The 124,661-nt window shown below is 39.7% G+C and overlaps 3 protein-coding genes and 2 long non-coding RNA genes across 5 annotated transcripts; 3 read left to right on the top strand and 2 right to left on the bottom strand.

Moving 5' to 3' along the window:
- The first annotated feature begins 14,645 nt into the window (after positions 1-14,645).
- On the top strand, positions 14,646-53,836 carry chst15b (carbohydrate (N-acetylgalactosamine 4-sulfate 6-O) sulfotransferase 15b). The gene is made up of 8 exons (XM_026178456.2): positions 14,646-14,916; positions 40,135-40,740; positions 42,106-42,445; positions 46,179-46,319; positions 49,686-49,842; positions 51,081-51,237; positions 52,635-52,782; positions 53,316-53,836. Exons 2-8 carry the CDS (start codon positions 40,300-40,302, stop codon positions 53,513-53,515), a joined length of 1,584 nt encoding a protein of 527 aa, XP_026034241.2. The 5' UTR covers positions 14,646-14,916; positions 40,135-40,299; the 3' UTR covers positions 53,516-53,836.
- A 4,984-nt stretch (positions 53,837-58,820) lies between these two features.
- On the top strand, positions 58,821-62,128 carry LOC145430385 (uncharacterized). The gene is made up of 2 exons (XR_013910950.1): positions 58,821-58,960; positions 59,807-62,128. It is a non-coding gene; the product is annotated as an uncharacterized LOC145430385 (long non-coding RNA).
- Positions 62,129-67,706: 5,578 nt separating this feature from the next.
- cpxm2 (carboxypeptidase X (M14 family), member 2) lies at positions 67,707-96,790 on the top strand. Its single transcript, XM_026178458.2, has 14 exons — positions 67,707-68,178; positions 70,741-70,842; positions 75,186-75,295; positions 77,782-77,921; positions 82,746-82,830; positions 84,362-84,512; positions 84,805-84,893; positions 87,899-88,022; positions 88,197-88,393; positions 90,065-90,244; positions 90,958-91,255; positions 91,515-91,654; positions 91,982-92,081; positions 95,939-96,790. The coding sequence occupies exons 1-14, from the start codon at positions 67,896-67,898 to the stop codon at positions 96,193-96,195; spliced, it is 2,256 nt and encodes a 751-aa protein (XP_026034243.1). The 5' UTR covers positions 67,707-67,895; the 3' UTR covers positions 96,196-96,790.
- Positions 94,378-95,551, bottom strand: LOC145430386 (uncharacterized). Its single transcript, XR_013910951.1, has 2 exons — positions 94,661-95,551; positions 94,378-94,579 (listed from the first exon to the last, which is right to left on the bottom strand). It is a non-coding gene; the product is annotated as an uncharacterized LOC145430386 (long non-coding RNA).
- A 9,801-nt stretch (positions 96,791-106,591) lies between the features above and the next one.
- On the bottom strand, positions 106,592-114,135 carry LOC113028338 (G-protein coupled receptor 26-like). The gene is made up of 3 exons (XM_026178535.2): positions 112,463-114,135; positions 111,718-111,831; positions 106,592-109,668 (listed from the first exon to the last, which is right to left on the bottom strand). The coding sequence occupies exons 1-3, from the start codon at positions 113,128-113,130 to the stop codon at positions 109,440-109,442; spliced, it is 1,011 nt and encodes a 336-aa protein (XP_026034320.1). The 5' UTR covers positions 113,131-114,135; the 3' UTR covers positions 106,592-109,439.
- Positions 114,136-124,661: the final 10,526 nt, after the last annotated feature.

Genomic DNA, 124,661 nt, shown 5'->3' on the forward strand with positions numbered 1-124,661 from the left:
AAAAGAAAACGCTGGGAGCCGCAAATACTTTTTGACATCTAAAATGAAGATAACATTGTATATATTGTTTTTTACCTTTATGCTTTGTGTGAACAACTAAGGTGTGTTGCTTATGAAATCCATAACGTGCTACAGAGAAAATTACATTTTATTTATGTAATTAACACATTTTGAACTCTTAAAGAAATATAACAAAAGGAAAGACACCCAGCTGCACTAAAATGATCCATGTAGCAAACAAAACTGTTATATTGCCTTTGGGCTTTTGGAGCCTTGACCTGACTTTTAAAAAATAACTGGAAAAAAAGCACTATGCTGCTACAAAATGAAAAATAGATATTTGCAAAATTCTGCCTAAATATGTATTTTACCTGGTTAATGTGTGTGGCGGGGCGTGGTCTGCAGCACCGCTGCAGGGGAGGCGGACGCACCTGAGCGGCACCCGCAATCATGCCTCACCGCCTTAACGTCTGTGCTATCTATGCTGTTGTGTTGGTGTGTGTCAGGCTGTGAGCTGAAAAGCTACAGCCGGCTGTATGCGTCAGCAACCGTGTGTGAAAAGTGGTCCATAAAGAGATGCTGAAAAGCGTGTTCATGGAAACATCGTCGGGTCTGCCGTGATATGTTTACAATGGGACTACTGGTCCTGAACCTCTGCGCACAGCGTCTGCAAATCGGGGCTTTCATCTTTACGCAGGACTGTAAGCTGTCATCTGTGAGGCGTGAGCGGTGTTTGTTTTCAACAGAGTTCAAGGTGAAGAATAGCTGCTGACATAATGTGGATCCGAAGAGCCAAAATTGGCCTACCTGGGGTTGAAAGTCTCGATAAATGCACGCCGTTTAGGCAGGTACACCGGCTTCTGCGAGTGTGACGCTTATTTTGAGCGATGAAAAAATAATAGAATATAATTTTATTTTTATATTTCAATATCACAATAACCTTCCAATTTAGAACTACAAGTTAAAAAAGAACTAACATAAATAAAATACACTTCAGCTAAATACTTCTAATTTATTTTCCCAAACCACGCGGAGCCGCACTATAAGGACTAAAGAGCCACATGCGGCTCCGGAGCCGCAGGTTGCCGACCCCTGTGCTAAGGAATGAACAGAGAGTACTGAGAAAGTTGAAGGAGTACTTTAAGGAGTTCATGAATGAGGAAAATAAGAGAAAAGACTATGGACTATGAGTCTGGAATAAATACAGATTAATTTCATTGGCTGATTAAAAGGAATGCAGATGGAGAACAGTTAGTGAATCAGGAAGTGTAGCGTATTTGCAAGGCAGAAGTGAGGCAGCTATGACAATGATTAGAAGTGGAAATGCAGTGGATTCAGATGACATACCAGTAGAGATATGGAGATGTCTGAGAGAGTGGGCAGTCGATTTTTTAACCAGACTGTTTAACACAATCTTGGAGAGTGAAAGTATGGAATGGGGGAATGGAGAAGTGTACTAGTACCAATTTTTAAGTCTTTTTTTCCTTCCTTTTTTGGGGATAGGTACCAAAAGTACTTGGTGAGATTTAAGAAGTGATCGTGGTTTGGGTAAGAATATAATTAATTGTGGTCTTGTTTTCTTCTAGCAATAAGGGATTAGCTATAAAGGAAATCTTGTGTTTATACCCGAAACAGCAGCAGTTTTAACTACTAAATTTGATGCCCTAGATATTAGAATGGGCTCACTTGTCAATTGTCAATACAAAAAAAAAGTAAAATTAAATACAACAAAAGCAATGCACTTGCCTGACTGTTGCAAAAACATTTAAATTGTTCCCATTTTTTCAGTTGAATGTACAAAAATGTCAAAGATAGCACAGTTTTACAGGTATGAAGTGGTATTTATGCACCAAAAAGGTGATTCCTAAAGATTAATCAACCAAAACTAGGCATACTTGGTCACGGTGTGAGTAAAACTAACAAATGGAGGAGGAAACAAAAAGCTATCTGGAGCTGGTGAACAGAATCCAAAAGCCACATCCAATCCAGCAAAGATCTGACACAGCACCTTAGAGAGGCAGCTGGACTTTCAGTTGATTTATCTATGAAGCCTCATCAGAAATGGTCTCACTGGAAGGGTGACTGTCAAGAAACCATTATTAAGAAAGTTACACAGGACAAAAGGTTGAGAAATGCCAAATTAAAAAGAGCCTGGAAATCAGTGGCAACAGGTCTTATAGAGTGAGGAATGCAAATTTGACATTTTTGGTTGAAGTCATCAATATGTACAGAGGAGATATGAGAGGTAAAACTGTGAGTCATCTGTAAAACCCTGTGGTGGATCTGCCCTGGTTTAGGTCTACATTTTAGTCAGTAGTGTAAGAATCTTTCAAAATTGATGGAATGATGAACAGAGCAAAGTACTATCAGATTTTTATCCACTATGCCATGTGGAAATCATCTGATTGCAAAGGCTTCGTTTTTCAGCGTGACAGTGATCCATAAACACTGGCAAAGCAGGAAAAGCATAGCTGGATAGAAATAAACATAAAGGAACACTATCCATTCAATAACACTATTATTAAAGCAACATGGGATCATTTTGTCAGAGAAAGGAATAACAGGCAGCCAGCATTCATAGAAAAGCTTTGAATATCTTTCAGGAAGCCTCGAGAACTATTCCTCAAGACTAGTTAAAGAAATGACAAAAAGGCTTAGCCAAGAGAATTCGCCCTGTGTTGAAGAATAAAGGTTGCCATACCAAACATTCACTTTCAAGCTGTAGACAATTATACTGGCTCTTGTATCAGAAGTTCAATTGTTTAAAAAAAAAAGATCATCAGTGAATAAACAATCTTCTTATTGGCTGTTTTGTTTCCCTGAGGTTGTCCAGTTTTATTCATGGCTGTGCTTCCTAACCATACAAAATCCTCCTTAATGGAAGTTGTCTTCCTGCTCAATCTGTGCATTACATTTTCCTTGACAAACTTACAGGCTTTATGACCTTGTGCTCTTTGAAAAGTTCTGATGATTACAGAGCTGCGGAATCCAATTTAGCTTCCACGAGCAGCCGTTGATATATGAAATAGCTGCCTTTGGCCACGGCTCGAGCATCTCTGTGTGCTCTCTGCTTTGTTAACCCACCAAAACCCCCGTGTTGTCATATGCGAAGACAAATGTGATCACACTGTTGTAATATGTTACATTCATCCTATCCTGTAATGCAGAGTTCAAATCTTTTGGGTTAAAGTAATTATTTGTGTTTGGTCTATAACCAGAACATCAGTAAAGCCTTGTGCTTGTCTAATCAGCTCTAATCACACTTATTTGGATGAAAATTGATATTGATTGGCAGAAACAGCCGCACAGCTGCAGTGCCACTGACAACAATGACAAGACAAAAATGTGGTTTTGAGACTGCAGGTCCTCAGCATGAATTCCTACATAAGGACAAAAGTATGCAAAGGTGAAGACACGCAACCAAACTGCTTCATATGAAAAAGAACACACACACGCGCACACCCCTCATTGTGCATCTGAAACACTGAGGAAAAGAGTTGAAGTGAGCGGAATGAAAAATAACATGTGCATCCATGCTCTGGCACATCGCGATGCAGTGCAGAATTCATAATACTTCAAAAGAGCTCTGTGGTCCCACTCATTTCAGACATAAACACTACAGAAGTATGCTGCTCAAGCCGTGTCTTTGGTTACCGAACCGGCAACAATGGGGTTGCCATTGACTGTCAGACAAGTGAAGAAAGATGCTTAGCCAGTGCCTGAAAATAATGCGGATCTGATTGACGTGTTTCCATTACTTTGTAATAATTACTTCATCATTGCCGTCTTAGTGTCTACAGTTTATTTACATGATGGTGCCTTTCTAAACCTCATTAAATCCCCAGAAGATGCAAATGAGGAAAAAAACTTATATGTACCTCATTGTCCTCCAGCCATTTTCCAGTTCATGTTTTTGTCTGAGTTGCTATTTGAATTCCTTTGTTGGCTCATTAAAATCTTCAGTGCCAAACCAGTGATGTTTGTTTCACATCACCTGGCATGTTTAAATTTTGGAAGACACAAGGGTGATAGTGAAAGAATTTCCTGCCCACAAAAATAGAGTGGAAAAATGTGGAAATGCAGAGTCCCAGCAATAACCTGAACAACTGATACCGCCAATAACATTGACATTTTATTAAAAGGTTCCTGTTCACAGTTATTATGAAAAATGATGTTTTATAAACTGATTTCCAACTTTATTAGACACGCTTGTTCAGCTGCTCAAAAAGACCTGCTGAAGTTCAAACTGATCATCAGAGAGGAGGACAAAAGTGAATAGGGTGACTTTGAACGTGGCCGGGTTGGTACCAGATGGGCTAGTCTGAGTATTTCAGAAACTGCAGTTCTGTTGGGATTTCTAGGGATTATAGAGAAGGATCCAAAAGAAAAAATATCCAGCGAGCGGAAGTTTTCTGAGCAAAAAATAGTTTGTTGATGCCAGAGGTCAGAGGAGAATAGCCAGAATGCTTCTGGAAGGCAACAGTAACTCAACTAACCACTTGTCTTTTGTACAGTCATGGGTTTAGAACCAAGTTATGCAGGAGACCACACTGGCTTCCACTCCTAAGAACAGGAAGCTGGAGCTATGGCTTGCAGGCTCAACAGAATCGAACAACAGAAGACTGCAAAAACATTGCCTGGTCTGATGAGTCCAGATCATTCAGATGGCAGGATCAGAATTTATTATAAACAACATGAAATATGGTAATTCTTATATAGCGCTTTTCTACTCTCCCGGAGTACTCAAAGCGCTGTATACAACATGCCTCATTCACCCATTCACTTCTAAACACAAGTGCAAACTAAAGTACATTCACACACATTCACACTCCGATGAATGCATCGGAGGGCAACTTGGGGTAAGTATCTTGCCCAAGGATATTTGGCATGCAGACTGGGGAAGCCAAGGATTGAATCACCAACCTTCCGATCAGCAGCTGATCTGCTCTACCACCTGAGCCACAGCCACCCCACCTGAGCCCACTGCACTAAAACTGCCTCCACGGTCACCTTATGTCAATCCAACAAGCCACCTTAGGGATGTGGTGGGATAGGGAGAGTTTTCGAAGGGGTTGAATACGGTACTAATTAAATATAGCTAATAAAGCGGTCATTGAGTGTACATGCATGCAAATACATCTCATGATGTATGAATGATAAATGGAAGAGAAAAGGGACGTTATATTTCCTTCTACAGACTTTCAGACTGAGTGCTATCTGTCTGCACTGTTTGTACGTTCCAACCTCGGGTGTATTATTTCAGTGTTTTCAGCAAACATACAGTCAGTCTTGAAAGAGAATGGGCTCAAGGTTAAGATGGAGACAATCAGACCGTTTCTATTCACCTTGCTGAAACCTTTTAAATGAATCAGTGTGTCTTTGTGATATGTGACTACCACGGTTTTTGTGCTATCACTTTATTTTGAAGCAAAACACTTTTAAAGTGAGGTGCAGTGGTTCTTTTTTAAAGCTTCTTTTGATTGATTGATTGATTGATTGTAAAGTTTTACACTTTTTCTTCATATGTTGTCTTAATTTTCCTTATTTTGTCCGGTTAAATGCTCAAGACTCCATAACATTAAAAACAACATTAAAAATGAGTCAACTCAACAACTCACAGCACTGCAGTGCAGAATCTGAACAAGGACCTCGTCCCCTCTTCCTAAAGGTGAAAGCAGAGGCATAAAAAATAATAAGCATTAATTAATTAAACAAATGCCATTTAATTATCTTTTCCAAGTGATAACTGCAGTCATAATGTCAAAAAAAAAAAACCTCTTCAGCCTGCATGAGGTTATTCTGGCACACGTGGAATTCATTTCTGTTTATGTATTTCTGGGAAGTGTGTTGTGTTGTTATAAAAAAACAATGGGTGATGAACCTGCCTGCTAAACTGATGTATGGGATCCTGTTCAGCACTGCAGGAGTTTCTCTATTGGCCCTCTCCAGAGATATGTCCTCCTCTCGAAAAAATGGTCTTTCTACTAGACAAACAAACAGGCGCTCATAAATCAAACATGTATTTTAAGAAAATCTGTCTGTTTTCCCTGCAGTGACTCTTTTTGCTCAGCTCAGTTAACACATGATGCAATTTATTGAGTACTGCAACAGAAATATTACATTTTTCCATTCATTTGATGAGTCAAAAGGAGCAGCCTCCTAATGCACAGAGACGTATGACGAAGACAATGCACTGTGGCAGCTTTGGCCCAAAGTCCTGGTTTAGTGAAGTGCTGAGGCAGCAACGTTCACTGTGGTGTCAGATACAGATGTCTCCCTGCGAATGCTGAATCAAATGATTTAGCAAGCATAAAGCAGATTAAAACATGCTGTAATATTTGTTCTTTTGATCTGGGCTATGGGTCCACATCAGCTTTGGTCATCTGACCACAGAAAAAACCCTGCTTCCTGAGAAAATCATCAACTGTTCCCCCATTCTGTGCAAAGCCATTAGGGGATTTTCTGTGATTTATTCACATGGTCTTGATCCAAAGCACTTTCCAGTATACATCACTGAAAAGGTCGTTTAAAAGTCTACAAGAAAAACCCAAACATGAAAACCCACACTTAAAAAAATAAGTTATTAAATTCTCTTTTATCTTTAACATGTCTGAGAAAAGTGATTACTTGCAGACTGTGACTTTGATAACTTGCCGTAAGACGTGAAAAACATCAGAAAAATCCTACGGTTATATTCCTCTCTGCCATAGACCATAATTATTGTTCAAAAACTGCTAAAACACATCAGTAAACCAACTTGACACAAACATCATCTTCTGGAAAGCCTTATAAGAGTGTACAACACTGCCTTCCACCAAATCAAATCAAGTCGTGTTTTTTTTAACCAAACAGAGTTAGAGGGCAATGTAATCTCAGCTGTTGGACTGTGTTCAGGAAAGCAGGAACATTTTCTAAATTAAGAATATGCTCAATTTTGTGCCACATGCAAGTTTTAGGGAGATTGCCAGGGTGTATGGTGGAGATAAAGAGATACTGAGGCCCACTGTGAGGTTAAGATTAGGAAAAGATTTCTTTAAAAAATGGAAACTATATATTTCTGACCTATTTTTAAAGATTGGCAATGTTTGGGGAATCTTTTGAACAGTAAGGGATAGAGCTGTGGCCACAGGAAAGGTAGGGAAGGCAGAAGGTATTGAGAAAAGATTAAAAATTGATTTTATTAATTTTATTTACATTACATCAAAAATATTTTGAAAAGATGTAAGTGGTTGAATAGTTAGGGGTGTTACATGCTTAGAACGGAAAATTACAATAAATTCAAAGAAGATAGGTGCCATCTAATTTACTTAGGCTACTGTTGCTCATCATCTGTCTTATTGTTAACAAATAATTATAAAAAAACATATTCTGGGGTAATACTTTATATATATATTGGACTTTGGACATACTAGTCTAAAGTCCAATACTGATTAACCCTAATGACTGTGGGTTTTCAGCAAAATGACAAATTTTTAAAGCTGTCAGCATTAATCTTGTTAAAATGACGTTAACGCCATAACTGCATTAACGCGGCAAATCTCCGTTAGCGAGTTAGCGTGGATCGGCCCGTGAGTTGGGTTGCATGGCGTCAACGCGTTAGCACGGTTAGCTTGTTAACACGTTAGCGCCGTGCGGGGCACGGGGTGATCTGCGCTAACTCGCTAACGGAGATTTGCCATGTTAATGCGGTTATGGCGTTAACGTCATTTTAATGAGATTAACGGTGACAGCACTACAAATTTTATTGCAGTGTACGACATATAATTCACTTTAGTAGCTACACTTTGCTAGTAGCCAAATTGAACATCGTTCTGCCTTCAGAACTGCCCTCATTCTTGGTAACATAGATTCAACATTGTGCTTAAAACATACAAATTGCCTGTTCCACATCCAAAAGGTGCTTGGATAGAGGTTTGGTGACTGTGGAGGCATATTAAATACAGTGTACTCATTTTAATGTTCAAGGAACTGTTTGAGATGACTTGCGCTTTGTGACATGGTGCGTTATTGTGCTGGAAGCAGCCAGCAGAAGATGATTCCACTGTGCTCATAAAGGGATGGACATGGACAGCAACAATACTCAGCTAGGTCGTGGTGTGTAAAATATCAACCATTCTATTACACCACCAGCAGCAGCCTGATCCATTAATATAAGGCGGGATGGATCCATGCCTTTGTGTTGTTTACACCAAGTTTTGGCCCTACCAATTGAATGTTGCCACAGAAATGGAGACAGCTAATGTTTTTCCAGTCTTCTCCTGCCCAGTTTTGGTGAGCCTAATCAAACTGTAGGTCCAGCTTCTTGTTCTCAGCTTACATCTGATGTGGTCTTCTGCTGCTGTAGCACATCTACTTCAAGGTTTGACGTGTTGTGCATTCAGAGATGCTCTGCTGCATAACTTGGCCACATTCTTCCAATCTTCTACTGTCCATTTTTGCTGAAATAATGTAAATTGTCGCTTCAGTTCAGCGTTCAGAGATGCTCTTCTGCTTCCAATCAGCTTGAAGCAGTCTGGCCTTTCCCCCCTGACATCTAGCATCAACACAACATTTTCACCCAGGAAGCTGCTGCTCACTGAATATTTTCTCTTTTTTCTTTTTCAAGTTGGTTGTGTGGGAAAATCCCAGTACAGTAGATCAACAGTTTTTGAAATACTCAGACCACCCTATCTTGCACTTAAATCATATTTCTTCTCCATTCTGATACTTGTTTGAACTTCAGCACATCATCTTGACCATGCAAGTTGCTGCCATGTGATCGACTGATTAGATGCCTGTGTAGTAACTGAACAGGTGTACCTAACAAAGTGGCTTGTAAAGCTTTTAATAGGGAGGACCTTAATAGGTGGCCACCAAAGATTAGGGTAATGAGAAATTTGCTGAAGATTCAGTGTGTGTCAGTGTGAGGTTGAGGTTTGACCTTTTATCATTCTAGCTATGAGGCATTTGTATGAAACATTTTTAAAACGAATTCCTGAGTTAAACCTTTTACCAAATCAAACTCTAATCAGTTCATCCTTGAGTCCAAATGAATGTTTGTGTTGAATAAAGAAATACTGCCTTTTTGTGAATGGGACTACCAACTCAAAAACATAATGCCTGAGGGCACGACTGTCACCGAGAAATAATAAAATCATTATTCAATCTTTGAAATTGCATCCCAGGGTCTTTGTTTAGTCCTCATATTAGTGCTGAACAGCGCACACATATTGCCAGGGTCAGGCTGTAATCACTGCTCAGCCTTCACTCACACAACGTGAAATGAAAGAGATGAGTAATGCGCAGGCTGGAAAGAACGGCATGGCAGAAGTTGCCTGACCCCATTGGAGTTTAAACCAGACTTAGCAACAAACACATCTTCACAGAGCACGAAATAAACACAGTTTACCCCCCCTTTCATGACCAATACTGGAAACAGACTGTATTCAATGGAAACCCAATCATTTATGCATGAGCTCAGCATTTATCCTTCAATTATCATGACTCATGATTTTATCAGACATCATTTCCACCCCCTCTCACCAACAGGCTTGCGCAAAAGCCTCTGCTTCAAATCTCATCTGACTGTCCTGCTGAGTTCTTTGCAACAAATTAAACCCTTCCTATTATGCAGAATACAAAAGAGACCATGTTAAGATTTGGTAGTGCTGCGGGTCATAGAATGACTCAATGGTAGATATTTAACAGACAAACCGTGAAGCGTCTCGCTCAGTTCAGAGACTCTTTGTAGAGTTTAGTTAAATTGGGATAGAAGAAATGTTCTCATCTCAATCAAAGTGTGACAGCTACTGAACTACTGCACACCTGAAGCAGAAAGTGCAACAAAGTTATATTTGACTAAACTGCAAAAAAGAAGCTTTTCAATTTGATCTACCTTGGCTCCAATTTTGAAAATATATGAAGAGAACTTGAATTCATGGAATATTTTGTAGTCCTTTGATCAAATTTGAAGGTTTAAAGATGCTGCTTTCCACTGCCCCACTGTTGATTGAATATTGCAGTGACATGTTAATGCTTATAAAGGAGCTAGTCATTTCTAGCAACGCTGCCAAAAATTAGAACTTTGATCTTTGGCAAGCCATATTTTAAAAAAGCAATCCTAGGATGTGTGTGATGAAATAATAAATCGAATACCACTGACAAACTGAATTACATCAGGTTGTGGTACGAACACCTTGCCATTCAGTACTTGAACTAGCTCAAAGAAAAAGCTGCTTGCGAATGAACGCACATATTTTGCCCTGTCCTCAGAGTTACATGTGACCTAACACACAAAATAAACTTGGAAATGCAATTTTCTAAAACGCAAAAAACCCCAAAAATCAACAACACAGGAAGATAAAACAAACAAAAACGAGCTGGGGTTTTTTTTTTGCATCTGTTTCCTTTTTTCTCTGATTTCCACCAGGCATAAACAAAGTGGAGGCAGTTTCTGATAGGCAGGGTGGCTCATATGATCTGGGTGACTTTCTGAAGAAAAAAAAACAGGCCTACCACCTTCCTCATAATCATCGTCATCATGTTGTTGGTCTCAGTAGTGGATTACATTAATATTATCCATGAGTGAAATGCAGCCAGCAGTCAGGAAAAATTCATATTGCGAGAAGATGAAATTCTTGAAAATCTATAACACCTATTGGGTATCTTGTCTATTAGCAGTAATGGACGTTGGAAGCTTATGAAACCAGCATGTGGAAGACAGCGTCTGAAGGCTTAATGGTATCCAGTGCAATGATTGCGATGATGATGTGATTGCTGACTCAGTGACAGCAGTTACAGAATTACGGCAGCATCAGTGAAACACGATATGAGACAACACATTTTCCAGCTGAGAGCTCTCTTAACTGGACCCCCACCACCACCACCACCACCCAGCTGCTTGCAGATAGAAGTGTGTCCATGTGCTGTACGGTCACCACAGTCAAGCTATTACCCGTTTAGCTTTGAATCCTTCAGATGTGTCACGATGAATCATCTCCCACATCTCTGGCTGAGATTGCATCTCCCTGTTGGTCTTCATCATATAAGAATGCACGCTTGTTCTTGAAACACCAAGATTAAAAATAACTAAATAAATAAGCCCAAGAACATGAATGTGTCACTTGTGGTCTTTGTGTCTTTTTTTTTTTTTTTTTAAGTAAGTGTATTATGCTATATTCATTTTTCTTTGGGGCAAACAGAATACTGTTGTAGTTTTTAATCTTTTGGCATTTGTTGACTATGTAAACACATTTACCGGGATAAATAGTTATTTTACGTTTTATAGTGTTTATTCTAGCCAATAATTAGGATGGACAAACTTTAAACTACAGCTGTCAATAGCATAACCTTGACCTAGGGGCAGTCATGGCTCATGCAATCGATTATCTAACAATCGGAAGGTGGATGGGTTGATCCCGACCTCCTCCAGTCCTCGGGCACGATACTAAACCCTGAGTTGTCCCTGATGCATTTGTTATCATGTTAGTTAGCATCATGTCAGATAAATGAATGAGTGTGGTTGGATGAATGAAAGATGCTATATAAGTACCAGACAATTTACCTCCCATCTGACTCCAATAACTGCTTTGAGGTGGTTTATATTGCAAGGTAGAAAAAACCCTACATAATTCAAAAGAACCATCCACAATCACATGATCCCCTATAAGCAAACACTTGGCAACAGTGGGAAGGAAAAACTCTCTTTTAATAGGCAGAACCAGGCTCGGGGAGGGGCGGCCATCTGTTGTGACGGTTTGGGGGATGAAGGGAAAGAGAAGAGAGCAGAGAGAAACAGGACAAAAGGGAAACTGTAGGACAGAGTTTGCTTTATTTAATCATTAGAAATAATTAGTGGTGTATAAACAGACAGAGTTTGAAAACAGATAAATGAAGGAGAAACGCTCAGTGCATCATGGAAAGCTTAGCTAGTTAAATTAGCTGGATGAGCAGCCTAGTACGATCAGACTATTTTTACAGTATTATCACTTCATAAACAGTGAGCGTGGTCTTAGGGCACGAATGGTGTTGGCTGTTTCTAGTGAAGAAGGCAATTTCAGATTCTGGGTTATTTCCCAAGGGTCACCACAGATTGATCCACCTGTCACATATTTTACACTGGATGCTTGTGTCTCCTCCCAGAATCAAACCAGGGATTTAGGTCTAAAAGGGAAATGTGCTAACTACTACTAGAACCACTCTTGCCATTTCTAGAGTAAGCCATTTAATTATTTTTCTTTTTATTCTCGTTCCCATCCCAAAACAGTCAAATGTCACATGTCTGAACGATTTCAGACCTGTGGCACTCACCCCCATTCCCGCCAAATGCCTGGAGAGACTGGTCATTAAACACATCAGAGCTGCTTTTCCACCATCCCTGGACTCGCACCAGTTTGCATACAGGGAGAACCGGTCAACCGAGGATGCGATCGCCACATTGCTGCACACATTACTGAAGCACTTGGAACACAGGAACACCTATGCACGGCTCCTCTTTGTAGACTACAGCTCGGCTTTTAATACCATCCGGCCATACAAACTCCGTCCCAAACTCCACCAACTGGGACTTAACTCCTCTCTGTGCAACTGGATTGTGGACTTCCTCACTAACCGTAGACAGAGTGTCAGAGTGGGTAAGAACACCTCTTCCACCCTTGTGGTCAACACCGGTGCCCCTCAGGGGTGTGTTCTGAGCCCTCTGCTATACACTCTCTTCACCCATGACTGTATTTCCTCCTGCGCGTCCAATCTCATTGTTAAGTTTGCAGATGACACTACAGTGCTCGGACTTATATCCAACAATGGTGAGACAAACTATAGGACAGAGGTGCAACAACTAGAGTCATGGTGCCACGACAATAACTTGGTCTTAAACACCAAAAAGACCAAGGAGATCATTGTAGATTTCCGGAAGAGGGGTCATAACAACCATCTGCCTCTCTTCATTGGCAGTGAGGCGGTGGAGAGGGTGAGCAGTTTTAAATTCTTGGGGGTAACTGTGACCGAGGACCTGTCCTGGGGCAACCATATCACCTCAGTTGTACGGAAGGCCCAACAGCGCCTCTACTACCTGAGGAGACTGCGGAGCGCACACATTCCCAGATCTCTGATGTTGAACTTCTACAACTGTGCCATCAGCAGCGTTCTGACGTATGGATTTCTAGTGTGGTTCCCCAGCTGCACCAAGGCCGATCAGCAAGCACTCCAGCGGGTGGTGAAAGAAGCTGGCAGAATTATTGGAACAAGTCTGCCAGAGATCAGTAATATCTTCCCCACTCGCTGTCTGAGGAGGGTGCACAGTATCCTGCGGGACCAACATCACCCTGCGCGCCACCTTTTCCATCTGCTGCCCTCAGGGAGAAGGTACAGGTCTATACAGGCCAGAACATCCAGACTGGCCAACAGCCTGTATCCACAGGCTGTGAGGCTCCTGAACTCTCTGCCCCCCTCTCACGGACAATAACCATATCCAACTTCTTAATAGCAATGAACTGGTCTGCATTGGTGCATCATATCTTTATTCTCTTCCCCCTCCTGCCCCCCCTCTTTCTTAAATAGATAACTATCATATCTGATATCATATCTCACAGTACAATAATATTGAATGGGTTGCATTGTTGTATTTTGTCATGTTTCTCAGGTCTTTGTCTGAATTTCTACGAACATTATTGCTAAGGATTGTCTTATTGCATTGGAGTCACACTGGGTTAAATATGTACACTTGGGTTTTAAGGGGTATTTATTATTTTCTTCTTTTTTTTGGGTTGTATGGAAGCCCCAAACGCAATTTCATTGTTCTTGACAATGACAATAAATAAATAAATAAATAAAATAAAATAAATATATTTTATTTATACATATTTATATATTTCAGTTGGATTAAAAAACACTGATTATTTTTTGAAATTCATAGTAATCTAAACATGCTTACACTTGCTGATGTAAATCACTCATAATGAACCTAGTTAGAGAACCCGCCTTGGGGAAGAAGCACTTGAATAGGATAACTTTGTCTAGCATCGCATCGTTTCCTTTGTTTACTTTGATGTCTGACATTTGTTAACTTAGTTCGTTGGATTTAGGACACGAGCAGCAGAGCTGAAAAGCTACTATTTATGTCAATACTTTATAACCAGTCTGCATGGTGTAGGGCATTGTTTTGGAAATAAACATGTCCTCTCCAGTCTAGAAGGTCATTTCAGATGCGCTCTTATTTCCCAAGTGTCACCACAGCAAATGCATCACGGATTTTTGGCATGTAAAGACAAAGAAGATCCCGGCAGAACCACCTCTGCCATTTCTAGAGTTAAGTTATTTAAATAATTGTGTTTTAATTCTTCTTTAAATCGTCTTTTATGTTATTATTTGTACATTTCATGTTACATTGAAAATTATAGTAGGTAACTTTGGAAATCTAAACAGTTTCTATTTCAAATTTATTTTGTTGGTGTCAGCTTATTTATAACACAATAGTGATGACTCTTTGCAGGGTCATTGCTCCCTTTCTGTGAATTTTTGCTTAAGGTCCCAGACTCCACAGTTAGAACTGATTTCTACATTTCTTCTTAGGAAACCCGCGTGTCATCCGTTTGACCTCTCACCCAAGCATCACACAACACCAGAGAGAGACTGAGGGAGAGAGAGACTGAGGGAGAGAGAGAGAGAGAGAGAGAGACTGACTCCCACTGTTCGCGTTGGGAGCCTGAGCGAGAGGCAGAAGCGAAAGAAAGACTGTCACACAGCCTGGCTCGCATGCTTTAACTTGTTCTCATGTAACCGCCCGTGAAGGAAAGACGCAGAAGAAGAAAACAGAACAATTGCATGGATTTACAAATGCCTTTAAATCTCGTGACCACTGACCAGGGAATATGAGCCGGCTATGAGAAGTTGTTTGATCCGACCGGACGTGCGAGCGCTGCCGGCACAAATAAACTCATGGTAGGTTTTATTTCACACAGCAGCCTGCTGTATTTTCACGGCTGTTTAACCTTTTTAACATCAGTTTTCTGCTGTGAAACCTGTTGTCTGCGCCAGTTCAAAATAGTTTATGCACTCGCTTCTCTGGCTGTGTGTCTGAAGGGAGCGGGTGCAGAAATGGAAAAGTTTATGGCTGATTTGACTGTGCGCGCACAGTGTATAGCTACGGAGACATCATAAGTATAACGGACTCCTTTCAGCGCAGAGGCGCCCGCTCTCCCTAAAGGGAATGAATAGGTCACTATGTATTCTAATCAAACCCAAGATTTGACTCATTTTAAAGCGGCGGAGAGAGCCGCCGCTCCTGAGAGTTACCGAAAAGAGCGCCAATCGTGGGCGAACATCGTGGAGATCATTCGCAAAACTATCGAGGAAATCTTATTCGAGTCGCAATCAGTGAAGCGGTCGCTTTTATTCCAAAGTAACCACAGCGAGGTCTTTGGTTACATTTCCTGCGAGAAAATGTGGCTTCCATTCATGAGATGCAGGATTTTCAACCGTGAGAGACCAAACAAAAGGTTTCCTGCTGACCAATGAGAGCAGGGGAAGCCTCTGGAGGGACGGAGCGGTCCTCTCTTTGTCCAACAACACCAGACCGACCACTGATGCCTGCCGCGAAGCCAGCCTGACCGGGGGGTGTTTGGGAGTGAGACGGCATCTTTTTGCGATTGCGCGTAAAGGCGCACCTCACAGTCAAGCAGGATCTGAAAACACCTGCACATTTATCTTTAACTGCCTGAAAGAATTTGCAGGAGGTAGACATTTAAATTAGAATATGCTGGTGCTTTATGGAGTCATGTGATGTGCTTGGTTAGTGGCTGACACATGCCCCTCGGTGTGAATCACCTCACTTTAACCTCCTTCCCCCTTAACTTTCGGCTTGGTTAAGTTAATGTGCACAGTAGCTACTACAAGGGATTTTAATTACTGTAATTGAGCTTTTAATTGAGCACAGGTAGCAAAGTGGCTGCAGTGGTCTCAAACGCTGAGAGAACTTAATCGGCGAAAGAGAACTTAAGTAGCAGGACAATGCAGAGGTGATGGGAAATCTGTCAAGAGCACTAGTGCTGGCTGGAGCAGTTCATTGATTAGATGAATGCCAGGGAATTAATGAAGTGTTTAAAGAGCTGAGACATTTATCAAGCAGAAATGCTACGCATCCTATAGCGACCATCAACTTAAATGATTTGTGTCACCATACATCTCATATTTGTGGGATTTAAGGGCAGTTAACTGTGCAAGCAATGTGAAGACGTCATCTTTTTTTTAATTACATATCATGAACTACTAAGCACTCATTCAAAAAATAAATTAAAGAACAACCCGTGATGAAATTAATAATTGCTATCATCCATAAAGAACACTTATTTTTAAAGCTTATATATCATGTCATGTTGTTTACATTGGCGCGGCAGGATATATACAGTGTGTGTGTGTGTGTGTGTCTGTGACAGGATGTGTAGCTGTTTGTAAGTTGACACAGTCTATGTGGGAAGGCGAGTCGTAGGCGTAAGTGTGGTGGGGATTCTCTTTCTCACTGCAGTATATTATTATACAGTGAGTGGGATGGATGATTAAAATGATTTAAATGCCTCGACTGAGGGTAGCGTGCGTGGCCTCTAGCAGCCTCACTGTTTTTGTTCAAGCTCTTTTTTAAAGATTTCTACCCACAACAGATTTCTGGAGTGACTGAAGCACTTTGATGAATTACTCTGGCCAGCCCAAGTTGATCTATCATATCAAACTTCTGACTGGTGTAGCGTCAACGTCTCTCTTCATACTGGGCTGATGAGGCATTCATTTCGCATCTTGAAGAAGCAGAGCTATGAATGAATAATATTTCTGTCAAGTATGAGGAGAAAGATTTTTTTCAATGAGGCTTTGATTACGTGTAAATGTGAGCACAGCGGGATTAACAGCTTCAAACACTGGTTTTTCTCCGGTCCTGAAGATGATCACGCTTCTTTCACAGAAAGGATAAGATCAGTTTTGATGTGAAACATCACGTCGGCAGAAAAATGCATATAAATATGACGTGGCGATCATCTTATTGCTAAGCAGATCACAGTCTGTATGTAAAAGATTCCTCGGTTTCTGAAAAACGATGGGGAATGCATGAGCAGATCAGCAGAAGCCAAGAAGAGAGAACTTTAAGAGAAAATAACCCTACTTCTCTCCCGATGTATGACCTCAGTATACTTTTCTTTTGTATACATTTCTTTATTTTTGGCCTTATTTACAAGTTTCAAGCCATATTTATTGCCAACACGTTCTCACTCCCTAAGGGTTATTGCAGCACTATAATTATTTTCCAAGAAAAGGTTTAAATTGACGTAAAACACATGATAAGCAGAAAATGACTATGACAAGTTGTTACCCAATAAATGACTGACAAGTGACTCCTCGTAATGGGTAAAGATTCACTTCCACTTCCCGCCCATGACATCTGAGCAAGGAGTGGAAGCGATGTCAATGGCCAAAATGCAGAACTTATGATAAAAAAAAAACTTGCGGCTTAAAATTTGTCATCTCCAAACCGTTACGTGTCTATATCTCATTTACAAAATCGATGGCTCAGACTTGATGTAAATGATTTTTCTGCTGGTTATGAAGTGGAAGCTGCTTGTCCTGAACTTTGCAGCTCTCTTTTTTAGACCTATCTTTGTTCATTGCAGTGGTGAGTTGTGCGTTTTCCTTTGTTTTTCAACCCACCGTTTAGTCCATGAATAATTGCCTGGCTCCAAGTGCCTCTACTTTCACCAAGAATCTTTCAAAAGGGCCCGAGTTCATTTAAGTTGATATGAGATTTGTATAGATCACAGGAATGTAAATAACAAGCTAAAGCTGTTTAAGCAGGGTTTGTTTTTCCTAATGCATTTTCTTATGTATTCAAAATCAAGCATTCTGTTGAGCAAATGACAAAGGCTAACTTTAAGTATATTTCCAAGGATGTAGTTTTATAAACTACACCCAAGCTATAGGCTGTTATATATTGTGAGTTTGATAAAGAAGAAATGCTAACCTATCTTTGTTGGAATTTTCTCAGGAGAAGGGGATGCAATAGACACAGCAGATGCATTCTATAGGAATTCAATTTAAGTGACCTTTACCATTACAATTACCATAGAGAATTTAAAAGAAAATATGCAAAGGGCTGTGGTCTTTTCAGAGTCATGGATTTAAAGTCATTAGACACTGACAGTGATGAAACGTATCCCAATGTTTGGACGAAGGATGAATTACACACCGGATTAGTGCAAGTGCACAAGATGAACCCAAGTGTTTTGTGCAGTGAGGCAGCTTTTATTAGCAGAGAGAAGTGAAGACTTTCATGTGAATCGTGCCATTGTGCATTTAGTGTCACATGCATTTGCCACGTCGGTGCGTTTGTTTATTCATGCAGTTTTAATTTAGGTGTAGTTTTCACCGGGTAATCCAGCCCATAAATCTTGAAACGTTTTCATATTCTGCTGGTGGTGTCATAATTTATCAAAATGAACTAGAAAGCGGAAGTATTAATGAACACTGGTGCATGGTCTGTCTTCCTGCCAGCTTCCTTTTGCCCCACATTTCTTTGTTTTCAGTGAGAACTCGTTTGGGACATTTTGCACCAGATGGGGCAACAGTGTGTCCCAGAGCAGCTCTGTTTCATCCCAAAAGCCTCTGATCAGACCCTGTGGCATTTTTTCCCTGGTGGTCAAGGGAAGCCAACTACCCCCCCTTCTGTTCAGATTTTAGTAGTTATTTAAAGAAAAAAACAATCTGTCCAACAGTTTCAGTAATTCTTCTCCCCTCCTGTTATCTTTCTCACTCATCACTGAGGACTCGTCTGTAAAATGCACTGAAGCACTGTACTTCTCAATGCTGGAGAGATTGTGGCTGTTTACAGCTTGTGCAGGCTTGTTTGTGTTCTCAGTCTGTTATGCTGGGCCCTGAACATTTGATCTAGCTTTAAATGATAAGGAAGCATGGACAGTATCATTGTACATCAGGCAAGTAAAACAGGGTTTGTAAGCAAAGGTGCCCTGATTGCACTGGGAAAGAGAGCACACTGCATGTCGGTAAACGTCAGCATCGGGTATGTTGCATACTCTCTGCACATCCTGTATCTGCATGTTTTGTGTAAAATGCAATCGTGTGGTTTAGGGTTACTGTCTCACTTGGCTTCCTCAAAATTGTACCTCACACCACACCACAGATCAGTGCTTTTGATATTGAACACAGCTTTCTTTTTCTCAGTGACTCATGCATTCCAGCCCTGCTCTGATAACTGGCACCCATTTTGTTCTCTTACATGGCCTTTTTCCATCCTGTAGCACAACTGTGTTTCACAAGTGAAGCATCTGACCTGTGTCTTGTTTCTTTGAAATAAAAATTCAACCACTGCTGCAGGATGCTTTATATCAAGTTTTCACTGGTGCACCGATCATTAGACATATCGAAATATGAAAAAAAAATCTGTCAAGTTTTCACCTTCCTTTCAGGCTTTTTACGAAACCTTTGTTTTCTTCAGCACTGGCTGCATGTTGCATGCTGTAGATTCAGTATGTAATCAACCCTCAGCAATACAAACCCCTCCCACTCCCACAACATGACGTCTTTTCAGTTAAGCTGTGTCCTCAGGGTCTATGAGTCTGCTCTGAGGATTAGAGAGAAACTTACATTTTTGAAAATGTCCATATTTAGTATTCACCTCTTGCTTAAATAGTTTCAGTTCTGCTTTTTCAATTTTAGATATCTGTGTCATTTTTCCTATTAGAGATTTTCAGTGTCATTGGAGCCCCGTTGTGCTACTGTTGACGCATACTGACACATCCATGTTTTCCTTTAAAAGGTTGCTGTGAAGGCATTATTAGAAATGCAGCGTTGTACAGATTCTGTACTGTTTGGTCAGTTACGGAGTTTTGCGTGGGAGAATCGTATGAAAAGAAGCAGCCATAGCGAGATGAAAAGGTCGGCACGTGTCTTGGTCCTTGCTGTTGTTTTCCACTGTCACACCACAACACATCAAGGTGAAAAGTTGCACAGAGCCAGGGCGACTCAGTTGCTCTCAGTCGCTCATGGCATAGTTTGGTGTGACTAAACCCACCACAGTGGAAAAACCCTATAATACCTGTCTTCCTGCAATGTGCATTCATAAACTGTGCCCACGGCCGCAGAGCAGTTTTGTTTTGAAAACTAATCTTTGTGGGTTAGACACCCACTTGGCTAAGAGATTTCTGGTCAGTGTTGAAACTAGAGATGGCACAATACCACTTTTTCATGTCCGATACCGATATCATAAATTTGGATATCTGCCGATACCGAAATGAATCCGATATAGTGTGTTTTTTAATCAATAAAACAGTTTTTTTAATATCTTGCTCCTTTTTGTATAAGTTCATACTCAAGTTTAAAAAAAACACTAAAGCTATTCTGTTATACCTGTATGCAAAAAATACACTGCACCCAAAATATTTCATAGTTCAGCAATACTGATCAATCTAATAAACTTAAACCTACTCCATTCTCCCTATTCTGGTATTTTAAAGAGTAAGCAACCTAACTAATAGGGCTCTAAAACTCCCAGCAAAAAAAAAGAAAAAAAGGGAACACCCCACCCTCCACCTCATGATGCTTAATTGACGTAATCAACTTTAATTTGATGCAGTGTGAAAGAAAATGCACAGAAATAAATTATTTTTCAAGAATAATTAAATAGAATCAACATCTTTCTTCAACAGAATTGCAGACTGCACAGATCGTACCTTCCCAAAGAAAAAGTACTATAGCTTACTAGGGTATATTAGACTTAATAGTTACTATATACAGTAATGGACTTCTATACATTTTACATCAGATTAAAACTTTGGGTGTAAGATTTGGATAATTATTTATTAAAAGCTCGACATTTTAAATGAGAATAAGAAAGAAAAGTATGTCTTTGTGCCCCCTTTTCCCTGTTCATGCCCTATCGGCCCCCCTGGCTAAACTTTGCTAGAACCGCCCCTGCACAGTTACCAGCCGTCAGCTACGTAGAAAAGGATCCTGGTGTAGAAAGTAAATAAATTCTAACAGCTTATCAAGCTTAAACGTGCTGCTGTTGTTCAGCCGCTGCTTTCCTCTTTCTGGTGCGCAGTGGGCGATAGACAAGCAAGAGAGACGGACTCTTGACAGAAAAGCCAATCAGCTGATCATTGATCAGTTTCATGATTGAAGTAGCAGCAGGAGAGGGAGGGGGAGAGAATGAGAGGCAGTCGCTCCATATATCAGTTGTAAAGCTTACGGGAATGCTTTACAAACATTAAGAGATGAACTTACACACTTGCTTTACTTCTCTCTGGGATAACTTCCTCGGAGATGAAATGCCAGATTGGTAGCAAGGCTACAAATACACACAGCCACTCTATCACATGACGCGTTCTGTGAGGTGCTTTTTTTGATATTTAATGGATCGGATTACATTTTTTATTTCTCTCCGATATCCGTAATTTACATCAGTATCGGACCAATACCGATACATAATATCGGATCGGTCCATCTCTAGTTGAAACCCTCAAAATCTGTAAAGTGTTTACCCTCCCTATATGTCAACAGAATATTGTCAACAAAACAAAAAACGTCCACCTTGTTTTTATTTTCTGTATTCAAAGATTTTCTCTAATTTAAAACTGAATATTTTTTTGTGTTTTCAATGTTTGAGCAAAACAAGTAATTTGAAGACTTTATTTATTTGCCAGAGGTTTATTATTCAACTAATTCTATGTCCTGTGAAGACTGCACATCTTGCAGACTTTAGTGGAAACATACATGTATCTCATTAGTATGCAAAAGAGCTCTTTGCGTCACCGTAAACAAACCGGCTGTCAGAAGCTGTGTTGTTCTCTATGTCTATTTAAAAGTCTTAGGCCATTCAAGCAGTCTATCAAAAGAGATGTCAGCTCTTAAATATGTCGTCTTCAGCTTCTCGCCTGTCACAGGAAATCCTTTGTTGCCTTTGTAAATTTTCATAAACAGACTGGTGTTTTTGTAAGCTTGCGTCTAAGTGACAGCGGGCTTCGGTGTATGACTGAATGATCTGTACTAGAAACAGTATCCGGCTGCATTCTGGCTGTGTTTTAGTGTGGGAGTTGGACTTTGAAACTAACGGTGCATGCAGGGTGCCCGGTGATAGATGGATCCTCCAATGAAGTCATGTTATGTATTCCTGATGAGACTAGTGAATCAGAGGAGAGGATTTATGTGGCGGTGGAGGAGCAACCACTCCAGAAGATGTTGTCTGTGTGAAGTGGTGGACTGAGGCTGTTTGTCATTGTGCTGAGCATCCAGTGATTAAGCTACCATGCTGACAGACATTCATCTGCTTTATCAAGTGAATGACTTGCATGCAAAATTCATTTGGCTCCAGTAAACAATGGGAAGTTTAATGGCAAGTCACATGCTTCATCTTCTTTTTGGTGTAATCCCATAAGTCACAAAGGTTTGCTAGTCAAACAGTGGTTTGTCTCTGGTTCCTTGCAAATTTAAAGCAATGAATAAAAAAAATTATAAGCTACTACATGTACTGCTAAGTGGGAAAAATTAAAGGTAAGGAAAAAAAAATCACATGAAAAACAACCTGTTTTCAAGCAGCATGCGAGTTTTAATGTGCAGAAATGACTGTTGTGAGAAACAATTTCAAATTTCTTCAATAACGCAACAAACCTTGTGCTACTGAGACATCTCACTGGGACTTTGAGGTGCTGAGTAAGTCTGGCAACTCACGGTTGCGTGACACTGCCAAGCTGGGGGTCATTGCTTGTATTAATGATGCATGGGGAGCTGAACTGGCTTTTATTTCCCACACCATCTGTATCCAGTTGTGCCATGTAGATGGATTTTGGCGAGCTGAACAACCCCCCTTAGCAGCCAGTGGTATGATTTATGGGACTGTGGCACAAAGGGATAATGTGTGCAGAGAAAACTATTTGCAATTATGCAAATATCCACATTCACGATATACATCTTATTTATTTAATGCAAGGTTTAATATTGTGTTTTCCACTAAATATTCAAAAAGAAGTTCAGTGATTTCAACTGTTTTTGTTTAGTAAAAGCAGAGACATTTATATCTCTCAGGAGAACATAAAAACTGAAAAGGGTTGGAAAAGGAAGAAAATGTAATTTAGATAATTGAGAAATAATTGAACAACATAGGTTTGTGAAACCACTAGGTCTAGATGTGTAGTATGATATTAAAATAAGTAGTGATAAAGAATCTTAGTAAAGCAGAGAGAAAAAATGGCTGATATCAAGAAATCCTACCAGTGGCTGGGCAAAGCAGGATTGAAGCACAAGAATCATGTGTATATGAAATATTTTAAACTATTTATATTCACAATATTATTGGATGACCACCTTTATTCCTAAAAGCAACTCTTTTTGGCAAGTTTTCTTTCAACAGTCTTCAGGAAGCTCTCAGGAAGATCATGAAGCCTGGTTCTCCGGGCTTCATGATCAATCATTTCTGCTGAGGCTTTAGCCAAAAGTAAAGTGGATCAGCTGAAAGGTGAGATTTATCTCTCAGATACTGTGTCTGATCTTTTTCCTATTTCTTAAGGACATGACGTATACGTTCATCTGCTGTAAAAAGAATAGTTTTTGTAATTTTTTTGTTCTCCACTTGGCAAATTTACAAATTTTCTTAAGGATTGGCTGCACACCAAAGATAATTCACGATTTCCTGTAATAGCTGTTTGGAATCATCTTCCTTTTTTCAAAAATACAATTTGAGGCCTGTCAAACTGTTATCTTCAACATTTGTCATTCTATTATTTAGTGCTGAAAAACTTGTCTAGTGTGACCTTTCATTTTGTGACAAGCAATCCAAACATTTCATGAAAAAATTAGGAACTACTGTGAAACCTACTACTTCTCATCAATTATTCATTTTTTCATATTTGTGAAATTTTTCATGTTTGTGAAATATTTAATTAATATAAATTTAAAGAACAGACAAATATATACCACAATTTCTATTAAGACTAATGTGACTTAACATATTAGATCATATCTTACTTTCTTAACTATTCAGTACGCAATTACTTGAGTTTGGATGAGTCCAGCATACCATCACACTATCTCTCTATCTCTATTTATAGATATATCTATATATCTATAAATAGATAGATGTGTGTGTGTGTGTGTGTATGTTCCCATGGAATTTCTTGGGGTTGCAGGGCAGTAGAAAGACAGAATTAGTGGTTCTCTGTGTGTGACTCCAGTATCTTTCTCTAATGGGCCTCAGCACAGACCTGTGGGCACCTCAACAAAATAGAGCACCACAGATAGATGTGTTGATTTCCCAATTACCCCTGGCTACTCTTTTTTTGATGAGCAACTGGGAAACCTTTCAGTGTCCCAGTCATTTCTCACCTGTGAGATGGGATTTTTTAAAATAACCGCACTATGCTGAAAGCTTTTGCTTTTGGTTGTGTGTTACTCTGTGTTACTTGCAATGTACCTTAACGCAAGGTTAAAGGTGCAATTAGAAGTACCAATAGCAACAGCTCGGGGGCTTATTTAACCCAAAGAAGAGGATGCATCTTAGCATGCACATGCAACTTGGCAGCACGTCTGGTTTAGCTGAAAGGCCAACACCGAGTTCCGTTTACCAGACAGGTCCCAAATGTTTAGCTAAAGTGTCAGACGTACCTGTAAGGCTGTTTACTTTTTTGTGAATTTTTGGCAGTGAGGACACAGATGTGGCTTGGGTCACAAGGGATTTGTACAAATGTTATTTCCATCGCTTTAGCTATCATTTCGTGGGATTATCCCTGCCAAGTTAATTTGGAGCTGGAGTTTTATATCTGTGCCGGCAGCTGCTGCCAATATGAACCTTTGGTGTAGCAGAGAAATTGTTACACTTTGCAAGACGGATGTGCTGTTGTAGTTAGAGCATCCCTCAGCCTGCTGCAATTCATCAGGATATGGCCAAGCAGGTAGAATTGTGTATATATAATCTACTTCTAGGAGGAACAGGACAGATGTATTACCGTGATTTACCTGACACTCAAATTACAGTGTAAGTAATCCTTCTGCTAGAGGTGAAACATAGTGACAGCCTTATAAATTAAAATATACCATGGAATTAATCCTAGCTATTAAAAAGGAGACCTCTTAATGCTCACCTTTAATTTGGAAAATTAACCTGCCTGGCTGTCTGTTAAGCCTGTCCAAGCCTTCGTTACTGTTGAGTCATTTGTATAATGTAGCAGGGACAAAAAAATAAAGCACAGCACCTTATAAGCTGAAAACCTACAGGCCAATTTATTATTATAGATCCGGTGGGATGCCCTTGAGTAGCCTTCTTAAAACTGTTTACATCAGACCTGCTCCCTAGTGAGGGAGCCAACTGACTTAGTAATAGCTTACATTTTGTTAATTCACACGTTTTCTTGGCAGTCATAGGCTAAGACTCAAACCATGCTCATAGCTGGCAAGACAAGCTCTGACTGCTAACTAGGTGTGAAACACTATTGCATAGGCTTACCATATATGTCTACTAGAGATTCTGCTCAGAAATCAATGAATTACAGATAAAACAGGAAGCTGCTCTAAACACGTCATGGCCTTTGGTGCTTCTCCTCATAATAAGATAGTAGCAGATGAAAACTTGTCTGACTCCAGTTTACTAAGTGGAGATGGCGCCTTGCTGGGTATCAAGAGCGTCCAAGTTGTATTTGCAGAGAGAGGCTGCATTTCTCTGATTATGTCAAGTTGCTTCTGGAATCCTCAAAACAGCAGGATTTTATTTTATTTCCTCCAGCTTTAGTCAGAGTCTCACAAGTAAACAAGTTTATTTGCAGGAGACTGGAGTGGAGTGGAGAATGAGCTCAGCTGGATGTAAAATTTCTATTAAGACTAATTTAATTTAACATATCAGTTTCAGTTTTATTTAGATTATATCTTAATTTCTTAACTATTCAGTACGTAGTTACTTGAGTTTGAATGAGTTCAGCATATCATCACTATACTTATATATATCCTTTAGGCAAATACAAGTTTTCTTTTATTCAGCAGTTACAAATTAAGACAAATACCATCATACATATTACAAAAGAATCATCAAACATTACATTAGAATTAAGATAATTGAATTGAACCGGGAGCTGCAATTTTAAACAAAAAATAAGTTAACAGTTTGTACAGCATGTTTGATAGTTTTAATTTCATCATGTGCTCAAATACATTAACAAAAACAATTAGATAAACTCATAAATCTGTTAACTGCCGAAACATTTTTTTCTGATCACCAAATAAGTATTTTCTTATCAAAGGATCTGCAAAAAAGGGCTGATTCAATGAATAGGAACGGTAAGAATACTTAATTCATAGGTATATTTTTTTCTTCCCTGGGAGTTGCTTTTAGTACATAATGCTAGAAATGGTGGGTAATTTCCAAATGTCACTGAATATCTTGTTCAGCAAAGCAGCTCAGGTAATAGTGATAGCAATGAAGAGTTAAATGTTTTCACTTAAGGTGGTAAGATGGAAAATTATGTCCCTGAAAGCTGAATAAGCAATGACTTTATAATTTTTCATTCTCAAAATACACAGTGTATATAAAATAACTCTGTATATACTGTATCTGTTTATGTCAGTTGATATATTGATTGATAGTCCAGTCTCAGATGTGCATGGTGAGATGAAAACACATTGATTCACTCTAAGGAGTCTGGGCAAGGCTGCACTCATATGCTTAAAAGCTTAGGTTAAGCAGATACAATATTTATGCTATGTAAAACTGATGCAAATATATAACAATGCATTTATATATAATAAAGAATATTTCAGGTATATTTCCCATTCATGTGGCAGTCATGCAAACCTCTTTGCTTAATCGAGCTGGGGAAAAAGGGGAACTCATTGAACTCATGCTGTTATTTAATCTTTTGCTAGTTAAATATATTTATATTGGGGTGGCTGTGGCTCAGGAGGTTCAGCACAGCAGGTCATCTATTAATGGTTTGACCTCGGCATGTCAAGTATCCTTGACCAAGATACTGAATGCCAAGTTGCTCCCAATGCTTTCATCAGAGTGTTAGGAAACATTTTCTGATCCTTAAACTTGGGTTACCATAAATATTTGTATTGGTTTCCATGTCATTGTAGTGATGATCCAAGCACCAAAAGGCCACTTGACTCAATTTGAAGTAATTTCCAAGCTGCTGTGGTGAAATAAACTAACGTCCACCATGGCCAATACCTTTAACACTTTATCATCTAATTCTTAAAAAACAAACAAACAAAAAAACAGACAAATCTGAGAGAATGACTGAAAGCCAAATTCACAGTGCAAAAACAGATAAAAACACGACACTACCATCAGAACCAAAAACCACACGGTTGAAAGATCTGTGTGGCTTCCTCCTGGCTCTAATTCTCTCCACCTGTGCTCTCAATGCGTTTCCTACATAGGGCAATGTAAAACCCATTCCCCGTGGTGCTCAAGTGACACTACTGCATAAACAAACAACAAAATACACTTTGAATGAGATCGAATCTAATTTAGATAATTATCTGTCCAACACTTTATTTGTTTCAGCTCCAGTCAAAGACTACAATAGTTTGGAATTGCTTTCTAAAAACATTCAATGCTCATGCCTTGTTTTGGGGAAGAAAACATGATGAAAATTTTCGCATAGGTCCTTTAATTTCTCAACCTGGACTCTCACCAAATTCCACTGAGTGTAAACCAAACCTTAAATATATTTATGCATGCACAGCTGCTCCATAAAATCGTATTTTAGTAGTGGTTCACCCTTTTGAAGTGTAGCGTGATTCCAAAGTATAAAATAGCATTTACAGATGTGTTTGTTAAGAGGGTCACTGGGCAAGACACTGAGCATGGAAAAATACAACTGCAGTATTGTTTTACATCTAAATTTAGTCTTGACAGTCTTAACCACAGCATATGTTTTCTTTTTTAATACAAGTGTTATTGACTGAATATAGTTTCCCCTGAATTTTTCTGCGAGCCTGTAGGGATCAAAATCTTTTATGCCGCTCTGTGGGTTGAGAGGCATTCCACTGGAAATGGTAAACATTCCCATTGGATTAATTACCAACTCCTTTTCCTCTGTTCTGTCTGTTTCTTGTCAGAATGGAGGTTAACAGTGGAATGAACTTTGGTCCACATGTAGAGAGTTTGCCTGTCAGGTCTCATAAAGCGCGAGGAGGCGAGTAGGACCAGGTGTTGGTGGATTGTTGAACAAATGAAAAGTTGGATGTCTGAAAGAAGAGGTCAGATTAGGTAAAAGGGACAAGTTCTAGCATCTTGTAGTTGTTTGTAGTTTTATCTCTTGTACAGATCTTTGAAGTTTTTACAAAAGTGTTATTGCAAGTTTGAAACTTTCTATGTCTATCTTGCATTGTTTGTGAGTAGTCTTTTTTTAAACCTAACTTATAAGAAAACAGGTGCGTTGTTGGGATTCTGATGTTGTCCGATATGTTATAGAGGTTTGTGGCTTGAATTTTCAACTTGCATTATTGCTATTTTAATCATCTACACCTTACCAGACAGTATAATACACATAAAAATTGACAATAATATCAGCACAAAAACTTTACTTTAAAATTGCAATGGCAATGTGCTGTTGTGTCACCAAAGACGGTGGGATTCACTCACTGGGGACAATGACTTTGATATTGGGATCAAATAACAGATAGGTACATTTACAGCTGCTACAATGGCTGAAAATTATAAATAACCGAAACTAGCTAATTTCGACAATTATCTGTTTATGTTTAAACTCTACCTTCCAAGAAAACAGGTGATTTTGATGGTGCACAATATCCTATACATGTTAATGGCTTGCATATTCAACATGCATTGCTAGCAATTATAAATTCCAGACATAAGCCTCCACTAACAGCTACTCTCATTACACTCAGTGTTATTCAAACAGGCACACAGAGTTCACTTGAGCAGTCCACCCAGGTGTAACATCCACCATATAATCTAAAAACAACACTGCACATTCCTTTTGCCTTCATTTTAAACAACGTGAGACGAAGGGATGTCACGATACCCAACTTGACACCCAGTTTGATAGCAAAAGAAAATGATTATCCTGCCTACTTAAATGTGCACTGCATAGCATTAACCACTGCAAACATTTAAGCCTATGGAACGTGGGGGATTTTGTAACAGCAATGTCAGCTGTCTCAAAAGATAACACATTCAGACTAATATTGGATGAAGTTGTTGAATTGAAGCACATTCACCTTTTTAATTATTTGTTTTTACCATTTAAATCCAAACAGATTTGGATGCTGGACTTTCTGGTGCTTTCCTAAATTGGAAGTATTTCCTCCCCTGATCTGAAAAGCATGATAGCATTGTTTGCATACTGCCTTTAGGAAATAAGTTATCCCCCTGCACCTTAATGCCTTGGTTATCTATGCATCGGAGTTCAGGTTCAAGTTACTGTATTTGTACTGGCAGACAGCTTTAGCCTCTCAAGACCTCGAAATGAGACTTTGGAAACCAGTGGCTGACGTCACAGTAGCTATGTCCATCTTTTATACTATGAACTTTCCCTGTGCCTGTGGTCATCCATCAGCATGTAAAGATACAACAGACTACTTGTAGCCATATACTACCCCATTCTGCTTACAGTACCTATGATAGACAGAAAATATTTTGTGGTCAGAATTACGGTACTTTAAGGTATCACAAATATGGGTTCTGACAGCATCTCTGTTGAGATCTACCTCATTAATTGTTGCTATGCTGAGATCACCAAGGCTACAGAGCAGAAGGATAATTATCAGGTAAATTTGGTGTCCATCTGCAAAATGAGTGACTCACAGGTGATTCAAATGTGCTATTTGTCCCCAAATTCTTTGCTATTAAAAGATACAGAAGAGCACCTCATGTGGTATAAAATGGTCTTCTGTACTTTAGAAGTCATGGCAGATGGCTGCCCCTCCCTGAGCATGTTTTTGATGGAGTTTTCTTCTAGTTAAAAGGGAGTTTTTACTTCCCACTGTCACCAAGTGCTTGTTCAAGGGGGGTAATTCGATTATTGCAGGGTCTTTACCTTACAATATAAAGCAGATTTGGTGCTATATAATTAAAATCGAGTTAAATTGAATTGGATAAGTAATATAGTTTATGTGGGTTTGTACTCTTTTGAACTCATCTCTACCACCACAAACAGAAAAACCAGTCACTGTGAATTAAACTAGTATTTCATGACATCTTCTTCCCCATTCCATGCAACTTACTGACAAGTTAGTGCTGTATTCAAGATCTCTGGATCTCTTTTATCACAAAATCTGTCAGCAAGACGGATTAATATTTCACAAAAATAAGAAGAATAATCAACATAAAGGAACATAGACAGACATAAAACACTTGATAAAAGAGAACAGAGAAACTGAATTTAATTGACTGGAAGATTAGTATTAGAAAGCTTAAAACAAAGGGGAAAAAGAACAGTAGCAGGGAAAATGCTGAAATGCACACAAGGATCTCTTCAGAATTATTTTTACTCACATGGGTATAAATTTTCTAAAGTTAGATAATAAGTTACAGACACATCACATCGAAGTTCATCCTGATAAATTATTCATTTGAAACTGCTGTGCTAACGCTGCACTGTTTTGCATATGCCCCTCAAGTTTGAAACACCATTTTATCCACACACATACACCTTAATTGTTTATTGTGTTAAAGACAGAGCTCTTCAAATAAAACCATCATCCCTTGTTCAGGGTTTGATGTAAAGTATACTCCCATCATAAGACACATGACCTGTCACTTTCCCTGTTATCATTTTCAGGCCTAGTTTATCCTCATCATTTGTGTTCTGTTTGGAGCCCAGAACAGCTCTTCACAGCATATCCATTACCACAATCAATAATTTAAATAGGAGCCATTGTTTTTCTCTGCTTTTTAATGACGCCATCATAAGCACTTATTCACCTCAGAAGGTGCTGCCACTGAAATTAAAATAATGAATAAAAGATAAGATAGTGGAAAGTGCTGAACTGGGATTCCAGCTGTCTGAGATCCCAGTTGAGAAGCAGTTATGAATGCAGGGCAGAGGCCACGTTTCTCACCACCCTCCTCGGGGGTGAGAGCGGCTGATGGTTGTGTTTGTTAATTTGACCCTGTGTGCTCATTGGTCAGGCTGAGGTCAGATTGACTTCCTGGGGATTAGATTCTGATCTTTTGGGCCACAGAGTGTGTGTGATCCGGATGAATGTGATGGATGACTTCTCCTTGGGTAATATGACAAATGAATCCACTCTAAGCCACAGTGAATACAGATCTTCTCCTTGTTTTTCTTATGTGTGCTTGTAATTTACATGATTGAACTGGGCCACAGACCTTTGGGGGTGCTGGAGAAGGAGTGACATATCTGACAGGTCAGGGTGCTCCTGCTCACTCTATTATCAGACATCTTTGTGGCACACTGTAGACATGCAATATAATACAATCCCCTTTTCCAAGTGTTGTCTTGTAATCCCAAACTATACTAAGGAGTAATTTCATGGTTCAGTAGATAGCTTTGGTTCTCACTTTATTTGCACTAACCAGCCTTTTTCAGTTGCTTTCAAATAAACACATCAAAGTTAAAGCTAATAATTCTCTTTTTGCCACGTTATGAGCATTTATTACATTTAAATTGTTGTTTTTAGAAAAATATATTAATATGGGTAAAAAGGTTCACCGTCTGTTTTTACAGATTCTAACACTCAACAGCATATTAGCTCTACTGTTGTTTACTCAGATTGCATAGAAAATATGTGGACATAGCCATGGTGAGGTCAAATCCAAAAGCTATAGGGCGCAAAACTGTTAAGCTAAGTGGGTTAAAAATGTCTCTAGTGCCATTATCAGTCAAATTACTAAATGGTAATAGGTGCAATTGTGGGGTACCTTATATGAGTTGCTTCCCTCAGTTGTCCAAAGTAAATTTCTCCCAAGAGAACTCTGAGTATAGTCGCTGCTCCTCCACATTGAAAGGAGACAGCTAAGGGCGACACATGTTAACCCTCTCAGGCTCAAATTAAGTTTTTGTTGCTAATGCACAAAAGAATACCTGCAGTGGTACTTCTGAGTAAAAGAAAACTCATAAAATATGTATGTGGGGTAATCAGGTTGTTAGCTTCTAACTGTTGCAAATCTGCAACGCCTGCCTTGAGAGGGTTAAGGAGCTGAAACTCCTAAACCCTTTATCCAATTTGAATGTTGATACCCTCAAATGAAAGCTGAAAGGCTACATATTATGCCCATGTCCATTATCTAATTATAATTGGAATATGTTTTAGTAAACAGGTAACAAAACAAAACTTGTGTCAGTGTCTAAATATGTATGAACCTAACTGCATCGGCTGGCCTGGGAACCCCTAGACTTTTCCCTGGATAAGCTTATCCATTGATAATGTCCCAGATAATGTTTATCTGATTTTTACTGCAATGCAAACATCTTAAAGTACATTTAAAAAATAACAAAGAAATCAAAATGTTTGCATACAAAATATAATACTATTCCCTTGACCATAAATACTATCCAGAGAGTGAGCCGCCTTGGGGGACGTTTGAGCTTTCCGAGTGCTTCTTGTTGATTTCTGTTTTTGGACTTCACTGATCAAGCCCTCCTTGTCCATGGGGCTGCACACCCACGTATCTTCAATAATGAGTAATTACATCTGATAAGGAGTTTAATACATAATAACATCAAGCGAGTAAATTTTTCACGTGTTGGAGCTTGGCGTTCCTTTCATCTAATGCCATAGGGATACTCAACAAACCAGAAAGTAATGTCATTTATTTTTCCTTCTCATCTTTATCATGTGTTTGTGCATACAGATGTCTGATAAGTATTAGTAAGTTAATGGCCTCAGGTTAGTAACTGCAAGTAAAAAAAATTGGAAGGGTGAACTAAACAGAAAAAAGAATTATTTGTGTTAATTTTATGTATACTATTATAAATCCAATTTTTAATATACATAAATGTGCATATTAGGTAGTTCCATAGTGTAGTGGTTTACAAATTTTCCTAACAAGTAAAAGATCCCAAGAAGTGGCACAAATCCCTGGAGTGTTGTATCCGGAACGGGATCTGGTGTTAAAAACATGTGACACCTCTTGAATAAAGGAGCAATTAAATGAAATCAGTTTGGCTTTAAAGCCAAAGTTGTCTGAGGAAAGAATTCATCAATATTCATGTGTTTCATCAATGCCTCCAAAGGTTTTGATCATGTAAATCAATAGAAAATTGTTAAAATCGAGTCAAAGAGGGATATGTCTGTACATACATACAAGAAACATCAGATAATATACACCAAATACATATACTGTATTACTCCTAACATACATTAGCATACATCACGTTACAATAACAGAAATCACTAAAAATATTCCAACGTTACCCTAAGGATGCTTAGTGATAAATATCACTAAGTAGTGTAAGTTACTAAGTAAGTAAGTCACGAAGTAAGTCACGCAGTAAGTAAGTACTAGATTATACATTTCCCAGGCATTATAAAAAATACCTATGTAAACAACTCTATATACAACTTATATGTTTGGATGAATTATAGGAAAGCAAAGTTTATGGAAACCTAATATAACTTAAAGATGTTGTTATAAGAGATAGTTATTGCAAGAGAAATGTTTGTAGCTGCTCGAGTCAGTACATTTTGTGTAATACCGTATTAAGAAAAATTAGTAAGAAACATCATGTCACTGCTTCTGAGAATGAGATCAGTGGTTTAATGGATATTAGTATAGTTTGAAAAAACCCACACTGTCCTACTTCCAGTAACCCACAGTCTCACACAATTTAGCAGAAGCAGGTTGTTAAACAAGGAAAACAAAATGTTACACAACATTTTCAGGTTTGAAGCCTTGCTATTTTTTTAAACACTCATCTGTAGATTTATAGACAACATGTTAATGGAAAATTAATATTTAAATATGAGACACATGCATAATTTATTATAAGAGAGCTTCTGTCCCTTTATATCACCCTGGCAGAATAAAAAAGCCCCAGCACAGAAGGAGGCAGTGTCATTGTCACCAGCAGCTATTTATCACAATTCCAATATGACCAATCAAGCATTTGCCGCAGTGTCACATGTCAGAGAGCATTTAATGGCTGTACCACCCTGGCAGTGGCCTCATGCTGAACTTTAATTATTGTGAGTGGCCTGGTTGAAAAACGTTTTTTTTTTTTCAGCTGACACAGCAACTACAATTCCTTTCTTCTTCCATCTTACTACTTCTATCACATTCTTCCCCTGCCAGTACTTCCTGTGTTTTTGGTGGACTTCAACCAAATTCAACTTCCTGTCTCTTGGAAATGTTAAGAGAGGTGAGGCAGTAAGAAGGACCAGATGGTTTCACAGATGTGAACGTACAGTAAATTCACGTTTTCAGCTTCTATTGGCTTTTATAGTCAACTTATCAGCTGTTTTTGTACAAAACACCACAACAGGAAGTTGCCTGGAGTCTGCAGGCAAGTAGGCTCATTAGCTGTCTCCTCTGTTCTTCTGTTTTTTTGCTTATTTTGTAAGTGGTCCTAAAAGGGAAATGACTTTATAATGGTGTGTGGACAGGATCGTCCCTGAATGATAAACCGTTTCTTCACTATAACAATGGATAGTTGGAATCAGCCTGTCGAGAGCACTTCTGGGTAGCTGCCCAGAAGGACTCTCTGGACAGAATGTGCTGTTCTGTTCTCAAGGTCTCTCAAGTGACTCCACTGCAGGGTTTGCAGTCCACTCTGTCATACTGTTTTCATGTTTTATTTTTCTCTGCACCTTGAGCAATGCAATGGTATTGAGCTCTCTGGCTCTGTTGCTGCAGAGGAAAGCTGGCAGTAGATTTCATTTTTATGGTATTGTCATATTCCACTTATGTTCATCTATTTTTATACCTCCATGCTGTCGATGGCCATGGCTAGAGGCATTATGTCTTTGGGATTGTTTCGGGACTGTACATTACTCTGCCATCCATTCATTAGTCCATCCATTCTAATAAATTTGAGATATTGTTGATAGCTTCTAAATGTTCTTTACATCTGCAACAACCCTTCACTTGGACTGAACTGATTAGATTTTGGTGCACATAGTAACCCAAAAAAAGCCTCATAAAATACACACATGTTACACTTGGTGTGATTGTGTTCAATTTAGTTTTTGTTTATAAAGCACCGAATCACAACAAGTCACCTGAAGGCACTTTATATGATAAAGTAAAGACCCTAGAATAATATAGAACAAACCCCAACAGTCAAATGAGCCTCTATGAGGAAGTATTTGGTGACAGTGGGAAGGAAAAACTCCCTTTTAACAGGAAGAAGACAGGACAAAAGACAACTCATTTATGCCATATTCACTGGAAAATCTATGTGATTCAATGATGATTGATAATACTTTATAAGCCACAGATTCAAAGGTGAACATTACTTCCTCCTCTTTATTTTGGCTGCTCTGTTTAGAGGTCGCCACAGGAGATGACCTGCCTGACACTAGGCTCCCAACGTATCCAGACTTGGGACCGGCAGTAGGAGTACAGTGGCTTGTGTCCCACAACCGAGCCCTGGAGCTATATTCAAAGGTCAACTTTAGTGCATCATCATACTGTTGGCCATTATTCACCATAGCCTCAGAACAGAAGTGGAAGAAATGTCCAGATTTTTCATCATTTTGAATTTGTGAAACTAATATTCGGTGCCCACGTATTACATGTCTTTGAAGGCATCTTTACATGTATGTTTGGATTTACATGGCTGTAAAGTGCAACTTGACTTGTTGGCAGAGGCGGTACTATATAGGGAGATTATATAAGGACCAACACTACAAGAGAATATAAATGTTTGCTTTCTTCCTTCTATCTTGATTTATTCCTTCATCACCCACATTTCTGATTGAACACTTGATTATGGATTGGGTTTCCGGTGACTAATAAATGCTTGAGGATTCAACCATTTTTCATTGAGTCTTTCTGGTGATATGAATCGGGCTCGCCTGAGCTTATCAACTGACCCTGTGCAAAACCTCATATAGCATTTCGCTTCACTGCATCCCAGCCACGAGTGCAACTTCTAATCTGCCTGTTGCTTCTCCAGATAAGTGAAGTTTTAGCTATCGTGCAGTGTAAACAGCACTGAATATTAAAAGATAGTCTGACATTTTAAGAACGCCCGGAGACACAAGAGGACACAAACATATACTCGGCCAACTTATCTTGCGGAACATCTTCAAGAGTTTCTTGCACAATGTTTCAAAGAGAAAGCATTTCCTCTGAAAATGGGTTAGTGCTAAACCCAGTAGAAACAAGGCCTTTTAATCTTCTCCATGAGTCAAAAATGAAGACAGCGATGGTATTTTAAACGTTTCCTGTGAGTTCTCCGTAGCCTGAGAAAGCACTACTGGTTTGCTTTGAATCAAAACAAAGACGGCCCATCAGCAGGCCAGCAATTAATTTCCACCATTTGAAATATCAGAGAGCTGAGGAAGTAGGACAGTGCACTCTCTGCTACACAGACTGTTTCTCCAGCCAGGTATAACAATAATTCCTTGCTGTGGTTTGAGCAATGAATGGTTAAAGGGCTGTTGAGTGTTTTTGTCATTCGCTTTCTCTAAGAATGAGACCAAAACGCATGGACATGTTGCTTTTGTGTCACCACTTTTCCATTTTTTGTGTGTGTGCAAAATCAATACTAAAGAAAGCAAATTTTCATCTTCAGAACATTAGAAAAGCTGTAGCATAGCCTGTTTAAATTTGATTTGCTACAGCCAATAGCGTGATAGTGATCGCCAACAATAGATTCAGATTGGCCAAAAAATGAGTTACACACAGCAACTTTTCACACAAAGAAACATTTTTGTATTGACAGAAATAAACACAAAGAAAATAATTGTTTGTGAAAGAAGGGAAAGTACAAAAGAGAATAGCAATTAACTGCTGGTGTGAGGAGGGCTGTTTTTTTCCAGAGCCGGGATGGGAAGCTTGGAGGAAAGCAGACAGCAGACTTTAAACAAATCAGCCTGATTGGCTGTGCTGATATGTCCCTAAATGACAGGGTAGATAGTATGGAGAGGCCTCGCTTTCATGAGTTATTAAGACTGTGGCCAATTCCATTTGTACCACACAGGGAAGGAGCCGTCAGCGCAGCACGTACACCACTACTACTGAGGCTTATGTATTCAAAGTTAATTACAGTTATTATGAATTTGAGTTATCTGTGTGGTTATGTGTTTGATCTTTCCAGCCAAACCAGTTTCCTGACCTGCGGTCTCCCTACATGAGTGATATTTCATTTCTCAGTGCCAATTTCAAATAAAATCTGAAACTACTGGTGATATTGATTGTGCGATAATAATTTATTAAATATTTAGTGATCATTATTAATTTTACAAAGCACGAAATCGTATTATCAAATTTATCCTGTCTTATTATTCTGTGGTTTGAAAAAGACCTGAAAATGAAGTACTGATGCACGCACAAAAAGCTTTTCAACAGGTTTTATACTAGAACACGCACACAAATGGTTTTATACTATATTGCACTCAAATCTGTTCTATTCAGATAGATAGATAGATGCACACAATTTTTTTTATTCATAGCTAAAACATCTCAGCCTAGTCTGATATCAAGTTTTATCTTTAAAAAACACACACACAGTCATTTGCATTACATTTGAGTAAAGACATATTTGCAGATGAGATTTCTTTCTTCAAAAGAGGTTTAGTCTCACTACTCACAAGCTGCAGGGCATTGGAGCCCGATCAATAGGACTCTTAGGACAGATACCAATATTTGTCAATTAAAAAAAAAAAAAATCCAATATTTCTTATGCCATTTTTCTTCTTCTTTTAAAGACATGAAACATAAACAGATTTCCATAATATTTATTTGTATTTTTTTTTATTTATTTATGCTTCACGCGATTCTGCTCAGCTGGTTGTTGTGTCTGTGGCGTTTCAAACATGTGTGCTGCCAAGGGAAGCTGGTGAACAAACTATGCAAAGTCAACACCCATAATAATATTGATGATTGAAGGGTGTTTCTCTTATTTATAGATGTCAGTACAGATAGATATCAGCAGTAAAACTATACCTAGATTTTTGTGTTTCCTCTTTAAATTTGTTTGGTTGACTTTTGTTGTTGGTGCAACACAGTATCAGTACACTGAATTTAATAGGAAGAATTGAACTGAATAGCTAGTGGCCAGATAATAGTTTAAGATTTTTTAATGCTTAATATAGATTAATTACACATTATTGAAAGAATTATTACTAATGCTTTAAAACTTAGTTGCAAAAAAACTTTTCAGCTACTTTCTTACAGGCAGTGTTCAGAGGCATTAAGGATGCTAAAGGTGGAAAAATGAATGTGACGGGTGGCCTTCAGTGCAGATAGTCTTCAAATCCATGCTTTAATTATTACAGATTTAAAGGTTTATCAGCTGAAAAAGGTAGATGATGCAACTTTGTGTTCTCTTTGTCCACTGCCCTCTACACATATTTCAGTTCCAGTTAAGCTATTTCATCATACTTGATGGACAGGAGCAACATATTTGCTTTATGAGTATAGCAGATTTGTCAAGCTGCCAGTCACCCACTGCTACAGCTAGCTGACTGATTGATTTAGATGCAACTTCCCTTGAGAGTGACATTGTTGTGTCAATGACACCGTCCCTTATTTGCTTTTGCATTTTCCATCCATCTGTTTTACCTGTCTCGATCTCTCTTCATATGTAACCCTCATGCACCATTTTTCTTTGCCTTCATCCTTGTAGTCTTTGCCATGACCCCCAATTGACTGATAAAGGAACAGAACAGAGTGATACAGAAGAGTGATATGCTCATCAACAGTAATCAGCGGGCTTGTTAGGTCTAATTCTGTAAATGTCATCCTAACTTTAGTGCTGTGATTATAGTGTACAATCCTTTAACTGAAGAATCTATCGATTAAGATCCATTATTTTGCTGGCGTAAAGCAAAAACATATTTTACATCTGCGTCTTTCTTTTCCAAACTGAAGGTACTGTCAGGTGAACTTCTTGTAGGTTGGAGAGGAACCTTTTCAGAGCAGAGCTTGTTATTTCGACACCTGTTTCCTAGAAAGACTGTTGCTGTGGGGTGAACCTGATGGCCCAGCGGGGGGTAAATGACATTGCTTGAGCAGGGAGGCAGTCACTCCGTCTTCTTATCAGCTCTGCCTGCAAGCTGCTGGAATACAGAGCTGCAATGGGTAGCTGGGGGTAGACAATATCAGCAGCTGTGAGGACGAGCAATGACTCACTTCCACGGTGCCCTTATCTTATGATGTATGCGAGCAAGAGCAGGAATGGCATACATCAGCTTCAACTGCATGGGTATAATATATATATATATATGCAGCTCCAAGTGTGAAGATGGGAAACATTTCCAAAGCCTTCAGCTATAAAATCATTCTGCTCACCCTTTTAAAAAGTATCCTTTTTGTCATCCTGCTGTATTTTGTTCAGAGCAAATCATTATGGCTTACCTTTAGACACAAAGAAAACCTCAAGGATAAAACCAGAAGGTAGTACTGCGAGAGCATTATCTTTAAAGATCAACATTTCTTTCACCCTTTAGACATTGGCGTTCTTTTTTATCTGCAGGTGAGTGTTGATCCAAGTGACTTCACAGTGAGGAATACTATTTTCTGATAATATAATCCCTCCTGTGGTCCAGGCCCGGCTGCGTATCTCTTATATCTATGTCCCTCCCCGTGAGAGCCTCATAGTTTCTGGGCTGAATGTCTCTCTCATCCTTATCGTTTCTTCCATATTGTGATTCCAATGCACAGGAAGGATGGGAGGATGGACAATGAGTAGAGCGCTGCTGTAATGTCTGATTGAAACAGGAAGTTTAAGAAGTCATTCCAATTAGTTACATTTTTCTCATGATTATACCGCTTTGTTGAGGTAGAAATGTTGACATTTTGTGAGCTGCTGCAATTTTATATTTTTCTTCGTATTCACAGCAGGTAATTACAATATAGCAACGTCACAATTTCACACAATCAGAGAGGTTTAAATGAGTTTTTTTATAATAATTCTGCTCTTTTACAATATTTCAGCCAGATAATGAAAACAGTGAGATAATGTTGACACCTAGTCATCGCACTTAGTTTTCTTTCTTTCTCTGTCTCTCTCCATTTAGTTAGCAGAAGTCAGTGGATGAGGTGGGCTGTTCTCCATAACCCATTATGGATATCAACTACTGGCTATTTACCCATCTCAAAACATCCTGTCTGAAAGGCTCCTGCTCCATAACACCTCCCTGTGTTTGAGCTGGGACGCCCGGGACTCACAGGCTGTGGACATCATGACACAGATGGACTACAAGTACAGCCTGCTGGGCTCCACGGTGGAGGACTACCGCAAGAGACCGCTACTCCTACAGGTGGATGAAACACCTATGAACCTGTTTGCAGTTCTGGAGGTAAAACGGGATCTACCAAGACGATGGAGCAACCTGGGGTGGTTCCGAAAGATCCGTGTCTACAGCTTCCTGTTTGGCCTGGCTGTCATGTTCCTCATCACGGCTTCATACATTCTGACTGGGGACAAAAAGGGCCTTCTCCTCACCCCTTCTCCCTATCACTTCAGCAGCCTGGTCAGCCCAGGACCTTTAACCTTTAATCTCTCCTCGGTCAAGGATTACATACATATTAAAATGGTGGTCAAATCCATTGCATCTAAGGTGGAGTTTCAGAGCAGTAGACAGCTTCCGGAGCTTAAAGCACTGGTTAAGAGTGAGCCACATGTGAGTATCCAAATTATTCTATATATTCTTTTTCCAATTTAACGCATGGACTTTGGCTTTGGATATCAAATGCTATCACAAAATTGATTTATTTAAAACTGATTAAATTCATACTTCAGTACTATATAACTATTTATATTACTCCTTTAATCAGCCCGAAGAGCCTTGTGCTATAATTAAATGTGTTGAAAAGGTGATTGAAATCAGCATTCCTGCCTACATGCTGTCTACCCAGGGCTGAATACGGCTACTCTGGTGTAATTCCCCATTGGCTACAGTGTCTAATTTAATTCATAAAGAGATAAACCTGCACTGAAATCCTTCTATAACTCTTTATGCCAAACCAGATAATTACATAGGTCCCCTTAAGCTCAAAGCCATCTCGAGGTCCTTCAGCATGTTGGCCTTGAGGCTTTCTTACTGTTCGTCTCACCTCAAAGCTTAGTTCAATTAATTGCTAATCGTAATGATAATGGCTTGTGCTTGGGCTATTTGCAATATAACTAATTTCTTATTGAACAACCTAATGAATTGGAGAGAGTGGCTGCAGGACAATCAATACTGCATCTGTGGATGGATCCGGCATTAATTGTCCTTAAAGTAGCCACGTCTTACAAAGTGCAAGCAAGTCATAGTGACGTGATTATTTGCTGCCTTTCATCAACAAAAAGAAAAAAATAACATCTTAACAATGTGAATGAATGCATGCATGCTCATGTGTAGTGCTACCAGAAAGTGTGAGATGAGATTAGAGGTTAATCTGGTTACAAAATTACCAGAATGAAAGTTAACATTTTGTGAGTTTGCACCTCCACACTTACTCAACAATGAATTTGAAGCTCTTTTTGTGAGTGTGAGGGTGGATAATGGATCTGAGTTAGATTGTTTTTATGGCCACAAATTGCAATGTTCCCTTCTGGCCAAATCAGTCCCTCAAACACAATTCAGCTAATGTTCGTTTTAACTATTCAAGACCAGACTGAATGCAAAAAAGCCTCCAGAACAAGGAAAAAGGTATGAATGGCTGGACTATGTGGCTGAGCATCAGCAGTACAGATATGATAGAGTGTGCTGGTGTTTATTGGAACATTGCTCAACAAATTTAGCATGAAGCCACTTGCTTGTGTTTCTAATTTATTATAAGTCTGATTTGCCAGAGACCACATTCTAGCTGCACAAACTTGTCATGAACGCACACAGTGCTTGCCTAGTCCTACCAAAATAATGGTCTGTAGGCTATACAAAAAACCCCAAACATATTCATCTTCTACCGTGCGATGATAATTGAGAGTTTACAAAAAGTTTTGCGTGAAATGTCTAAATGGCCTAACAGACTGATGCAACCTGCTTTCTCTGCATTTACAGATGTTTTCTGTTATCCCTCGCAAATTTCTGCCTGGTGTCAAGAACCCCTGCTGGTATGAGGAATACACTGGGAATATCACTTCCGACCCATACAGGACAAACTTATATGGACGCTATTCGCGGCGCTTCAGAACAGTTTTCCAGCACTTGAGGAACACTTTCCACGAACATTTGCTTCATCACAACAGGAAACTCTACCGCATGCGGTGCCTTCCTTATTTCTATATCATTGGTCAGCCAAAGTGCGGCACAACAGACCTGTATGATAGACTAAAGCTGCACCCGGACGTGAAGTTCACAACTTTCAAAGAGCCACACTGGTGGACCCGCAAACGTTTTGGTGAGTAAGGAACACGTAAATTTGAGCGGTAAGGGAGCCTGGGACCATGACATATGCTAAGCTCAAGTCACTGTCATTATTTTGGCAGTAAAATAGCCTCAGTGGACCCCACAAAACCACTAAGTGACATAATATTGAAATTGTCTATGCTATAACTATCATCATATTGTTTTATGCGTGAATTGCACAGTTTCTGCATATTTTAGTAGGTAATTTGAGTTCTTTGGGTATTGACTGACAATAATGTTAGAGTAAGACTTTTCTGAAACAAATACACATTTATGTATTTGTTTTTACATTTAGTTCCATATAGTTCAGTTTCCAGCTGTCTCAGGCTTTCTACCAATTTCTACCCCGGCTGTCCAGCGTATTATGTATCTATATTAATATATTTTATATTCCCAAGTAACCTTGGGCAAGATACTGAACCCTGATGCCCCTGATGTTTGTGTGAATGTTAGATAAAAGTGCTTAGGGATAGATAAAAGCACTGTATGAATGTGTGTGTCACTGGGTGAATGAGACTTATAGTAGAAAGTGCTTTCAGTGCTCAAAATTAAGAAGAAAGGTGCTATATAAGCTTTTCCCAGTGCAATTACAGTATAATTACAGGGAAATTAATACTCAAAACAAAAGCACTACAATTAACAGAAACTGCAAATTTTCTGCCTGAGAGTTGACCCAGATCAACATCCCTAATTGTATATTTACAATCTTTATGCAGCAATTTGAATTATAACCATTCCCTGTTCCCCTCCTGCGTACTTCTACACCTTCATTAGACTCTTACCAGTGCAACTTTCTCATCTTGGTATGTGTGGTTAAGCTTATGTGCTAACAAAGCTCATTAACAGCTCGACTAGAACTATACGCAGAAGGATCTAGATTAACTGTGCTTTATTGTCATCTGTGACATAGACTTATCTCTGTGGTAGAAAGCACTTGAAAGGAACATAAAAACAACCGAAGCTTCTTCAGGCACACTGAACCCACGCATGCTGTTTTTTTGCACTTGTTTAGCACGTTAATGTTGCAGTCGCTCCTTGCGACACATCTCTCTACCGTGAAATTTGCTTCCCTCAGCTTCTAGGTGCATCATTTGGGCTGTTCCCACTGTGCATAAATTTGAATTTTACACTCTCCTTGAAAAGAGTAACAGAGCAATTATAGGTTTATTTAATTACACAACAAATCTTTCCATTTTATGATAGAGCTGTTGCATAAAGGCAATTAAAGTTGTTACTTCTTATTGGATAGAATATTGAATAAATAATGGATAAATAGTGAAAATACTGGCCAATTTCATGGAGAGTTTAACACTATCTGTTAATATATTGGCTTGTTTGTTTAGACGCACACAAATTACTGCCAAAATTCCGGCTTATAATTTTGGCACTCAAGGCGTTTGAACAGGTGGTAACTCGAACAAGTCATTTGCACAAACAAAGAGAAAACCCTGTGCGTCAAGAAGTAAGAGCCGCCTCGCAGCAGACATCTGGGTCGTATGGCAGTTCTAACAGTGTGCCTGACATTGTGGTGTTCTTCCTCCACGAGCATCTGTGATGTAAAAAGAACCACCACACCATCACAGATGGGATTAAAAGATACGCAAGACCCGGGAGTGAGACTGAATGCACCTCATGTGAGAAGAAAACCCTCTGGACACCCTTAAGTTGAATGTTAAATCGCTTGTTTGGTTTGATTTAGTGATTTTAGACACCACGAAGGCTTTACTCGATTTCCTCTTACATCTGAAATATTTTTAATTACAAATTTAGCTGATAATAAGGCTTGTAGTAAAAATCTTAAGTAGGCCAAGATTTCTTTTTCTCTCTTGCATTGTTGTCTCTAAACAAGCAGATCATCATACCTATGAGGTTTTTTTTGTTTCTCTTTGATACTGAAAGAGTCATTAAGACTCATGAATAATGGGAATCCTTCATCAGCCCAGGATGCGGACATCAGCGAGTGAGTCAGCGCGTGCGTCTCACTAATGTGTGCCTGAAATAAAGAAATACAAAGCCCAGCAGTTAAACTTTAGGGGAGCGATCTGCCTTTTGACCGATGGCTCTGTTTTCAGTTCTGATTTCAAAATCAGAAGTCAATAACACAACAGCTTTATACTGAATTTTGTATATGCAGTGCTCAGATTATTTTATAATTATCTTTTAGTAAATGAAGCTACGCTATAACACGAGTGCAATACGAGCGCTCGATTTTCACCGTGATTTCTGGGGATGGGGGCTATTCTTCTACTCAACAATGACTAATTTGACATTTTATTTTTCCAGCAGCTGTCTGTCTAAAGGTTACTTAATGATTTGAATAAATTCACTCATGGCTTTGGTGTACTCCTTGTTAAGGGCACTACATACAGTATTGGCCACAATCTTTGGAAAAAAAATCATCCAAATTCTCACCACAAATATCAAAAGAGGCTTAAGTGTCACAGCCAAATCTATCCCTTTGAAGTTTATCCAGTTGCTGACTATGCCCCTAATCCTTTCGAGACTCACAAAACCTAATTGGTGGATTGATCAGTCTGCATGCAATACTTATTTTAATGTGTTGGGTTTAATCTGAGTTGATAATTATTTGAAGCTCGTAAAGCTGTGGGTTGTGGATGAGTTGTTTGCCTTAATTTGTCTGCCTCATGCTCCGTGTTTTCTGCTGCTTGTGATGTTGCATAGCAGCAAATGCAGTTATATCCCAAGGACACAGGTCCCCCTCAGTTACTGTTCCCCCTCGTTGGGTGCGCTTTCATCTTTGCTGTCACTTTCTTTCTCTCTATTCCTTCTAGTCATGAACTTCGGGCTGCTAATCAGCACTTTTCTCTTAAGACAGAATTCAAATGGTCTTGTTTTGTATTTATTTATTTCGATCCCCCTCGAGGCGCTGCTCGGTCGATGCAGTAAAAAGGTGATTTGATGCGATCCGTGCTACATAACTTTCTTGGAGGAGCATTTTGAATCTTAAGCAGATGTGTCTGTTGTGTACAGTTCCCATCAAGAAACACAGCCTATTTGAAAACTGCTCTATGCCTAATTCATATGAAAAAGCACAGGGACGGGGGAAAAAAAAGAAAAGCACTGAAGCAAGACTCGCCAGAGCCATCACACCTCATACAAGTGTGACCGTTCTGGATGAGTAATGATGCAGACTGGGTGTTTGGAGAGTTTACTTGAGTTTTCTAATCATGTTTTTCCTCCTAAGAAAAGGTGGTTTAATAGGACACCATCAAAGCATCGCTGAAAGTAACAGCCGCCTGAGTTACCTCATTATCCTTATGCTGCATGGATGCTCCCAAGTCCTAAACCATATCTCCACGATAGCCTACTAAATTATAATTATAATGTACACCACAGCAGCTAAGATGGAAAACACATTTGCTAGTCCTGCATTTTAAGGATTAACTTGACATTGGCCTTTAATTGGAAAGACGAGAAAGTGAGCAGAGACAGTACTCCCTGCTGAATTTGGATTGGATCTTTACTTGGATTTTATTAGGTCATCCTGCAGTCAGGACAACAACAAAACCCTAATGACCCCCTTTAGTGTGAGCACAGAAACACATGTAGAGAAACAAGAAGGCGGGACTGAAAACACACCCACTTTTGCTTCTAGAATCCCATTTAAAGCCAACGTATCCACTCCAACAGCTTTTTAAGTGTAATAACTTAGCAAAAAATTCTAAAATATACCTGCCTAAAGTCAACATCTTTTTCTCTGTCAGGTATCATTCGTCTCAGTGAGGGCTTCCATGATCGATACCCAGTGGAAGACTACTTGGACTTGTTCGATCAGGCTGCTTACCAAATCCAGGGCAACCTCACAGCAAATACCAGCAGATCCAGCCAACCTGATATGATCATAGGTAAGTGAGATGACAGCCAGCTCCCATTTGTAGAAATGAAACTATTATAACATATATTATTGCAACACTTCGAATTAAAATTTATTGAAGCATTTTCCAACTGGGCTCTGCACCACTAGTTGTTAGCCAGTGTGGATAACATGGATAATTATCGTCTTAGTAGCATATTGGGACCGAGATTTATAAAATAGACTTAAAATATTTTTGGGCAGCATGGTGGTCTTTACAGTAAGAAGGTCCTTGGTTCAAATCCACCATCTGGCCCAAATCTAGTTTAATTTCCGGGTGGTTGAAAATTCACTCTGTGTCGTTTCTACTTGGTGCTACTGTAACTTGCTAACAAAGGCTTTAAAAGTTATACAATGGAAGATTATAATCTTTAGAATTAAACAGTCAGCACAACTGAATACCTACATATACTGTAGTTGCCCTATGCCTACTGCACAGCAGCCTCCAGTGGATGTGAGCAACATTACCTTCCTGGTTTATGTCCCATTGCAGTAATTTAATGGATCTAACAAGGACTGCCAAAGAGCAGGGAAAGGTCATAAAACCTGGTACCCATTGCTCAGATGATTAGCAGCCATGTGATATAAGTACTAACCACTTGGCAATTGGTTTGTCACTCATTATGCAAAATGCTGGGAGCAGGAGCAGAGATTTAGAAGTGGAAGTTTTGCAAGCAAACAGAAATGACTTGAGTGCAACGATATAGAGGTTCAGTTAGAGGACAAGATGTCTGTGCGGGCAGCAGTCCGTCTCAGGGCAGACATACAATTTTGCGCAGTAGACGAACAAATCTATGTGGTTTATTTGAGTCCAAAGGCAAAGTTTTGAAGCGGACTGTTGCAATATTTGAACAAGAAAACAAGAACTGATGCTCTTAAATGAAATGTCTCTTGAATAAATACACTGTGAGTAATATGAGGTGACAGGAGCAGGTATAATTCAAACAAATCATTCCTTGATCCAGTTCAAATCTAACTGTCATCAAAACCTTCATATTCCAAAGTGACCCAGCTACATTTTGCATTTAATATGAACTAAGATTGCGCAGAATGCAAACACTGAATATCATATTGCACTTTTTGTGCTATGCAAGCACAGTAAATCAAACTTTGAGTTGCACATTATGACAGGAAACTGCATATCAGCATTTCCCCACACAAAAAAATACCCAACTATTACAGACTGATTATCATCAGAATAACATGTTTTTGGGTAGCTAAGCCAACAAGATACAGGCGATAGTGTGTAAAACATTGCCTGACTTCTTGCTAATCGCATCTCTTGGTAGTTTTCTAAGCGGAAACATTTCCTGTTGAGTGTAACCTCTGTCTTCCTGTTTTCTTTCACTGCTTCAGGGAACAGCTATTGTTCCCCACTCTCTACTGAGAATCTTATTAATTACTCGGGTCATGTATCTGTTGTGATCCATCTATAGAACGTGGTCCTGCAGCATTCTGTGCCCTCGTCGGGCTGCAGCCAATAGCATTGGGCCTGGGGTGACCTGACACTCACTTTAAACTTCGCCTGTAATCTTGTGTCCAATATTACAAAACTACTATTAAAGCAGCAGGTAGTGAGGATGAAGCATGGGGCCGCTCTGTAGCAGCCACTTTCACTTCAGTGAGGGAAGGTATTTCTAAACGAGCTAGTGACTAAGCCTTAAAGAGAGGCTCTAACAGCTTAATAATACTGGACTTCCGTCTGCCTCACTTAGCCACTTCACTGAAGTGCTGTATAAGGGAATCATTGTTTTGTGTGCATGCGTGTGTGAATGTGTGTGTGTGTGTGTGTCAGGACAGCAATAATACCCGCAGTGGGGTGGTGAAGTCTTACAAACCTCCTTCCTCTATCTGCATATCATGTCTCCAGCCCCTCTGCAACTATCTGTTTCTGTCTTTTTTCCCCCTCCATCGCTTAAACACTGTGTCAAAGAAATTGCTCGGTCACAAAGAAAAACTGATTTCAATTTTCAACAACAGGCTTTTCACACTTGGCTCGCTGCATTGGGTGCAGCTTAGCATGTTGCACTGTTTTGTTTGCGATTTCAAATAAATAATCCTAGTTAGAGGGGTGTGGGGGAGCAAAACCCCACTCAGTATTCACACGATGCCCTGGGAGAGCCCAGCACGGCGCAGGCCTATGGCCAGGATCTTGGGCTTCTGATTCTTTTCAACCCCCGGCCAAGACCCAGCCACTATGAAACACCAGAGAGACCAGTCTGGCTCCTGCATTTGTTTGTCCTGTACAGCCCTCCTTCTGGACCAAAATAAGCCCTTTTAATGGATACAGAGACCTTTAAATAGACTTGATCACAGTGTGTATCATTTTATGTGTTAACAGCATTAACAGTGATCCTGTTTCGCTCTCACCGTTTTCATCGCAAAAAAATAGGCCCTGGCTATCGTCCCTTTTTTTCTGAGGAAGGGAGGCAGATAAGGCTCCTGTTGTGTTCCTTCCAAATACAGCTTTGCTTCACAGATAAGAGGATAATGAAGGCGCAGACAGTCTAATGAATCCAGGATATCATTTCTCAGCTTGGCTTGATAAAGTTTATGGTCCTAAATTGTTTGAGAAACAATGTCCTCTGACTTGGTATGAGCACCAGTCTGGACAAGGATTTGAAGACTGCAGTCATTGTACTATTTAGCTGCCCTTGCTGTTTGTCTTTTTTCTTTCTTTTTTCTCCCATTGAGCACTTGCTTTAGAACATCTCATTTTATTGACCTTTGCTTTCATGTTTTACTTCAAGCTTTAATTTAGAGGCTGTATGTTTCAAGTTTCATAACAACGTGCGATTTAAATCTCAGACAATCATTTGCAGGTAATGACAAACTAAAACGGAAATGAAAAATGAAAATAGGCTTAAAAATTAGTTGCAAAAACAACAACAACAATGGTTTTCCCAATACATGCCCATTATTTCTTAATAACCAAACTGTTTATTTTGTATTGTCCACCATCTAAAACCCAACTTTCAGTGATTAATAACATTTGGCCAGTTTACATTTAAGCCAAACGAGATACCAAATTCTGTTTGTTTTTTTAAATATCAATCAACATCACATTTTACAATAAAATACGTTTATGGTGATAAGAATAGTAACGCTAAAATAACAATACAAAAGTGTATTAGTATGATGTTTTTATGTTGTTTTAGATTATTAGGTGTAAGATAACACATATAACAGTAATTTGATGTAATTTAACAGGGATCCTGTACTGTGTATATTTGGTAAAAATACACAAAAAACACAAATAATGAGCCTTACACTAAAAACTAAAAGTGTCTGTGACTGCACAATATTTTTGTGTATGTGTGCATGTTTTTACTTGAAGCACTGTGGCTGTATTTTCCAGGAGAAGCCAGCGCATCCACCATGTGGGATAACAACGCTTGGGTATATTTCTATGACAACACAACAAAGGGAGAGCCTCCCTTCCTTATCCAGGACTTCATCCATGCCCTGCATCCTGATGCCCGCTTCATTGTCATGCTCAGGGATCCAGTGGAAAGGTGGGAGAAATCTGCTTTGCTAGCGATGATGCAGATCTAGTTCTGATGTGCATGTCTTTGCACCCCTATCATAAGTGTTTACACTGCTGACACAGACAGACATTTTCCAGGTTCATAAGAAACAAAAGACCTGTTGTCACAAGAGATGTGTTGACTTTTACTCAGACAGGCTGCTACAAAAGTATCATTATGATGCCTTTATCAGACATGTGGAGACCTTACAGCTGAATGCCTGTGTGATAATGTGTTTAGACGGGGGTGGGGAGGGTTCTTAACGCTGTTAATGTTGATTTTTACTTCTGAGAATGTCTAAGCATGCTCTGTAATTGCTTCTGTCTGTCAAATCGTGGCCCGTGGAACCTCTCCCCCGAAACAATTCTAGGAAAAAATGAGTTGCATGCTCAATTAGATTAGCTGTGTCATTTTTATTAGGTGAGATCAGTTTACACCCTGTACCGCATTTCCTCTATACGATCTTACATTTCAAACTAAATTGCAACTTAGAGTTTATATGGATCAGTGTCGCCACAATTCCCTTTCATTCTCATTTGACATATGGGCAGAAACATGTTTCAGTCATAGAGTCAACCATTAAGAACTGAGTTGAGTTCACTATGAATACTTTTGGTTGACTTAGAAAAAAAGCCTAAATACAAAACATTAACAGACTGACTGGAAACGACAAAATACCAAATTGTAGGTCCTAATTTGGACATCTGGGTTTCTCTGTGAAGGCCTGTCAATTCTGGAACCCATTACTGACTGATCAAATTAATTACAGAGAGAAATCTTTCACAAGGGCTGGCTGAAAGCAAACAAGAGTAGCAATTTTTAGTAAATTGAACCCCAAATGATTATTTTGATTCATTTAATTGTCACTTAATCTGGCAGCTTAATTAAAATCGAAATATCTTTTTTCATTTTAAGAGAGAACAACAGAAGTATAATGGAAGCACTAAGATGACAGAGATAAGAGTCAAGACCAGTGCCAGCATCAATAAACATCTGGCTGGCTTAACAAGCTAAAATAATTTGCTGTCAGAGGAGGCTGAGGCACTGGGGATTCCTCTTGCTGGACCAATATGATGACTGTCTACAGTTTAATTAGGAGACATATTAAAAATACCAGAGAAGAGGAAATATATCTGTGATATTACAGCTTGTAAATGCTTGAAGACAAAAACCTGAAACATAATGAGATGTCTTTTCCATGTTCAAATTTGTCTCTTGTCTTGCAGGCTGTACTCTGACTACCTTTACTTTGGTAGTGCCAATAAGTCTGCAGAGGATTTCCACGAGAAGGTGTCAGAGTCACTGCAGTTGTTTGAGGGGTGCCTTACGGAGTTCACAATGCGCTCCTGTGTGTACAACACCACCGTCAACAACGCCATGCCAGTGAGTGTTCCCCGCCTCCTGCTTTTGTCTCAAAGCTCCGCTGAAAAGCGGCACTTAGTGACCAGTTGATTAGCTGGTGGGAACGAAGAAAGTAAGAAAAGACAGATGGAGAGAAGTCCGTGCTTCATTAGCAAACGCTAAAGTTCGCAGGACAGACTTAATGGAAAGGATTGGCAGCACTGTGGGACCACTGAGCAGTTCAACACCTCAAGCCTCTTTGTGTACTACAAAAGCTCGTTTTCCTGTGAACTTGCTTCTTACTCATGGACCACGTATTAGTGCCAGCCAGTGCCCGGGCCGGTGTTAGGTCAGCTTTTCTCATAGCACCCTGAGGCAGACTGTGTGAGATGGGGATGAGGATTGTCCTCTGTTGGCTTTCCCTTTATGCTGCCTTGTATTTAGAGGTTCTCCAACAGTCTTTATGGCCCTTCATAAGCATGTTTGCTCTCTAGCGATGACCTAATTGTTCATCCGCAAATATCTATAAGAGTTATTAGCCCATGTGAGAAGCATTACAGCTGTCCCTACAGCAGACTCTCGTGCCTGTGGTTTCTTGATAAAGGTTTTAGAGCTTGGATTAGTGTCTTAGAGAAAAAAAAACAAATAAACCCCAGCATGAGAACACGTCTGACCTAAACTGTTGTACCAAATTGATTTAACAAAGAAGGAATTGCTGAGCTGGCTTGTAATCATCGATTCTAAATGGCCTTTCAATTTTCGCTAAAAAGGCGAAAGGACAGGGTATTTTGTGCACACCTACTGTTCTGCAGTGAACTGTCACAAAGGAATCCAAAAATCAATTTCAACAAGGGTTAGGCTACGAGCAAATGCTTTGATGAGATCTCACAAAAGATCAGTGTGCTCATTTATTTCTGGGGTTGATGAATTGTGTAGTGGTTTAATCTACGTCTCAAATAAAACCTCAGAAAATTAAAAGAAACGTCTATCCTGTGTTCCCAGAGCCCAAGTTGAGATCTTTAAAATACTTGTTTTGACCAGAAAATAATTTAAAGATTATTAAATCTTTAGATTATTTCAATTTGCACTTTTACAAAAGAGGGAAAATCACCTTATTATGATGCAAAACTAAATTGAAATACTATATAATGTTTGGCCGTAAAGTATTTAGTTTGGTTGTGATGATGATGCAGGTTTCCCTCTTTCTTATCTCCCTCTCTCACTTCAAATAATAAACACTACACATTTACATGCCTACACAGCATCTAGCATCACTGAGCCGAATTCATGGAGAAGACGAAAAAGAAAGCAGTTAAAATTTCCTCCCTCCACCTGTTTATCTCCTTAAAGAAGAGGATGCATGCACCACTTTGCTAAGAAAAAGTGCCTTGCATAGGAATTTCTTATCTCATGTTGACTTTCTTCTTCTGTGCCCTCAGGTCAGATTGCAAGTTGGCTTATACATTGTGTACTTAATGGACTGGCTGACCATCTTCAGCAGGAAACAAATTCTGGTCCTAAGGTTGGAAGACCATGCCTCTAACAGGAAATACACAATGCATCAAGTCTTCGAGTTCCTTAACCTGGGTAAGTGAACAAGTGAGTAAGTGTAGTCATGGGGACTCTGATCAGTACAGTTCCAAACAGTGCCCTAGATACATACAAATATGGATATGTAGTGTAGCAGTGAATGTGATTATTAGAAAAACGAATGCGTCGACCTAAAACCTGTGCAAACAAATGTCACTTTAAAATGGCATGCAACGATATAATTAAAATCTGTCGATGCAGAATACGGGAGTATAAAATCTCCACTTAGGAGTAATCGTGAACAGTTTACCACACACGCACACAGGTTTGAGTGTATGAATATGACAGCCAAAAACAGCCCCTTCCAGCTTTGTGGAAGCTTCCTTCCTCTGAACTCACTGGGATAATTGCCCCAAAGCTCAGACTTAGCTCTTCAAAGAGCTGCCAACACCATCTAAGGTGTGATTACCTTCCAGAGAATCTTTTGCCTTTCTCACTATTTTGTTCCATTTGTTTAGTGTTGCGTCAAAATCAAAATAAGTGGACCAGAACGAGGGGGTGTGAAAGAAATGTTTCTGTGTTTTTCACAGGGCCGCTGACAAAAGAAATTGAGTCAGAAATCACAAGAAGCCCGGCGTCAAACACCAGGAGGCCAGCTGACAAAAACCTAGGACCCATGCTGCCCATCACTAAAGACATCCTGCGGGACTTCTACACACCGTTCAATGAAAAATTGGCCAAAGTGCTGCAGAATGACTCCTTCCTCTGGGAGAATAACTCTAAACTCTGAACATCCCAACATCACAACTCCTGTTATTTTAGAAAAAGAAAGAAAGAAAAAAAAATACCACTGATGTGTCAACCAGCCCCTTTGGACTTCATCTCTCTCAAGTGCCCATTAAAAAACAAAAACAATAAAATCTATGTTTTTTTATTTAAATTATTTTTTTAAGTTATAAAAGCAGAGATGAATCAACGATAGAAAAATAGCACAAGCAAGTGTGGTGGTTTTGTGTGAGAGTGTGTGAGCGAGAGTTGAGTTGTTCTTGGCCCTGATTGTTGTTGTTGTTGTTTTTAACCAGATGTACCAAAATTAAATAGTGAAACTGAAGATATTACGTTGTCTCTTTATGTTTAATTAATTTAAAGAGGAAGACGTCCGACAGGACTGAAAGATGAGATGAGAAAAGATGAGATCTACTAGTTTTGGTCCTTTTCTTCCAAGATAGCTATACTTACAGAGACAAATTACTTTGATTGTACCTTTATCAGAAGGATTGTAAATATGGCATAGTGAAACGAGCTTGTAGGGGCACAATGGATTAGTGAAACAACAGCGCCCTCTACTGTGAAGAAGGTGTAACTGCAGTCAGTCTTAAAATTGGCCTCATTCAAGACTAAAAGGTTAAAAACACAGATGTGAAATGGAATATATGTTATCCTCAAAATTAATACAATGGTTTGTCTCATGTTAAATGTTAGCAGAGATTTTGACAGGAAATTAAAAGAAATAGTTTCTGAATTAAATTGAAGGACTTATTATCTGGCAGATGACTTCCTGCCAGATAGTTATATTGTATTATGCATAATAGTCCATGTGGTATGAAAGATTTCCTGTATCTGTTTTTGTTGCAGCAGAGCTTAATCAGTCTGTTAGAGAAGGTGCTCTGCTGCCTGTACGGTAAGAGGTGCAGAGAGTCAGGATAATCCATAATGGATAACAGTTTGTTCAGTAACCTTCTCTCCATCACAGCTTCTGGGCTGGCTCTGTACAGTCACAGTCATTAGTTAACCAGTGCTGGAGTCACTACCTCCTATGCTGCTCCCCAAGTAGACCTCAGCAAAGTACAGTACACTGATCACAGCAGACTGATAGAAAATCTCCAACATTTTGCTGTACACATTGAAAAATCATCTCTTTCTATAGAAAAGAAAGAAGAGCCTGTTCGTACCTTTTTGGCATACAGCCTCTGTATTGGTTCAGCCTGCTGCTGACATGGATGTCCAGGTGCTCCTCCGCCACATCAGCATTTCTGGTCCACAAGCTCTATAGCTGTCCTCTGTCCTTTATTTGCATCCAGAAGACAATTTCTTCAAGACCACTCCACAAAATTATCCACTAGTGCTCTGTACTGCTCCTCATTCCACTTCCAACCTCATCCAACAACTGCGGAGTAATCAGAGTATTTCTGCAGGTGGCATGAATCAAACTTACAAAGAAGTTCTGAGGTTTGCAAGGTGAGCAGGAAGACAGCACAGTCTCCTGTGGAGCTCCTGTACTGAACATCACCAAATCATACAGAGCACTGCACAGTCTTACATGCAGTCTGTCTTGTCGGGTCATCAGTATCATAAGCAGCATGTAGACGATTGCAATGTCCACTCCTCCACTTTTGGATTTTCTCTAGGGTAAAAAAAATACTCTTTTAATAAGTGGTGCTGAATGAGTCACCGCTTTGCCAACGTCTGGAGGAAGGCCCAAACTCGAGGGAAAATTGATTGATAGCATTGTTTATTCTTGGACTTCTGTAGCTGCAGAGTGTTGCTGAAACACATAGCTCAAATTAATTTAACAATGCAAATAATTTCACAGTTTATACAGAAGCACACCTACAAAGGAGCAAAATATTGCCAGAAAAATTCCCCCAAAAAACAATATTTCACGTCTTTAAAACAATGTTGCATGACTTCAATTACGAAAATATGAGACTGTGAAAATGAAATTCGAGTACAATCTATTCTCTACACCAGAGGGCAGACAAGACTTAACTATACCTAATTGTAACTTCGATTTTAGCAGGACGTTTAGTAAGTTACAGCAATTATTAACGCCATCATTAATGAGAATATTATTATTAAACATTGTGATGCTTTAAGAAAATGTGCCTCGATTTTGAATATGGGTTAAAAAAACAGAAAAATCATGCAGTAATTTTTCTTTCCTGACAATATTTATAGTTTTCCATCTTTTTTTTTTTTTTTTTGGCCTGTCCCGTTTGGCTCTTTTGCCATCAGAATTGTTGTCTAAAGGCAAAGAAAGATAACCAACGGATTTACTTTACCAAATTGACCATCCCAGCCTTGCCGTAATGGTCCATTTGATTCACCTTTTATTGTTTATTTTATTTTCACTTACTGAATACGGGACAGACTTGACTGGGGGAAAGAAGGGGAGAAAGAAAGAGGGAAAGAGAAACAGTTGAGAAGAGGGACGGGGGAGAAGGGCAAAAGACAAAAACCAACAGAATGAGCAGAAAAAAAAATGCATATATCAATCACCTGGATCACCTGCTGAGAAAGAAAAAAGAAAACAAGCAGAAGAGAACAAGAGTAATAGAATAAACAACATCACAATGATATATGGGAATATGACAGTAAATACTAAATATTAAACATTATTGTGCAGCACATAAGATCAACAGAACACAGTGTGCTTTGAGGTAGGAGCCAAAAAGGGTGTAGTTTGTGGGTGTGATCACCCGTGTGTACACCTGTGAGCATGGACGCGCTTGTTTTTTTTTTTTAAAAGGTTCCTTCATGTAATGATCTGCTAGAGGGCGTGGGGGGGGGCCACAGCCCCGTCCTCCAGGGCATGAAGCAGGTATGGAGGAGATCAAAACTCCAGACATCCAGAGGCCCCCAGAACACAAGAGACCAAGGAAGACCAACAGAGGGGCAGCCGCGCCACTGTCCCAGAAAGAGCTGAGGAGAGTCCCAGATGAGGGCTCACTCAGCAGCCGTGGAGCAGAAGCCAGGGGGAGTTGCAGTGACGCGCCCGTGAGCTCCGCTGGCAGCCAGCCGTGCCTGAGTGACCGAGCCCCAGGCCGAGAGGCCGGGGGCACCCCACCTCCGAAGTGGCCCGAGCGAGCCCCAGGCTCCAGGCCCCGATAAGCGGCCGCCAAGGAGTGAGCCGGTGTGTACCTGGACGCCCACCCCCAGACACAAAGAACCACCAACGCACCGATGTCTGAGGGAGTCCGCCACTGGCAGGGAGGGCCTGAGATGTCCCCAGAGAGGTGGCGTCTGACACCCAACCTGACATATAGACACAGACATACAGGCACACACATATACAAACATCCATTCCCACCCTCATGCTCTCATATGCACTTACTCCACACTCAACCAATGTGGAGACAGACATAAAGAGACGCTGTACACACGATCACACTCCCCAAGCGTACTCTACGAACCGGGTCTAGGTACCCTTGCCCCTGGAGGGGGGAACTGCACCCAGACCCAGGTGGTGTTACCCTTTTCCCTGCGGTGGGGGGAGGCAGACCGCCCCGACTCCGCAGCAGCAGGGAGGCCCCACACTCCAGACCGCAGTCGGACGGCCAACTCCTCCTCCTAGCCCCCCCGCTCCAGCAGGTCGCAGAGAATGGGGGTGAGAGAAGACTCCAAACCTCCCTCCACCCGCTCATTGTAGTGTTGATGCATGTGTGTTCTAAGGTGCATTTAAAACCCAGGAGGGCATGGAGCTACCTGCCAGAGAGCAGCAGGTAAACGCATAGTCCCTCCTGCTGGCCCTCAATGTCTACGTGTATTTAACATTGAGAGGTGGGCAACGACGCCAGGGGTGGGGTGTACACCCTGATGGTACTTTGGATTCCGTGGTAGTTTTCCATCTTAACTTCAAGACAACCTGACCCAAATAGCTATGAGAAACTTGAGCTTAACAGTTTAACGACATGAGATCTTCTACTTCTCGCTGCTGTTTTTCAAAAGGTAATGCAGCCCTTTCACTCTGCAATCCCGAAGTGCCAGCAATTTTGGCTACTTTATCCTCACTGAAATCAAGACAATCTGAATGGAAAAATAGTGACTCCAAGTCATTTGCATACTGTGTTTAGAGTTGGATGTGTATATGACTGGCTGAAGGAGTTTGGCTTTAGTGAGAGCCTCCAACCAATTTCAGTTGTCTTTGAATTCACAAATATTATCAAAGTATCTTTCATCCTAATCTGGAATACAGATTACAGTGACTGAGAAGAAACTGAAGAAGAGACTTTCTGAAATGCACACTTAGATCACACTATTTCAATTTTCTTAATGAATAACCAAACATTGAACAGATTGGCATTTAGGTTCTGATCTCAACACTTCCCACAGGTATATACTAAAACTAGCACTGCAGAAGCTGGAGAATGAGGAATTTAAACTTTAGCTCAGGGGAACTTTGAAATTTAGCCCACAGATGAATCCTGCTGATGTAGGTGGAGTTTATGAAATGCTGCAGTGTGCAGCAGAAGAGCTGGACAGAGCAAGCATAGCAGGGCAAAGGGCAACAAAGACTATAAGGGAAATACAGTGCACTAATGTGCATGTGGGTTGTGGTCATAAGTTACGACCCGGGCATGTAACAGTATGTAGACTACAGTATGAAACATACACTTATCATGGGCATGAAAGGCAATTTTGGGCTTTTATTGATTTTTTTTATTGATGTTCTTTTTCCAGGGTGCAATAATTCTTCTTTAATAACTTTAGAAAACAAGAATTGGGTGCACAAGGTTGAATTTAATTTGGATGTTTTGGATGACAATAATAATAATAATAATAATAATAATAATAATAATAATAATAATAATAATATCAGCATCAGATGTAGATATTATAACATCTAGAAAATATATTATCAGCATAATTATCAGCACATAAACACTGAGGGTTGGAAGGAATCCAGCTAAATATAGAGTATCAAGTAGCATTGGTCTAAGTTGGATTTTTGAGCTATTATTTGCCTGATTCTTAGATGACATAAGCATCAGGTGAAATATTCTAGCACAAGCTGTCATATTTCCATTCCTAGAGTCAACACATATTACTGTCCTTTAGTGTTGTGAGCCAAAAACAAAAAAACACAAGACAGCAGGAAATATGCAGCAAAATGAAACAACACAAAACATACTCAAACAAACCAATAACATAAATATTATAGTGCACAAATAGGAGACCAAAACATAGAAAGTTAACTAAAATAAGTGTAATAATTCATAAATGACTGCAATATTAATCCCAGAATTACGTCATGCAAGAGGTTCAGCAACACCGGCCTGCAAGTGCTAGCGGCTACTAACAAAACTCCAAGCTAAGCCACCAAGAAACTCATAACACGTATTACAAATAAATATTAGCAAATAAACTTACATGCGTGAAGACGTGATTCCCCACAGCTCCTTCAGGAAAGGTGGTCACTAAAATCCCAGGAAGGAAAAAGAAAATCAGATTCCAGGTTGGTGAAATGTTGCAAACAGTTAGCTAGTAGCATCAAAGGCTCTATAATTGTTTCTTCTCCATACTGTCCGGATGCAACATTATTAGCTTTCAGTTGTATGCAGGGTGGTTTAATTATGAAATAGTGTCATAAATCATAAAGTAGTTTACTTAGAATATGATGGAACAATATCAGTAAAAAAAATTACTATAGAAATATGCAGTAGGTAGATATACGCTAACTCACTTTGTTAGGTACACCTGTTTAACCTCTTATGGCAGATACATGGACGTAGTCAGGATGACCTGCTGAAATTAAAACCGAGCATCATAATGGGGAAGAAAGGTGATTCAAGTGACTTTGAGCATGGCATGGTCGTTATTGCTAATCTGGGATTTTCCCACACAGTCAATGAAATGGTCAGAAAAGGAGAAATATCCATTGGCCAGTAATTCTCAGGGTGATAATTCCTTGTTAATGTCAAAGCTCAGAGGAACAACTGAGCCAAGGTATTCAGAAAACCATCTGTGAACGTATGTAATGTCAAAACTTGAATGTGATTGGTGACAACAGCAGAAGACCATACCAGGTGTGTCAAGCTTCTGCTGTAGATGTGTTACTCAACTTCTCTGCTAGGGTGGCGTCTGGACACCTGTGCCTTCCTGGAGCCTCACTCTCCTTCTACTCACCTGATGCTGGTTCTGGCTAATTGCCCCTGACACCATTTAAGGCCTCAGTGGAGTGTTGGTCCTTGCTGGATTGTTGTGCTATTTTCAGTTAGTGTAGCCCAGCTCTCTATGATATTTTTCCTTGTGCTCCCTGGTTCTGCGGCTAATTGTTGGTTCTCCATCTCCTCCTGCACAGACCTACCTGGACCCCAGCCTGCCTTCCCTGGAAACCCTTTGGTTGAGCAAGAGCGTGAGTGAGGAAAGGTATGGACATCTGGACTGAGTGTGTGTTTTTCACAAGCGGATTGAAGAGGACTGTGAGCGTGACTGTTCCCCAACCCTGGACCTACACCTGGAATCCCTGGACCCCTTTTCTCCCTCTCACTGTACATATGTAATTATTCCACCCACTGCTGTAAATAAACCTTGTTCTGTCTGAACAGTTCTAAGTCCTGCACTTGAGTCCAGCCTAGTCACCATGACAGGGTGCCACTTCTGTTAGCTAAGAACAGGAAACTGAGGCTACAGTTTGCATGGGTTGACCAAAATTGGACCCCATAGAAGATTGGAAGATTGGTCTAATGAGTCTCAAGTTCTGCTGTGACATTGGGATTATGAGCAGTGTACCCATCAGGTTGAATATGAATTGACTGTACTCAAATGACCTCTACAGTCACCAGATCTCAATCTAACAGAGCAACTTTTGCATAATGGATGTGTAGCCTACAAATTTGCAGAAACTTCTCATGTCAATATGGACCAAAATCTCTGAGGAATGTTTCCAGCACCTTGTTGAGTCTATGAATCCTGGTACTAGAAAGGTGTAACAAATAAAACAGATATCCTCATGTCCTGTGAGTGAATATATAGCTCTGGTATAGTAGTAGCATCAAAATACGATTTTTCAATTTTATGATGAGACCTGTTGTCAAAAAACATGTGAATGAGACAAGTTGCTACACTTTTTTTTTTTTAATGCTTTTTGTCTTTTACTATAAATGCGTCCACTCTCTTATTTTCAGTCAGTCTGCACACATGTTAGATCCCCACTGCCACTTTGTGTTAGAAGCAAAGGTTTGTGTATAAATCAGTGGGCTGGTGTCTAAGTTTTACAGACAGGCTAGGAAGGTTGGAAGATAATGAGAAGTTAAAACATTCTTTTATATGATTTGTTGACTAAAAGGAAAACATGAAAAAAGAGGAGTTGGGGGTGTATGCCAGCAGCATGACGATGCAGACATCGTGTTTCAGGTCACATTTATGATATTCACTACAGGACCTTAGATGTGTTTGGGAGACCTTTTCTCCCCAGGTCCATTTCTTCTCTGTCAGTTTGGATAAGCTTCGAAGCAGGGCTTTAGCAGCGAGGGCTCCCTGTTTTACACCATCGTTTTTTCGTTTCTTCTCATCAAATATCTCTTAACTCTTTTGCTGTCCTCCAAGTTGTCTGCTGTCCTTCTCAGCTCTCTTTAGTCTTCTGTCAAATTAAACTGTCCCGGATCTTCCGGGATTCTTAATGCTATAGTGGTCCTTTAAGTTAATGTTAGACCTTCAGACTTTTGACCAACTGGGTATAAAATTATATTAGGAACCTTACTGCTGCTATTCTTGCTCATAACCATCCTTCATACCCTGAAATGAGCTGAGAAAAAAAAGAAAAAGTATATTCTTTTGAATCGCAGTTCTGTGTGTCTCTATTGTCTGTAAGAGAGAGTGCCACAGAGAGTTTCTTGTGACAACAAGAAAGAAAGACTGGATAAACAAGTTTATGCAACAAACATTTGCAATCCATCATGCTAATTAAGTGCTCTGATAGCCTGCCAGTTGTATCTGAAGAGGCTGTGTGAGGCCCAGTTATGCCCACTGACGTTAGAGAGACTGAGGAACGCAATCTTTAAAATAAAACCATTGCCTCAGTTAGGTAAAATATAGCAATATTAATCAGTTAACTTTTTTAATAGTATACACAAGAATGCAAAAGTAAGCTGATAATATTAAACAGAACAGTCCTGTGAGATCTGTTCAGCTTTCTGATTTTGTTGGAAGGGCTGAAAACATCTGCTTGTGATATACAGTGCTATGCAGTTTTATCTGTTTTGGACACACATAGAAATAGAAATGGTCCTTGGCAGAGATTGTTATTACTGATTGGCCTGGTTATGTTTTTTTCTCCACATAGTCTAAACTAAGCTAAGACACGATGGCACTGTTAGAAAGCCGTTTCTCCACAAATAAGGGAAGCCAATGCCTTTCATGCTTGTTTACCTCCTTGTCCTTATATGGTTCTGTTTAGTGTTGACAAGTCTCCATATGGCATATTTGTCACTTCAGCTATTTTTAATCAGGGCAAATTCTTAGAAGTGGAGAATGTGTTAAACCAGATGTTACTTCTTTGCTTCTTCTGAGCCTCTTGTGCCCTTGAAATTGTGTCATTGTTCAACAAGGTTCACTGGATCTATGGTCGTTGCTCTGCATTAGCTTTCACATCAGACTCTAGCCAAGCATCTGAGAACAGCACAGAATTCTAATGTGGTTACATCTGTGTCTGGGCGGATCCTCGTCTTGAAGCAAAACTGACACATGTCCTTAGAGGTGCCCACTCTTGAACAGTGCTTTAGTATCAGTTCACTGGATGCAGCTGCAATATTAAACCAGTTTGTTTCAGTCATTCATTCATTCAAAAAACTCTCTCTTTATATCACTGACATTAGATGTGAACATCTGGCCTTATTTTGGTCACATCCAGCTGGAATCTGCCCCAGTCATAGCCAGGGCAGATTTAGACAAAGAATTAGAAACACAGGTGTTCAGGAAGGGAATCTTTTCTGGGAGGAAACTGAGGGCGGCTGTGCTGAAACACATCAGCACAGCAACAGGCTCCAGGCCACTGTGTTATAAAACTGACATTGTTGAAGAACAGCTTGAGGTCTGAGTATGTGATAAATAGATAAAAATGCTTTACAGGTCCCCAGTGGGGCGACATTCTGAGCTTAACAAACCAAAAACAGAAATAAATTTCACGTAATTGCAGAAATAAAATAAATGTAATAGTTTCTACAGTAACCACGCAGTGCTGTTGTATGAAAACACAGTCAATGCGAAAGTAGAAAACCAAAAGACTGGTTTGTACCCAGTGTGAAAGACAGATGTCCAAGTATATTTAGCTGGCCTGAATAAACCAGACACTACACACAGTGACAAACCACTATTCACTTCCAGTTTAAACATTTGCTTTGAGGATTTAGAAGAAGTAACTTTAACAGATTTTTTTAATTGAGGTCAGTAATATTTAGCCCTGAAAGTATTGTAGTTAGTTAACCATGGTAGAAATAAGCTATAAACAATGTATAATTGCATATAATACTAATATTATATTATGAATTATGAGTATTCACTTTTCTTTGCACCAACTAACTGCTAATTTTAAGAAATGGGGTGTATTTTTACGGGTAGAATTAACTGCTGACAGCTTCTAGAAATAATCCAGATGAAAAAGCAATCAAAGCAATGTTCAAAGTTGTTGAAATGCTGTGTATAGAAACTGCAGGACGTTTCATGCTCCAGTCCAGACGGGGCAGTTCTCCTTTAGCAATATTCTCATTATAAAGATTAGGAAAAGATGCCACTATGCTGCACTAAATATAATTTGATTTAATATATAAATAAAAACAAAACTGAAAGAAATGAATCATTTGAATGTCATCACATCAGTCCATCCATCCATTTTCTTAATCACCTCATCATAAACAAACATATAATACATTGTGGAGTTATTTTTTAAAGAAAGGCAGATATGAAATGGTAAAGTGAGATCCGAGGAACCCACATATATAATTCCCTATATGCCCATATATTGGCAGTACAAACAATACCAGTAAGAAACTTTGTTTTAAATAGCTCTGTGTAGCATTATTATGAATTTGACCTTCAGATCAAACTATTGACCTTAAAAAAGGGGTCAGAGGTCAAATGTGACATGACATTTTAACTCTTTCGATTAGTTTACAATATACACTACTCTTGTAAGAAGCATAGTTTCTAAGTTATAAGGCTTTCCGTCAATTTTCAACCAGTAAATCATTAAGGTGACCTTAGTTGAGGGCCTTGGTGGATGTAAGTCAAATTTTAGTGGATTATTAACATGATCCCACTCTATACCCCAACAAAGATGTAACAGAATTCAATAAAAACCTTTGGTGCTACCTTGTTTTCAAACAGACAGTGTGACACACATGCAGACACGCATACAAATGGTACCAAAAACATAACCTCCTTGGTGGAGGTAATTAGGAAATTGCTTACCGAGGTCACAAATCAGTTGAGAAGTAGGTTCATTTTGTCACTGACTTATCTTTGCAACCACATAAGTCATCTTCTACATGCCATTAAAATATTAAGATAATTCTAAAGTATTTCTATACTGTCTTTATATCCAGAGGCTAAAGCCATCTGTTCAAATCAAATAAAAGTGAAAAATAGAGAGGAGTGTTATTTCATTTCATTCATTCATTATAGCATTACACAACAGCAAAGAAATCTCACCATCTTTTGTGATCCCACTACCTAAAGCAAGATTAAGCATTGGATCTATTGGCTATAATCAGACCAGTAAAAATTTGCTGGCATCTTGAGTGGTGAAACAAGCTGAGTTCCATGAAGGACACCATGAAAACATAAGCTGACACAGACCTCCAGTCTCAAAACAGACTGCTCTGCATGTGTGCTGGTCGAGCAAATTGACCATTGCCACATTTCTCACAGTTTCCATGGACACAGAAGAAATATTGCTAAGACCCAGCACTGGGCTGTTACCTTCTTGTCACACTATGCTGTGATGAGAGATGTTCACCACTTAATTTCGCCAGTTTTAGTGATACAGACACAGTTTTTTAAACTTTTTTATGTGGCAGACATTCCTTTTTTTATGGATTGTTAAATATGATCATTCTAATATGCATTCCAAGCCTTAAGTGTGTCAAAGCTCTACTGCACTTATCGTATTCCTGCGTCATTTGGGTTAATATAGCACCGCTTTTACATTCAAACTCTGACAGCACCAGCCTCATCCTTGTGTGGAACACATTTACCTTTCAGTGATTTAGCTTTCAGCTTTAGCTTGCCGCTTGTCAGACGTAGTGCCAAGATTTGAGAGTCGTTCCTAATGAAATGTACATACTTTAAAGCAGTAAATCCCAAGGTTGCAACATGCCCTGTTTTGGATCTATAAATGTGTCATATCACATTTTGTTTTACATGTAAATAAATAAATAGGTCAAGGTGGGTTTGTCCCGCTCAGGCAGGATAAACTCTTTGGATGTGAATTTAGTAGAAATATAGGGCACAAGCCAGTGTGGCACATCCAAGGTTGTTTTTGATGGATGATCACTGAAGGTGTTTGCATGCATACATTTCAGCCTCTTTGTGTGAGACTTTAAAACATTAATGAGGTTCTCTCCTTGCATGAAAAGCAAAGCACTCTCCATTTTAAGCACTCATTACAATTACCACTGTCCACCAAACTTGGCCTTACCATGCCCTACTGTACCATTGGATTCACAGTCTCAAGTCAGTGTCCCCTTTTTCATCAGTTACATAGTGACAAAGCAGCAGCAGGGAGAAATTTGCCATTGAGTTTCTAACCTGTCACTCTAGGCACTGACGCCCAGTTAATGAGAATTCAGCCAGGGGATTTTCTCCCTGTGAGAGATTATGGAGAGAGGCAGAGGCCATCACTCCTACCTTGGGTGTTCTTCACTGAGAAAGACAGCTATTGTCACAACATTCCTGCCTCAAGCTGCTCTATACTTCACAGCCTGATAAGCAGCTGTTTGATAAGCCGGCACCAGATCAGGTATATTAAACTCTGACGTCGAGTTTAGGAAATCATTTCATGCTTTAATAAATGTTAACCAAGATTAAATAGCGTCTACGCTCTAATATATCCGTTCTGTAGGTCACATTTCTACTAACAAATGAAGTGGAAGATTACATAAGGGTTGTTGGGCCTTTTTGCTATCCGCATTTCATTTTGAAAGCTGCACAGCAACAACAGCGAAAACTAATTTTCAAAGCAAACAACAGGAGCTTGAAAATAAAACACAAAGACAAGTGGAGTAGTACCTAGATAATTCTGCAGACTCCAAACACCTTCATTTTAGTCCACATACACACACTCTCTTCTCATAATATTAAATTATTATTACTTAATCAAACCTCATCCTAAAAGCTGCCATTTCCCCCAAAATGTTTCTAATGCTTCTTATATGAAACTTTGCAAGGTGAACCTGTTGAAACTGCCAAAATGATCTGTCCACTGATGTCACAAATATTATAATGCACTGACGCCTGTGGTAAATATTTGAAGAGCGTGTTTTGTGCACCATGTTAAAATAAAAAGAAAGATGTGCCTGAGAATAAAGATAAAGAGTCAGCTGATGTGCAGAGGGATAAAGGGGGTTGTTTAATTCTTGCGTGCCTATTTTGCGTTTAGTAAAACAAAATATAGCTTCCTTTTAGTTAGATTCAGTTACAAAAAAATAACTGGGCAACACAACTTGTTGAGAATCAAAGCTGAAATCCTAGAGGCTGTTTCAAAGAAGCGATCTGTCATGTTACCAGCTTTTAATACAAGACATTCTTGTCTGCAGAGGCATCACAGCCACGGTGCGGTCCTGCATTTGAGAAACTCACTGACAGTTGTGGTTGCTTTAGCAGAAAGGGCTGACATTTGTCTCAAAGCCTGTTCAGTAAAGTTTTATAGTCCTTTTTGGATGCCTTCTTCTCATCCCTCCTTCCTTTCCTCCCATACGGCTCAGGATGGGTGTAGTCTAGATGAGAAGTGGGCGAGCAGTGAATGGCTGCCTAGCTGGCGAAGGATTATGCCAGCTGAACAGAGTCTTCCAGCCCTGAGCTGTCCACCCACTCCAGATCCTGTTCTTCTGTGATTAGCCTGCAGCCTCTGCCCACTTTAGCCTCCGTTCAGAGGCTGTCTCAGTCTCAGGTGTGAGTGATTTCCAGGCAACCTTTGCAGTTTTCTGTCCATCTACATGAGTTATGTGTAATGAACCAGCACATTTAAATTGGGCAGCATTCAGGCAGGCCACCAGGCTTGTTAAGGGATTATTATATCTGCCTTAGTTTGTCTTGCCTCAGCTTGATGAAATGTCAGAAGCTGTAGCTATTAGTTGTGCGAATGCTTGGTGGAATCCCCGCTCCTTATGACTACATCTTTTAAGCCCAAGGCTAGACATTTCTTTTCTTAGCATTAACACAAAAAGCACACACTCAAGAGAAAACCTTTCTCTCTATCTCTTTTTCCCCTCTAATTTTACCTAAAGAAAACTCTCTTCAGCGGACAAATTATGGTTTAATAAAGAATCTGCCAGTTTGACTCTCGCTTTAGGCTTTGTTATCATCTTGTTATGAAAGTGAGGCTCCATCAGCTGCTGCAGTTATGGCTGTATGAAAGCGAGGGAGAGAGAGGGGAAGAAAAAAAAAGAGGAAAAGCTTCATGATGTGATAAGCAGTGACACACAGGGCAGCGCTCCATCCCTGTGTTGGAACATGCCTGAATGCTCCACAGAGACTGTGTTTTGTTAATTTCCACTGCTTGTTAACGTGCAGACTACTGAAGAGTCCACACATGTCTTGGCTGAAGCAAAGGATGTATAATGGTCGCTGATTAAATACACTTTTACTATCGGATGCACACACATTTGTAACCGACTCGTCAAACTAAAAAAAGGTGGATCACGGTGCCTGTTTGCTTGGTGATACATGTGTTGTGCCAATTTAGACCTCATGTGGGCACAAGAAGGATACTTAGTGCTGCTTTTCCTTTGAAGATCCAGAATTGAAAACTGTTTAAGGGTTGCTTAGGTCTCCCAGTTGCTTCCCCTGCACATGATAGAGTAAACTTTTCTCTGATCAGAGAAGGTAGGAGGAGATGAATATGACAGCTGATCCCAAATGTGTCAGTTTCTGTCTCTACCATGCCTCGTGGCATCCTAAACAGAACTGTATTGTCTGTCTTCCTGCCTCTTCCCTTTCTGCTTCCTCATCTCCTGCTCTCTGTTTCTCCCTCCCTCGCTGCATTTTTCTCAGGCAGAGGCGTCCATGGACCCTCTGGCTCCCAGCTTTCGTCAGTGACTAGGAGTGCTTTGAAAACTTTGTGAACTCTTCCTGTTGGAGTGGGAAGGGAGAGAAAGGCAAGCAGTTGATGGCAGCAGCAGCAGGCTCCTCTGGAGACAGCATCAGGACTCTCAACTGGAGGTAATCCCCAGAAAATGATAAGAAAACACCTCAGGCTCTTAACCCCCCTGGCCCTGCTGGGACTCCTTGTGGGGTTGGCAGACCTTAGCCACGGCTCTGTCGGTGAGGATGAGGATTACTACATGCAGGGGCTGCTGATAAGAGAACAATACAACCAGGTCCAGGTGTTGGAGAAGCAAAATTCCTTTATACCCGATGGTGAGGAAGACCCAAAGGAGCATTCTGCCAAGAAGACTGCCAAGGCGAAGTCAGACAGCAGTAAGAAGACAGATAAAACCCCAGCAGATGCAAAAACGGGTAAAAACACTGCTGTGACTTAGAGAGCAACTTAAGCAACTTTTAAAGAAAAACAATATCAGTGAGTTTTTATCAGTTTTTTGTGTATTGCTGTACATTTTCTTTTAGAAATCCTCTACAAAAGCATGATCATTAGCAATCAATGAGCATTAGTGATCTTTAAGATTGGATAACAGACAATTCTAACAGTATCTTGTGCTGCTGCAACCTCTTTTTCTGTTAAATCCATAGGAAAGGTAAACTTATGAGATAGTGTTGAGACAGGTTTCAGTTTTTAAAACAGTCATTCTAGCATTTTATTTTTCATAGTCAATATTATTTGGAATTAAATAACATCACAAATGTCATATTATTTGGCATTTTGCATCATTGGGTGCTTTCTGTGTGGAAAAAGGGAAACATCACTCATAATCACCTTTTCTCAGAGTCACCAGAGTCAGCCGACGCTCATGCTAATCGATGAATAGAGATGAAAAATTTGGAGGCATCGTATTCAACCCTGATGTGCTCACTGACTCATAAAAATAATGATCTCATGATGTAGTCGTCCTCCTCACTACTCAGTATGCATACAGACCCATGTTTCTGTTTGGCTGCAGCACAACAGCAGGATTTAAAGCTTCATGCATGGTTGAGATTAGGATTGCACTGTGTGGTGGTGTGCAGTGCACATGTGAAACTTGTGCTATCCCAAAAAGTAACAAGCACCAGCAGTGCGGTCTTCCTGTAGTCCATGTTGAAATGGACAGCTTGAATCTCATTCTCAAAGAGTTTCTGCTCATGCAGGAGCAGGTTTGTAGGTGTGTTTGAAATGCTGCCAGGTGATTGGGAGACAGTAACAGGCTGTGAGGGTTTGTGTTGGTTGGTGGCTGATGGCGTAGTGCAGCTGTGTAGAAAGTGACCTCATGTTTCAGGCATCTGACTTCACGCGTCTCAGCAGAGATACCTGCTGCAGGTGAGACTGGAGGAGGAAGGTGTTAACAGTGATACAGAAGCTGCTTCTTCCCTACAATTACAGTTTTTATCGAATTAAATGCATCTTAATCACTTTAGTGTCTTCCAGATAAAGTTATTTACAGTATCTGTGTCGGTGAGGTGGCACTGTCACCTCAGAGCCTCAGGGCCTGGGGCCTGTCTGCGAGTGATCCTCATGTTCTCTCTGTGCCTCTTTGGGTACTTAGGCTTCCTCCTGCAGTCTGTTCACAAGCTTGCTGTTTTTTTTTGCTGATTCTAAATTGAAAGTAGGTGTGAATAGATGTCTCAGCGTTAGTCGCGTGGCAGTCTGGTTGACCTGCTAAGCACGTACCCCGCCTCTTACCCAATGACAGCAGGGATAGGCTCCAGCCCAGATGCAAACCTGAATTGGATAAGCCAAAGAAAATGTTTAGATGCAAGTGTTGTATTTAAAGCTGCACTTTTAGACGGTTTTCTTTTTAAATATTAATTGTACCTAATATTAACTAGCTACATCTTTCTGCAGACAAAATAGACATCGAGCTACAGAACAAAAAAAGCTGTACGTTACCTTTTTCTAACAGGAATGCACAGAAACTAGCTGGTGAACAAAGCTAGTGTAGGACCATTAGTTAGAGGTGCGCCAGCAGAAGACTCGATTGTTTCCTTGCATGTTATATATGTTGTATTTCCAGCTTTCACGACTGCACTGAAGTGTCAAAAAAATAAAAAGAATTAGTCATGAATTGAGATTTGCTTTCAACTGAAATCCACAATGACAATCAATATTTTACTTTACCTTAAGAGTCTTAAAGAGAGAAGAAGAATGGAAGTTTCTTAACATCTTAGTGTCAGTGTAGGGAACAGTTTAAATGTGGAGAGTGAGCATTTTATATTGATGATTGTTGCGTGGAAGAACCCATCCCTTCACTGCTTCTCGTAAGTAGGATCTCTGGAATTCATTTAGTGGAGTTTAATGTCATATTTCTACTGTACTATGATTAACTAAATGTCATGTGTAGTGCTAGTATTTCACCAGTGTCTCAACAACCATATGCTGGTGCTTTCTTAATCGGTTTTGCTGAAGCACATGTGGAGCTCAGAGCGCTGCGGAGTTGAACCTGTCCCCAGAAAGAGATGCAGATAAAGACTTACAGATGTGAGAAGAGCTGTTGTCATGTGGAGCCCATCCCAAACTTCAGTCAAATAAAAAGCATTTTCAGTACCTTTAATGTTAACTCACTGCCCCATACCCTGCTGCATGTACTGGGTGTATTTATGATGTATTTGAACCTTGATTTCCTGATTATTTAATATGAGAACTTCAAGAAACATGCAAATTAAAATGCATTATTTATCTAACGTGAGAGGCAGACAGACATGAACTGAATGTAGGGAGCACAAGAGTTAAATGTTTTCAGATTCTGTGCCCAGAAATAATTTTTTGGTTCAGTCCCCATTCCTGAATCCATTACCATTTTCTCCTTTGTCATCACTTTTCCTATCAAATTCTGCGTTGACATCAGTGGATCAGCAATTTAAAATGTGATTCAGCCTTTTATAATTTTCTTTTCTTTTCCCTTTTTAACATTTCAATTCCTTCCTTAGTAAAATCCCCCAACAAAAAGGCAGAGAAAACCAAGAAGACTGCAGTGAAAAACCCAAACAGCGTCTCAGAAGGAGAACAACAATACAACCCGATAAAAAAGGGTGAGTAAAAAAGCCAAATGGGCAAATCAAAGTTGACACTCACTTGTTATGGGAAATTCATGATCTCATAAAAAATCATCTATACTGCACTGTGCAAGGATCATTTCTATGGTGGGAAAAAAGATACAAGCTCTCTCAGAGATGACAAATCTTTTGGGTAGAGTAAGTGTTTTCAGAAACCATATTTTCCCTGAGAGGAAAGGTTTGGCAGTATAAGATGATGCTCTCAGAACTGGAGTCTAGCCGCAGAGGCACTGATGTCTTCTTTGCCTATGAAGCATTGTGTTTGGTTTCCATGGATCACAGTATATTTGTATATAAACTAAAACCAGGATGCCCCAGTTGTGTTTTTGGCACGTCAACTTGCTCCACTCAAAGTGTGATTCAGTGCAAAGTGTGTGTGGTTTAACCTCACAATTTCCACAACTCATAATGTACTAATATTGCCATTATTTGACTTATTTACACAGGATAAGACCTTTCTTTTTTTTTTCTTCTATTGCAGGAAGCTCTATTTATTAATACTGGGAAATTAAGAGTGACTGGGGCCAACTGCAAATTTATGTGTTTATGTTGAAGCTATGCAAACAAGACAGGGAGAAAGGTTGCCATTTTTAATTTGGCATTCATGCAGCAGAGCAGAAAGTTGGATACTATTCCATGATGGAAAATAGGAACTCTATGCTGACATGCGTGGCATGCCTTGAACTGTCAAGATGTGGTGCAGACTTAAAAAATCAAGACTTAAACTTCAATCTGGTTTTTGAATATGTTTCAGCAGCTTCTGGTAGCAGCTAATTTATCAGAGGCAGGAATTCAGGGCTTATACTTTCTATAGATCAAGACCTCCAATACTCAGAACTTGTTCCACCTCTGAAATGTTAATTATTTGGCTGTTGTCAAAAGTCAAGGAGAACATGAGTGTCTGCCACATGCACATACCAAAACAAATGAGAGTTTTTGGTAATCTGAGACCAAAAGGGATTTTCAAGGTTTCATTCAGCAGATGTTTCAACAGCTCATTCATTATTCACGTCGGATGTAACAGAAATCAGCTGAAACAAATATTTCAACTAGGATTTGTCACATGTACTCTGTAAAGCTGCAGATGCTGGCTTTGATAAAAACCCCATTCTTCTTTCTGCTCGGCTGATGAAAAGTGAAAAGAAAATGGATTAAGGGTTGTAGGGAGGCTTACTTCTGGCACACTGAGTTGTTAAATAATTTTTCTATTACGGCGAAACAATGTCGCTTTTGTAAGGGGAATAAATAGTAAGTATTGTGTCATTTAAAAATGAGTTACAGTCTTGGGAAATGTCGAGAAATTCAACACACTGGCGGGTGCCAAAGTTGACTTCCTAGCACTGGATGCAGTACTTACTGATGGTGAAGTGATCATATGGGCTTTGTAACTCAAGGGATGGTGATTCTATTTACTTAGTTTAAAAAACTAAATAAAGTTTACTGGAAACAGTTGAAGTTGTTGCCCAAGTGTTCAAAGTGTTTCCTCAAAGTGTATCTAATAAATAAAGGGCTGACTTCTTTTAGTTTGGAAACAGTTTCAAACTCACAGCACATAAACATCCTAATATGAATAAATCATACACAGAAAATATTTCATTATTATACCACAAAATGTAAAATGAGAGCTTGTAACTGACAGAATTAGGTTTTGGCCTCAGCGATAAGTAGGCAGTTAGCCTAAATAGCAATGCCTTCAGTATCTATTTTGTCATTTTTATTACACGTTGCTTTTGAAGGCAGATGTGTGTATGTGGGGGTCCTCTTGTGAAGGATTGGATGCAGATGGTAATGATGATTTAGGACTTTGCAGGAAAGCAGACAACCATCTATTTTTTTGTTCTGCTAACCTTGATCCTTGGGCTGCTTTGTGGGCTAGGCTTGTCCCTAATATGTTGTGATCGCTGCATTCAGAAGCCCCACGGACTTACAATGTGAATCTGAGAGCATTTTAAATATATTCACAGGGTCGCAAGTGCAGCAACACATATTTTATTACTGTATAGAGTTACTATAAATACTACGCTAGCTGGTCTTCCCAGCGGCTTTGCCTTTGGCTTGTTAATCAAATTTTACGCTTCAGTTTTACAGCAGGAATTAATTTGAGCTCGAGCTATGTTTGCTTTATGCATCAAACATAAATCAAGACATGCATGTGCAGATTCTGCATGCTGATCCTCTTTGTCTGTTGTGTCTCTCAGGGATTGTGGTTGGCAATGTTTGAAATATTTCAGTCAGGTATGCAAAGTCAGCTTCATCTTTTGGAAGAAATTTAAATCTTACTGCAGAGGTAAAAGAAGGAAAGTTCACTTGTCTTTTTTTTCAGCCTGTTACACTTCTGGTTGTTCATTTATGAAGGCCAGCCTGGCTGTGTGACAGCGACATGTGCAGCATATGCCGCATGTACAAACACTCTGGTGCCCAATCGGAAATTCTTGCGCTGAAATTCCATTGCTGTGATCCAGGGAAGTCTGCAAACAGCCTGATCTGACCTAAAGAGCTTTTGGGCAGCAGAGATTTCACACGTCAACTTTGATTTGCCCATTTGGCCCTCACTGGATGATTTCCCTTGCACTGTTAAAAGATGAGCCAATATCACCCAAGTAGTTCTGTTCAGTATACGTCACCTCAGTTTCTGCAATCACTTAAATACAGGCATCTGTCCAAATAAACTCCAAATGCTCTACAGCAGCAAACAAAAGCTCTTTTAGTGATGTGCAGCTCTCAGGGACTGAGTTTTATCTGCGTGCTTTTCGGAAATCTATCTTGAGTATGGGTGCTAGGCAACCAACCCATTGCTGGAGCATCAGTTGGTGATACTGAATAACTTCTGCACTCACAGAGATAATTATCAGTTGATTATTTGATTTGATGGCTGCTAATTGTCATCACTGAAACTATCAGTATTTTATGGGATCCAGTGGATAAGAGATTAGACATCTCTTTATTGGAGTTGCATTCATGTAGATTTCTAAATCTGTAATTTGGACATAAAACTGTAAAGTTTAGGATGTAAAAAAAATATGTTGTGTCATCTCAGTTTGTAAAGTGTGAAGCTTGTGATAATAAAAGTAACATTTTTGACACATACACTGTGAAAGTATAAAGATATTCCAGAGAGACTCAAGTGAGGAAAAGCTAAAAGAAAAAAACAAATAAGATCTGCAGTTAATTAGCATGATCTGTGCAAGCCAAGTGTATTCTGTTTACACTTTAGCATTTCTGCTTGACTTCATACCGTATGTATGGTGGTTAAATGGGGACTTTCAGCCTGTGAAGACAATTGCATGCTCTGGGTCTGAAAGTCAGAAAGTCTGCGAAATGATGCTACATCCAATTAGTATTACTTTACCTTCAGCTTATAGAAAGAGTTCAAAAACAAAATGACACACATGGTGGTTGTGAAGTTTATCTGAAAGGGTTGGCTCAGGTTGCATTGCAGGAAATGATCCCACAATGGAAGCCACATCTTGAAAGTTTCTTTGGCCTGATCCATATAAGAGATAAAATTTCAAGATGATGTTTTATTGTGGTTATGGTTTTATCTATTTTAATTTTAATTTCCCATAATTCTAACCCTAGCTTTACGCCAAAGAACATAAAAAAACAAGTTATAGAAACATCTGTTTTCATTTTTATCTGATATTCTCATTATTTAGTGCAGGTTAATGCATGTTAAAACAATGAAAATAGACCTTCCCCCCCCCCAAATCAAGCCGTGTTCTCATTTATAACATTAAAAAGTTATCAGCAGGCTAAAAGCAGTAGCTGCTGCAATTTCCCCTTTTTTTCCTTCCTTCGGGATACTGATATCGCTTTAGTCGTTTTAGCTATTTAATCATGTATTCAGGGTGTAGATTGATGACTTTGATAGGTGTGCTTTGCTAAATTATAAAAAGCAAGCGTTCAAAGCAGAGTCATTAATCACCCGTGAAGGCTGACACATTTTGGAATTCATATCAGTTTAACAATCAAAACAAAGATCACACTGTGAGACTGCTAAAGTAAATGTAGTTCATGTGAGACCCCTATGCTAAGTTGGACTGAGGCACAAAATGATCACCAACAGCTATGATAAAGGTTGAGAATTGTTCCTTTTACTAGAATGAAAGTGGTCACATAAAACTATGTGTTGTATCATTAGATCCTCTAATTTTCTTGTGAAAAGTCTAAACTGTACCTTACTGTTTACTCAAGCTATACAGATGCATTGTGTCTGACTCAGGGCATCTGCATACTCTGCAAAAAGCAACTTTCTACCACAGCTGCACATGATACATAACATTACCATCACAAGCCAATTTGTAATTCTCATTACCTAGAATGCCCTCCCATTGGACTGGAGTCATTGAAGATTGATGATTTTCAGCTTCATGCATCATCTACCAAACGCTATGGCCTTGGTGCACACAGAGGTCGCCTTAACATTCAGGTGAGACGGAAATGTAAAGTGTTGGCATAGCAGACTTACCAGAAATGTTGGGACTCGTATTATACCCTGGGCTATCTCGTCTTTCCTCGGAAGCTTTAACATTTTGTGAAGGCATTTTCTTTCCGGCTCCATATTATAAATACAAAAAAATAAGATTGAAAGATAGTATTATTTTTAATCCATATTTAAGCTGCACTCAACGATGTGAGCTGTGATAACTTGGCTTTTCCCTTGTAAGATTGAATGACATTATCCTCTTGTTTCAGCTCACTGAATATTTTAATACCCCAAAGCTAACTAAACAGTGAAAGTAATAAGGTTACCATCAAACTAGGGGCACATCCCCAAACCTAATAAAAAATAACTGGCATCTGGGAGAAGAGAAGTGTTTCCTGTTAGTGCAAGCTTTGCTTTGAGTGCATTAGCCTGCATGCAGTGTGCAGCTAACCTAACATTCTGCAAGCTCCACCGCCCCAAATCTATCTGCACAATTAATGACACGCACAAATACACTTAATCCACTCAAGACGACATTAAATGGCAAACGACAAAACAGAGGATTTGTTGTGTTTGTGTATGTGTGTGTGTGCGTGCGTGTGTAAGCGCAGATATGATAGAAAGACAGATGGTGTCAAGAGAATAAGGAGGAGCACAAAAAGCAGATGTCTGTTGACTCAGGCCTGTGCTCAGTGTTATATGTTGTTTAGATGAAAGATACTGAAAGAGCTGGGATTCATTTAACTATACATAAAACACTACTATAAGATAACTATATATAACCCTAACCCCTAACTATAGTTTGAAAGACATGCATTAGAAGGAAAATCTATGGAGGAACAAAATTGAAAGAAAGCAAAACCAGGAAAAGTAAGCCCTATATAAATTTTGTATCTGTAATACATGTAATGTTTCAAAACGGAGTCTCCATCTGGTAGCAGAACATACTGTATGAAGTGATGTGCCATCTTTCTTTTATTCTACTAAATAGTTCATGAAAAGGTCTCACTGCCTGCACCTGGACAAGACACGTGATACGGGAGTCAATATTTTTTTCTGTAGCCAGCGCATTTCATCTTTCATTAAAATATCTCGAGACGCCCTTCTAACTGGCTGACAAACAGAACATAAAAGAGACTACAAATGTCATCTATGAACCAGGTGTTTAATTCAAATAAGCCAAATATTCTTATGGCTCAAATACTGTGCAAAACTCTTGAGTCCCTCTATATTTCATTATGTTATTCTAGTAAAATGCAGCAAAACATGCAAAGATAAATAGAAGTGAAAACAGAGCTTCATTGGTACAAACATACTATTTCATATAGGCCAAGCTGTGATATCTTTGGCACTTTTTGCTGCTTTGACGAAAGAAATTAGTGTTTAGTAACAAAGTGCCTAAAAATACAATTTAAAATTGATTCTTTCCTAAGTTGTCTGTTATGTGTAGACACAACACTGGTTCATGCCTGAGTTAGGTGTCTTTTTTATTCTTTAGTAATTTGTCAGTCAGTGTTAACTGCCTTAGCAAACAAGAACAAAAAATATTTCCTGAAAATGTCAGGGTCAAGGAAAATGTTGGCTGAAAGAAAGCCTGGAGAACTATAATGAACACAACTTAAAAACCTGCAACAAACTCTCACTCTGTGGAAGGAAAATATAAAGAAATGAGGAGTGACTCAAGACATTTTTACACACTAATATAAATTAAAGAAGCATATAAAGACATTCACATGTCTGTTGGATTTCATAAGTTAATGTATCTTCCCTTTCCTTGCCTAACCCCTTTGTAACTGGAATTAGGATCAGCTGTTGAATTTATATTATGGCCTTTAACATCCTAATCTTTCTGATTAAAGCATGTGAAAGTCATGGTAAGGAGGAAATGACTCCATGCCCTTAACATCTGTAGTGAAGTATCTCATTCTAATGTTTAAATTTAGATGATAAAAATAAACAGTCAAGCCTGTAAGCATGCAATATGAAAATGAGTGTTCATACTCTGAGCCAGTGTGTTGACTGGTACAGCACAGGCTTTACAGAGTAGCATTTGATCCCTTATAATCAGTGCAACATTTTCAGCTATTGCACCAGATTCGTACATCATACTAAAAGAGTTACACAAAAACAGAAATGGTGGGATTTGGAAAGAGTTGCAGGAGAGGAAGGACAGTTTTCAACACTGAGCCCTGTTTTATAGACGTGCTCATTCCTATAACTCTGCTTCACTGGCTCTGTTTTTTTCTCTTGTTCGCTCTTTTTATGTGACAGAAAAAAAGAGTAGGCTTGTACGTACATAGTAAAATTTATAGTTAATACACCTTATTTCAGAAGATATTCTTCACACTTCACTGTCTCCATTATAAAACACTTCAATAGTAAGTTTTAATTAGAATTTTATAAAAGAAAAAATGTTCCCAGTCAGTGTGTTGGACCATATTCAGACTGTAAGCGCACGTGGAATTAAATTGGCTTTTTCTGACCTGCAGGCTGGCCTTTATGAAGATGACCTCTATGACGGGGCCTGGTGTGCTGGGAGAGATGACACTCTACAGTGGTTTGAGGTGGATGCCAGGAGGCTGACAAAGTTCACTGGGGTCATCACACAAGGCAGGAGCTCCCTCTGGTCGTGAGTAGGAACCCAGCAGACATGTATGGAGAGTTGCAGATGGTTGCACAGTGAGGATCTAGATTGTTCTTGTCCATGAAACATAACAGGATAAATATGTGGGATGGATTTTATGCAGGCTATTGGAGCCTGTTTTGATATATTTGTGAAAAAAATTCTAAAGAAAATCTGCAAGGAGATTTATAACTGAATATCAAGCGCAGTGTTATGTAATGTTTATGAATGTAGGCAATCTTTGCATTAACCACTTACCTTGATTAAGTCCTTTTTATGTTTTATACAACAGGGAGATAAAATCAAGACTGAAAACATTATCATGCAACCATTTACCTGAACTTTGAATAGAGAAACTTGAATAATTTTCCATCAAGAGTAAATATTGAGAATCCTTTTGCTTTGCAGATGTTGTTTCTCTGCTCTTATGCAGTTATTGTTCAGTACAGTATGACATTATACTGTTTCAGTATGAATCTGTAAATCTCGCATGGCAGAGTCACAGATTTAGCTTTGCCACTCATGGAGCCGCGCCCTTAACGTTGCTAATACAAACTCAAGCACAGTAAATGGTCATAAAACAGTTTACATGTTGCACAAGTTTCAAAATGACTCTCCGTAATAAAACTGAACGTAGACGGACATAACCATTCCGAAATTCTTGGATTTTCCCTTGAATCCATCTGGAAAATTTAACTCCACGAACATAAACAAAACAAGCTTTTCAATCTTGTCTACATGGCACCGAACCTTCACTGGTGTTTGGCCTTTTCATGAGGCTTTTCTGATCCCCTCACAGTGGGATTAAGGATTTATGAATATGACTGATTGGAGTGCAGCCTGATTCTTTCATTACTCTTAAAAGGTCACCACATTTTTAGAAATAACACATCAGAGGAGAGAGACTGTACAGCCTTATGGACTTGTTGAACACAGTCAGATGTAGAGGGAAAAAGAGATGCAACAAGTAGGCATTATTATTTAAAAATGCTTTTAGAAAGAGTGTGCAGCTATATGTAAAACAAAAACTGCAGCACCATAATGGCTCAGTGGAGTCTTATGTACTTAATTATAAATATCTCCCACCTCCCACTGCTACATCTGAACAACAAGTGTGCCAGGTCTTCTTTGAGTATCCACACATGCGTTTACTCTTAAATTTAGAAACCACCTACAAGTCACTATTGCTTCAATTACTGTGCCGCAGTGTATACTGTTTTTAAAGCCATTTTAAAATCAAATCAGGGTGTTTTCCACAGCACAGAGCAGGAAACAAACACTTCACTGTGGGTAAGTCACCCTAGGTGGAGTGAAAGTTATCTAGGTTTGTATCAACTGATTTATGAAACTGCCGCAGCTTTGTTTCAGTCATTTTGTGTGTAAGCATGTGTGTAAGAATGGTAAAAAACATTTCAAACACATTCCACAACACCTTGTCATCTTCATTTTTTGTTATACAAAACTGCAACTATACATGTTAGTACATCAAAAGAGCTTTTCTGCTACCAGAGACCCACAAATGTGAAAAAACTATATTTAAACTAGATTTGATTGCATCCCATGTAGCCAAAAAGGTAACAAAATGGGCCAACATTAGACTGAATGATACTATATGTGTTCTACTTTTTCAATCTGGTCAATTTATTACTTACAAACTGACAGCCTTTGTAAAGAAAGCACACACTCTGTCAATTCCAAGGTTTTATATATCAGGACATAACCAAAAATCGTCTGGTACTGTAGCAGCTTCTGAAGTTTTTAAAATGACATAAACATAAATAAACAAATTTCATCATGTCAATATTTTAACAAAAATGAAGCCACAAAACAGAAGCAGTGCTCTGAAAAACTACGCACATGCCATGATTTACCAGCTTCTAGGACCACTTTTAGCTGCGTATGTCGAAGTAACTGTTCAGTATCAGTCTGTCACATCATGGAGGCGTTTTAGTCCATTCTTCTTTACAACATTGCTCTATTTTATTAGGGTTTGCAGGTGGTCGTTTACACACAGCTCTCTTAAGGTCACACTACAGCATGTCAGTCAGGTTGAGGTCTAGACTTCTCTTCTGGTTTAGTCATTCTGTTGTAGATTTGTTGCTGTGCTTGGGATCATTGTCTTTTTCATGATACAATTGTGGCCAAGCTTTAGCTATTGGACAGATGGGCTCACATTTGCCTCCAGAATACTTGGTGTACGGGGGAGTTCATGTTTGACTCAATGACTGAGAATTTCCAGGGTTCTGTGGCTGCAAAACAAACCCAAAACAAACCCAGCTCCGTGCTTCACAGCTGGTATGAGGTGTTTGTGCTGATATGCTGTGTGGTTTTCGCCAAATGTGGCACTGTGCATTATGACCAGTCTCCACTTTGGTCTGGTCTGTCCAAAGTACATTGTTCCAGAAATCTTGTGGTTTGTTCACATGCAACTTTTTAAACCTAAGTCATGCTGCTGATGTCTTTTTAGAGAGAGGAGGTGTTCTCCCACCAGTCTTTTCAAACAAGCCATACTCATTCAAACTTTTTCTAATTGTACTGTCATAATCTTTAACTTTTAACATCCTAAACAAGACTTGCAGAGTCTGCGATGTTGTTTTTAGACTTTTTGTTTTTAAAAAGATCTTTGAGCATTGCGTGGTCTGACCTTGGGGTGAATTTGTTGGGACATTCAGTCCCAAGAAGATTGGCAAATGTTTTCCACTTGTGAATAATATTTTTAACTGCAGTATGGTGGACTTCACGTTATGTGGAAATGCCCTTATAAGCCCTTCCGGACTGATGGACAGCAGTACTTATCTATTAAGCCTAAAAGCCTTAAATAAATTGTTAGAATAAGTGTTAAAGCAATTTTGACAACAAGAAAGTGGAAAACTGGAGGGAACTGAGGACCACATTTGCATTTAAGCGAGAAGGCCAGCAGATTTTCCCCTGCCATCTACCTTTCTCAACTTCCCTCAACAATGTTATTTGAACACTTCAGACCTTTGTACTTATTAAGTGGACTGGGTGGCACAGACTTTGTAGAAAACTGCTATGTAGTCAGAGAGCAAGGTGAGAGACTTTACCAAGTTGTGTTTGTAATTTCCCTTCAATGCTGGTGCAACCTAATGGCACAGAAGACACAGATGCCCGAGACAGAATTTCTCTGCAATTAGCTCTGTAGGGTATGTAACTGTCTGCAGTGCCAGCTCAGGGGCTTCCTTCTATAACAGTGCTTTAATTAACAGAGCTGGGAATTCTTACCAGGCTAGACCAGCTCAGCACTGATGTCTTTATCCAGAAGCATAGGAGGCACAAGGGAGTTACTGCCAACCTACATACTGCAGACTTTGGTTAGAGGTCTGTCTGGTGTTATGGGACATTAAGCCATCTGTGAGTTCTTTATATAGGCATATTTAAAAGGCATTGTACTGAATGATGTCTCACCTGTCTGTGTTCAACATAAAGTACCTCTAAAGGACATGGCTGGTATATTTGCACACTTCATTAATTACTTCTCCTCTGTTCTCATATTTATAAAATTCCTCTTTTTTATTTTTTACATTTCTTTCTGTTTAGTTTATTTTAGTTTGCATAGAAATATGTATAACTGAGTTTTTTCAGTTCACCATTTATTTTTCAGTATGTTTATGTTTAATTGCAGGAGTCTGCCTATGTAACAGTCAACATGGTGAGTTTCAAATGTGCAACGTAGCCCACCAACATCTCCCTAAAGAAAAATTGTGTAATGGCCCCGATTGTTCTATGATAATGCCGTCGAGGCCTGGTTTTAAAAGTTCGTATGGTGTAACTCTAGGAAGGATTGATGCATATTGTCCTCAGTCTTACAGATTTGATGCTCACTGTGATGGATTAAACAGCGTGAGCAAGTTACAAGAGTGCACTAATAGATTTTAGTGTCATGGTCCTGGGCCGTGTTGGCCCAGTATTCTTAGTTCTCTTGTATTTTTGTATTTAGTTCCCTGTTTAGGTTCTGTTTCCTGAGTTGCCCTGTTATGTTGTTCCCTGTGTGCTTTCCCTTTGTGACTCTCACCCCCTGTGTGCCCCTCTATGTATTCATGAGCCCTTGTCCCCTTTCGTGTTTTATTCCATGTTTTCCCCAGCCTGTTATGTCTGTGTTCTCCCCGTGCTCTCTCCTCCTGTCTGAACCTCTGTGTACTTCCTGTTTGACTCTGCCCGTCTCCCGTCAGTGTTATGTTCACCCCGCCCTGTCTCGTTATGGTTATCTGTGTCAGCTGTGTTCCCCGTGTGTTCCCACTTTCCTCGTTAACCCTCTGTGTATTTCTGTCTGCGTCTTCCTCTGTTCGGCGTCGCGTTCTCCCTCATGTTGTGTGTTATTCTCCCCGTGGTTCCTGGTACATCTCATGTTTAGTTTTTCCAGTTTAGTTCAGTACTGTTTTGTGTTTCACCTTTAAGCCAGCATTAAAACTGTGATCTTTAAGTTTATCCCCGTGTCTGTGAGTCTGCATCTTGGGTCCTTCTCCTGCCTGCCACACAACGAATCATGACATTTAGTCTTTAAGGAGATTAATAGAGCTCAAGTGATGCCTGGAAAAGCCTGGAAAATAGATTAAAATGACTAAAAGACAGAAGGTTTTCAGAGCACAGAACCCATCTAAATAAGATAACTTCTTAAGCCTGATATTATAATTGAGTGTTTCCCACTAGACCCCCAGTGAATCTGACACACTGCTTGGTCTAGGCCTGAATGCTCCTTTTATTCAACATGATTAATACTCTACAAAAAATCTTGATTTCATAGTTGCAGTGCAGTTTTCTAATGCACTGCCTCAAATGACATTTCTCCCTTATTCTTATAATTTTTAACAGGAGTGATTGGGTCACCTCGTACAAGGTCATGTTTAGCAATGACAGCCATACCTGGATAACACTGAACAATGGCTCAGAAGACTTGGTGAGTAACAATCTAGACATTTAAAGTGCTTTATCCACCCCTCATTTCTTTATATTTTGGACAAGGAGCCAGACTTTCTTCTGAGGTTTTTCAGGCTTTTCTGAATTTCTTTTTTGCATCTGGCCTTTCAGCTGATACATCTGCTTTTTATTAGAAATGGGCTCAGTGGAAGATTTTCTGTGAATAAGTCGTTCTTAAAGAAGGGAAACGGGGATAAAAGGCTGAGGTATTTCTAATTACGCAAAAACAGGACTGAAAATCAGTGGCAACAGGACTTCTGGAGTGACAAATCCAATTTGTGGTCAGGAGAGAGCTACAACAGTGAGTGTCTACTCCATCTATAAAAGACGATGGAGACTTGTTTAGAGCTGTATCTCAGTCAGCTGTATTGGCGATCTTCAAATTTCACAGAATTATGATTCATTAGATTAGATTTCGATCCAACATGCAATACCATGTGGACAGCATCTGAATGGCAACAGCTTTGTTTTTCAGCACAACAATGATGCCAAACACACTCCAATGCACTAAAACATACTTGCATAGAAAAACATACAATGAAATCAATCAGCCACTATCCAACCAAATATTGACTTTCAAGCTCGTTAGAATTGCAAAAACTCTTATACTGTTTTTCCACTCAAGACTTTCATACAGTATTGTGTATTTAAAGTCTTCTGACATATGTATCATACTGAAAAATACTTATACTGTTAATATTCCTATTAACCATAGCTTAATAAGGATTCTTGTTTTCCGTGTCCATGTTTGGATGGAACCATTTTTTAAAAAAGGCTACAGAGTAATTACACAGAGAGATTTAGACGCCTGGTTATTTCTTAGCTTAGCTGAAGTGCAATAGAAAAACAGTGCGGATGCTGAAGCAGATAGGAACTTCATCCTGGCTCATTGTCAGAGATGGATCTTTCTCCCCACTTAACACTTCTGCAGTTTATGTAACTGAATAGACAGAAACCAAATACAGCTGAAAGAAAGAAAGCAAGAAAGAAAAAAGGAAAGATTAATAATCTCTTCTGCACATGCAAATCGGATCAAGTTAATATTTTTGTGGAAAATCATATCCTCATTGCTCCCTCTGTGGTTCACATCCCAGTTAATTAAATTTTGGTGTAACTGTGCACTCCCTTGGCTGGTGATGTCATCAGTGTGGGAGATAATATCCCTATGGTAATTTAATGTCTGCTACAAGCCTCCCTCTCATCCACCTTTTGAGCCAAATGCCAAACTGTTCTGTTGGTCTTTCAAAATGCCAAAAGGTGCGGATTACAGCTCCAACCGTGGGTGTTAAAATTTACAATAAACTCCCAGTGGTATCAAAGTCTCATGACATTGTACAGGTGCATTTATGTGTGTTTTTATATTTTTCGTTGGTCTTTTCAGGTTCTAACTGTACAACCTCTTTTTTCTTTTAATAAGTATTTATATTTATAATATTTTGGTTGTTTATATATATATTTTAAAAGCCTCTTTAGCATTTATTTTATGTAAGTCTATCTTTTTGTCTCAGTAGATATTCAAGGGCAACAGGGAAAAAGAGATCCCAGTCCGGAACATCTTCCCAGAACCTGTGGTCAGTCGATACATTCGAATTAACCCTCGCTCTTGGTTTACCAGGGGCAGCATCTGTATGCGAGTGGAGATCCTTGGTTGTCCTATGCCAGGTGACGGGTTTGTATGGACAAAGCAGATACAATTAGTCCTTAATTTTTCTCGCAGGGAAGATTTTGCTTTTATGCATTTACTTTTGCTTTTCCCAGTTAAAGGTTTTCTATCTGCAGAGATTATCCACAGTAATCATGACACTGTTGGTGCAAAAGACAGGACAAGACAAGAAAGAAAATGTTTTCATTTTGCACAGGCTAAACCTAAACTGAAACCAAGAGAGCAAATTTTAAATCTTTCTGAAGCTTTTTAATCTTTAAAAACCAGTAACTGTATGTCTTCTGATTCCAGATCCAAATAATTATTATCACAGACGCAATGAAGTCATAACAACAGATGACTTGGACTTCAGACATCACAGCTACAAAGAAATGAGGCAGGTGAGTTACAGTAAGCAGACCAGTAGTAAAAAAAGAGAAAAGACTCAACCTATTTCTTATTCAGACCAGAGCGTGAAGCAATAAAAATGGCGTATAACTTCGAGCCAACACTAGACAAGTTGTGTCCTTTGCAAGAACAAAGTGTACAAGTGTAACAAATGAAGCGAACAGTGCCAGCCACATAAAAATTCATAAAGCATCTCTGCTTGTGACATTACTTATTCATATAGTTGTCAAGAGCAGAAGCCTAGTTTGTACTGAGAAGGAGGACAGCTGTATTTGTCACTGCGTACACTCTGCCAGGGTGACTGTGAATTGTAATTATCTCTAATGTAGCAGTTCTATGTGTCAAACATTCGACTACAGGTGCTCTGAACTGCTCTTTAACACACTCAGACTGCTATGTATGAGTCTTTAGAAAGCTGCTGTGAGTGCCTGAAATTATATTATAGAAATATCAAAGTTTCTGCTTTTCTTTGCTTTCTTTTCTTTTAAAGCCAACATGTCTCACACAGGAAGTTCAAGCACCAATAGGCCTCCATAAAGAAAGGCTATTTTTAAAACTCCTTTTGTAGGGCTCTTGCACCCTTGGCATTTTGCTTCTTCTTGTATGTACCATATCTCCCCTTCATCTGTTGCTGTTTAAATACTGCTGTGCCAGAACTTTAAATTGGAAATAGCCCTTTGCGGCTTCCCGAATAAAGCACGTGTCCAATGAAGGGAATGAACAAGATATCCGTTATGATGCTCAAGGACTGTCCTTTCTGTAAACCACAGCTGATTATAATACAGCGCCCTTGGGATTACTGATATTGCCAAACACAGACAGTGAAAAGACATTATAAATGGTGAGGAAAGAGCACTTTTCACGCTCTAAATTAATATTGCCCAAGAACACGGTGGCAGAGATGCTTCTCTTTGATAACAGCTTTAGCGTAAGTAGAAAGTTTAAGCATATAGCATGCGCTGTGTTCTGTTTTATTATGTTTCCGTAAGAAAAAATTACAGAGAAGTGGGCAAAAGATTCCTTCTTCTAAGGCAGATTGTCCCCCAGTGATCATGGTAAATAACAGCCCAGGTTTATTTATCAAGGGCATGCTGTGCTTTATTGAGCTGAGACTTAGGATCCTATATTTCTATCAATAAAAAGCAGACGTTTGTTTAATGATTTACATGAGAAGTTACGTTAAACACAGACTTGATTTAAACCCCATGACCGGCTAATAACTTCTGCTGCAGCTGAAAGAGCTAGCACACACAAATGTCTGACATTACTGGGGTTTCTTTACTTAACAGCTAGTTAGTCTTTCTCCAACTGCACATTTTCTTTGTGTCACCACTCTTACAAAGAGGAGTATACAATAATTATTTCTATTTTAATCTGCCTCTGTGGGGGACATTCAATGGGCCTTTCTTGCAGGCTTCATAATTGCCTTGACTGCTGCTGCAAAGCCCCTCACACTGGCTGCAGTGTTATCAAATAAGGGCTTTAACACAGCACTGGAGAATGTGTTTCTGGAGTGTCATTTATTTTTATATTTTAAGGATATGTGCACATGTTCTTACAACTAAGCAATGCCATTATTAAGATAGATAGATAGATTGAATTAGTGCTCTTGAACAAGTTGTTAGCAATAAAACTCAAACTAATCACAATTGCTCCAAAGGGCACTAATAACACAAACAAGGTAGAGAGACCCAGTTCAGTGAATTAGCTAAGGTGACCTCTTGCGAACAGCCAAGGCATCACTTTGCTTAAACTTTGTCTAAACCAAAAATATATATTTTTAATATGTGCTAATTTGTTAATTTAATCATTAAATTTGAATATTTTAAGCAAACGTATGCAGATTAACTCACTTCTGGATGCCAGCTCTCAGTGGACATTTAAGAAACTTAGTGTAACTATTGATTTAGATTTAAGTGATGGATCTTTATAGTCTGTAACCTGGCATGCAGATGTGAAATTTCCAATGAGGTGCATGCCAGGTTACAACATGTAGGAGGCATTTGCAGTTATGATTGATTTTATTCTTATTCATTTTTTATCTTCTTACTTTATATTGTATCCCATTCTTATTTATTTCATCTTTTTACCCTGTATATATCCTATTGTGTCATATCTCCAGTGTTTCCTCAGAGGGCGCTCTCTGCACCGGGGCTGTGATCCCTCCCTCCTGCTGTGTGCCCAGCCTGGAGGCTGCGATCTGTGACCGGCTCCCGGTGCAGACGGCTCCCTGTGATAGTGTTTCCTCACTTGGCTCATGCGTACCAAGCCCAATTTTACTCTTTAAGTGTGCGTGTGTGTGTGTGTGGAGGGGGGGGGATGTGTGTATTCACATCGTTTATGTTAATGAGAGTGTGGGGAGTGAGTTGGAGGGCGGGGTGGGCTGCTTTTAACCATGTAAAGCACTTTGTGCTACATTTTTTGTATGAAAAGTGCTTTATAAATAAAGATTAATTGATTGATTGATTGATTGATGATATACAACATAATCCATGCAACTCAAAACAAGCTTTATCTGTTTCCTCAGACAAATGTGAAGAAGCAGACAAATTTGTGACCAAACCCACTCGTCACCATTTTCTGATTAAAAAATGTGAAACTTTAAACTAGTGCATATGATGAGCCTAACAGTTTGCTCATTATCTTGAAAACAGCAGTTGTCAAAACAATCTCAACTCAAGGTCGATTTGCTCGCTTGTTGGGCAGCTTTCAGAAGATGACAGCTGTTGTCTTGTCATGAAATGACTGATGTGCCGTGATTTTCTGTCCCTCTGAGCACTTCTGTGACTTTGAAAATTTTGTATCTCAGCTGTAAATACCACAAAAATTCCACCTAGCTATTTAAATAAATGTATTTTTTGATCTCTTGTACCTCTGAAAGTAGTTTTTCGGAGCCCCAAAGATAATGTGAGTTCTGCAGTAGATATTAGCTCTCACATTTAGGTCAGATTTTATATAGAGTATCAGTAGCTAATGCCTCATTATTTGCTTTCCACAGCTTATGAAGGTGGTTAATGAAATGTGTCCCAACATAACCCGGATCTATAACATAGGAAAAAGTCAGAGTGGCCTCAAATTGTATGCGATCGAGATCTCTGACAATCCGGGAGAACATGAAGTTGGTGAGTAGTTAAGTAAGTGGATTATGATTGCTGAATATAATGCAGAAAAAAGGAACATCAAAGACACACAGTGTTCCTAAGAGTTATTTTCTTTCTACAGTTGTAGTGATGGCTCTATAAATTTCCATCTGTTCTCTCTCTCCATCTCTCCCTTAATGTGAAACTGTTGATTAGGCGAACCAGAGTTTCGTTACACGGCAGGATTGCATGGTAATGAGGTGTTGGGACGAGAACTGCTCCTCCTGCTGATGCAGTTCATGTGCCTGGAGTACCTATCTGGCAACCAGCGGATACGTCACCTGGTGGAAGAGACTAGAATCCATCTACTGCCATCTGTCAACCCTGATGGGTACGAGAAAGCCTTTGAAGTGGTAGGTCTGCAAGACAGCCATTTGTGACCTCCTACCACGATCTGGCCTCTGGTGAAAGCAGCATCTCTCTGCTTGGTCTCCTCCTAATAAAAGTGCATGTGGTGCTGGAAAATTAGTTTGTTCGTTTTCTGTACATCATTCAATGTGAGCACATACTGTAACACACTTTTCACAAAAGCTAACAACCAGTTTCAGGGTCATGTTTTACTTCAGTACATGCAAAGTTAAAAGAGATGAAGCTACTGAACCCTGTGACGCTTATATAAAGGCAGCAGGCAAGCCAGTTTTTTTAAAAGTTATTGTTTTCCTGACTGATTAAAGTGATTAAAGTTTTTTTTTAAGAAGAAGCTACTTTTGGTAGCTCACTTATTCACCAGGGTTGGCACAGCAGGTAGCTGTGTATGTTTGATTTGACAGATTTCTTTTACGCCAGCTGCCCTTTCTGATGCAATCCCAAAGGGATTTGTGTCTCCTCCCAGGAAAACAAGGAAACTTTAGCTTGTTAGGTGAATGACTACTACACTGTGGTGCCATGGATTAAAGCTTTTTATGGTATTTATATAAAGCCAAATTGCAACAACAGTTGCAGAAGCCCTACGATTACTTACAATTACTTACATTACAATTATTTCTTTGTTTCCTGTAAAAATTAGACTTTTTACCCCCTTATTCTAGTGTACCTACCTTTAGGTATTTGTAGATAAATATAATTACATTATAATTTCAAATAAAATATGTTGACATGGCATTTAATTATAGGGGATTATGCCCTTAGTTGTGGGCTGTATTATAAAGTTTTAGTGCTTTTTTCATACTTGACTTTTTAAAAATAGTTTCTTGGATCACAGTTTCTTTTGTTCAGTGTATAAAAGTCTTATGTAACATGAAAACTGCTGCATTCATTTAAACTAAATGCTCAGCTCTGCATCTCAACTTAGCATTTGGTCCTGTGGCTCTACATACCCTTTAAGTTTGAGTTGGCTCCTGCTAGCCCCAAGTCTCATCAAACCATAGCCAATTAGTTTCAGCAAACACTATCAGTGTCCACTCCCAAACAAGCAATGATCAAAAAGAAAGATGTAACAAATGGGTTAACCAAGCTCGGAACACAGATTAAAAATTTAGGCTTTATATTGTCAAATAAAAATGAGTTGCCATGGCACTCGGCAGCCACCAGTTCTGATCAGATATTTTGGCAAACAAGACCACTAACTTTAATTTTGATGGGTTTAAAGCTGCATGGATCATCAGTCAAATAAAAGCATGGCGACTTTGCCCCAAAATGCTGTTTTGGCATGCAAGAAGGTAGGGAGGGACAGATATCTTCCATAAATTTTTATTAAGGATGCTTTAAACTGTGTTGCAGTGATAAAAAAACAAAACAAAATACTTAAAGCAGCTTTAAGCCCTTTTTGCTTGCAGGTGATGACCTTCCACTCGACAGCATGTTGTTTGTTTGGCAAACTGTGCGGATGGACCACAGGATTTTTTGATCAGTCTCTGCAACCCCTGCCCCTCCTGTGCCTGGCTTGATACCTCTGCTAAGCCTCTTAATGATAACTCCACACTTCCCACCTCCGCCGCTGACAGAATTCCATCTGTGATCATAGATTTGTGTTCCCACTGTCTTTGAATTTTCCAAATATTGTGGTTTTCTTTTGTTTTACGCAGGGCTCCGAGCTCATCGGCTGGTCTCTGGGTCGATGGAGCAACGATGGAATCGACATTCACCATAACTTTCCTGATCTTAACGCTATTCTGTGGGCAGTTGAGGCAAAGAAGTGGGCTCCTCGTAAAATGTTCAACCACCATATCGCCATCCCAGATTGGTACCAGTCCACAAATGCCTCAGTAAGTCAGTAAATCTTCCCCGTCATAGTCTGTCTTTTAAATTGTGATTGCCATTTGGTTTCCAGTGACTTTTCCCTCAGGTGACAAATTCTGACACTGTATTTTTGTCTTGGACTCCCTAGAAGCGTAACAAACAAATTTCATAGAGAAGATTATCAGTCTTTTGAAAAGGGTAAACATTTCACGGGGGCATATCAGTGCTGTCTATTTTGGGAGAAGCGGATGCATTCGCTGTGTGACGACAAAGGGGCTGTGAGCTAAAATATACCCAGCAATCTATTTAAAGCTCATCCTCACGAGTGTTTTGACGTTGGTGAGAGCCCCGAGTGAGTCATACAAAGCCTCCAGAATAGCTGCTGCAGCTGTAGAGCTGGGATCCCCATCTGTGCTCACAAAGCTGTGAAAACTATCCTTGCCTGCCTGGCTAACTGGTTCAGCCTGTGCTTGGAGATAAAAGGGGTTACGTGAGCCTGAACAGCAGGGGCAATTTTATCAATTTCCTGCCTCTTGATGAATATTTGTCCACTTTTTAAAGTGGATTTTACTAAAATTCTACTGCAGTATTTTAACATTTAAATATTGTTATTACTCCCTCTTGACAGCACATTGCAGCAAATTGTTTTCAGCATGAGTGAGTTTATTTAGTGACTGTGCCGAGACGATTGCATGAAGTACATTATCATTCCCTTTCCTGTATCCCCTCCCGCCTGTAGGTTGCCTTGGAGACACGAGCTCTGATAGCATGGATGGAGAAGATGCCCTTCGTTCTGGGTGGTAACCTCCAGGGTGGGGAGCTTGTGGTGACCTTCCCGTATGACAGAACTCGCTCCCAAGGGGTGGTCAGGGAGCAAACCTCGACACCAGATGACCACATCTTCCGCTGGCTGGCCTTCTCCTACGCGTCCACCCACCGTCTGATGACTGATGCCAACCGACGGGTCTGCCACACACAAGATTTTGCCAAGGAGGATGGCACCATCAACGGCGCATCCTGGCACACTGCAGCCGGCAGTTAGTGTCCATATCTGGAGGGTGGATTTCTCTGCTCAGCTCTGAGCCTTTGAGCTGTAGCTTTTTGTTAGCATATATCTGCATATTTGGAAAACTTCTGCTTTCAGAGCTTCTAGGTTTTAGCCAAAGCATTATGTAATAATTCACAGACAAACAAATAATAATGAAAGGCTTTTTTAAGCCCACTTTTAATTTCACAGATCTGGCCAGTAAGTGAACTAAATCCTGACCGGCTTCTGCTGTCTCTTTTTCTTGGCAGGTATGAATGATTTCAGCTATCTGCACACAAATTGCTTTGAGCTGTCGATGTATGTGGGTTGTGACAAATTTCCTCATGAGAGTGACCTGCCTGAGGAGTGGGAGAACAATCGCGAGTCTCTTCTTGTATTCATGGAGCAGGTACAGAGGCAAAGGAGCCCCTAAATTTCACACATGTACATAAAAAACTTAACAAATAACCAATAAAGGCACTTAAACATGAGTGTTTTAAATATTTTAGAGCTTTTTTATAATGTACATGGTTTTAATTTACTAATGTTATATCAATACCATAACTGTTTTATACTAAATTAATGCTGTTGTCAAATATAGGTTTAGCTAGCTGTTATTTGAATATCGGTGCTACATGAGGAGGAACTATATTATAGAATCCTTAACTGTCAACATACGGTACACTTCACATCATTAAACCACACACGATGACATGTGCCATGCTTCCACGTACAGGTGCACCGTGGGATCAAAGGTGTAGTCAAGGACCACCAAGGTCGTGGAATAGCTAATGCCATCATCTCTGTGGAGGGCATCAACCATGACATTCGTACAGGTATCATGCTGCTTTTACCTGATTCTTATTACTGTGACAGTGCGGTCTATCCTCTGTATGTGTGTAAACATGGAAAAATATTGTCCTTGTGACTGGTGCTGCAAAGTTGCCTGTGAGCTGTGTGTTTATTTTTTCTTTGTCTGCCACTTTATATGTGTGTGCTTGACATCTAAATGAAAGGCCATTTCTTAGTTTTAGTTTTTTGAGATCCCCATTAGCTCATGCAATAGCAGTAGCTACTAACTGTTGTTCTCTGTTTGTACTCTGAGTCATTAACGGTTAATGGTTTGAGCTAGTAAACCAGTACAAAGTAAACATATTTACAGGAAACCCCCCCTTCCAATTGTCTGGACCTGGGTAGCTGTCAGCGTCTGTTTTGCAGCAGCGTTTTTGCATTCATCTGAAATTTTTTGCGAGTAAGCTCAGATTTTGCAATCAAAGCAGAAGAAGCTGCCTCGGGGCGCTCTGACTCAACTGTCTCCACAGTCCAGCTTATTCCTCAGAAATGAATCATTCTTGCAACGAGTTGGTATTTCGGTATAAGACGGGATAAAAGGCACAAACAAAAGCAGGTTATGTATTTTAGCGGAGCTCTGACTCAATTCACAGTCATAGCCTGTGCTGCCGAGGCCTCCTGCTCCGAATTTAACAATCAAGTGTGAGTCCTCAAGGCAATCTATTCTGATGCCTAAAAAATGCAGCTTTCCAAGCCAAAGTAGTTTTGTACTTAGAGCATGAAATCAAATGTTCAAAAGGACATTGGCCATTATTATTCCTGGAACTAAGTTTAAGTCAGCGCTTCCTCTTAGGATTCTCACTATTCTCAGCTGCAGAGAGGAAAGATGTGAGGGTATTTACTTTGATGACTGTACCTTTTCAGCTGTTTTGAATTTCCTTTGGAACTTTATGGACCTTTAGAAACAGGCGTTTGCAAGGCGGTTTCTCTCTTATCAAGATGAAACAGCTGTAGTCACCAAGAAGACATGACAGAAAGCTTTGGTACTGCTGATACACTGATATCCAATAGATAATGGAAATACGCTCTAGTTCCATTGCATTTTTCATGCAGTGACTTCAGAAAACAATTCAGTTCTCTTCTTCCATCTAGTAATATGAGCATGGATGCTGTTGTGTAACTATTTGGACTGACAGCAGCAGAACCAGACCTGCCTTCATATTTCATTTGTCTCAGTGGTTGTTCAGACGCGTCAGGTGGGTGTTTGGATGGCAGGAGGGACGCAACACTGTCGTTTTTGTGAGTGAGTCAAAGGCTGAAAATATTCCATAGGCGCACTGGTGTACTGAGGTCACGTAAAGGCAGTATTTGGCACAGAGAGACCAAGAAAATCCAACACGACAAAGCAGAGCTCCTTTTAAAAGAGCTTCTTTCTACTTTTATACAACACCTACCTCGTCAAAAGTAGAACACACAGAACTCGCCAACATTTATTTTAGGCATCAAATGAAGGCTTTTATGATGCTTGTTTTTCTGCCACTGCTTACTGGGCTGTTCAAATTCAGATTTCTAGGACAGAATTTGCATTTTGCAACTGTGGCAAAAATAGTGTGCTTTAATGTGTTTTCACAGTCCATAATATGTAAAACACTTAAGGGTGCATCACATATAGTAAAATTTCTTACTCGTGGCTGTGCCAAGACTATAGAAATCAATTTCACCATAATTTATGCTTCAGCTTTATATCATGGCCTGTATATTAAAGATGGACGTAGTCACTGGATTAGAAAAGTGAAGCCTAAAGATGCAAAGGGCATTACAAAACTCTGGATCTAAAAGACTAAAATTCATTAGGTGTCAGCTTCTATGATGAACTGCTGAGTCGGTGCATATTTTTCTCAAGCCATTAAGATGTTATTAGCTAATTTACTACTTCTGATCAATGTGCTCATCATGCTTTTGAAAAAGAGAAAAGAAACTGGTTGGCCAACAGTATAACTGAAGGGAATAATAATTTGGCTGTATGGCAAGTATGCACAAGCACATCAAAGTCCTGTCAACTGATAAAAAGTAGCTAATTAATTGCACTATTTCCATTAATTAAAGGTCATAATTGCATTTTTTTCTCATAATTAAGTAATAATTAAGGTAAAATTAAGCAAAACATTGAAGAGAACAAAGTTTTCTATAGAATCTTAAAATGGACATATGTTCCTTTTTTTTTTGACATATACAGTACTGTGCAAGTCTTGAGCCACCTGTCATTTCTTTATATTTTGTTTCCAAGGATAACTTTTAGTGTCACAACGGGACTGAACGGACTCACGCGCAGGCTCTAGGTCTTGAAAGCACAAGAGTCTTTATTATGATGCACCAGGTGATTATTTACAAAAGTGAGGGGAAAGCCGGGCTCCGGGGGTCCACACACGAACGGGAAAGACACGCACACTCTCCGTCCACTCCTCTTCACACTCGCACACTCTCCGTCCACTCCTCCTCACACTCCACTCACTCGGGTAACACAGGGGTAGGTCCAGGGAATCTGTACACAGAGACACGAATGGGTAGTTAGGTAAATCGCTATGAAACACTTCTGAAGTCATTGAGCTGGGGTTACACTGACGAGGGTCGGCAACGGTCCAGCGACGAGAAACACAGGGCTGCCGTCTTATAAAGGAGCTGGATCACTCGTGATGAGCCACAGGTGCGTGGGCCAAGGGCAGGAGCCCGCAGGTGAGCTCCGCCCAGGCAGAGGGAGGAGGGAAAGAGGGGAAAGGAGAGAGCAGGAAAAAAATAAAAAAAGGAATACAAAACATATGTAGCCGTACTGAGCCGACCGGGTAGGCACAGGGACCCTGACATTTAGGTGGTTTTTAATGGTAGTTTTTCAGGCTTTCAGAACATTTCAGAAGGTTTTTCTATGAACATGCTTTTTCACTCATTTTCCATACAGTCCTTATAGCCAACCATTTTCAGAGGAACCTGTTTTCTTCTTTTCTTTTTTTTTTTTTTTTGTTTGTTTGTTTTGCTTTTTAAAATTCTGGCTGGACTGAGACCTTTCTGTGTGATTTCTCCATGTTCTCCCCCCAAGGTTTGCTCTAGGTACTCTGGCCTCCTCCTAGAGTCCAACAACATGCAATTTGTAAGGTTAAATTAACTGGTGATTCTAAGTTGCCCATAGGTGTGAATCGTTTCCTGTGTTAGCCCTGTGATAGACTGGCAACCTGTCCAAGGTGAACCCTGCTTCTCGCCCTATGGCAGCTGGAATCGCCTCCAGCTTCCCGTAACACTTAATTGGATAAGTGGAAGAAAATTGATGGATGGATGGTGTTGCATTGTTTGTTAAGCCACCTAACACTGACCTGTGACTCATTCAAGTTTAAAAAGTTACCTAACTCAAGGGATGAACCAGTGTTGTGTCTGCACTTAAACAATTTAGCAAAGGGAAGAAAAGGAACTTGTATCTTTAGACACTTTGATACTCTACCAGTCTGTCAAAAAAAACTAAAAACAAAATGTGTTGCTATTTATTTTGTTGAATATGCCAAAAAATGCCAACGATAACACAGTTTTACAGACATGAAAAAAGTCTTTTGGTGCCAACAAGGTGATTCCCGAAGAGTTATTACCTAGAAACCTGTCACAGTACTGTATGCAGTGTGTCCTTAAAAAACTTGATGAAGCTGGAGAAATGAAGGATGAAAGAAGTGGGAAGCCTAAAAACAACAAATGAACACTATCTGAAAGTTATTCATTTAATCACAGATGCTAACATATTAATTTTGATAGCACTAAGTGCTTAGTATTTCTAAAATCTGCTCACCTCTTTACTCAGTGATAGCCATGACAGCTACAGCACTTTCCTACGAACAAAGTTAATTTTCAGTGTTTGTGTCTTCAGCTGCTGACGGTGATTACTGGCGCCTGCTGAACCCAGGGGAGTACAGAGTAACAGCGAGGGCTGAGGGATACAGCCTCCTGAGCAAGAAGTGTGAGGTGGGCTATGAGATGGGTGCCACCCGTTGCGACTTCACCATTGGCCGCACCAACATGTCACGAATTAAAGAAATAATGGAAAAATTCAAAAAGCAACCCATCAAATTGCCCATGAGGCAGCTTGCGGCCCGGGGGTCCAGAAGGAGACGTCTGGGAACATAATGACCGTATGAGGTAGCTGGAGGAAGAATTAAAAACAAACATCTGCTCTGATCAGACTGCGGTGAAAGCCAAGCCTGGGTTTGGATCTGTGTCAGATTCCTTCTGAGTGCTGTCAGTGGAATTAGTGTTTTGAGACTAAAAATGTGGATTAATTTAAACGGGGCACTCTATTTGATTTCTTGTTTGGTTAGAGCTTCTTTGCACTCACTGCCATCATCAACTTTTCTCTCATCTCAACGGGAAACATTTATGCTTTTCATTTGGTGGAAGGTCAAGTTTGTTAATAGGGCAAATCTTGTGGCATTAGCTATAACAGCAGATAAGAGATTGTCATCATATTAGAGCTATTTTTTCTTTAATAAATGACTATAGAAATTTAAGCCACTGTGAGGAACTACCATGAATGTCATTATGCACATACTTAATAACTTATGTAACACAGTTATATAAACAGTTACAAAAGCTTTATTACCAACAGCTGTATAATGTTGAGTCCTTAAAAAGCTTGTGGACTTAGTGACCTTTGTCATTGATTCTGTTTTATACACTTTTCTTTTAGTTATTAAAATAAAAGCTGTGTTTTGCACAAAGTGAACTCGTTCAGCTGATTATGTTGTGTGTGAATTCAACTCAGGAAGCCAAACTGTGTAACATCTTTTTAATACAGATTTTTGCTAGTCACTATGCCTGTCACCACATGTATAAAACTTTAAGCTTCTAATAATTTGCATGAGACATCCTGAAAATAGTTACATATCAGAATCTGTAAGTTTGGAGAGACATATCCAAAAAAACTAGAGACAATTTCTTACATATAGAAACAGAAATTAAGAAAATGCTGTTTTTATTCAATTTTCATGCTGAGCAGACTCTACCACAAAAACAAAAATATCAATATAGTCTAATACAAATAGAACCTACTGGAGTACCCAGATGATTCTATAATTAGAAATAAGGGAAAGTAATTGGGCTAAACAGATGAATTCTTTCATTTACAAAAATATGCACATTGCCCTAGGTGGGGGGTGGGGGGGTTCAGGTGACGTTTAAAACATTCAAAGAGGTATTAGAAACGCAAAAATGTAATTTTTTGTACATATATATCTAAGTATTTGTTATAAGAAATTAAAATTTCACAGCAATCATTATAAACCATAAAATCATCACGACTGATTACTGCCATCTTGCCAGAAGTGGTCATATAGCTTGGAAAGGGCATGGGTGATCCATGATCTCTACATGCTTATTACTACTAAAATCTTCTATAATACACAAAATCTGTGTCTGTCTGTGTGGTGAACTCTCTCTAGAGATCAGGAGCCGAGCAACCAAACTTGACACACAGGTTCATCTTAAGCACCTGAAGGTTCTTATCTATATCTGATATTATGATGTCATCATGCTGCCTAGCAACAACTTAGCAGTGGGCTAAAATTAACCACGTTTAGCATGTATGCACATAATGATATGTGGATAAATCAGACATAATATATCCACTATAATAGCTTATGAAAACAGTGTATCACTTTAGTTTCTAAAGTAGTTCAGCTTGATAAATTCTCAACTATCAGGATATATTATTACAGTATGAAGTTGCTAAAACAGGCCAAACAATACTGTAGCATGGATATGTGCCAGTAAAAAAAACTGCTTGTCAGATAATTTAATTAAAAAACTTAAAAATACATTAAAAAGTCTTCAGATGTGAGCAGCATCACAAGAACGGTCAGAAGGCCCAGTTCAGTGACTCAAATAACTTTGATGCTTGAAGACAGGTGACAGCTTGATGACAGCTACCTGTCACCCAAAGCGATCATGCCATAAAACATGCATAAGTTAAAACCTTATCATTATGAAGTCATATAAAAGTTCAACCCTATACAGAAATCATGAAAGGAAAAATTAGATGAAAGACAAAACCCTTTTGGATGTACCAGGCATTTTATTTCTGCTGCAACTACTGTACTATGTCATTGCTTCTTTGAGATTATTGACAACATATACCAGTGATTCTATAAATATATGTAAGTAAGTAAAGACACCTCTGTTAAATTCCCTTTTTAGACACTGATTCCTGCCAAGGCAATATGAGTTGGATTTTGTCTCCACTGGGCAATAGAAGATAATCCTTCCAGCAGAGTGCTAACACATACTGACAGGCAAACACCTACCCCCGAATCCATCAGCAGTGGCGAGCATTCAGCCCATCGAACATGCAATTTAGGGGGAGTGCAGATCAATACTAAAATACTACTAAAAAAACAAGCAAGATTATCAACTGATTGAGCCACAAGGGATTCACTATGATGTTGCAGGTTATGTGTATGATTAATTTTCAAACTGAGAAACATTTTACTTCCACCTTTTGACTGAAACTCCCTGATGGAACTCCATTTCAGTCCCATAACATACTGTAGTAGTAACGACTGTGGTTAATTTTAAGCACCATCTAATTTGATTTCTGGAGTGGCGAGTGGTGCATCGTAGGAGTGTCAGGGTAGGAAGACTCTAATTATCAGAACTCTGTTGGGGCTTTTACACATCACTGGATTATTCTGACAACAACACCAGCCTTCTTTCTGTTCGACCAACATGCAATTAGAGGAGGACCTCAGCCTCTTAACTCGTTCTTCAATGATTATTGAACGGAGGTTCGCAAACCTGTCACTGGAGAATAGAAGAACAGAGCTTGTTAATTTGATGTATTTTCTGTGGATTTATATGATGGCAAATGAAACAGAGATGTATATGATGTGCAGATGGGGAGATGGAGAGTTTAAAACCACTAAAACAAACCACAGGGCTTCTAAACAGTATATGTATATTTGTACTGTACAGCACTCAGAGTGGTTTTACTTCTGCTACAGATATTTAGTAATAAAAATAGAAGAAGAAGGTTGATTTTAGCCTGCCAATAGTACAATACTCAATGCCATTTTTGGGGGGGATATAGACTCACAGGTCACTTCATAGGTACAATTTGCAAGTACTGGTTTGAATTTTCACTGGTATATCGTTGATGTAAATCTAAGGTTCCATCCTATGAGCAAAGGCTTTGGCGACAGTGGGAAGGAAAACCCTCCTTTTAACAGGAGGAAACCTGCAGCAGAACCAGGCTCAGGGAGGGGTGGCCATCTGAGCCAGAGATTAATAATAACTATAAAAATTACCCATCCCATTGGCTGGAAAGTGCAGAGAGGTGTATAAACACATAGTGAGTGAAAAAGGTGACTGAAGAAGAAACACAGGAAACTCAGAGTTTTCTCCAAGCACGACATTCCAGTGTACTTCAGACCCAGCAACACACTCAGACAGAAACTGGTTCACCCAAAAGACAAACTCCAAAACACAAACTTAACAATGTGGTGTATGCTGTACAGTGCAGTGAGGAATGCCCAGACCTCTACATTAGAGAGACCAAACAACCACTTCACAAGCGCATGGCACAACATAGAAGAGCCACCTCCACGGAACAAGACTCAGCATTTCATCTGCATCTAAAGGACAAAGGTCACTCTTTTGAGGATGCCAGCGATCACATTTTGGACAGAGAGGACAGATGGTTTGAAAGAGGAGTGAAAGAAGCCATTTACGTCCACTGTGAGTGACCATCTTTGAACAGAGGCGGTGGTTTACAACACCAACTCTCTGCCATCTATAATCCAGTTTTGAGATCCCTTCCCAGACGCCTTAACGCCCACTCACATCCTGGGCCATCTGACCTCAGGAAATCACATGATAGGGTGGGGCCAGGTTTCACAATGAGCTCACCTGAAACCCTGGCTGATTGTGACCCACACCCGCTTTCACCCCTTGGCTCATGTGATTAGGTAGAGGATCATCAGGGGGTCCTTTGTCCCTCTTTGGGGGGATACTCCCACTGGGTTTAAATGTGGGATTCTCCACCATTTGACCCTTAGAACTGAAGAAGCTTCTCGGATGGGAGGTGAAACATCTTCAAGCAACTCAAAGAAGTCCAGACGCTTTTCTTTCCAAGCTCCTTAGACTACGATGACCTGGATGACTGAGAACCTTCACAGACACATCTCATCATCCCAACAACCCAAGATCACCATATTTATGAGTTAGTCTTACATAGTTACTTGTACTTTTTTTTTATAGACATTGAACAGTTACACTTCTTTGTACCTCTATTTAAAGTTTTTAATTACTTGAAGTCTCCAGCTCAGCTTTTGTTTCTGCTTCTGTAAAAAATCAGAACCAGGGTTCAGCCTTTGATTTAAGTGGAGACCCTTTTCTCTACTGTAAGAGAAGAAATGTGGTTATTTCGGTTCACCACACCTTCGAATATAGAGTTGTTTTTAAAAAAAATGCTGACTATGTACTTAATTTACATTCCTATGCTTACCTTTGAATGTCTTGCATGTTACTGTATTTGTAAATGTTAAATCAAACAGCTGCTGAATCCACCTAAAGAAGCAAGTCACTTGTTAAAAATGGGACATTGGACATTGATTATAAAATACTGGTGATGTTCATGAATAACTTGCAAGACAAACTAATGATACTTGCTCCATATGGATAGCAGACAATCCCTGTGAGAGAAAATCTGTGTAAATCGTGACAGGGTATGAGGGTCGGGGAGTTGTACTGTAAGTAGGGTGTGTGCAGTGTAGCTGCTGTGGCCAGCAGCTGTGATACCATGCAGATGTGTGGGAAAATACAGGCACCAGCTGACCTTGCCAGAAGCTAAAAGGCCAGTGCTTCTTCAGAAGTCAGTCCAGCCTTTGAAGTGTTAGAGCGTCATTCTGGATATAACAGGAGTGAGACGTCACAAAGCTTTGGTAAACCAGCTCTTAACCTGTCTCCCCTCTGCTTCTCTGGAGCCTCCGAGACAGATTACACACTCTGGTTTTGATCTAATAGCGACAAGTGGAGATATCATCTGAATATCAGGAGCAGGACCACTCCTCCTTCACGCCCCTTCTGGCCTCAGCCTATAAAAGCCCCCCTTGTCCAATACCCGCTGTTCTCATTTTCATGCCCCCCCCCTGCCCCCCCCCCCCCCCTTTTTCTCTCTTCTCTTCTCCTGTCCTCTCCTCTCTTCCTTTCCTCCCTTTACTTCTCGTTAGTACAGGGGGTTCTGCCCGGCCCGAGAGCCGTCGCCAGTCCCCTTCAAGGCCTTCCCCAAACCGCAGCACTAATCACACTTCCTCATCCCTCATCGCCCATCGTTACCAAGGGAGTGGTCCCTGCTAGTTAAGCACATCCATGAAGAAATGGTGGTTGAGAAGTTTTGTAAACTCTGGATTCATTTTACTGGACACATTATTCCTCGTTTACATTTCCTTAATGAGCATAAAACAAATATTTCAAAAAGTCTCATTTAGTTGGCTTTAGTCTTCATGCCTGGTCATATGCTACATAGCCTGTTTAAGAAAGTAAATGCCAATTTGAAAAAATAATACAAAGTCTGATGAAGCAAGAAACATGAGCAGTCAGACAACTAAAAGGTTTTAAACAAAGCTGAAATGGCCACATTATTCTGGAAGAAGGCATCAAAATCTGCAGAGAGACTTTGATTTTAGATTTGGCCTCTTACTGAGCAGACTAGTGGTGAAGTATCGTGTGGGAGGTTGCAAACAAACAAAGAAAAAAACTGCAAGAAGAGGTTACCACCCTGTGAGATACACTTTTTAAACTGTAGCAGCTCCAGCACAGATGTCGCAGGTTATGAGCAAACCAAATGCAACCACTACCACAATGCACGGAGTGATCACACACAGATGGTATTCTGAAAGATCTGTAGTCAGTAAAATCTTATATGTCTATACTTGGGAGGTTTTGTAGACTACTGTACTTAATGTTACTTCAATGATGATAGTCAGGTGAGCTTAAGGAAAAATGTATAAATGCCTTTTAATGCTTTTTGCTGGATCTGTGTCAATGGTCAATTATTTTTATTGAATGCCCAAATCGAGAATGGAAAGTATTCTTTTGTCTGCATTCACTTACATATGACATACCATTCTTATTCCATAGGGTTTAATATGATGTTGGATCATCCTTTGGAGCTTCAACTTTTATGGGAAGGCTTCCCACAATGTTAAAGAGTGCATTTATAGGAATTTTTGACCATTCTTCCAGACGTGCGTTTGTCAGGTCAAATACTGATATTAGAAGAGAAGGCTTGGCTCATTCTAATTCATCCCAAGGGTGTTCTGTCGTATTGAATTCAGGACTCTGTGGCGGCCAGTCAAGTTCTTCCACACCAACCTTGCTCATTTATGTCTCTATGGACCTTGCTTTGTGCACTGGTGTGCAGTCATGTTGGAACAGGAGGGGCCATCGTTAAACTGTTCCCACAAAGTTGGGAGCATGAAATTGTCCAAAATGTGTTGGTCCAGTTTCACTGGAACTAAGAGGCAAGTCATGAAAAACAATTCCACACCATAATCCCTCTCCTAATAAACTTTACACTTGGTACAGTGGAGTCAGACGAGTACTTCTGGCCACCAACAAACCCAGGCTGACAGGTGCAGATGTGTGACTCAGAGAAGACGTCTCCACTGCTCTAGAGTCCAGTGCATCCGAAACTTTGCATTGCGCTTGGTGACGTCAGGCTTGGATGCAACTGCTCAACCATGGAAACCCATCCCATGAAGCTCTACGCGCTGTTCTTGACCTAATCAGAAGGCTATATAATCTTTGGAGGTCTGTAGTGATTGATTCTGCAGAAAGTTGCCGACCTCTGCCCACTCACTGCCTCAGCGTGCGATGACCCCGCTCTATAGCCTACCACTTTGTGGCTGAGTTGCTGTCATTCCCAACTGCTTTCACTTTGTTATAATACAACTAACAGTTGATTGTGGAATATTTAGTAGCAAGGAGATTTTATGAGTGGACCTGCTGCACAGGACTTCACTCGTGACAGCGAGCCTAGGTACTTGACCATGGAAGGGACAGGAAAACCTGAATTCAGTGATATGGATCAGTGAGTGAATACTTTTGGCAATACAGTATATTCAAGATGGGAACAAAAACCACTTTGGTCATTATAGCTAATTACCAACTTTGTGAAAACTATAAGGTAACAGATTTTTTGTTTAAATAACAATTTAATTTAAAGTCTCTACACTGTGCATGATCTATAGTAGGTCAGCTTTGATTGGTAGGTTGGCTGCTAGCTGACTGCTAGCTGTTTGGTACCTTTAGGAACATTTTCAGTGCAGCAATCTGAGAAATAATTGCTGCATGGTTCATTATAATCTAAAAAAGTTTACAAGTGTTAGTGAAATTATTTTACTATATTGGTACGTTATTGATGCTCATTAGCAGATTTGTATATTTGTTCAAATCAAATCAAATCAAATCACTTTTATTGTCACATCACATGTGCAGGCACACTGGCACAGCACATGTGAGTGAAATTCTTGTGTGCGAGCCCCACAAGCAACAGAGATGTGCAAACACAACAACACAAACGAGCAAAATACAAGAATGGCCAACCTGAAACTAATAAATATATGTACAATATATAATAGTGTATGCATTTCTGGATGTGTATACTAAATATTTTCCTACGTGTGTGTGTGTGTGTGTATGTGTGTGTGTATACACATTTTTACAAATTAAATAGTAAAAAAATAAATAAATAATAATAATAATAATAATAATAAAATATATAAAATATACAGAGTTGAATATGTGCAAAACAAGTGGCATTTATATACAGTGTGGAGTGCATAATGTTGAAGTTCCAGTAGTGAAGCTGAGGTGTCTATGACGTGTTCAGCAGTCTGATGGCCTGGTGGAAGAAGCTGTCTCTCAGTCTGCTGGTACGGGACCGGATGCTGCAGAACCTCCTTCCTGATGGAAGCAGTCTGAACAGTTTATGGCTGGGGTGACTGGAGTCCTTGATGATCCTCCCCGCTTTCCTCAGGCAGCGCTTCCTGTAGATGTCTTGGAGGGAGGGAAGCTCACCTCCAATTATCCGTTCAGAGCACCGCACTACTCGCTGGAGAGCTTTGCAGTTGTAGGCGGTGCTGTTGCCATACCAGGTGGTGATGCATCCAGTGAGGATGCTCTCAATGGCACAGTGATAGAAGGTCCTGAGGATGCGGGGGCTCATGCCGAATCTTTTCAGTCTCCTGAGAAAGAAGAGGCGCTGCTGCGCCTTCTTCACTGTTTTGTTTGTGTGTACTGACCACGTAAGATCCTCAGCCAGGTGTACGCCAAGGAAGCGGAAGCTGCTCACTCTCTCCACAGCAGCGCCGTTGATGGTGATGGGGGTGTGTACTTCTCTGCACCTCCGGAAGTCCACTATCAACTCCTTTGTCTTTGCGACGTTGAGGGTGAGATGGTTGTCTTGACACCAGTGGGTCAGAGCGCTGACCTCCTCCCTGTAAGCCGTCTCATCACCGTTGGTGATAAGACCCACCACTGTAGTGTCGTCCGCAAACTTCACAATGATGTTGGAGCTGTTAGTGGCTGTGCAGTCGTAGGTGTAGAGTGAGTACAGGAGAGGGCTCAGTACACACCCCTGTGGAGCACCAGTGTTCAGTGTTTGATACACCTCTGGGCACACCTTGCTAATAAAGCACTTCATGTTTTTGTCCAATGGGCTGCTTTAAAAAAGTGTAATCAGACAAATAAGTGAAAGCATGTGTAAGGATGTAATAAAAAAAGGAAAAACAAAGGAACAAAAAAAAAAGGCCAAGTACATTTATCATTTTAGTGAAAGTATATTCTTGCAGCAGCCACACATAGCAGCATAGTGAGAATATGTCACACATTTTTTTATATATATAAAAAAAATATAGTCAAACAAAAAGCATGTGGTAGCATATGGGAGAGAAAGAAAAGGACAACTGCAGGAATAAGCCCCACATGTTTGGGGTTTTTCACACAGGAAGATAATAATCATCCTGAGTTACATTTAAAAATTAAACTCTTATAATAATTGAGTTTCACAAATCGTACCTATGTTACCTATGTCTGAACCTAACCTAACCAGTCCTAAACAAAAGTATCATATGGAGGAAAAAAGATCCCAACATATTCTTTTGATTTGTGTTTTGCTTTTTGTGTGAGGTGTCTACTTTTCACTTTGAGTTGTGGCATATTTCTCACTGAAACTCCCCCCCCCCCCCAAAAAAGCCCGAGTGGGCTGAAGCTAACCACCATTAAACCGTATTAGATGGTCAGTGCCACCCACCTGTAGATAATCACTGGCTCCTGGGGTGGTAATCAGTGTACAGGATATCAGTGTTTTACAGCCAGGCCCTTCTCTGTCAGCTGGTGCTGTTTCATTACCACCTGCATTGTGGTGTGAACAGAAAAAATGGCATCCCTGTGACTCAGACTGATTGCTCGTGGTAACAGTCTGAATTGCCGCAGATACATGAGAGTCATCTCGTCAAACCCTTGCTTTTTTCCCCCTTCTGTCCAACACAGATGCATTCTCAAAATCTAAAAAAACCAAATAGTTATTGCTTGTTATTGCTAAAGCAGGAAGTTAAAGAAAAAATAGGGGAAAAAAAGGAAAAGAAATATGGCTCCTGATAAGATACGGACACCAACTTCAGCAACTCAAAGACTTTGGACTGAGCAACAGTCCAGTTCTTTTTCTCCTCAGCCTGGGTAAGACCCTTCTGACATCTCTGGTTCAGGTGTGGCTTGATATTAGGAATGCATCAGTTGTAGCTCCTTTCAAGAGCTCTGTGTGTCTAGCTCTTCATGCACTGACACAATCCTCAGCCCACTCCTTGTAAAGCTTCCCCAAGTTCTTGAATCAACCTTGCACGTCAGTCCTCTTAAGGCTGCAGTCATCCCTGTTGATTGTGCACCTTTTTCCTTCTGCGCTTTTCGATTCCGGTCAACTTTCCATTAATATGCTTTGATACAGCATTCTGTGAACAGCCAGCCTTTTTAGCAGTGACCTTCTGCGGTGCTTTGTGGAGAGTGTTAACGACCTTCATCTGAACAACTGCAAAGTCTGCAGTCTTTCCTGTGATTGTGGTTGCATGTAGCGAATAAGACACTGTCTGAAAAGCAATATACTCAAAACACTAAATGAAATGTTCTAGTAATTTCAGATACAGGGTTTCTGATTGTCGTGAGTTATAAACCATAAAAAGCTACATTAAAACAAAAAGGCGTGAATTATTTCACTGTATGAATTTTACCTTTTTGAATTAAATCACAGAAAATTTTGACTTTTTCACAATATTCAATTGTTTAAGATGCACTAGTGTTTATGTCTGTGAACAAAGACACAAAGACTCCATTACGAGAGGCTGAGAAGCTTCATGAAGACCTCTTATGGATTCATCTTATCCATTATGTCAAATAGAACTAAAGTTATATGTGCAAGTGTGAGCTGTGTTACAATGGTGTGAGTGTGAGAGTAAGTGTTTCTTTGTTGTCGCATCAATAACAGTTGTCATCAGTTTAATCATCATGGTTAAAATCTAAAACAGTCATCTTTGTCATTTTTACCAACATAACAATTACAATCTCCATTAAAAAAAAATATTATGGAAAAAGCATTCATCCCATCACCGCCAACATCGTGGGTTTGTCATCTTAGCCATCTTTAGCAGCAGCAGCAGCAGCAGCATCGAGCCATGGTTTTATAAATCAGGAGGTACATAACAAAACACTTTAGGCAGTCAGGTCAGTCACTGATAAACAAAATGAGGTATATTACACTCCACTCATTGCCACCGATCCACAACAGGATAAACTTCATTTGCATTTGTAGCAGCACATTCTGTAAAACTCAGACATACAATAAATTATCCCAATAAATTACATTTACATATATCAAAAGACTCAAAAATACTTTTCACATTGCCTTTCATCTAAATATGTCGACATGTTTTAGGTTTAGGTTTCGTTTTAGTCATCATTTATGAGAAACATTTAATGTGGGCAAGTGAGAACTTCAGGAAATCAGAATTAGAGGATAACAAAAAGGAAGCAGATTTCGAGTAACGTTGATGAACAGAAGTGAATAAGGCAATTATTGATTCCAGTAATATAGTTCTAGATATCTATATGTCTGAAAAACTTAAAACTAACATATTATAGAATTTAAGGCATCAGCTGTCTTGGAGCGTCGTACAATGCATGATATAGTCAAGACAACTGTTTCTCCTTTGTAAAATTATGAATCCTTACACCCTACATAAATAGCCTTCACTTCTTTTGTTTTCTTTTCTGCTTTTAGAAAATTAATTACATCTGCTTATATTTAGCTCACTGGGCATCATCAGTAATTTTGGCACTGCATTTTCACTCCCCATCTCACTGTCAGATGTACTGTTTAATGCATTTTGTTTCCACATGACAAAAAAAATTAAAATGTACTGTAAACGAGTAAATATAACTGGTTTTCTATTGTCTTCTATCAAAGTCTTCTATAAAATCAAATACAGTATCTTTGGATGTTTTTGTTTCGATTTAATGGACCAAACCAACAAAATAATTCTAAATTGCTTAAAACTATTTTTTTTTTATCTCTTTACCAAGAAAAAAAATGAAATAACTTAGGGTTAGTGGGACAGGTGGGTTAAAGTTAGGGTCCAACTGGTAGCCTGGTGTTGTTAGAGACTTGTTTGTTGCACGTCTCCTTTAAATAAAGTTTATAAGGTCATAATTATTTCTACTTGGTGCCTTCCACCATCATTTGCCAAAGCTTTACAAATATAAGTGGCACTGGATGATTTTCATCTGCCTTCTACTGCTTTCAGGTGATTATTTAAAAGAAAAACCTTTTTATCAGCAAAGACAACAATATGTTATATTTATAAATACAATTGAGTCCTTCTATTAGTCCTTGCATTAGTATCAATATCTAATATCTGTGTTAGTAGCTTAGCTGCCCACTTATCTATTATCACTACTAGCTCTTTCCTGTCGCTGACTTCCTGGCAAAGTAGTTGGAAAACCTGCTGCTGGTTATCTGAGAAAAAAAAAAAGACTAATAGGAATCACAGACTAGGATCATTTAGTTTTGCGGTCCAAGTTATTAATCCTATCTTAGTTTAGCTAGGATTATCATCCCTTGTTTTGAGCATATTCAGTAATTCAGACTGATTTTAATAATATTATGTGGTAAAGGTGCTCTCAACTATTACCATTGCACATTTAGTTGGCCTTAGCTGTTCAGAGATATTTCTTTTTTTACTTCACCCATTCAAACTGATTATTTCTGCATCCAGAGGTGCTTTGCTCTACTATTTTCTCGTGTCCGTGGCTGTCATCTCTATTAAATCATCTCATCTTTTTGCCAAAAGACATGTCCCGTGCATTTTCCTTCCTGTATGTGTGAAAAAGCATCGAGCAGTCTCTACGGGTCACTTGTGACTGTGAGTACAAACCCAGGCAAATACAGTTGATCATGCTTCACTTGACTTAACAACCTGAGGGCCACATGTCAGTCATGACAGCAAAGGCAGTCGGTTTGAAGGTTTTTTCTTTCTGCTAAAACTCTGCTTGGACAGATCAGTAAGTCCTTAAAATGGGTGCTAAAGCATGAACGATGCCAGTACACATAAAACAAAATATATTTACATCCGGTGCTAATACAGCCAGATAATGTATTGAAAAATAAAAAATACCCAAAGAATTTGCTTAATTCGGACTGGGCTATACCTGAGCCATCCTGTGCAGTGTGCACAGTCTGCTGTATGTTTTCATCTACAATACAATTTGGGAACTTGTTCTTCTACTTTGTCAAGTTTTGGTTAGACTAGTCTTCAGTGCTACATACAGAATTAATGTATAAATTACTGCAAACACTTTGCACAGACTAAAACAGACATACAGCCCACCCTCCCCCCTTTTTTGTAAGATAAAATGAATATTACAGTTATGTCAAAACAAACAGACACACTGCAAAATCTGTATATAATAAACTGTATCTCATATCTGACTGTAAGCTACCCTAAAATAATAAAACTTTTAGGTGGCCATTCATCCTGGGTAAGCACATCTGTCTCTCCAGGTGGACATGGAATCTGCTGCTCTTTGTTGTCCTCACAGCAAGTTCACTGCACTGATTTGCTGTTCTGGGCACTCGGTATGAAAGCGCAGTGGTATTCCTGTACAGGGAGTTGACCTTGTCTGTTCTGTTTTCTTTCCTTTTTTTGTAGACCAAATTCAAGCAGACATGGACAGGAACTACCAAAATTTATTCCACTTCTTCATCGACACTAAACTAGGTTCTTTTTTCCCTGACAGTTGTCGGGTTAACCTTCCCATCGGGGCAATGCCGGTCACTCCACGGTGGGTATGCTGTTCACCTGGCTCTCGTGCTGGTGTCCGGACGCGTTCAAGGAGCTGCGCTTCAGCAGCTTGTTGATGATGTCAGTGCATGTCTTCTTGTACTGGTGTCGGAGGAGGGAGTACACAAATGGGTCGCAAGCTGCCTTGCTGTAAGCTAAGCACTTGGAGACAATTCCCCAGTGAGGGTTGATAGGCACCGCTGGAAATAACTCCACGATCCTGCAGGGAAGCATAAACAGAGGGTGGTGAGAGAGAGCGTGGTAGAAAGGCAAGTCAACATGCTGGAAAAGACATGCATGCCTTAAGCTTATTGAGCAGAAACTGAAATACATTTGCAACACAGTGTTCTATTTTTCCCCCATAGTAAGCAGGGAGTTACTTACGAAAATGTTCTGCTTCTTTATAAATACAGGAATCCCATTAAACACATATTTGTATAAAGTTATTTTTCTCATCTACCCACAAGAAAAAAAGTAGGTAGCTGTCAAAGGACAGTACAAGATTTCCCCGCCTTTCTGTCGTGAATGTGGATTTACAGTGTGGGGCTATATTAGATTTCATTTCTAATTTGCAGTCAGCAATATTTAAAGCCAGAAAAGACAAAAGAAGAGTAAAACAGATAAGCAGTAATGAGTGTCTGTGAACAAAGTTTGATTGTAACTGACAACCACATTAGACTGAAGACTGAGCAGAAAATGTCAGACAGTGAATTCTTCCAGTCTGGTAAAAAACAAAAAAACACCATCTCATTAGTGTATAATATAATATAAATATTTAATTTAAAGCAGCTCTTAATAAGCTTTACAGTCTTGTGAGGTCTGCATCTCAAAGCAGTTCGTGGCACTCCCAACTTGTTTTTGCTTTTAGACACATTTGTGTGAAGTGTAAGTTATTAAACCATCATAAAGCTGTATAAAACCGCTGATTGTCTACACTTGCACTCTGTATGATTAGGCCATCCAAAATAGAGCTCTGTCAGCGTATTACCACAGGCCTTACATGGGCTACTAGCCATCCCTGTCATTTGTTCACACACACTCCACAGAACGAGTGAATGTTGGTCACAGCGCCACACAAATGCAAAGGTGTTTTCTCACACGAGTTAACACAGAAGAAGCTAGAACTCCACAAAGCAGAGGATCAGGGGAAATCGGAAAATTTAACATGAAATGAATACCCCAAACCGAACCTCTTGGAAACTGGTTGAAGATGCAGCTAGTAGGTTTCATCCCATTATGTAGAAGTAAAGACGTTAGGGAAATGGTAGGCAGTGGTCCAAAGCAATTTTAAACAGAGTCCATTTTTCAAAATCTCTGTTTATCGTACACAGATACACAGTTAGCACAAGAGCTTTCAGCACATATTATCTCATAATGTAACATTACATAGGCTACTGTAATTATATTTACAGTTAAATTGTTAGGAGGGCAAAACTGCTTTTCCAGGAGAAAGGAAATTCTCCAGAACTTATGGCTTAGGTGATATGACAAAGTAATTTGAGGTCATACCTACTTTTGCAGCTAAGCTTTGTTATCCACTGAAAACACAATAAATTGGGAGCACTTGTTGTCCACATAGAAGAACAGGTTACTGCCAAAGCCTACTGTATTTAACTCAGATCACGTCTACTTCAATTTTTTTCTACTGTGAGTTTTATTTACAGTAAGTTACTGGCATCCAGCTGCCATGTAGTTGCTGTAGATTTTACAGCAACCCCTTTACAGTGCAGCAGGTCTATGCATAAAGATTCTTTTGTCAAATCTCTTAATCTAAAGCTGAAATTCTGCACTTCAATCACAACAATCTTGATTGTTTGATTTAAATTCTGTTGTGGTGGTGGGTTCTCATTGTCCAAATGCTTGTGGGTCTGACTGTATTAAAGTAAATGTCTCACATGACAGCAACCCGATGACTTATGTGTCTCACTCACTACAGGCCTTATTTGGTATCCTGTCTTTGTTTAGTGATTGATGTGAGTGGATTCTACCTGACAAACTGATATGCACCCCGCGAACTCGAAGAGAAAAAGTGCTAATGCAGCAGCAGCAACAGCAGAGCAGAGGCATATTACTTATCACAAGGTCAGCCAATCTCATCTTCCAGCTCTGGCCAGTGTGAGGAGGAAGCGGAGGGGAGAGAGAAAGGAAGCAGGAGGGGAGGGATATGGGTATCTGTGACTGGAGTGCAAGGAGGTATCCAAGGGTTGCATACTCTGCATGGTGGTCCAGCATGGATTCCCTCTGGTCACCCAGTCTCTCTACTACTCACCTCGTGATCACATAGGGAGCGAAGCAGAGCATGAAGGTGCCGATAAAGGTGCTGATCTTCCTTGTCGCTCTCTGTCGTCGCCTCTTCTGCTCCTCCAGACAACGCTGACGGACACTACAAGCACAAACACATAAAGAGGGATGCCCACAAAGTGGGTTAATATGAGACAACAGGGAGTGGGTGTCATGTAGGGGTAAAGCATGGGGAGATCCAGTATAGGGTGAGTTCAGGTAAATCAACTGGGTCAAATTAAAGGCTCAAAGTGGGGATCTCCCTTTTAAGAATTCCAGTTTAATCATTTTCTCTGTGCCTGTATGGTTTTGTGTGATACCTGAGTGCACCACAGCTGTGATGCCATGGTGACACATTGCTTTGGAGATTTTTTTTTTTTATGAAATAGAGGTCATCTGTGTGAGTAATAACAGGATTTATAATCTGCAGTAGGCTATTCAACCACACACACACACACACACACTCAGAGATTGTATAGTATTTCCATGGGAGCTATTCTGCACAGAGACAGAATAAAGCAATCACCCCAGATGACATTTCAGTTATATTAGATTTTGAGCGAGGACTCAATTCACATGTAAGATTCGCTGTTTTAGATAGGAGAATAAAAGAGGCTAAACCCTTCCTTTTAACTAATTTTTAAATACTTTTCAAGCTCTACAAATATAAAGGTACCAGATTGCTATACCATATAACGTTATAGTTGCAGGATTGATAACTTAAAGTAGCTCACCTGGGGTGTATATCCACTAGAAGCACCAAAGTTTGCATTGTAATAACGTCGATCCTCTTACAGTGAAACCTTGCTACTTTAAGTACTTTGAGGTATGTGACACATAATACTATGAAAGATAGAAGAAAGGTGAAAGAGTGGAAAAAGATGGTGAAGACGACAAACTGTGTCCGATTGCTCGCTCTGGGGTTGGACAGGGTGCAGGATGCGTAAAGCCGGTGGTATCCAACCCAGGAGAGACAGGCGGCCACCGTGGAGAAGGACATGGAGTGCGCCCACGTGTACGCGAGCACAAAAGCCGCGTCTTTGTGGCGCATTTTGGAGTGGTACCTCAGGGGGAACACCACCGCGATCCACCTGTCGATGCTCAGAGCTGCCATGCTCAGCATCGAGTTCGTGGACAGGAAAGTCTCCAAGAAGCCCACGATCTGGCAGAAGCCATCTCCCCCCGGTTGAGCTTTACTGACAAGTCCTACCAAAGTGAGCGGCATGTTGGAGACGGTGAGCAACAAGTTGCAGAAGGTGAGGTTGAGGTTGAACAGACCGGGGACTTGCTTGCGGATCTCCGGGTTATACAAAAAGCAAATCAGCACCAGGACGTTGGACAGCAGCGACACTATAATAATCACAACCACCAGCACCGAGAGAATTACCTCCGCAGTGTCCATCCTGTGGACACCCGAAACTCACTTCTCTCCAGTTTTTCTGCGCATATCCAGTCTTTATTTTGCAGCTGCAAAATTACACTAATCACCCGTAACCGTGTCCATGCATCCCCGGATCTCTTCACCGGTGGAGATTCCCTTTTCTTTCAACTACATTGTTTCTTCTTCGGCAAAGATATTCAGGAGGATTCCGACATGATAGAAAACCTATGTTTGTTAGTTTTTTAACGGACTAACTTCCTTCTTTCTCCCCACTCTAATCTACAGAAAACAAGCTCTCTTGCCAAAGCTGCTCTCTTCTGGCACTGCGTCTTGCAGTGGGGTTTTGTGTCCTGTGATGCGCTCCCGAGGCATCACCCCTCCGCACACATTGCACAGTGTGTGGGCTACTTGATCTCTCTCCTCTCTCCTCTTCTGGGTAAAAGTAAGAGGAAAAAAAGAGCATTAGTTACAGCTAAAATGAGAAATTATTAAGCTCATTTAACGGAAAATGGCAGATATGGTCAAAATAAGCGTGCTTGTTTTGTTTGTTTGTTTTTTTCAAAATTAAAAAAATATTATTATTTTGGACTATTGTAAATGTTAAACTCGCAAAACGGCTTTTTTCCATTTTAAACTCTCCTTCAGGACTTTTGTAAAAAGGGAGTTGGAATTATCTTGACAATAAATACAAGATAGACAGCATAATCAAGGTGAAAGAAGAATATAAATACTACACTAAAGAGCATATAAGGTACACAATTAAGAGGCACGAATCTGACTTTTCACCAAATCACCTAAAATCCTTAAACCTGTCAAACTCATTAATAAAACAGAGATTAACATGAGTTCTCGTGCCTGATTCTGATCTCATTCTTCCAAATCACGATTGCCAGCAGTACTGCTTCTTCATCTTTACTAATTAAGTCTGCATCATCACATTGATAAAGAGCAAAATCCTCTATTTCCCTGAAAGCTGGATAACACCCCCACACTCTGCTGCCCCTCTGGACTTCAGTGTGGGGAGAATTTTTCCTCTGAAGCGTGGGATTCAGCGGAGTGTGCTGTGGCACGTGAGCCACTGAAGGCGCTGGAGCAGTGTGTGTGAGGTGGTGGTTGTGGTTTTCAGAAGGGGAGGGGGACGGGAGGGGGTAGTGTGTGGGTGGAAGGAGTTATTGTTACCGTGCACACACACATACGTGATATTTGAGTGTGAGGATGTAATAAATGCAGTCTACCGTGTCCTCTTTCTTTGGCTAAACGTGAACAGAAACAGGAGGAAAAGAGGAGGATTTGTGTTGAAAGTGAGCCTCATTAAAGTCGTATACTATGAGGTAGTGGAGTATAGGGGTGGTGTTTGTTCTTGATGCAAAGAGAAGGTGGCTGCAGGGGTGGACAACCCTGGCAGCTGCTGTGTATGATTAGGCAGAAATGGAGCTCCATCTTGGACCCCATGAGGCTTTGGCTGTGATGGATGCATTATCAGCATGTTGTACATGTGATGGGACAATCAGCTTTTGCAGGAGCGGACACTTGCATACTGTCAAGCAACTGCTTCTGCGGCTTTTATCTCGTCAATTAAAGGGACTTATCAGCACAGAGCCACCAGTTGATCTCAGGCACAAGTGCAGCTTTTTGTATGCATCATTTTAATTATTCTTTTCATAATTAAATGTCAGGTCCAGAGACAATAATGTCTCTAAGGAAAGTGCTCTAAAAATATGGCTTAGAAGGGACAGAGGGACATGGATGAATAATATCCACAGACAAGGGGATACTATTCTTTAAAATGCAGATTTTTTTTATTAGGATTTACTATTTAGAACATTCACATTTCTCCACAGCACTACACCACATTAGACAAATATGCCAAGGAAAACCTTTTAATTTTAATACCACCTTACAGAAGGCTTGTTTTCAGAGAGCACTGTGTCTTTACAGATCCAAATATGGCCTGGTTCAAGGAAACATGGGTTCTGATACCTCCTGGCATCCCGTGAGATTACCCAGAATAAAAACACTGTACACAGCTCCTGTTGTGTCAATTAAATAATGCCTAGTTCCCACAAATCTTATCGACTGTGGTTTATTAAGAATTACACAAACTAACATTATGGAGGTCATTTACTGACTCATCAAACAATGCTAAAGAATGACACATAATTCAATATGTTGTCTCAAGTTTGTGTCTACCCACAACCAACATTATATTTGTGTAATGCAACAAAAAGTACTGATCATTCAAAATGGTCCAGTCCCATGTGCAAAAACACCAAATCTACACATCTTTACACAAACATTGATGGGTCTTGATTTCTGGGCTTAATTGGACTTATTTCCTTTGGGATAAGTTCTCATTTTTGTTGACTAATACCCTAACTTGATTAATAATAAAATTTAGGTTTAGGGCTTCAAGATGTACACATTGACTGGTCACTTCATTGGGTACACCTTCTTCAACTCCTTGTTAATGCAAATATTTAATCAGCCAGTCACATGGCAGCAACTTAATGTATTCAGGCATGTAGATACGGTCAAGATGACCTGCTGTCCAAGTTCAAGTCAAGCATTAGAATGAGGAAGAAAGGTGTTTTAAGACTCTTTCAGTGTGGCATGGTTGTTAGTATTGGTGGAGTATTTGAGAAACTGTTCATCTACTGGGATCTTAATGCAAAACCATCTCACATAAAATGAACACATTGAACCTTGAACCAGATTGGCTAGAGCAACAGAAGAATATAGCATGTGCCAATTCTGTCAGCTAAGAACAGGCTACAACTCACACTCACCAAAACTGAACAACAGATGATTTCAAAATCATGACCCGATGAGGTGTTTTGATTTATGCAGTGACATTTTATTCAGGTAAAGGCTGGTTGTGGTGTAATGGTGTGGGAGATATTTTCTTGGCACCTAACTGTTGAATCAAAGCCACAAACAATTGAAGCAGTTCTGAAGGCAAAAGTAGGCTCAAAACAGTTTTAGCACGGTATCCCTAATAAAGTGCTAACTGAGTGTATAAACGCTCTTTGTCAACATACCCCACTCATTCTTCGGGACATTGATAGGGACCATAAGTTCCAAAATAAAATACGTGCTTTACTAAGTAAAACTTGAAATTAGCAATTAAGGCTTCATCAGGAAACTTTTTACTGAAGGCATGGATCAGGCGTCAATAAGAGGCTTCTATCCAGCTGCATCTAGGAGAATTTACCCCCTGCTGAGTATTGCAAAGAGTGCAGCTCTAAGACATTTCCAAACAGACTTCACTTTTAAGACCTGGAAGGTTTCTGATACAGTCTAAGATCATTTGAACAAAAACAACAATCAAGAATAAACACTATCATGATCTCTACAGATAATTAAACAATCAAATTCATCTATAACATTTCTTTCTACATACCTAAATGCACTAATTTGCTACTAATTTGAGCAAGTGAGCAGGTGTACCTAACAAATTGGCCAGCCAGTGTATTTCTCCCAGTAAGTGAGTCTTTGCTTGGTGGCACAAGACCTGGACCAAACCAACCAACTATATTATTTATTTCTATTACCGACTGGAACAAGAACAAATAGGATTCATCTTCAGGTCATTCATCCTTTTTTCTGTTAAATGAATTTCACGAACATTTTGTCAGGAGATGGAGAGAGTGTATATCCATCACTTTACAGAAAGGCACAAAAAGGAACAATTACACTTAATAGACAGTGATAAGGCACCTAGAGTCAGCTGAAATGTCAGGAGGAGGTTTGGGGACACACACTGCATTATATGAATTATTATTATTATTGAGAATATTGATATGTTCTTAATTTTTTTTTAATATTACAGCTTTTGTAATTACTAATCTATCACAGTGCCCCATAGTGTGTAACTTAGGGGTTTTATTACTTAAAATCTCTGTTTTGTAAGGGAATCCTTCGGGTTTACTGTGGCTGAGAAAAAATCTCAAGTCTGCAGATCTTCACTTTGAAGATAATACCTCTTGTCAAAAGATTTAACAAGTGCAGGACTTGACTGTGAGAGACAGTAGGTTGAGAGAGAGCCTGCGGCACTCCTCCTTTATGCTGTGACAGTGTGAATTTGAATTTGCTGCCAGTTCCAATTCCACCCTTGACTTCCCTCTGATTGGCAGGCTGGTATATATTTAAAACCCACAGTTGATATAGGCTGTGCTTTAGCTTCTTGGTTTTCCTGACTCATGTGAATATAGACATGTCACTTATATTTCCAACCTTCCCAAGAAAAATAATGCAGGATTTCTGAGCCGAGAAGAAGTTGTGCTGCAAATATGACAACTGGAAAACTTGTAAAAGTAAGACTTGAGTTATGTAACTCAGAAGAGTACATGCAAGCTGTAGAACAGCAGCCTTATGGCTCATAAAGGTCTCACGGTGAAGACGGTAGGGATGCTCACTCATACAAGAAGCTTTATATAAACATCGTGAAGTGCCACTTTGCAAGTAAGGAGAAAAGGAAGGTGTTTACACAGCTAGCTATAACGCTGAGAGAGGCCAGTTTCCTGTCACTTCTGACTTAGTCATCACCAATGCAACCACTCTGATATCTAATAAAGCTTGTACATATGTTAAAACACAAAGCAGTTACCTGAAGCAGCAGAGAATTACTGAGTGAAGCTGGTAGAGTTTCTGAAACCTATTACTGGCATTACTACCTTGAAGCAGATATTACTGGTTCTCAAAGTGGAGTCCCAAAACCCCCAGAGATGTGCAACACATACTGTAGGCGAGAGCTCCACATAATAATTTGTTGCAAATGACTAAATTCTGGCGTATAAAAAAGTAAAAAGTGCATTTACACAGGTAAAGGACATTTACACCAATAAAAGGTAAATTTGTTTTCATAACTTGGCCCCATTGTACTTCATGATGATGTATGGAGAGTCAGGTGAGTACCAAAGTCAGTGTGAGTCGTTGTCTAGTAACCATAAAGTGAGTACTGATTAGAAATAGAAATATACAAGTATGGCATTGATTATCCAATGTACTGGAAACACTCCTCAGAGACTTTGGTCCATATTGACATAGCATCACACAGTTGCTGCAGATTTGCTGCCCATCCATCCCAAAGGTGCTTTACTGGATTGAAATTGGTGAGTGTGGAAACTATTTAATGAGTCATGTTCAAGAAAATTTCTTGAAATGATCTGAGCTTTAGGACATTCTTTGTGTTATTATCGAGTTTTTCTAAGGAGCCAAACTGTGCTAGGAAAGTTTTCCCACAAGCCTGAACAACTGAGACTCGATGCTTTCATGTTGTTTGTGACAAATCAAACACTCATAAGCCCAGGCAATGTTTTTCCAAACTTCAGTTTCTTGCTCTTAGCTGATAAAAGTTGCACCTGGTGTGGTCTTCTGCTGCTGTAGTCCATCTGCTTCAAAGTTCAACATATTCAGCATTCAAAGATGCTCTTCTGCATAATGAGCTTGAAGAAGTCTGGCCTTTCTCCTCTGACCTTTGACATCAGTAAGACATTTTTGCCTGGAGAACTGCTGCTCAATGTATATTTTCTCTCTTTGAGACCATTCTCTGTATCACAATATGGCCCACAGTACAGTAAAAGTTCTAAATAGGCTCTTGATCTTATTTAAATGTATTGAGGTAGTTTTTCACTTATATACTGGACACCTTACATTTTTTAAAACATGAACCAATCAGCAGCTGCATTTCTACTACATAATTACATAAATTTTGGACAATCTTTCAGTTCTTTTCCTGTCATCGGTTTCCTGAAAATGTTGTACTCCACTGAACTGCATTCAAAGACTTTTAAAAGATATCGAATTCTAATTTTATTATTGATGCACCAACATCCAGAAGTACTTGAAATGAATTCCAACTCGATCAGCTACATTAAATGCGACTGATGCTTGTGGGCACAATAATAGAATAATGTAATCACAGAAAATACTGAGTGCTGCATATGAATTTAAAAAAGCCTCCCTCATAAGAAGCTTTTGTTCATGTCCTCCATCTGTATGCCCTGCTGAGCTGCTCACCATACCGATCCTCCTGTAGTATCTGAGACTTGTCTTTCCACATATGGCAAGGCAGAGAAAACCCAGCACCCATTCTGATCTCACCACCAGAAATGTATAATCAGTGCACAGTTAATACAGACGCTAGTACAAGCTTGTTTTCATTATGGATCCTGGAAGGCGCTGGCTGTGTGTGTTCAAGGCTGGCCAACTCCTACAGACACAAGCACAAAGCATTCCAGCTTGACAGTGTTTTATTATAGGTGCCGACAAATTGCTTTCAGCCTCCTGCTTGATATTTGTACTCTAAAACAATGGAGTGCAATAATTATCTTTAGCGGGACAGTTTTATGCAAACATTTGCTGCCCAGATTTTGTAGGATGGTGTCAGTTTTATAGCATAATTATCTAAAACTGTTGAACCTTACAGGACGGAGCTGGAATGAGCTGTATTTTTTCCAGTGTTGACAAAGGAGAAAGAAAAAAAAATCCAAGGGAGCTTTAAATCAGCTGGATAGGCTTAAGAATAAATAAGAATAAAAGACACTTTCACTCTTGTAAATTTAGATCATTTATCAAGTCAAATACATCCGTCTTTCATCTCTTGATTTCACAGACGAGTTCACAGCGACACTGTCAGCCGTTCCTCGAAGCCTGTGGTACATCAAAGAGAGAAAGCAAACACAATTTGCGGTGTATTGATCTCGTTATTAGCAATTCTCTGGCAGAACACGAAGTGTCAGGATGTGATGCCAAGATGCAGAGTTTGTTTTTTTTTTTATCTGGAAGTATCTAGATGAGCACTGATGGGAGAAATATGTTTTGTCTAGTGTTTCTGGAGCATGAGAGCTTTTATTGTGGTGCACTTTAGCGGCCTGTATTTTTTCATAATGCAGTTCACTTGGACTTGATTAGATTCCTCCCCCATGTTGGACTGTGATCTGAACCCTTTCCCCTTGACAGCATTTAAATCAGTTTTTCATTCAGATACATAAAATAGAAAGCAATCCTCTTTTTCCTGTGGACCCAGATAGTCTATTACTACCAACAATTTGATAAGAGTCAGTCACCTTAATGCAGGGCTTAAGAATTACAGAGCATGTCTGACAGGTAATCAGTTCTCCCTATGAGCCATCGAGACAGAGGCTGAACCTTGTGACCCAAATAAAACCTGAATCTAATACCTCTGCTGTATATTTATCTTCCTTTGATATCAAATCATGAAATTTATGCTGTTAATAGCAACAGTTAACGCAGTGTGCCAGATTTGTTATTTTAAGTGCGGGTGTTATCCCACCATCAAACTGTAGGTGAAACCTGCTTCACTGACAGTAAAGGCAGCCATAAAAAGTACAAATAATCTACTCCTGTGATGACAATGATCCAGGAGCCATTTGGTTCTGTTAATTACTGAAGTCGAAAAACAAAATGTTGAAAAACTCTGAGATGTAACAAAAATAACAATGATAACCAAGACAGGAAAAATGAAAGAAAAAGATAAAGAAGATAATTTAGAGATAATTTATTGATACTATTTGTGATAACACAGCAAATAATGATTACGCAGCCTTTCCCTCAACCTTTCTATGCTCCCTGAAAAAGTTGAATTTGACAGATCATGTTAAAACACCAGATGACACTTAAAGGAAAAGTTGAATATTTTTTTATAAATGTGTTGTAAGAAAGTCTGTCTGTACGAAACTGGACCTTGAAGGCTGTCAGTCCATCTTAGCATAAAGACTGAAGAAACTGAGAAACAGTTGTGTTCAAAGGTAGCAAAATCTGTCCTTGAATTCAGAGATTTCCAGTCACTTTGTTATTTACATCTTTTTAGAATTTGGCTGAATTTTTTACTTCAGAACTGCTCTTATTCAACATGCTGCTGGAAAGTTAAGTTGCGCCTGGTGTGGTCTTCTGCTGCTGGACCTCATCTGCTTCAGTTTTATTTATATAGCCCCAAATCACAACGAAAGTCACCTCAAGACATTTTTTATTGTTCGGTAAAACCCTACAACAGCGAGACAAGCCCCTATGAGCAAACGCTTGGCAACCTTTGGCAGAGCCAGGCTCAAGAAAGGGGCAGTCATCTGTCACAACCAGTTGGAGGTAATGGGGGGAAGACAGGACAGGTCTTTAAGATAAGACTGGGCTTAGTGGGCCTTGTATGCAAGGAGAAGAGTTGAATTCAGGATTTAACATCTGCTTGAAGGTTCAACATGCTGTCCATTGTTCTGCATACCTTGGTGTAACGAGCGGTTATTTGAGTCACCTTTTGTCTACTCCAAGCAGCCTGGCATTTTCTTCTGTGCTTTACCATCAACAAGGCATTTTCCCCAGAGAACTACTCTTCACTGGATATTTTCTCTTTTTTCACTCTCCTCTTAAACCCTAGAGATGGCTGTTCAGGAGACTCCTAATTGGTCAGCAGCTTCTGAAATACTCTGACCAACCCATCTGGCACCAACATCCATGCAATGTTCAACATTTTCTAAATCACTTTTCTTCTTCATTCTTCAGATGGAACATCAAGTTGTCTTGACTATATCTATGTGCAGAATGAGTTTCTGACTTGAGTTTCTGCCATGTGATTGGTTGATTAGATATGTGAGTTAACAAGCAATTAAAAAGGTGCATTTAACAAAGTAGCTGGTGAGTGTATATTAAGTATATACATCCTCATATTTAACATACTAAAACAACAGTTCTATAAGTCAAAAATAATATATTACCTGGATGAGGTTTACTCTGAGGTCACTGTGAAAATACCAGCAAAGTGATGGTATGCAAGAGCATGTCTAGAGTCAATGTCACATATGCACTTATGTGTGAGAGAATAAATCGAAGTGCTCTGGAGTAGCCCCAGATTAAAAGACGAATCAGTTTCTCGTTCCCCTGGATTTGTTGTGGATTCTCTGCTCCCACCTAAATGTAAATAAGGTACTTGCGTGGTCAGTGAAATAAGAGCTGTTGCCATGCCTCCTCGATAGTAATCTGAACTCGGCTGCTTGCAGTCCTTCTTGTGCTTTATACCAATCCCACCTTCTCATCCCTGCTTTGTGTTGAAAAGTCAATTTTCTCATTCACTGATCTAATTCATTGCAAGGATTAATTTGCCTTTCTAATTTGATTTCACAGTAATTTAATAAGTCCCCCCAAAATTTCATCAGTGGTCCATTCACCGTTGAGAGAAGCCCTAATTAGAAACGCTAATGCATAATTATTCTTTTATTTCCAGCTTAAGCTAGCCAGCACATGAATACATGAGAACAAGGGGATGACAGCAGATATCAGCTAAAAAAACAATCTCATATAAGCATGTTTACATGAATGTGTGTCTATACCCACCACCCTCCGTTTGCATTGAGGCACCTTATCAAGCTTGACGAGACTTCAATTAACTTCTGGTGTCTCCTTTAAAGCATGCAGCTCATACAATGATATAACCATTAATGTCTCATTAACTTACCAGCCTTTCTTTAACACATATGCTGCTGTGCAGATGGAAACCTGATCAGATTTCTGAAGGACAAGCTTAATTAAGTTTCTGAAGGAATGTGATGTAGCCTGGTAGCTTGGATTTAGCACCGGACCATTTAATTATCATTTAATTAAAATGCTACAGAGAAACCTTCTTCATAGCTCAGTGATCACTGCTGTTAAACTACAAAGCAAAAGGTGTGCCTGTCCTGTTTGTTCAGGTGGTTTGCTTCTGAAAGAGATTGCCTTGGAAGTTAATTGCCAGGATCTCGCTCGTTAGCTCATGTATTCCTGCCATCTAGTGAAACTCTGCAGTATTACAAGCAGTCTCCAAGGGTTTTTTGAACTGTTGGAATGAATGAGATTGCAGCAAAATTTAATCAGTGGGTCCTCCTTGTGGCAAAGCAAGGTCAGTGCTGTTTTTACCCACTTTGTCATATTCCTTCTGCTAAAGTACCTGACTCCTTGAACATAATCTCTAAATTGCTTGCCCAGCTTGTCATGGTTACATGAATTATTTGACATCTCTGAAGCTAAACAGGATGCGTCCCATAAAAATGGCTTCCAGCCAAAGCATATTTTTTGAGGCAGTCCAAAATGCCAAGATGCTTGTGCTAAAACTGGATTTCAGGCATAGCAATATTCTTGATTTTATTCACAAAGTAATGTTAAGCAAATGTAAATTGCGGCTATGGTGATGTCAGAGGTCAGAGTAAAGGACCCAAGACTAACTCCATTTAATCTCAGCACTGGTTTGTCCTGCTTCTGCAGCTGCTGTAACGCCACTTCAGTCCTTGTTGAGATTAATAGCAGGCGCACACAGGAGCCATTAATGCTGAGGAGCCATTGTCCCACCTCTTCCCCAGTGCTACCCAGGGAGCCACAACCTCCATAATGGCTCCATTCTCTATATTAATGATGCTCCCTGGTCACATGAAAAAAGAAAAAAAGAAGAAAAAGATTTTTAGCTGTAAGCCTCGGTGAAACAAAAAGGAAAATGTGAAAAGGGGGAAGCAGGGAGACCTTCTGTCACCAAAAGAAGGAGGTGTTTTACTACAGGGGACTCAAGATGGCTCGTTATTAAAATTTAATGTGTATCGCGAGACTTTCAAACATAAACAATGTGGATATTTCCACAGACTCAAGTTCTTGAAAAAATGATATTCAGGGTAATATTTTAATCTTATTTTTACATTTGATCTATTTCTATTGTTTTAGGGAATTTTAAGTTTCCTTCTTTTGTTGAAGGAAAGAATCTGCCATGCTGAATCTGTGTGCTTTTACTACCAACTGGTAATTTAATTAAGGTTTATTATATTCATATTTTGTAGAGTACAAATCCCTGGGTGGTGTTGTTGGTCTTCTTTCTCTAGTTAGTGTTCCCCGCCACTGATGAAGTTCAATTTTTACAAGCCAAATTCAACTCGGATATGGGCAAAAATAGCCCTTTTGCCACAGTTTATGGGCAAAAGTATTTGTCATATACATTATTAGGCTTTGACTTTAAAACATAAATGTTAAAATGGCATTTATCATCCCATTTATCTTATTATTATTTTAATTACAAGTATAGAAATTATACAGCAGGAAGAAGTGTTTCACTGAAAAAACTCAGGCTAGACTGACAGGCTGCTGCTTCAGGCCCCGCCTTAGCTCAGGATGCTGATCATCCAGTTCTGTAACAGTATCCAACTGGAGACAGACTGGTAGAATCTATCTCCACTTGGACCTCCGTGGTCTACTGTCATCAACCAGCAGAGGACTTCCTAAACTTTGTAGCAGTAGACATAAGATCCCAGCACACCAGTAACTATACCATAAGTCAGGTTTCACAAAGCAAAGTCAATATGAGAGTAGTGGTTGGAGTTTGTGGTATTTAGACTGTGATGTTACGAAGCAGTTTATAGACTCTATATATAACCAGCTAGACAAACAGTGTCTTATACAACAGCCAACAAGTGTACACACGTCTGTATACGTTGGGCAATTTTAGTGCCTACTGAGTCCTGCAGAGGGCGAAGGAGACAGCCAGTCCACTGAACATCCCATCCACCTGAAACCCAAGAAGGACCTCTTAA

The sequence above is a fragment of the Astatotilapia calliptera genome, chromosome 8 (genome assembly GCF_964374335.1).
Source record: "Astatotilapia calliptera chromosome 8, fAstCal68.1, whole genome shotgun sequence".
Taxonomy (NCBI): domain Eukaryota; kingdom Metazoa; phylum Chordata; class Actinopteri; order Cichliformes; family Cichlidae; genus Astatotilapia; species Astatotilapia calliptera.

Coding starts and splice junctions, on each gene's coding strand:
- LOC113028338 (XM_026178535.2), bottom strand. CDS start 113,130: ATGGACACTGCGGAGGTAATTCTCTCGGTGCTGGTGGTTGTGATTATT. Junction 111,832..112,462: donor CTAGTGGATATACACCCCAG/GTGAGCTACTTT, acceptor TTGTGCTTGTAG/TGTCCGTCAGCGTTGTCTGG. Junction 109,669..111,717: donor GCTCCCTATGTGATCACGAG/GTGAGTAGTAGA, acceptor GCTTCCCTGCAG/GATCGTGGAGTTATTTCCAG.
- cpxm2 (XM_026178458.2), top strand. CDS start 67,896: ATGATAAGAAAACACCTCAGGCTCTTAACCCCCCTGGCCCTGCTGGGA. Junction 84,513..84,804: donor CCTTGGTTGTCCTATGCCAG/GTGACGGGTTTG, acceptor TTCTGATTCCAG/ATCCAAATAATTATTATCAC. Junction 88,023..88,196: donor TCCGGGAGAACATGAAGTTG/GTGAGTAGTTAA, acceptor ACTGTTGATTAG/GCGAACCAGAGTTTCGTTAC.
- chst15b (XM_026178456.2), top strand. CDS start 40,300: ATGACACAGATGGACTACAAGTACAGCCTGCTGGGCTCCACGGTGGAG. Junction 42,446..46,178: donor GTGGACCCGCAAACGTTTTG/GTGAGTAAGGAA, acceptor TTTCTCTGTCAG/GTATCATTCGTCTCAGTGAG. Junction 46,320..49,685: donor CCAACCTGATATGATCATAG/GTAAGTGAGATG, acceptor TGTATTTTCCAG/GAGAAGCCAGCGCATCCACC.